This window comes from Narcine bancroftii, unplaced genomic scaffold (genome assembly GCF_036971445.1).
Source record: "Narcine bancroftii isolate sNarBan1 unplaced genomic scaffold, sNarBan1.hap1 Scaffold_109, whole genome shotgun sequence".
NCBI lineage: Eukaryota > Metazoa > Chordata > Chondrichthyes > Torpediniformes > Narcinidae > Narcine > Narcine bancroftii.
Window position 1 is genome coordinate 279,802 of NW_027211835.1, and position 144,179 is coordinate 423,980.

The 144,179-nt window shown below is 44.0% G+C and overlaps 1 protein-coding gene across 1 annotated transcript; it reads left to right on the forward strand.

Moving 5' to 3' along the window:
• Positions 1 to 16,614: 16,614 nt before the first annotated feature.
• LOC138750238 (craniofacial development protein 2-like) lies at positions 16,615 to 83,802 on the forward strand. Its single transcript, XM_069912362.1, has 3 exons — positions 16,615 to 16,675; positions 70,426 to 70,566; positions 83,234 to 83,802. The coding sequence occupies exons 1-3, from the start codon at positions 16,670 to 16,672 to the stop codon at positions 83,546 to 83,548; spliced, it is 462 nt and encodes a 153-aa protein (XP_069768463.1). The 5' UTR covers positions 16,615 to 16,669; the 3' UTR covers positions 83,549 to 83,802.
• Positions 83,803 to 144,179: the final 60,377 nt, after the last annotated feature.

Genomic DNA, 144,179 nt, shown 5'->3' on the forward strand with positions numbered 1-144,179 from the left:
TTTTTAAAATAAATATTTTTTTAACTCTTTTTGTTTTCTGATTGTATTTGAGAGGGAATTAGGAGGTTTTTTTCTCTCCTTTTTTTCTCTTTTTTTTGGGGACGTTTTCTCTTTTTTCTTTCTTTTTTAAGAGGATGATGTCACAGAAGATAAAAGTCAAAAATTGAGGATGTTGAATTAGATGAAGAGGAAGATGAGGGGAAAGGTGATAAGAATAAAAAGAAGAAAATTAAGTACAAATACATTGAGGGAGAAGAGTTTAATAAAATTAAGTTAATTTCGATGGAGAATTTTGAAGATGTTATAAATGAAGCATATGGAGAATTTTTTTAAGAGTTTGAACTTTTTTATTTTTTTATATAAGGGGAGGGGAAGGGAATAAAAAGTTTATCTGATTGTTTTTCTAAAGGATGCTTTTGTTCTCTCGATGAATTATAAAGGAAACTTGGTATTAATGGAAATTCTGTATTTATGTATTATTAATTATGATTTTTTGTATAACAGGTATGTGGTTGATATATGATTTTAATATTTGAACTTAGTTTTAAAGTGGATTTCATTTGTTAAATACATGTATTATGTTTGATTTAAATATATGTTTAAGGGTATTATTTTAGTATTGATATTTTTTTTTGTTGTTAGTAATTTTTTTGTTGTTAAGTTTTATCCTTTTTTTGTAAGTGGGGTTTTTTCTATTTTATTTACAACATTGTTAATTAATTCTTCACTCTTTTTTTGGGGGGATTGGACTAATTTTAAATTAGATGATTAATGTTGTGTTATAATTATTGGGGGGGGTTAATTTGTGTAGTTTAACGATGTAGTATTCTAATTTTTATTATCTTATCTTTTATTATTTTTTTAAATATAATTTTTATTTTATTCATGTCATAAAATTTTAAATAAAGTTAAAAAAAATGACTATGGAAAGGATATCTTTTTCTGCCTAAAAGTGGACCACCACTCGAGTCCCGACACTCCGCATCATCCCACTACTCATCCATAGACCAAAGAAGTGTTGGTGCAGACTCCCCCACAGACACACCTCCACCCTCCCAGTCGGCAACAGTGATGACCGGCACAGAGGGTACCCGGGCTCTGCACTCACCACCTCCACTGATGTCACCAAGCTGGGGAGCCCCTGGACCTTGAATGGCACCCACTGAGTAGGCGGCCACAGTGCCTACCCCTGGCTTCCTACCACCTGGTAGGGCTGCCATTTCCCCACATACGAGGTGCCCTACATCCACTCTCTCGATGACCTAGGGGAGCACCCAGCCTTTGGCAACCACTGCAACAAGAGGGCCTTTACTGCAGCTGAACTGTTCTGGATGATCGCCTTCCGCAAATATGGCACCGCATGGCTCTCCAACGAAATGACCTGGTTGGCCACCCTCCTGGAGATGTTGGCCAATGAGACAGCAGTGTCCCTGCACCAAACAAAGGACACCCTGACCTGAAGAGTTGTGGAGCTGAAGGAGAGACGTATAGTGGCAATGCCAAATCGGATGGTCCTGGACTACTTGCTGGCAGCTGTGCTGTCATTGGCCAGGAGGGCCGCAGCTACATTCCCAAGGAATCCTCTAACATCACCCAGCTGACTGACCACATTCGGGACTCAGTGGCCAAAATTCAAAAATCCAAGGACCAGATCCACCAGCATCACCACCTCATGGGGACCCTGGGGGCCATTTGGCTCCACGAGGGGCATTTGGGTGACTATCGTTCATTGGGGGATTGCACTTATTTTTGTTATCATAGCTATAGTTATTCCATGATGTGATTGTCAATTTATAGGCACCTTTGCATTGCCCCGTTTGACCTTCTTATTACCTGTCGCACTTTATTGGCAAGCAGCATGTCTTCCGAAGGGGTGGATTGTCATGGAGAGGTAGTGTCCACCACCTGGTGGCGCTGCTGTACTCCTGTTCGGTGGACATACTACCTGTCAATCCAGGTCAAAGACTCACTCCAAGCCATCAAGGTGACCCTTGCGATTGGCCCACCTAAATCACCAGGAGCTGCAGTCCAGGCAGCCCGGCTAGACTCAGCCCTGACCTTCACCCAATTGCCCCACCTAAACCACCAGGAGCTGCAGTCCAGGCAGCCTGGCCAGACTCAGCCCTGACCTTCACCCAATTGGCCCAGGTGAATCACCTCGACTGACCCCTGCCGAGCCCCTGAACTTGGCTTCGAGCATTGGCCACAGCAGTCAATGGGGCCCAGCCTTTCCCGAGTGATCGGCCCTCCCAGCACAGTCCCCCAGAACTATAAAGAACCATGTCCCCCTTTGTTCTGCCTCTTTCAACTCATTGTGGCTAGGAAGTAGCACCTTCCACACTGGGTTGGGGTGAGTCTCGAGGTCAGCGAGGAAGAGCCGTGTCCATATCGGTCAAGGGGTGGGAGCTCACAGTATCACCTTGATCCTGAATGTTGAATGTGTAAGTTCATGTAATTTCCCCCAAGCTCTGTCGGTTTCTCCCTCCTAATTAGAAGTGTATATTTACTCCCTGCGTACTCTGTGTATAGAGGTTTGCCTAACATATCGACCCTGTTGTCATGTTTCCATCCCCGATATAAAAGTGTGCTTTGTACCTCCGCTTTGGTCTGATTCTTAACGTTTGGGACCCACATGAACCCGACAACAATGAAGGAGGGGAAGCAAAGTATTTTATCAGTAAATGGAGAGTCAAATTACTAGAAAAAAAGACAGATAGATCCGATCAGAATGTGGCAAGAAATTAATGTAGGTTTATGGAAAAAAGGTAGGGATCTCAAGAAAAACACCAGTGAGTAAAAATGTGTTATTGCCTATGAACAGAGGGAATAGAATATTAAATTTGTGGGAAGAAGATTTTATAGACATCAAATATAATATGGGGAAAAGGATTTATATTAATCGAAACAAAGGTGGAAAGAAGATTGAAATATACAAATTCAAGAAGAAATAGGGTCAAGATTGTTTCAAGAGTTTTATAAATATGATTTATGTCAATTATAAAAGTACAATTGTCTACATCAATTCTGCTTTACTCCATATAAATTAAATGGACTTATCTCCAATTATTCCGAGAAATGTTTTCAATGTAATCAGGTGATCGGGATTTTTTTTTCCATTCAGTTTGGATCTGTGTAAAAGTGGAAGAATTTTGGAAGGATTTCAGTATATTATTAGGACAAATTATGAAGATAAAAAATCAAAAAGACACAAGAATATTTGTGCTTGGTCAACTTTATGAAGCAGATACAAAACTGAAGTTGGATAAATATCAAACAAACTTTCTGAGTCTAGCAATAGCAGCAGTGAAGAAATGTGCAGCACTAACATGGAGAGCAGAGAGATTTGTAACGAGGGATGGGACATTGAAATGCAAAACTGTGCCACCATGTAACCACATAACCATTTACAGAGCAGAAACAGGCCATGTCAGCCTTTTGACTTCGCAACGATTCACTAGAACAACTCCACTAGCTCAATCCTCCCATTCTCCGCCAATATCCCACCAACCCCTTCACCTCCATGTACACATCCAACCTTCTCTTAAATGACAGAAGGGACCCTGCTGCAACTATCTCATTCGGAAGAACATTCCATTCTGCCACCAGTCTCTGAGTGAAGAAGCATCCTCTAATATTTCTCCTAAAGTTTTGCCCTCTTACCCTTAACTCATGGCCTCTTGTTCCAACCTTCCCTATCCTCAGGGGAATGAGTCTGTTTATGTCTAGTCTATCTATTCCTTTCATAATTTTAAATACCTCCATCAAGTCCCCTCTCAGTCGTCGACATTCCAATGAATAAAGTCCCAGTCTCCTTAATCTCTCCCTGTAATCCAGATGCTGTAAACCAGGCAACATCCTTGTAAATCTTCTCTGCACACTCTCCACCTTATCTATATCCTTCCTATAGTTCGGAGACTAGAACTGAGCACAATACTCCAAACCTGACCTCACCAATGCCTTTAACAGCTGCAGCATCACCTCCCAGCTCCTGCACTCTTTCTTTGGCTTGGCTTCGCGGATGAAGATTTATGGAGGGGTAATGTCCACATCAGCTGCAGGCTCGTTTGCGGCTGACAAGTCTGATGCGGGACAGGCTGACATGGTTGCAGCGGTTGCAAGGGAAAATTGGTTGGTTGTGGTTGGGTGTTGGGTTTTTCCTCCTTTGTCTTTTGTCAGTGAGGTGGGCTCTGCGGACTTCTTCAAAGGAGGTTGCTGCCCGCCGAACTGTGAGGCACCAAGATGCATGATTTGAGGCGATATCAGCATACTGGCGGTGGTCAATGTGGCAGGCACCAAGAGATTTCTTTAGGCAGTCCTTGTACCTCTTCTTTGGTGCACCTCTGTCTCGGTGGCCAGTGGAGAGCTCGCCATATAACACGATCTTGGGGAGGCGATGGTCCTCCTTTCTGGAGAAGTGACCTACCCAGCACAGTTGGATCTTCAACAGCGTGGATTCGATGCTGTCGGCCTCTGCCATCTCGAGTTCTTTGATGTTGGAGATGAAGTTGCTCCAATGAATGTTGAGGATGCAGCAGAGACAACGCTGGTGGAAGCGTTCTAGGAGCCATAAGTGATGTCGGTAGAGGACCCATGATTCAGAGCCGAACAGGAGTGTGGGTATGACAACAGCTCTGTATACGCTAATCTTTGTGAGGTTTTTCAGTTGGTTGTTTTTCCAGACACTTTTGTGTAGTCTTCCAAAGGCGCTATTTGCCTTGGCGAGTCAGTTTTCTATCTCGTTGTCTATCCTTGCATCCGATGAAATGGTGTAGCCGAGATAGGTAAACTAGTTGACCGTTTTGAGTTTTGTGTAGCCGATGGAAATGTGGGGGGGGCTGGTAGTCATGGTGGGGAGTTGGCTGATGGAGGACCTCAGTTTTCTTCAGGCTGACTTCCAGGCCAAACATTTTGGCAGTTTCCGCAAAACAGGACGTCATGCGCTGGAGAGCTGGCTCTGAATGGGCAACTAAAGCGGCATCGTCTGCAAAGAGTGGTTCACGGATAAGTTGCTCTTGTGTCTTGGTGTGAGCTTACAGTACTCCAAACCTGGCCTTACCAATGCCTTTAACAGCTGAAGCATCACCTCCCAGCTCCTACACCCTACACTATGATTTATGAAGGCCAGCAGACCATATGTCTTCTTAACTACCATGTCTACCTGGGAATCCACCTTCAGTGAACTCTGTACCATAACTCCAAGATCCCTGTTCCTCTGCATTCCTCGACCCCCTCCCCTTAACTGCATAGGTCCTATTTTGGTTATTTTTTCCAGAATGCAGCACCTCTAACTTGTCAACATTAAATTCCATCTTCCATCTTTCAGTTCACTTTTCAAAACAAACCAAATCCTGTAATCCAAGAAAACCTTCCTCACCATCCACAACTCCCCCTATTTTTGTATCGTCTGCATATTTGCTTTCCCAGTTCGCCATCCCCTCATCCAAATCATGAATATAAATGATAAACAACAGGGGACGCAGCACCAATCCCTGAGGCACACTGCTCGTCACAGGCTTCCATCCTAATAGAGAGTTGTCCACCATGACTCTCTGCTGTCTTTCTCCCAGCCACCTCTGAATCCATCTCACTATCTATTAATCCATAGTGATGAACCTTCCTAACTAACCTTACATGCAGTACTTTATCAAAAGCTTTACTAAAATTTAAATAGATCTTGTCAACCGCCCTACCTTCATCCACATTTCTTATCACCTCTTCAAAAAACTCAACAAGATTCATCAAACATGATTTTCCCTTCACTAACACATGCTGGGTGCTCCCAATCAATCCCTGCCTATCCAGATATTTGTACATACTATCTCGAAGAATACCCTCCATAACCATCCCCACCACCGAACTCAAACTTACTGGCCGATAATTACTTGGCCTACACCTACTGCCTTTTTTGAACAACAGAACTACATTTGCAACCCTCCAATCCCGCGGCACCACACCCTCCTCCAGTGAAATTTGAAAAATCGCTGTCAGTGCCCCTGCTATTTGTTCCCTGACCTCGCTTAAAGTCCGGCGAAAAATCCCATCAGGACCATGAGACTTATCCACCTTAATTGACCCCAGAAGCTCCAAATCTCTCGCTTTACTAATCCCTATCCTTTCCATAACTAAACCATTTACCTCTCTGATCTTGTATAGCCCAATGTCCGTTTCCCTCGTGAATACAGATGAGAAAAATTTGTTCAATATTTCTCCATCTCATACGGTTCCTGACATAGTTCACTGGTCCCATCATCCAGTCGACCTTTTCTATGTTTAACCCTCCTTTTACTGTTCACATATGTGAACAAACCCTGAGGATTCACCTTCGCCTTATTAGCTATAGACACATCCCTTTTTACCTATCTGCTTAATCCCTTGTTTTTTATATTTGGTGTAGATCTACCTCTTGTCCCGTACCAACTTCTTAATTTCACCAGAAAACTATGGCTCCCTCAAACCTTTAGTCTTCCCCTTTGGCCTGATTGGAACATAAAGATCCTGTACTCTCAAAATCTCACCACTAAATGTCCCCCAAATTTTTTCTACATCCTTTCCAGGAAAAAGTTCAACCCACACAACTCTCTGCAAATCCCTTCTCATTTCTCCAAATCTGGCCTTCCCCTACTCGAAGACCATCAACCTCGGACCCGACCTATCCCTTTCCATCATTAAGCTAAAGCTAATGGACCCATGATCACTGGATCCGCAGTTCTCCCTAACGCACACCTCTGTCACCTGCCTCATTGCATTCGTAAACAACAGATCGAACACTGCTCCCCCTCTAATTGGCGTCTCAACATATTGCTGCAGAAAGCAATCCTGAACACAATGCTTAGCCATCCTGCCCTTTTACTGACTGCGTTTCCCAATTGATGTTTGGAAAATTGAAATTCCCAACCAACACCACCCTATTTCACTTGCATATCTCACCTATTTGCACATTAACTCTCCTAGCTCCCTTTCTCCATTTGGAGGCTTATAATATACCCCCATAATAGTAACCTCACCCTTCTTATTTTTCAGCTCTACCCACACTGCCTCTCTTGACGAGCCCTCCAGTCTACCTTGCCTCAGCATTGCTGTAATATCCTCCCTGACATTTAATGCCACACCTCCCCCTCTTAATCCACCAACTCTGTCACATCTCAAGCAGTGAAATCCTGGAACATTCAACTGCCAGTCACAACCTTCTTTCAACCACGTCTCGCTAATGGCCACAACATCATAATGCCGCATGTCAATCCACACCTTTAGCTCATCCAGCTTCCTTACTACGCTCCTCACATTAAAATAAATACAACTCAGGGATCTCCTACATCCTACCTTCTGAATATCCTCCTTTCTACTATTCTCACAATTTTCACTGCAACATCTGTTTACGACTTCCTGCTTTTCTTCCCTCAAATTATTTAAACTTGTCCCTTTCCTTATCCTACTAACCCTCACCCTATAACTCTTGCCCTTTTTCTTTTTTCCCTACAGAGGTTGACACCACACCTCTGCCCACCATGGTCTGACTATCCCCCTCCTCAGTATTCAAGGTGGAGTACTGATTTCTGAAGATTACAGACTCGGGTGCTTGCACATGAATTTGCCCCCTTCCTTTCCTCCTCCTAACGGTAACCCACTTCCCCTCATCCCGTGAGCCCCTGGGCGACCACCTGCCTGTAGCTCTTGTCTACGATAGCCTCATTTTCCCTAACCAGAGTAAGGTCATCGAGCTACAGCTCATGTTCCTTGACCTGGTCCTTCAGGCCACACTCCTTGTCCGTGATGGCCTCACTCTCCTTAACCAGAGGGAGGTCTGGTTGTCTGTCTCTGGATTCTCTGCTCAGAGGATCACCCCGCATTATCCATCAAGTCCTGGTATCTCTGTGTCAGCAGGAATTCCGTGCTGACCACTACCTGATGGCTTTGTGGTCAAAATGTTTGTCTATGAAAACTTTTCCACAAAGGTGATGTGGCAAAGTCTAGCTGACTGGAACATTGCACCAATCTTTCAGAACATCTGAGACAGGTAGATCCTTGGTTCATAGCGGCACTCGATGCCCTTGTACTTAGTTTCTATGCTCAGTCTGATGCAACCTCACACGATGAAGGCCACATTGGTTACGCCCTTAACCCCATTGTCATGGAATATATATTTGGGAGAATCTGGTAAAATTAGAGTAGGTTAAAGACATACACACATTTTAAAACATATTTTATTTGAAATACTGAAGAATTCATATTCAGTTACATCACAGAAACTATGGAGAATGCTATGCACATTTCACAAGTAGCTGCAAATTGAAATGAGGTCATGAAATAACTAGACCATTGTTTTGGTTTGGAGACAGGCTGGCTGGTTGAATATCTACAAAGTGCTGAAAGAAAGGTCACCCCTGGGTTTTGTTTAGCTAAGACAACAGCTTGACCAAGAAGGATAACTTCTGTTGTTTTCTGAAAAAGGTGGGGGGGGGGTGGTTTTCAAGTGAGAGAGTCACATGCAATCTCAGTTGGAGTGAGAGAGAGAGAGAAAGGGGTGAAACAAGCTCTCTCAGCCAGAGTGGGCATGGCATTGAAAGCAGTTGAACAGTGCAAGCCAGGAGAATATTGTAGGAAACAGAAATCTCAAGAGTGGCGGATGGCTGGAAGTGCTATCTGTCTGATGTTTCTCTCGGAATAAGTGCAACAGGAAGGAACACTGTGGTAGCCTGAAAGAAAGAGGTTATCATTTGGAAAACCCTGATGGGCCAAGTTTTATCAGCGAGACATTGTGGTGACTAATGGTGGTAGCTCAGTTGTGGAAATCCTGGAACAACAAATCTCTCTCTGCAAACCCTACGGAACTTTCTTGAGTGGCAAAGCCTGATGAACTTTATACATGTTCAATTGTGTGCACAGTATTAGAATTGCCTACAACAAATGAACTTGGAAGAATGAGAAGTGAGATTGAACTGTAAACCAAATAACTTTTCTTAAATTTACACACACATCATACACGTGCACTTAGACTTAGAAGGCGATTAAGGTTAGTTAGGTAAATAGAGATAAGTTAAAGTTTGATTCTGTTTTCATATTAAAAGATAAATAAAACAACTTATTTTTAAATAACGACTTGTCTTGGTGAATGTCCATTGCTGCTGGGTTTTGGGGTCCTTTGGGCTCATAACACCATAGTCTGGTGACGTACATGGATCTCCTTCCCACTCCATCCATTTTGGATCCCCACATGAAGAGGGAAACTGCTCTGGTAATCGCCAGGGCAGAGGTATGTGGGATGGGCCACGCCTGCATCACATGCGGCAGTACCGAGAGCACCTTGCACCTGATAACCAGGTTCTTCCCCATTTCTGAGAGGGAATGTCATTCCCACACACCCAATTTCTGGTGGACCTTTACAATCGGCTCTGACCAATTCTTGTTGCATGCCTTGGCCCCTCCAAGCCAGTTCCCCGACACCTTCAGGTAGTCAGATCTGACTGTGAAGAGGACAGCGGACTAATTTACCAAAGTGCATTGCCTCGCGTTTGTTCCAGTTTACCCTGGAAAATAGCATTGTATACTTCTGGGCCCAGCCACTTCCAGACTTGTGTACAACTCAGCCGTTCTCCCAGAACTGTGGGTCTCTGTGCTAGTCCCTGTCTCCTGGAGTTGGGAGTCTCTGCAATGTTCCCCATCTCACAGAGCTGGGGGTCTCTACATTGCTCCCTGTCTCCTGATATTGGTGCTTTGTTCTCCACCAGTCCCACAATACAACGCTGACCCCTGGACGGAATGTTGAATTACAGAGGGATCAGTGAAAATATGGGTAGTTTTGCCAGGGTGGGGTCCATACAGGAGCCTGATAACAGCAGGGAACCTGTGGAAGGGGGATGGAGGGCATTCGATGGTGCACCAGCAGGACACTGCTGAGGGTGCGGATTCCCTCGGGCTCTCGAGGGTAGAAGGCGCTGGTTATTCCAATATTTTAGGTGAGGCAGTGTCCAAATTAGAGCTGGCGCGGGTCAGCAAGGGTCGACATAACAGGTGCCTGGAACTGTCATGAGGATTCTAAGGGCTGGTAGAGGTAGGTAAGGAGGGGGTAGTTGTGTACCGACGAGGGATTGCTGAGTGAGAGGCCACATGCATGGGACTTCGAGACAAGGAGCCTCTGATTGTACAGGGATGGGGCCTGTAAATAGACCCGCAGACATCCAGCACACAGCATCTTTGACCCACTACCATCAGGAAGGAGATATGGAGGAACAAAATCAGGCTGCCAGACAGGGAAATAACTTCTTCCAACAGGCCGTGAAATTGACAATGCAATGCGAGTTGAATGGGTCCGTGGAATGAAAAGGATGAGAGGGATATGGACTGTTTGCAAGCAGCTTGGCCATCAGAAAAGAAGGGCCAAAAGGATGGTTTCGGAGTTGTCTATCTTGTCCACACTTTTGAGTTGAATCCTTAAATAATTCATGACAGGCTGGACTATCATTTTAGATGGAAATTTTAGATTGACACATGCAGCCCGGGAACAGGCCCTTTCAGCCTCTGAGCCACAACCACTCAATTACACCAATGACCTACAAACCCCGGTATGTTTTAAATGGTGGAAGGACCAGGAGCAACTTGTGGAAATGCACGCAGACACAGGAAGAATGTACAACTCCCCAGAGACAGTGTCAAATTTGAACCCGGCTCGCTGGCCCCTTATCAGCGTTTTTCTAACCGCGGCACTAACCTCGCCACTCTCAATTATTCCCAGGGTTCTTCCTCCTACTTTCCATGAGCTGTGATTGCTTCCAATTCCAGTGCCCATGTTTCCCTGAGACTCTGACCCCTGCCCAGTGACTCTGTCCCTAATGCCTCTCCCTGGACAGATGATCACCAGTCTCTCCTGGCTCTCACCCAAATTTTCTTGCCCAATTCCACCACCTACAACCCCCTCGTCATGGCCCACCCACTCGCCCACAGGGCCAAGGGTAGCAAGGTGGGGGAAGGTCCAGCCTGTAGTCACAAAGCTTGTCGAAGGACAAGTGAGAGCAGGAGTCCTGGGGCAAGAGGTGAAGGGCAGTGTGTACTGTAGCAGCCAGCTACACAGGGTCACAGCCTCCAGGGTGGGGGGAGAGAGAGAACTGGCTCAGATGGGACAGATGTCCCGGTGCCAAGGGTCAGGGAATTCCCGGCTCGCTGGCCCCTTATCAGCGTTTTTCTAACCGCGGCACTAACCTCGCCACTCTCAATTATTCCCAGGGTTCTTCCTCCTACTTTCCATGAGCTGTGATTGCTTCCAATTCCAGTGCCCATGTTTCCCTGAGACTCTGACCCCTGCCCAGTGACTCTGTCCCTAATGCCTCTCCCTGGACAGATGATCACCAGTCTCTCCTGGCTCTCACCCAAATTTTCTTGCCCAATTCCACCACCTACAACCCCCTCGTCATGGCCCACCCACTCGCCCACAGGGCCAAGGGTAGCAAGGTGGGGGAAGGTCCAGCCTGTAGTCACAAAGCTTGTCGAAGGACAAGTGAGAGCAGGAGTCCTGGGGCAAGAGGTGAAGGGCAGTGTGTACTGTAGCAGCCAGCTACACAGGGTCACAGCCTCCAGGGTGGGGGGAGAGAGAGAACTGGCTCAGATGGGACAGATGTCCCGGTGCCAAGGGTCAGGGAATTCCCGGCTCGCTGGCCCCTTATCAGCGTTTTTCTAACCGCGGCACTAACCTCGCCACTCTCAATTATTCCCAGGGTTCTTCCTCCTACTTTCCATGAGTGTCTGGGACACTGCCACCGGCAAGGAGACTGGACCACTGCCCTCCCCACATCACCACCAAATGGGGGTCTCAGGAGCAGCTCAGGTTCCAAGGCCTGTCAGTGGGGGAAGGGGGAGGTTTGGGAATTGGGGAGGGGTAGTTCTGAATGGTGATCGAGAGGATCGGTCCAGTGGGAGGACAGTCATGACAGACATGAGGGCTGGGGCTTCAGGACAGATCCCGTGGGGAGGCAGGAGCTTTGGGGACCAGCCGGTGGGGGACAATGGCTTTGGAAATGGACCTGGTGGGGGTCAGGGGCTTTGGGGAGAGACCAGTGGGTTTGTCGGAGGACCTGTCGGGCAAAAGAATTAGTGACAGACCAAGTTGGGAATGGCATTGGGGATGGACTCAGCAGGAGATGGGCTGTTGATGGACCCGGCGGGGATGCGTTTGGGAATGGATCCGGTGGGGGATGTTATTGGGATGGATCAGGTAGGGGACGGTATTGGGGTTGGACCCAGTGGGGGACAAGATTGGGGATGGACCCAGCGGGGGGTGGGATTGGGGATGGACTCGGAGGGAGACGGGATTTTGGATGGACCCGGCGTGCACAGAATTGGGGATGGACCCGGCGGGGGACGGTATTGGGGACAGATTCAGCGGGGGACGGTTTTGGGGTTGGACCCAGCAGGGGACGGGATTGTGGATGGACCCGGCAGGGGATGATATTGAGGATGGACCTGGCGATGTCAGTTTTGGAGATAGACATGCTGGGGGATGGACCCGGCAGGGGACTGCCCATTGACTCCGTCTTCAATGCCTCACACCGGCCGGATTATCACCGTTCTCTTTCCCAGGTCTCACCCAAACTTTCTTACCCCAATTCCACCACCTACAAACCCTTGTCATGTCCCACCCACTCACCCACAGGGCCAAGGTTAACTAGGAGGGGGAAGCTCCTGGCTGTGGGCACACAGCTCGTTGAAGGACAAGTGGGAGCAGAAGTCCTGGGGAAGAGGTGAAGGGCAGTGTGTACTGTAGCAGCTAGCTGAACTGGGCCACATTCTCCAGGATGGTGGGGGGAGAGAGAGAGAGAGAGAGAGAGGACTGGCTCAGATGGGATAGATATCTGTGTGCCAAGGGTCAGGGGATTCCCCAGCTTTGTGAAGGTATGGGACACTGTCAACGGGAAGGAGATGGAGCACTGCCCTCCCCACATCTCCACTGTCTAGGGGTCCTAGGAGCAGCTCAGATACCAAGGCCTGTGGGTGGGGGAAGGGGAAGGTTAAAGAACTTTGGTGGGGTAGTTGTGATGGGTAATCGATTGGAGAGAGTCCCAGTGAGGGAACTGGTCTGGTGGGAGGACAGACCTGATGTTGGGCCTTTGGATACAGGTGAATTGGCGTGGGGGACGGGGACAGGGACTTTTGGCTGGGCATGTTGTGGGACAGGGGCTTGTTGAAAGCCCTGGTGGGAGACAGGAGCTCTGGAGACGGTCCAAGCAATGGGTGGAGCATTGGGGATGGGCCCAGTGGGGAATAGGGGCTTTGTTGACAGGCCTGACAGTATTTTGGGGATGATCTCAGCAGGGGGAGGGGTTTGGGGACAGGCCTGGTGGGAGATGAGGGCTTTGGGGAAGGGCCAGGTGGGTGACAGGGGACAGTATTAGGGAAGGACCCAGAGGACAAACCACCCCTGGAGCTCTGGTTCACCTCGGGTCACTCACCTTGGCCCACGGACGTGCTTTCAGAGATCTGCGGGAAGCTGAATTCGTTGCAGTTTGGGTTCATCTCCCGGATCTGCTCCCTGGATGAGGTCCGCCACACCTGTTGGGACAGAAATCACCTTCACTACTGGCTCGGGGTGGGGGGAGCAGGAGGGTGACAAAGGGAGGGAATGCAGTGTATGTGTACCAGGTCATGGACATGGGACGAGCCCTAGAACTGGGGTAGTGGTGAAGGCTGAAACGTTAGGGGCATTTAAGAGGCTCTGAGTCACGTGGATGAAAGAAAAATAGAGGGTTATGAGGGAGGAAGGGGTTAGTTATTTTTATTTTGGTATGAATACATCGGTCGGCACAACATCGCGGGCTGAAGTGCTTGTACTGTGCTCTCATGTTCTATGTTAAACGTGTCCTGTCAGTCTTTCAGCAAGCGGATATGTCGGGGAAGGACCGCTGCCGACTGGCATATTCCAGGCTGCAGGGGTAGATGCTGAGGGATGCACGGAGGCTTGGCATAGCCAACACGAAGGCACTATGGGGATGGATCATAATCCTTCCATAACCGTGCACTGAGAGGCTGAGACCAAGGGGAACTCCTCCAACAGCAGAGGGGGGCAGTAACCACACGGTATCAAAGTGGTGGCAATGAAGGTAAACAGAGACGTATGCAGCAATGTGCAGTGAAGGGAATATCTGGATACAACAGGAGGAGGAGAAAAGACTTGGAATGGTCTTACTCTTTGGAAATAATTTGTAAATAAAGTCTATTTTGCGGGGTTGGGGGGAGGGGAAGAGAAAAGCCCTACTCAGTCAACTTTGCTTCATGAGATACATTCTCCGATCCAGAAAATCTATTCTGCACCCGCTCCAGAGTACAACATCAAATTTATTACCCTTGGATAGCACAAGTACGACCTGATAAAACAGAGTTCTTGGGATAAACATACGCAAACACACAACCAAGCCCTCACACAACAGACAAATGATACATGAGCAGCACGTCCAGAAAAAATTACTCGATATTGTTGAATAAATAGCAGAGTCGAGGAGTATTTGTATGAGCAGCTCATCAATCGTTCCACGTTCTCCCTGCCTGGAGGAAGAGGCTGTTCCTGGGCCTAGTGGTACTGGCTCTGAAATTCCTGGATCTCTTTCCCGACGGGAATAGCTGGATGATGCTGTTGGCCGTGTGAATGGGTGCTCGATGATTTTGTCAATGATCATAGTGGATCACATTGATATTTGGGGTGGTGAGGGGGTGGGGCAGTGTTGCTCTAGCCCACTTTACGTCCTGTGGATTGACCTCTGATCATTTTTTAAAAATATTATTTATAAATAAAATCCACAAAGGATTCACAAAATTAATAATAACACAAATAATATATAAATACACTTGTCATAGTTAAAAGAAAGAATAAAAAAATCCCCCCCCCCATTAAACCACCCCATCTCCCCTCCATCCCCTTTCTAAAAGAAAAAGAAGAAAAATGAGGACAAGGGACCCCCAACAGGAGAACCAATTACTTTAACGTTCCTTTTCAAAAACTGAGGCCTTAAGGAGAAAGGGAATGTTAGAGCCACCTTTGTAAATATGGGGTCCATATTCTTCCACAATATATGGTTGAGGCGGCCTGCTCACCAGGACGAAAGCCAGTACACAAGATGGATGACGAATGCGGTGACTACACAGATCCTGTGGCAACCAATCATCTTCGTCCCAGGTGACATCCCGCACAGTGGGAAGCAATGAGCAATGACGAGAACACCCACCAATCCGAGGCTGGCTTTGCCATCTCGAAAGACCTGTCATCAGTAGCGGGAGAGTATATAAGCAGAGCTGCCAGTTCAACGAACCAGTCTTCGACTTCGACCACGGGTGTGTATCATTCATTCCACACATCATGGTGAGTGTGCTGGATATCGGTGCGAAGGAAGAGACTTTCACCATTGACCACCTCAAACCAGCACATCTGGACATTAGCAAATTCACCCCCCACGACCCAGATATAGGCGACCGAAAGCAGCGAACAGCGCTGGTTCTAGGGAGGTGGGGCATCATGCTAACTGGGATGCCACCCTGTACACAAGATGGCCGACGAATGTGGCAACTGTTCAGAGTCCACGGGGACCAACAACTTTCATACCAGGGGACAACGCACACGGCAGGAATCAACAAAGAAGGGAACACCGAACAATTGGAGGCCGGCATGGATGTGACATCACTCCAGTCGACAGCAGCAGGGAGAGAATAGAAGCAGAGCTGCGAGTGTAATAAAGGAGTCTTTGACTTTGAATGTTTGGGCGTGTGTCCGCCTTTCCACCCATCACAGTAGCGCGCACGCTCAAATTTCACATCGAATGGTCTTGCTCATCTTACATCGGGAGTCACGTGTACAGTTTCCTTACCTGAAGCATGAGAAGTGCACAAAGATCGTCAGATTTGTTTCTGGGGTGTTTTAAGCAGGTGATAGAAGGAAAGTTTGAATGTGGATCTCTTGGTCGTTGGTAAAAAGGGAGATGACCTTACAACATTATGAGAGGACACAGCAGCACGGATCGAGAGAGGATAATGCAAAGGAGCCGAACACCAAGTGTCACAATTTCCCAATAACCGATCAGCTGCTTAGACTTTAAGAAATGTCTTCAATGAAAATGTAATATCCTTGGAATTCTCTCCGCTTTTGAAGGTGCATTTGAAATTGGGATCCATGGACTTGTGATGAGTTTATTGCCGTACCCACTCGTAGAGGGATCATATGCATTGAACTTAGATGTAGATACTTTAAAAAAAGTAGCACACATTAAATTGGAAACGGTAATAAATATGAAGGAAAGATTGAGAATAAAGTCTCCCTTGCAGTTGGGGTACAATGTATTTCTTGAAATCAGAGGAATCCTCGAGCCAGGACAAAGTGATCCTGTGTTTCCCAAGGATTTGATTGTTGTTGGATTAGTAAAAAGTGGAAGGGCCGAAGGGTCTTCTGATCCTTCGACTGCTTGATTTGTCTTCTGATGCTCATTGGGTTCACCTGTGTATTCGCTCGCTCGCTCGCTGATTGGTTGCTTCAGTTACGCGAGGCAACGGGTTGATTCGGTGAGGCCGCTATTTGATTGGACGCTGAAGTCGGGTTGGATTGATGGGCGGTTTCGCGGGCTGATTGGCTCTTGCTGTGAGGAGGCGGGACATTTGCGGCAGCGTCGTCTGCTCGGGGTCCGTCGTGTCGCTTCTGGCGCGAATGGGAGTAAGTTGGCGGAGGCGCCGGAACCTTCCACAGCCGCGCGGTCCAGGGAAAGCGGGCGACCCGCACCCCACCGGCCCCACCCGGGAGCGGCCGGTACCGGCGGGGTGTTTGGGTGGAGCCGAGGTGTCGGTGCGAGGCTTGATGCCGCCGACAGTGCGAGGCTGGAGGCCGCGGGGTTACTTGCAGCGGGAAGGGGCGGGGCTAGGTGATTGGCATGTCTGGTTTGCGCATGCGTGGTGAGTTCGCGCATATGTTGCAGATACGCATGTGCCGATTGAGGGCGACGAAGCGAACCCTTTGCGCAAGCGGCAACTGAACACTGGCGCATGCGCACAGAAATTAAGATGGCTGCGCCCAGCTAATGGACCCTGAGTCACAAAGTCAATCCTATGACTGTTCTCGTTTGTCAAATCATTTGATTTTAAAAATAGGCTCTAAGACTTCAGGGCTCCTCGCACGGGGGCAAAACCCCGACTTGCGATCATTGTGGGGTCTGATTGAACCTTAGGTCTACACTATGGTCGCAGGTCCGGGAGGACCTGTCGGGGTCATTGGGTCGCTGAGGAAGGGATGGAAAACCAATCCATTTTTTGCTTCCCAATGCTCATAGAATGTGTCTGATTCCATCCGTTTTTCCTGTTGTTGTATCACATTCTTCATAAAGTTAGATGTTATTTTTTAAAGTTGTGTCACCTGAACAATAATGCTCCAATCCTTCTGATCCTGACGTACCATGTGTTTTAATGTTTCTCAGTTACTTGATCGAATGCCTTAAAAAAATAGGGACTTTGGTGTTAAAAATACAGAGTAAAGATTTCACCAATCCTTTTGAATTTATGATCTCTGGGATTTCTCGTCAAGTTTTCTATTTAGGTTGGTGTATCCATTCGTAGCATCCGCTGCGGCAGCGCTACCAAATAAAGAGACATCCAACCAAGGTGAGTGTAAAACAAAGACTGGCTTTTCTGGTTTAAATTCCCCACGTGTGCTCACTGGCCCACCCACTTCTGGTGACGTACCCCTGACTTCCAGCTAGCTGGCCGCTACGCGGAAGTGAAGGGCATCTCAGCCTGCACATGGTGCAAGGCCCAGGCTCCTTCTCAGTGGTAAAGGGGACTCTGTGCCATCTTGGACTGTCCAAGTGTTGCAGTGATTTGGCCTTTTTTGCTTGCCCAGTTGCCTGGTGCGCTACAATATCAGTGTTGATAAGGGGGAAATTCTTTCAAAGTTTTATTCACTTTTATTACAGAATTCTTCCTAGTATATCTGTGTAACATTGAAAGTTATGGGTTTTCATGAACAGGGATCATGATTTTACTCATAATTTGGTGAGCCAATGGATAGGACAGTTTTTGCTCATGCCCCATGGGAAGCAAAATAAAAATGAAGTGACAAAATTAGAAAGGTTTGTTGACCCTTCCTTTTAAGCAGGATGTCAGGATAACCTTCATGTTGCTTGCTGAATTAAAATGTGATTTGTCAGTTCTTAATGGCAGCTGCCATATTGGCATTGCAAGGAGAGATGGGAAATGGGTCAGGTCCTTGCTGGTCCCAGTAATGCAACGTAGAAAGATGTCACGGGGCTGAATGTGGTTTAGGGAGGGAGAGGGTATTAATTTTTAGGAAAAGTATGTGGCCAGCCACCTATCAATATTTTTTTTATCAAATAGAAATTCCTGCTGGTAGAAGCCATTTCCTACTTTGAACAGGCCCAATGTCATTATCCAAGCAGATATTGTTAAGAGCCCAAAGGATCCCAAAACTGTTAGGTCTGCTTTGTTCATGAATGAGTGAGACAAACACCAGGCTGAGTCGAAATCAGGGTTCTTTGTTCTTTATTACCGGATTGCAACACTTGCGACTAACAAAGTTAGTCGGAGAATGCATTCTGCCGTTATCAGCAAAATGGTGATTTTTTATACCCTTGGATACATGCTTAGAACATCATCATATCATTACTTGTCCAATGACTAAAACTGTTGCTATCCTTTCCCTGCTAGCTTCCTGCCTCTCAATCCATCAATGTCTCTCTTATCTTATAAGTACAAGGATGCATTCTGTTACTCCTTAGTACTGGGTGACTCCTTCTCCGGTCCCATCTCATGATGTTTTACCTAACAGGAGTACAAGGACACCTCCCCTTCTTGTTACTGCCCTGTACAGGGTAACTCCCTACACATTCCCATCTCATGATGTTTTACCTTACAATCCCTCCTTTGTCCTCTTTAGAGGACAATCTCGCCCTGACTATGCTACCACCGCGTTACATTAGTTCGCCTATTATTGCCAAGCTCTATACGGGTTCTGTTCACAGGGCAGTTCGGCTGGTGGGCGAGGGCTCCCCCAACCCTCCTTTGCGTACACCCCCCATCCGTCACCCCGATCCCATTGCCCGTTTACAAGTTTCATCCCATTTGCCCCCAAGCAAAAAACTAGCTAACCCCCCGTACATTAGTAAATTCCCAAGTTAACATATGGTCTACAATCTAATTCATAATACTTGTTCTACAATCTGATTAATGATGTTTGTGTTACAATCAATGTTATAATATTTAGGTTACAAGCAAGGTTAAAATTATATGTGTAACAATCTAATTCACAATCCCTCCTTTCCATCACATTCCCCTTCAGACTCAAGATCGATCTCAGCAACTTTCTCCGCCTCCTGTAATGTGAGATAGTCTTGCTCCACAGCCTGCACAGCTTGATATTTCCGAGGCAGTTCATCACGGTCAGCAAAGGCTCTCTCTATGGTCCTCGTGACCAGCGTTCGAATGCATGGAATACAACAACAGCCACAAGTGATAAAAATTGATACAGAAATGAACAAACCCAGCAAAAGTTGTCCTAACAATGTGCTCCATCTCCCAAACACTCCCTGTAACCAGGATAAAACAGGATTGGAGACTCCAGACTGGGCTTTTAATTCTTTCGCCAATGCCCTAAGTTTCGTTAACCCCTTAGTGAGTGATCCATCTGGCCCTGTGTTATTAGAGATAGAAGTGCAGCATAGATCTCCAAACATAGCACACACTCCACCTTTCTCTGCCAGGACCATATCAATCGCTATCCTATTCTGAAGTGTCATAAGGGAAGTTTCTGACAGTTGTTGATGTATTGCCTCAACAACGTCCCTGGTCAAATTTGCAAGGCGCTGGACATTATAGTGAATAAGGTTGATCCTATTAACATTCTTATTTACAGTGATGGGAAATATTGCACTAAAAACAGGAAAGCTTTCAAACCCAGCTGCAATCTCATCGGCTAATTTAAATTCGTCCGGAATATTCCGGGCTTGGCCAATGGCATCAATCCATACCCCATCAGGGTTCCTTCCTCCCGGCCCCAAGAGTCCAACACTCCTCCTTTTTCTCCACAGCCAACTCTCTGTGTGGCGCAATTCTAGGGAATCCTCGTCTCCCTCCTGCCTTTTGACAATCAGCACTGGCGCATTAAGGGTTACTAGAGCACACCGACCATCCTAGTTAGCGGGGAGCCAGTTGTACAGCACTCTTCCTCCACAAAACTCATCTGTGTAGTCATTCAATCTGCTACAAGTCTCCTTAGTTTCAGATTCATTTTTTTTGTTATGGGACCTCAAAATCATCCCCTGTATATGTTCATGATAACCAGTAACCTGTTTGGCTGCCCTGTCAGGCACCCATGTGGCGTTTTCCCTGCTAATAGTAGGTCGTCTACATACTGAATCAGTGTAACATCTTCCGGGAGCTTTAATTTCATTAGGATTTCGATAAGGGCCTGATTGAACAGTCCTGGACTGTCCTTATAACCCTGAGGTAATCTAGTGTATGTGTACCGATGTGCTTGGTAAGTGAAAGTTAACCAGTCTTGGCATTCCTCAGCTAAATTCAAGCAGAAGAATGCGTTTGCCAGATCAATGACAGTATAGTATTCGTGCTCCGGACTCAGAGCCCTAAGTGCTACATATGGGTCTGGGACTGGTCTCCCGATGGTCTTGGTAGCCAAGTTAATCTCCCGGAGGTCGTGTACCATCCTCCAGTCTTTTCTACCCTGTTTGGGAACAGGCATGATGGGCGTGTTCCACATACTGTCAGGTGCCGCCCTTAAAACCCCTGACTCCATTAACCCTTCTATCGTTCCTTTAATACCCTCCTCCTGACTGGGCGACAAGCGGTATTGTTTTCTCCATATTGGTTTCTGCCCGGGGTTGGCCAATTCTAGAAATACCTCTCCTTTTATTACTCCCACATCATAGGGCCCCGTTGTCCATATATGTGGACTCAGATTAGAAAGATATTTGTCTGAGTCTCTGTGATCAATATTTTCTCCTTCTATGGCTCGGTCTCTTTCTACTTTCTCATTCACTACCTGGTCCCATGCTTCAATATTCAGTCTGACAAATTTTCCTCCCTCCGGGGTGGAATATCCCGGGATTTCTGTCTACCTGTATTCACACCCTATCGCTTCCTTTACCATCGGACCCAGCTGTCGAGCGTGATGATCTTTGTCAATACCCAAGGTCACATGAGGCACACTTTCTACTCCTAAGCAGAACCACTCCATTTGTTCTTCTGTCATGACAACCATAGCAGCTATTCCCTCCTTACCTACAAAGATAAATGGACAATGTATCGTTTCTGTCTTCCCTTCTTTTAGAGAGTCCCACCTCTCCTCATATTCCTGGTCCGGGTGGATGGTGTAGTTTAATGTAACATGCATAGGATCTAGTGGATAATGGTAATCCCCATACCGAGGAATACTGGCCCTCCACTCAAAAAACTGTTTAATCAGCCCTGGGCCTGGTTCATCATACAGTAGCCGACTCCAGAAAATACTAACCTCCACAGAGTCTTCTGAAGCGTTAGATGGGGTCATTACTATAAACTGTCCTCCCCTTCTTATTGTATCCCCTGGGTATGTTAACCGAAGGCCCTTCTCAGAACATTGTATGGTTATTCCTAGTTTGGTAAGAATGTCCCTTGCTAATATATTAATAGGGCAACTTGGCACAACCAGGACAGGCGTTTTAACCCTTTGTCGTCCAAATGTCATGTCGATGTTATCTGTATAGGGCTGTGTTTCCCTTATCCCGGAGAATCCTATTGTAGATAATGTTTTGCCCGAAAATGTGCTCCCTGGGGGTTTTTTAATCACTGTCGTAACTGCTGCCCCTGTGTCAACCATAAATTCAATTTTTTCTCCATTTACCGTCCCCCAAATTTTTGGTGGCTCCCAGGGAGGCGTGATTTTTGATTCTCCAGGGCACCTTCAATAATCAACTTCAGCACCTTCCTCAATATAGTCATTACACTGAGGTGCCTGGACTTGTTGATCACTCTGCCACCCCCCGATTCTCTGGGGCCCATCAATGTGTCCACCCCTACCCCTTGCTTGTCCTCTTAAGTTTCCTCCTCTTCCCCGATAGCCTCTCATAGAGGGTAATCTTTTTCCCCTTGCTCTCCCAGCCTCCGGACAGTTCCGCTGGTAGTGTCCAGGATTTTGGCAGTACCAGCATACTGCATGTTCCCCTCTATACATTGTACCTAGCTGTCTTTCCCAACCATTTCTTACTTGGGGTCCCGGATTTATCACTGGCCCCATGACCTGTGGGACTATCTGTTGGGCCGCTAATTTAACCCCTATATGTTCTATGGCTCTCACCAATTTATCGGTTGTCTTGTCCACCTCCTTCTGGGACGCACTTTCTGACTTAGCATGCTCTGATTGACGATGTCGTTTGATTGCATGTGTCAGGTGTCTTTTCCACAAATCCTCTGACATTGTCTCTAATCCCACAATGTCCCTTAATTTTGCTTGAACCGTAGCAGGTAGTCCGTTTATTATCCCATTACGAAAGTGAGCCCTTCCTAAGGGGCTGTGGTCGGGTCTTTCTCCAGTCCCTGTTTCCCATAAGTCCCATGCTCGAGTGAAATACTCGTGTGCAGTCTCTCCTTCCTTTAGTTGAAGGGTTACCAAGGCATCCAAACTATAGGGTGTAGGAAATGTTTCTCTAAGTGCTTCCCAAAATTTATTCCGAAGTGGGTTAAATTCTATTTCATCCCCCAATTTACTGCTTCTTACAATTTTCTCTATTTGCTTCAGGGCCCCTTCTGCCTTTAATTTTATCATGATAGTTCTGACATCTGCGAGTGCTAATTGTTCTTGGCAGGTTTCTCGCTCAAAACAAGAAATCCATGGACTAGCCCCATTACTCAACGGAGGTAGTTTTTTCATTAAACTCTCTAAGTCCATTCATGACCAGGGTACATATTTTTGAGTTCCCCGTCCCGTGATCAGTAATGGGCATTGATATCTCAATTTTGGGGATTTCTGCTCCTTCTTTACTCTTGGCATGCATTTATTTATCCCACCTTGTTCTGACTCTTCTTCGTCACTGTCACTGTCCCTATCAGCTTCCAATGTCTCAGGGTCAAAGGTATATTGGTCACGTTCATCTCTAAGATAATCTTTTCGGCCATAGTTTAGTTGTTTCACATCTTTCTCTTTTGTTCTAACTATGTCCAGGTAGGCATGTCTATTTTTCTCCCTCCCGAGTCTTTTCCTTTTACTTTCCTCCCATGGTGGATCGTATCTCGTTTCCTCATCTGTACTACACTTTTCGTCCTTTACTCCTATTACCATTCCTTCAGCTTTAATTTCTCCTGACAGTGTTGTAGTTATCTTTTCCACTTCCTTAAATACACCTACCATTAATTCTTTTTGATCCTCACTGATCTGCCCCAGCACATTAATATCTCTGTTTAAGTTTTTAATGTTATCCTGAACCTTTTTCATGTTCCATTTCTGTATCTCTAACTCCTTTTCTATTTTCTTGGACTCCAGAGGGGTCTCTACATCTATTACTCCCCCTTCTATTTTTATTAAAGGGGCCTGTACCTCGTCTGATGTGTCCCTATTCCCGAGGTTCTTGTCACACCCCAGTGTCTCAATATCTGGATATAAGGGACGTGACTCCAGTGTCCCATCTGGGGTGCCAGAGAGAGAGAGAGAGAGAGAGAGAGAGAGAGAGAGCATAGCGAGAGAAAGAGATAGAGAGGCAGATACACAGAGCACAAGAGATAGAGAGAAAATGTCTTCAGATTAACACTTTCGTTTCAAAGGTTTTAAAAGGTTCTCATCCTGTGATCACTGGTCTGGATCAGATTGGGTCTCCCACCACTGGGAACTATCACTCCTTCCTTCCCTCCCACCTCGAGTGAGCTACACGTCAGCCCACAATGTCTGCCCTGATCCTGCAATGGTGGGGGTGCGGGAAAGAGGGAGGGAGAGAGGATAAAACAGGATCCCATTTGATGCGGAGCTGGAATTGTGGGCACAAAATTAAAACCAAATTGTATTTCTCTGCCCTGCCCAACCTGGGGATTTCAGGGCAGCACCGCCACAGATTGGGATTGGGAGGGGGAGTGGGTGAGAGAGGAGGGGGGGGAGAAGAGAGAGAGGGGGAGAGAAGAGAGAGGGGGGAGGGTGAAAGGAGGGAGGGAGAGAGCAAACCCGGACACTTCGTGGCTGGAAACTGGAAACAGGCACTTTTCCTTTCCCTTCTGTGTTTTGTTTCTTCCAGCTTATCTAAGACACTACGTTTTAAAAATTTTTTTTTTCTCTCACCTGTCAGGAACATCTCAGTGCCCCCGGGTAACCAACCCCTCTTCCTCCAGCGGTCTACACATTTTCGGAGCATTTTTTGTTTTTCCAATGCCGCATTACTGGTATTTCGCTCCTCTAATTCCTGATTAATTTCCTTAATAACTTGGTCAAAAGTCTTAGCAGGCAACTGTACAGCCATAGCTGCAGGACCGCTTTCTAATGCCTGTTTTAATTTAGGTTCTTGTCCGTTTAGGGGATCTATGTCAACGAAAATTGCTTTTAAAAATGTCTCCTTGCAAGCTGGATGACTAATATCTTTTAAAGGAACAGTCTCTAAGTCTTGTCCTCCAATTGACTTCAGACTGTCCTGTATACTCTGATTGCTCGTTTTCCACTCTCTGTTTTCCCAAAGGGGTCTGAAAGTTAAATTACAACTAGAAAACCAAATATTTGGGCTATACTTTTGTCCTGTTTCCCTGTACCAATCTATGAATTTACGTAACTTTATCTCCTTGGTGATGTTGGGAATACCCTCATTTAACTTATCAAAAGTATTTCGAATAAACTGGGTGTCTCTTAGGAGTTTGTCAACTTTTTCATTAATATCTCCTACCTGATCCGGACACAGCTGTCGCAGCCTTCTGTCGTCGTTCTTGTTCACCAGGCAGGCGTCCCTGAGTACTTTTTTTGTTGTCTCAAGGTCTCTAGTGTCTGCTGTGGTATTCCACCACGGCGAATTGGGGAAATAAATTCTTAACTTCTCAAGTGTACAGACATTATCATACCTACCGGACATTTATAAGTCAGTCTCTCAGATACAATTGAGGCCAATAAGCCTGAACCTTTGTTTTCTTTCAAAGCCCAACCTTCACGTGGGAGATTTCTCCTCTTAATAACCAGTTTAGGGCAGAAAACTCAGGTCCTCAATTGTTTATAGACCACCTTCTCACTCTATTGGACTTTGCAACGACACAATAAAGACTTTTAAACTCTAGTAGTTTCTTGCGAAGCACTTAATAAATGTCATTCAAACACCTTAAGGACTTTTATCTTGTCTGTAATCACTTACGTGTTACAATCCTGGCATGCGACCTTCAATTGTGGTCGTCTAATTTGTCCGATCTCCAATTCTTACTGACAATCATAAAGATTTTAAAAAAAAGAGAATTTTGTTAAAACAGGCTTCTCTGGACCTTTTTATCAGCCGGCTGAGATGATTGTCAGAAAAAACAGAAACCGTCGTCCAGTGTTCACTCACCCATCACGTCGGGGTCACCAAATTGTTAGGTCTGCTTTGTTCATGAATGAGTGAGACAAACACCAGACTGAGTCGAAATCAGGGTTCTTTGTTCTTTATTACCGGATTGTAACACTTGCGACTAACAAAGTTAGTCGGAGAATGCATTCTGCCGTTATCAGCAAAATGGTGATTTTTTATACCCTTGGATACATGCTTAGAACATCATCATATCATTACTTGTCCAATGACTAAAACTGTTGCTATCCTTTCCCTGCTAGCTTCCTGCCTCTCAATCCATCAATGTCTCTCTTATCTTGTAAGTACAAGGATGCATTCTGTTACTCCTTAGTACTGGGTGACTCCTTCTCCGGTCCCATCTCATGATGTTTTACCTAACAGGAGTACAAGGACACCTCCCCTTCTTGTTACTGCCCTGTACAGGGTAACTCCCTACACATTCCCATCTCATGATGTTTTACCTTACAGAAGTCAAACATACTGGCCGATAATTACTTGGCCTACACCTACTGCCTTTTTTGACCAACAGAACTATATTTGCAACCCTCCAATCCCACGGCACCACACCCTCCTCCAGTGATCTTTGAAAAATCGCTGTCAGTGCCCCCGCTATTTGTTCCCTGACCTCCCTTAAAGTCCTGGGAAAAATCCCATCAGGACCAGGAGACTTATCCACTTGAATTGACCCAAGAAGCTCCAAACCTCTCACTTTACTAATCCTTATCCTTTCCATAACTAACCCCTTTGCCTCTCTTATCTTGTATAGCCCAATGTCTGTTTCCCTCGTGAATACAGATGAGAAAAAAATGTTCAATATTTCTCCCATCTCATACGGTTCCTGACATAGTTCACTGGTCCCATCATCCAGTCGACCTATTCTATGTTTAACCCTCCTTTTACTGTTCCCATACCTGAACAAACCCTGAGGATTCACCTTCGCCTTATTATCTATGGACACCTCATCCCTTCTTTTTGTCTTTCTAATTTCCCTCTTCAAGTTCTTAAGAGTATGTCAAAATGATCACTGGATCCGAAGTTCTCCCTAACGCTCACCTCTGTCACCTGCCCCACTGCATTCCCAAACAACAGATCGAACACTGCTCCCACTCTAGTTGACGTCTCAACATATTGCTGCAAAAAGCAATCCTGAACACAATGCATAAATACTAAGCCATCCTGCCCTTTTACTGACTGCGTTTCCCAATCGATGTTTGGAAAATTGAAATCCCCAACCAACACCAACCTATTTCACCTGCATATCCCACCTATTTCCTTGCACATTTGCTCTCCTCGTTCCCTTTCCCCATTTGGAGGCCTATAATATACCCCATAATAGTAACCTCACCCTTCTTATTTTTCAGCTCTACCCACACTGACTCTCTTGACGAGCCCTCCAGTCTATCTTGCCTCAGCATTGCTGTAATATCCTCCCTGACATTTAATGCCACACCTCCCCCTCTTAATCCACCAACTCTGTCACATCTAAAGCAGCGAAATCCTGGAACATTCAACTGCCAGTCACAACCTTCTTTCAACCATGTCTCGCTAATGGCCACACATCATAATGCCACATGTCAATCCACACCTTTAGCTCATCCAGCTTTCTTACTACGCTCCTTGCGTTAAAATAAATACAACTCAGGGATCTCCTACATCCTACCTTCTGCATATCCTCCTCTCTTCCATTCTCACAATTTTCACTGCAACATCAGTTTACTACTTCCTGCTTTTCCTCCCTCAAATTATTTAAACTTGTCTCTTTCCTTATCCTACTAACCCTCACCCTACTGTCCTGGCTGACCTGAAACTCTGTCCCCAACCATATCAGTTTAAATCCCTCCTGACAGCCCTAGCAAATGCCCCCACCAGGAGAGTGGTCCCTCTGGGATTAAAATTTCACCGATCATTATGGTATAGGTCCCAGCTTTCCCAAAAAAGGTCCCAGTAGTCCAAGAACTTTCTCTCGAAATAAGTGGAACAGGAAGGAAAACTGTGCTAGCCTAAAAGGAAGAGGTTATTATCTGGAGAACCCTGATGGGCCAAGTTTTATCAGCGAAACATTGAGGTGACTAATGGTTGTAGCTCAGTTGTGGAAATTCCGGAACAACAAATCTCTCTCTGAAAAACCAACGGAACTTTCCTGAGTGGCAAAGCCTGATGAACTTTATACATGTTCAATTCTGTGCACAGTGTCAGAATTGCCTACAACCAGTGAATTTAGAAGAATGAGAAGTGAGATTGAACTGTGAACCAAATAACTTTTCTTAAATTTACAAACACATCATACACGTGCGCTTAGACTTAGAAGGGGATTAAGGTTAGTTAATAGAGATAAGTTAAAGTTTGATTTTCTTTTCATGTTTAAAGATAATTAAAAACAACTTATCTTTATATAACTACTTGTCCTGGTGAATGTCTATTGCTGCTGGGTTTTGGGATCCTTTGGGCTCATAACACCATAGTCTGGCAACGTACATGGACCTCCTTCCCACTCCATTCATTTTGGACCCCCACATGAAGAGGGAAACTTCTCTGGTAACTGCCAGGGCAGAGGTGTGTGGGATGGGCCACACCTGCATCTCATGCAGCAGTACCGAGAGCACCTTGCACCTGATGACCTTGTTCTTTCCCATTACGGAGAGGGAGTGTCATTCCCACAGACCCAATTTCTGGTGGACATTTACAATTGTCTCTGACCAATTCTTGTAGCATGCCTCAGCCCCTCCAAGCCAGTTTCCCGACACCTTCAGGTAGTCAGATCTGACTGTGAAGAGGACAGCGGATTGATTTACCAAAGTGCATTGCCTCGCTTTTGTTCCAGTTTACCCTGGAACATAGCATTGTATTCTTCCAGGCCCAGCCACTTCCAGACGTGTAAAACTCAGCCGTTCTCCCAAAGCTGGGGGTTTCTGTGCTGGTCCCTGTCTCCTGGAGTTGGAATTCTCTACACTGCTCCCTGTCTCCTGATATTGGTGCTTTGTTCTCCACCAGTCCCACAGCACAACACTGATCCCTGGATGGAATGTAGAGGTACAGAGGGATCAGTGAAAATATGGGTAATTTTGCCAGGGTCGGGTCCATCCAGGAGCCTGATAACAGCAGTGAACCTGTGGAAGGGAGTGATAGAGGACATTCGATGGTGCACCAGCAGGACACTGCTTAAGGTGCGGATTCCCTCGGGCTCTCGAGGGGAGAAGGCGCTGGTTATTCCAATATTTTAGGTGAGGCAGGGTCCAAATTAGAGCTGGCGCAGGTCATCAACGGTCGATATAACAGGTGCCTGGAACTGTCATGAAGATACTAAGGGCTGGTTGAGGTTGGTAAGGAGGGGGTAGTTGTGTTCCAATGAGGGATTGATGAGTGAGGGGCCACATGGATGGGACTTTGAGACAAGGAGCCACTGATTGTCCAGGGATAGGGCCTATAAATAGACCTGCAGATATCCAGCAGACAGCATCTTTGACCCACTACCATCAGGAAGGAGATATGGAGGAACAAAATCAAGCTGCGAGGCAGGGAAATAACTTCTTCCCACAGGCCCACAGATTGACAATGTAATGTGAGTTGAATGCGTCCGTGGAATGAAAAGGTTGAGAGGGATATGGACTGTTTGCAAGCAGCTTGGCCAGCAGAAAAGAAGGGCCGAAAGGACTGCTTCAGAGTTGTCTATCTAGACCAGTCATTTGAGTTGAATCTTTAAAAAATTCATGATAGGCTGGACTATCATTTTAGATGGAGATTTTACATTGACACATGCAGCCCGGGAACAGGCCCTTTTCAGCCTATGAGCCACAACCACTCAATTACACCAATGATCTACAAACCCCGGTACATTTTAAATGGTGGAAGGACCAAGAGCAACTGATGGAAAACCACGCAGACACGGGAAGAATGAACAACTTCCCACAGACTGTGTCAAATTTGAACCCGGCTCGCTGGCCCCTTAACAGCGTTGTTCTAACCGCGACGCTAATCTCGCCACTCTCAATGATTCCCAGGGTTCTTCCTCTGACTTTCCATGAACTGTGATTGCTTCCAATTCCAGTGTCCTTGTTTCCCTGAGGCTCTGACACCTGCCCAGTGACTCTGTCCCCAATGCCTCTCCCTGGCCGGATGATCATCGCTCTCTTTCTCGGCTCTCACCCAAACTTTCTTACCCCATTTCCACCACCTACAACCCCCCTGTCATGTCCCACCCACTCACCCACAGGGCCAAGGGTAATGAGGTGGGGGCAGGTCCAGGCTGTACTCACACAGCTTGTCGAAGGACAAGTGAGAGCAGGAGTCCTGGAGCAAGAGGTGAAGGGCAGAGTTTACTGTAGCAACCAGCTGAACTGGGCTACATTCTCCAGGGTGGGGGAAGAGAGAGGACTGGCTCAGATGGGACAGATATCCCTGTGCCAAGGGTCGGGAGATTTTCCAGCTTGGTGAAGGTATGGGACGCTGCCACTGGCAAGGAGACTGGACCACTGCCCTCCCCACATCTCCACCATCTGGGGGTTCCTGGAGCAGCAGGTTCCAAGGCCTGTCGGTGGGGGAAGGGGGAGGTTCAGTAACTGGGGTGGGGCAGTTCCAATGCATGATCGATTGGAGATGAGCCTAGTGAGAGGATCGGTCCAGTGGGAGGACAGACATGATGGGGAATGGGCCTTTGAGGCAGGCCCATTGGAGGGCTGGGGCTTCAAGATGGGTCTAGTGGGGAGGCAGGGGCTTTGGGCACCAGCCAGTGGGAGACAATGGCTTTGGGAATGGACTTGGTGGGGGTCAGGGGCTTTGGGGTGGGACCTGTGGGGAATTGCGTTTGTGGGAGGACCTATCGGGCAAAATAATTAGTGACAGGCCGAGTTGGGAACTGTATTGGGGACAGAATCGGTAGGAGTTGGGAGGACCCAGTGGGGATGCGATTGGGATTGGATCCAGTGGGGGATGGTATTGGGGTGTGATCTGGCGGGGGACGGTATTGGGGTTGGATGCAGTGGGGGAATGGATTGGGGATGGACGCAGCGGGGGATGGGATTGGGACAGATTCGTCTGGAGACGGGATTTTGGATGAAATCGGCAGGGACAGGATTGGGGACGGACCCGGCGGGGGGTGGGATTGGGGACGGACTCGTCGGGAGACAGGATTTTGGATGGAGCCGGTGGGAACAGGATTGGCGATGGACCCGGCGGGGTATGGTATTTGGGTTGGACCCAGTGGGGACGTGATTGGAGATGGACCCGGCGAGGGATAATATTGAGGATGGACCTGGCAGAGGAAAGTTTTGGAGATGGACCCAGTGGGGGATGGACCCAGCAGGGGACTGCCCACTGACTCTATCTTCAATGCCTCACACCATCTTTGCCGGATGATCACAGCCGGATGATCACCGCTCTCTTTCCCAGGACTCACCCGAACTTTCCTACCCCAATTCAACCACCTACTACCTCGTCGTCATGTCCCACCCACTCACCCACAGGGTCATGAGGAGGGGGAAGCTCCTGGCTGTGGTCACATAGCTCATTGAAGGACAAGTGGGAGCAGGATTCCTGGGGCAAGAGGTGAAGGGCAGTGTCTACTGTAGCAGCCAGCTGAACTGGGCCACATTCTCCAGGGTGGGGGGAGAGAGAGGACTGGCTCAGATGGGACAGATATCCCTGTGCAAAGGGTCAAGGGATTCCCCAGCTTGGTGAAGGTATGGGATGCTGCCACCAGGAAGGAGATGGACCTCTCTGCCCTCCCCACATCTCCATTGTCTGGGGGTCCAAGGAACAGCTCAGATTCCAAGGCCTGTGGGTGGCAGAAGGGGGAGAACTGGGGTGGGGTAGTTGTGATGGGTGATCGATTGGAGAGGGTCCCAGTGAGGGAGGACAGACCTGATGGGGGATGGGCCTTTGGGTACAGGCAAATAAGGGAGTGGGGTGGGGATGGGGACTTTGGGCTGGGCATGTTGGGGGACAGGGGCTGGGTGAAGGCCCTGGTGGGAGTCAGGAGCTCTGGGAACAGTCCAAGCAATGGGTGGAGCATTGGGGACGGGCCCATTGGGGGTCAGAGGCTTTGGAGATGGGACCGGTGGGGGATAGGTGCTTTGTTGACAGGCCCGGTGGTGAACAGGGTTTTAGGGATGATCTCAGCAGGGGGGAGGGGTATGGGGACGGGCCTGGTGGGAGATGGGGGCTTTGGGGATGGGTCTGGTGGGTGACAGGGGACAGTATTGGGGATGGACCCAGAGGACGGAGACAACCCCTGGAGCTCCGGTTCACCATAGGGTCACTCACCTTGGCCCACGGTCATGCATTGATCTGCGGGAATGTGAATTCAGAGCAGTTTCGGTTCATCTCCCGGATCTGCTCCCTGGTTGAGGTCCCCAACACCTGTTGGGACAGAAACCACCTTCACCACTGCCTCAGGGTGGGGCAGCAGGAGGGTGACAAGGGGAGGGGATGCAGTGTATGTGTACCAGGTCAGGGACATGGGACGAGCCCTAGAACTGGGGTGGTGGTGAAGGCTGAAACGTTAGGGGCCTTTAAGAGGCTCTGAGTCACATGGATGAAAGAAAAATGGAGGGTTATGAGGGAGGAAGGGGTTAGTTATTTTTATTTTGGTAGGAATACATCGGTCGGCACAATATCGAGGGCCGAAGTGCTTGTACTGTGCTCTCGTGTTGTACGTTAAACCTGTCGGTCTTTCAGCAAGTGGAGATGTCAGGGCGGCAACACTGCCGACTGGCACATTCCATGCTGCAGGAGTACATGCTGAGGGATGGATGGAGGCTTGGCACAGCCAAAACGAAGGCACTATGGGGATGGATCATAACCCTCTCATTACCGGGCATTGAGAGGCTGAGACCAAAGGGAACTCCTCCAACAGCAGAGGGGGGCAGTAACTACAGGGTATCAAAGTGGTGGCAATGAAGGTAACCAGAGACGTATGCAGCAATGTGCAGTGAAGGGAATATCTGGATACAACAGGAGGAGGAGAAAAGACTTGGAACAGTCTTCCTCTTTGGAAATAATTTGTAAATAAAGTCAATTTTGCGGGGTTGGGGGGAGGGGAAGAGAAAAGCCCTACTCAGTCAACTTTGCTTCATGAGATACATTCTCCGATCCAGGAAATCTCTTCTGCACCCGCTCCAAAGTACAAGGACAAATTTATTACCATTGGATAGCACAAGTACGACCTGATAAAACAGCGTTCTTGGGGTAAACATATGTAAACACACAACCAAGCCCTCACACAACAGACAAATGATACATGTGGAGCACGTCCAGAAAAATAACTCCATATTGTTGAATAAATAGCAGAGTCGAGGAGTATTTGTATGAGCAGCTCATCAATCATTCCACGTTCTCTGTGCCTGGAGGAAGAGGCTGTTCCTGGGCCTGGTGGTACTGGCTCTGAAATTCCTGGATCTCTTTCCCGACGGGAATAGCTGGATGATGCTGTTGGCCGGGTGAAGGGGTCCTCGATGATTTAGTCAATGATCTTAGTGGATCACATTGATATATGGGGTGGTGGGGGGCAGGATGGTGTCCCCAGTGTTGCTCTTGGCCTCTTTAGGTCCCGTGGATTGATCTCTGATCATTTTAAAAATATATTAATTATAAATTAAATGCACAAAAATTAACACAATTAATAATAATACAAATGAAATACAAATATACGTGGCATTTATAAAAGAAAGAATAAAGAAATCCCCCCATAAACCACCTCATCCCCCCTCTATCTGGACATGAGCAAACTGGCCTCCACTCAGCCCCCACGACACAGATATAGGTGACCGAAAGCAGCGAACAGCACTCCAATCACTGGTTCTGGGGAGGTGGGGATCATGCTAACTCAGAATCTACCCTATGCACAAGATGGCTGACAAACGTGGTGACCATGCAGAGTCCATGGGGACCAACAACTTTCATCCCAGGGGACAACCCGTAAGGAAGGAATCAACAAGGACAGGAATACTGAACAATCGGAGGCCGGCACGGATATGACATCACTCCTGTCGACAGCAGCAGGGAGAGAATAGAAGTAGAGCTGTCAGTGCAATGAAGCATCTTTGACTTTGATTTCTTGGGCGTGTGTCCTTCTTTCCACCCTTCACAGCAGCGTGCACGCTCCAATTTCACATCGGGAGTCATGTGTCCATTTTCCTGATATGAAGAATGAGAAGTGCACACATATTGTCAAATTTGTTTCTGGGATGTTTTAACCGGGTGATAGAAGGAAAGTTTGAATATGGATCTCTTTGTCATTGGAAAAAAGGGAGATGACCTTACAACATTATGAGAGGACACAGCAGCAGGGATCGAGAGAGGATAATGCAAAGGAGCCGAACACCAAGTGTCACAATTTCCCAATAACCGATCGGCTGCTTAGACTTTAAGAAATGTCTTCAATGAAAATTAAATATCCTTGGAATTCTCTCCCGTATTGAAGGTTAATTTGAAATTAGGATCCATGGACTTATGATGAATTTATTGCTGTACACATTTCTAGTGGGATCATATGCATTTAACTTAGATGCAGATACTTTGAAAAAAGTAACAGACATTAAATTGGAAGCAGTAATAAATTTGAAGGAAAGATTGAGAATAAATAGTCTCCCTTGCAGTTGGGGTACAATGTATTTCTTGAGATCAGAGGAATCCTGGAGCCAGGACAAAGTGATCCTATGAAATCTAAGGATTTGATTGAGTTGTTGGGGTAGCTGGAAATGGAAGGGCTGAGGGTTCTCCTGTTCCTTCGACTGCCTGTCTTCTGTCTTGCGATGCTGATTGGGTGCGACTTTGTGTTCGCACGCTTGCTGATTGGTTGCTTCAGTTGTACGAGCCAATGGGCTGATTCGGTGAGGCCGCTATTGGATTGGACGCTGAAGTCGGGTTGGATTGATAGGCGGATTCGCGGGCTGATTGGCTCGTGCTGTGAGGAGGCGGGACGTTGGCGGGGGCCTCGCCTGCTCGGAGTCCGTCGCGTCGCCGCAAGCTCAAAATGGAAGAAGTTAGTGGCAGCGCTGTGACCTTCCTCAGCCGCGCGGTCCGCGGGGTAACTCGCAGCTGGAGGGGGCGGGGGCAGGAGATTGGCAAGTCTGGTTGGCGCATGCGTGGTGAGTTCGCGCATATGTTGCAGATACGCATGTGCCGATTGTGGGCTACGAAGTGAAACATTTGCGCAAGTGCCAACTGACGACAGGCGCATGCGCACAGAAATTAAGATGGCTACCCCCAGCCAATGGACCCTTGGTCTTTTGTGCATTGTGTCTGTGTTCTCGTTTATCAAATCATTTGATTTTAAAAATAGGCTCTAAGACTTCAGGGCTCCTCGCACGAGGGCAAAACTCCGACTTGCGTCCATTATGGGATTTGACTCCATTACGGTCGCAAGTTGGGGAGGACCTGTCGGGGTCATTGGGTCGCTTAGGAAGGGAGGGAAAACCAATCCATTTTTCTTTGCTTCCCAATGCTCATAGAATGTGTCTGATTCCATCCGTTGTTCCTGTTGTAGCATCACATTCTTCATAAAGTTAGATGTTATTTTTTTAAAGTTGTGTCACTTGAACAATAATGCTCCAACCCTTCTGATCCTGACGTACCATGTGTCTAAAATGTAATGTTTCTCAGTTACTTGTCCAAATGCCTTGGGAAAAAAAGAGGGACTTTGGTGTTAACAATAGAGAGTAAAGATTTCACCAATCCTTTTGAATTTATGATCTCTGGGATTTCCGGTCATGTTTTCTATTTAGGTTGGTGTTTCTTGCAGACCTGTTTGGTTGCAGCAAGTAAGAAGTTATCGATTTGTAGCATCCACTGCAGCAGTGCTACCAAATAAAGAGACGTCCCCACAAGGTGAGTGTAAACAAAGACTGGCTTTACTGGTTTAAATTCCCCACGTGTGCTCATGGCCCACCCACTTCTGGTGACGTGCCCCTGACTTCCAGCAGTGACGTCATTGCATTGTGGCATCACTCTCCAGCTGGCTGGTCGCTACGCGGAAGTGAAGGGCATCTCAGCCCGCACATGGTGCTAGGCCCAGGCTCCTTCTCAGTGGTAAAGGGGTCTCTGTGCCATCTTGGACTGTCCAAGTGTTGCAGTCATTTAGCCTTTTTTGCTTGCCTGGTCACCTGGTGCACTACAATCTCAGCGTTGATAAGGGGGAAATTCTTTCAATGCTTTATTCACTTTTATTACAGAATTCTTCCTTGATTATCTGTGTAACATTGAAAATTATGGGTTTTCATGAACAGGGATCATGATTTTACTCATAATTTGGTGAGCAAATGGATGGGACATTTTTGCTAATGTCCCATGGGAAGCAAAATAAAAATGAAGTGACAAAATTAGGAAGGTTTGTTGACCCTTCCTTTTAAGCAGGATGTCAGGATAACCTTCATGTTACTTGCTGAATTAAAATGTGATTTGACAGTTCTTAATGGCAGCTGCCATATTGGCATTGCAAGGAGAGATGGGAAATGGATCAGGTCCTTGGTGGTCCCAGTAATGCAACGTAGAAAGATGTCGCAGGGCTGAATGTGGTTTAGGGAGGGAGAGGGTATTAATTTTTAGGAAACGTATGTGGCCAGACACCTATCAATATTTTTTTTGTCAAATAGAAACTCCTGCTGGTAGAAGCCATTTCCTACTTTGAACAGGCCCAATGTCATTATCCAAACAGATATTGTTAAGAGCCCAAAAGATCCCAAAACCCAGCAGCAAGAGACATTCACCAAGACAAGTGGTTTTTAAAACAGAAGTTATTTTTAATCAAATTTAATCATGAAAATAGAATTAAACTTTCACTTAACTCTATACTTAACAAACCCAGATTAACCCCCTTTCAATTCTAAGTGCACATGTTTGTAATGTGTTTAAATTTAAGAAAAGTTATTTGGTTCACAGATCAATCTTACTATTCCTTCTTCCAAGTTCTCTGGATGCAGGCAATTCTGCTGTGCACAGAATGGAATGTGTATAAATTTCACCAGGATTTGGTGCTCGAAAGGTAAATGTTTACCGCTCAGGATAGTTCTTGTAGGGTTTTTAGAGAGAGATTTGTTGTTCCAGGATTTCCACATCTGAGGTACCACCATTAGTCACCTCAATGTCTCACTGATGAACCTTGCCCCGTTAGGGTTTTCCAGATGGTAGTTATTTCTGCAAGCTACTACAGAGTTCCATTCCTCTTATTCCAAACAACAGGAGTTCTTTCTTCTGCTCAAGCTGTTGTTAGATAAACAAAACCCAGGTGTGACTTTCCTCTAAGCACCCTGCAGAAAAGTACTTGTAGCCATCCTGGCTCCATTTCCAAACAATGGTCATTCATTTTATGACATCTCTTTGATTAACATCAACTTGTGAATGTGAATAACATTCTCCAGAGATCTTCAATATTTCTTCAGTCTTTCAAATAAGATGTTTTATAATGTATGTGTGTGTATGTATGTACCCTACTCTAAATCTTACCAAAATCCCAAATATTACCAAATTCTCCAAATATATTTATCCATTACAATATCACGTAAGGAGCATTTAAGAGACTCTTAGACTGGCATACATGGGTGAAAGAAAAACAGGGTTGTAGCGGATGCACAGCGCGGTATTACAAACCACGATCATCAGTTCACAGACTTACCTGACACGTCGCGGGCTAACAGTGCTGGGTACCAAAGTACAGTGATTGGATCAGATGAAGTCCCTGCCTAAAGGCATGGGGCACTCATGGCTCGTAGCTTTAACCAGCTGGTCCTGTGGACCAGAAGGTGTTCACTAATATTCTCATTGACAGGCAGGGAATAAAAGGTCTGTGTATGTCTGCAATAAACCAGTCTTGAGATGACTACCTTTGTATGTGTTTGCCTTTATTGAGTAGCATCTACTGCAGTAGCTGCTACAGGGTATTTTTTTTTTGTTAGAAATATCTAGAACAGCACAACATCGTGGGCCAAAGGGCTTGTACCGTGCTGTAATATTCTGTTATTTCTGTTATTGCTTGATTTTGAATATCTGTTGTAAGCTCTGTGAGACTTCAATAATGTAGCAAATGTGCTCAGCAACATTGCAGTCGGGAGTTTGAATCTCCTGGTTGACTTGAGCTTTTCTCTTTTTTACACAATGCTTTATAGTTCTGGTCAGTAAGAAAAGAAATATTGTGCATGTTGAATATGTCATTATGTCTGAAAGTAACACTGGAAAAGAGTCAGTAACACCAAGGTAAATAGCACCCTGAAGTGGCTGGTGCAGTTTCCTGATGGGCAGAAGTTATCCCTCAGTGGCGACAGTGATGTGAAAATGTGGGTAAATTATTTTGTATATGATTTATACATGGAAAAATTAGTTGTTGTTTCTTCCAATTTCAGGTCGGTGTGGTTGCAAAGTGGGTAAGGGTAGAAAATACTTGGGAATCAACAACTGGGGCTTGCATTTGATGGTGTGAAAGTTAAAATGGAAACTCACAATAGGCTCATCTGATTAAGCAAGCCACTGGCTCTCATACTTCCACCAGAAGTGAATCTAGAATTGAATTTTGAGTCATTTATGGTAGGTAACTTCAAAGTCTGTTGATTGTAAGTCTAAATTAAGAGCCCTTTTGCCCCTGGCTGTGCTGAAAGATTGTTTTGTTCATTAACTAAATCTTTCTGAGAGGGAGAATAGAGTGAAGCTGCTTTCCTACTCGTTGGTGATGAATCTTGCAGTAAGATCTTTCAAATAATTACATATTCCTAATTCCTCCCAGTCCTCGGGCATTTTCCCCTGCAATCTACATCAGTTACCACCATCCAGGAATTCTCATGCAGGGTAAAGTTTCAAATTCACTTCCTCCAACCATGTCCGTGCCCTTTGTGGCAGGAAACCCAATCAAGAGTAAATGACAGATTGACTGAGGACCTCCACTTGGATCACAATGGCCATCTTGGCTCATGGTCACAAGCTGTTTTAAGTTCCATTCCATTCCCACACTGATCTTTGTATTTCACCTCACCCAGACAATGGAGGAGGCAGAAGACAGAGGAACCATCTCTTATTGAATTTGTGAATTGATGGTATGAATATGGAATTTTCCAAGTTCATGTAACCTACGCACACCCCCCCATATTTTTCTCTCTGTCCTGTTGATCCACCCAGTTCCCCTCATATTTTCCCTTCCAAACCAGATGACTTATAAATGTGGGCAGAGAAATGGCAGATGGAGTTTAATCTGGACAAGTGTCTTGCACTTGGAGAGGACTTGTAGTAGTATTGCAATGAGGGATCTTGGGGTGCAAGCGCGAGCTCCTTGAAAGTGGCAACAAAAGTGTAGGGTGTTAAAGAAAGTATTCTTCATTGAGCAGGGCATTAAGTATAAATGTGGTTATACCACATTTTGAGTGTTTTCTGCAATTCTAGTTGCTGCATGACAAAAAGAGTTCATCAGGGGGTTGCTTGGGGTAGAGCATTGGCTCTGAGGAGAGGGTGGACAAATTTGGATAGTTTTCTCTGGAACATTGGAAGCTGAGTGATGACCTGGTTGAAATTTATCCAATTATTGTGGTCCTGGAGAAGGTAGATTTCTTCTTCCCCCGCCGCCGTGGGAGATGTAAAAATACTACGATGCCTATATTGAACATGAGAGGGGAAAAGGAGAGAAGTGAGGCAGGTTTTTGCACAGTGCGGTGGGGGTCTGGTTCACGCTGCCAGGATAGTGGTGAAATCACCACGATTTAAGAGGCATTTGGTTGGGCACATGAACAAGATGGAATGGGTGATGTGTATGGACCATGTGCTGATAGATGGGATTAATTTAAATGAGCATCATGGTCACCACAGACATTGTTCACCAAATGGCCTATTCCTGGGCTGCTCTGTTGGGTGATGATTCATCTCTTTTCAAGGATTGTTGCCGATGGGCAGTAAAATTTTCACAGAGGTCTATCTCCAATGAATGTATTTAGAACATTTCCATGAGTTAATTCCCTGTAGAAACAGCAGTTTATTATAGAAACATGGAAGATAGGAGCAGGAGTAGGTCATTCGACCCTTCGAGCCTGCTCCGCCATTCAACGAGATTATGGCTGATCTTAAAGTTCAGTACCTCGTCCCCGCCTTCTCTCCGTAACCTTTAATACCCTTATACTGAAGAAATAAATCTAATTCCCTCTTAAATATATTTAATGAACCTGCCTCTACTGCCCTCTGTGGCAATGAATTCCACAGATTCACCACCCTCTGGGTAAAGAAATTCCTCCTCATCTTGGTCCTAAATGGTTTGCCTATTATCCTCAAACCATGGCCCCGGGTTCTGGATTTTCCCATCCTTGGAAACATCCCATCTGCATCCATTCTGTCCAGTCCTGCCAGAATTTTATATGTCTCTATGAGATCCCCTCTCAATCTTCCAAAATTTGAAGGACATCATTACTGAATCCATTTTAATCAGCCTTCACCTTGTACAATGTTCAGTTGAGACAAGAAAAACAAAATGCAACTTTTAACCTCGAGGAAAGATTAGTAATCCTCTGTACCATAGAATTATTTCTGAAAAAATATTTGGAAAATTTTGTGAATTCAGCTTCCAAAGAGGAACCACAACAAGATTTTTAAAAATTAAACACAGAACATTTATTAGAAGATGTTTATCACTTTCAACATGTTCAGGTTCAGTAATGATCGATTCTAGAATGGCATGTGGCCGTAATAAAAGGAATGCAGGATAGATATATTCCAAGGAAATATAAATTAATGATTTGGATTGTGGTTTAAATGGTTTTGTGGCCAAATTTATGGAGGTCACCAAGATAGGGGACAGAGTAGGAAGTGTAGAAACCGTAAAGTTGCATAAGGATATAGACAGATTAGGAAACTGGGCAAAATTATGGCAGATGAGATTTAACATCGAGAAATGTACAGTTGTACATTTTGGCAGTGGAAATAAACAGGAAGCATACTATTTGGATGGGATGAAAATTCAGACCTTGGATGTGCAAAGGGACCTGGGTGTCCTTGTGCAAGGAAACCTAAAAGTTAATGACCAGGTGAAATTGGTAATGAAGAAAGCGAATGCTATGTTGGCATTCATTTCAAGAGGAATGGTGTACAAGAGTAAAGAGGTGTTGATGAGGCTCTATGGGGCACTGGTGAGACCTCATTTCGAGTACTGGGTGCAGTTTTGGGCCCCCTATGTGAGAAAGGATGTGATGTTTTTGGTGAGGGTGCAGAGGAGAATGACGAGGATGATTCCCAGAATGCAAAATATAATGTACAAGGAGTGTTTGACAGCTCTAGGGTTGTATTCATTGGGGTATCGTAAATTAAAGAAGAAAGCTCATGGAGACATTTTGTATTTTGAAAGGTTTAGATAGGGTGGATGCGGGTAAGATGTTTCCCTCGGTGGGTGAATCGAGGACAAGAAAATTAGAGGTTATCCATATAAAACAGGGATTGGGAAGAACTTCTTTCACCAGTGTCATGGAGCTGTGGAACTTACTGCCTCATACAGCAGTGGATGCCAGATCACTGGGAGTATTTAAACAAGAAATAGACAAGTAACTCGTTAGTGATGGCATGAAGGGATATGGGGAAAAGGCTGGAAATTTGAAGGAGTGTAGAGTAGCTCAGTGTGTATTTACAGAATAGACTCAATGGACCTGGTGGCCTGGTTCTGTTCTTTTGTCTTGGGATCTTGTTCTCATTTGAGAGAGATTATCGAAGGCAACTGAGAAAAATGGAAACATTCGAGGCAATTGTTGGAGTAGGTTATTTGTTTGCCATCTCTATGTAAAATTCCAAAATTATCTGTCACTTTGGATCGGTGCCGATCCCTCCAATCCCTGAGGAACATAGTCTTTCTAATATGTCATGTGTTCTTTCAGCTACAAATGATTCTCTTTTTCAAACATGGCCACAGGTTACTCGTGCTTCATTTCTGTCTTGCAATTTTTTGGGTGGTTTTTCAGTTGTAAATGTGGCAAATTCCATTTTGGGAGTGGATTTCTTGTCACATTTTTCCGTGATGTATTTGAAAAAACGTTGTGTGGACTGCAGCTCTTGAATGGAAGTGAGCTGCATTTGTTGTCCTTCCAATGCCATCTGCTGCCTGACAAGCCTTCAATCTGATTCCTGCCTTTCCAAGCCTTGCTCAAGTGTTTTCCTCGCCTCGTGACCCCATCGTAACGGTGTACAGACATGCAATAAGCCACCATATAAAGGCAGGGTCTGAGACACAGGCTCGTAATACCCCAGATTATCTTAAAATCTCAAGATTGGATTGGCAAGAGTTGGGCGTAGTCCACAGATCTGACAGCAGCTGGGATTCACAGTTGCATATGGTTCTGAAAAAAACTAGGGATTGGCGGCATTGCAGAGATGATGGTACCGTGAACAATTCCACCGTGCCTGACTGATACAATATTCCAAGTTTACAAGACTTCTCAGCAAACCTCCACGGCAAATATGCATTTGCTAAAATAGATCTAGAACGTGCTTACTATTAGATTCCATTTGAGTCTCCGGATGTTTCAAAGAGAGCAGTGATGCTCCCATTCGGCATGTTTGAGTTTCTGAGAATACCATTCGGTCCATGGAATGCAGCTCAGACATTCCAGTGGTTCATGGACCACGAACTCACTGGCCTTGGGTTTGTTTGGTGCTTGTGTTCATCAATTAGATTCTGGTTGTAAGTGTGGATGAAGCGGAGCACAAGAGCCACCTTATCTCATTGTTTCCAAGGCTTGAGGAATGCGGCATCGTGATCAATCCCAGGAAATTGTTTCTGGTGCTTCTGATCTTGTATTTTTGAGGCCTAGAGTTATGCAACATGGTATTTTGCCTGATGAATGGGAAGTACGTGAATTTTGAGAATTTCCTCCCCCCGTTATGGTTGGCCAGTTGTGATGGTTTTTAAGTTGGAGGAATTTTTATTGCTGTTCCCTGGTGAATGCCACAGCATCTCTATTACCTCTTGCTGAATGACTCAAAGGATCTGATGCCTGTTTCAAAAAGACCTTAACTTTGAAAGACGATGCCGTGTATGCTTTCCATGATGTGAACACTGTTCTTACAAAGGCCACTAAGCTTGTACATCAAATGCCCAAGGCCTTGCTCTCTTACCACAGATGCATCTGTCAGTGCTGTGGGACCAGTGTTCGAACAACGAGTCTGTGGGCAATTGGAAACTTTGACATTTTTTTTCCAGCCAAGTGGTCACCAGCTCAGGAAAATATAGTACATTTGGGCAAGAACTCTTAGCTATCTATCTCGCAGTGAAACATTTCAGTTTTTAAAAAAATATATTTATAGTTTTGTATACAGTTCAATATAATAATAGAATCCTATCCAAATGATACTTTCAATTATGAAAATGGAATAAAAAAATAAATGTTGTACTGTACATAAAAGTGAGAAGAGAAAAAAGTATAAAAGAAAAATAATACAGATCTAGGTGCAAAGCTCCTGTGATAACTATTCCCTCCCAAAAGGAAAGGCAGGATATTAATAAAATAGTAGAATTAAACCAACATTATAAGGTTCAACCATTAAGATTATAGAAAAGTGGTGGTGGGGTGGAGAAGTGAAAACATTAGATATCCAAACCCATATCTAAATATGGTTTCCATATTTTGAAGTAGGTATCATACCCAGTTCTAATATTATAAGTCACCTTTGCTAAGGGAATACAATTTTGCATTTCCCCACAATCAATTTTAAGATGGGATTGAGCTCTAAAACATGAATTTGAAAAATTAGGAATAAATTAATTGATATGGCATTAAATATAATTGATGAATAAGTTATAATTAACTAATCTATCAAAAACATGAATTACTGTCCCAACAAATGTCAGACCAGAAAAAAGGGTTAATTTCAGTTCCCAAATCCAATTCCCATCTTTCTTTTGATTTATTCAAGTCTGGGTTTGGAGATTCCTCTTGAAGTAGAAGATAAAATTTGGAAAGGTTTATTTGTAATTCCCTCATGAATCCCAATTTCCAATCCAATATTTCAGCTTTTTTACTGGAAGGTCATCCTTTGACCATTTGTACAGACCACCAGTCTCTTATGCATACTGTATCTCTACTTGCGAAGGGAGATTCGGCACTTGGACTTCATCCTTCAATTTTCATCGGACACACATGACATCTGAGAGAAAGCGAATGCTGTGGTTGGTGCCCAATCCAGGTGCGACATTACATACAACTACTGGCATCAATTTCAATGCCATGGCTCATGCACGGTGCACTGATCCCGATTTCATCCGGTGTAACCAGATCAACTCTGGTTTCCATCTTCAAGATGTGACCCTGGATGAATCGGCTGAAATGTTGGTCTGATTTTTTTTTCCCCAACAGGAAGCATTAGGCTGTATGTATGGGCGGCTATGAGGCAGGAGATTTTCTCTTCACAATCTTTCTCTTCCTGGTAGAAGAACATCAATCAAACAGGTTAAGGAACATCTTACCTGGCTTCGTGTTAAACAGAATGTTGGATTATAGGCAAGGACTTGCTTGCTGGGTCAACGCCCTAAAGTCTCCAGGCACATGAAATTAAAGCTGGGGGATTTTGTTGCTTTGGTTTCCTATTTCCAGCATGTGCACCTTGTGGCTTGGAAGGTCCACTTCTGCCATCTCGGCAATGTACTTATCTGCTCACGTGTGAGGACAGAACTACCAGGTGGAAGGATGAAATTCCTATCATCGGCATCTCTGCAGAGACAATTGTTTGGACTTTTCTGGATAATTGGATTCCATCTTTTTGTGTTCTGGGCACTATTACAACAGATCGAAGGTCTCAGTTCGAGTCAGCATTGGTCTGAGCTCTCACTGATCCTCTGGGCACTACCTGAATTATGACGAAGCATTTCAGGGCCAACAATTGAAAGCACCATTGACAGCAGGTGGTAAATCATCGACATGGATCAAACGTTTAACCATGGTTCTCCTTTGCGTGACTACAGCTCTTAGGGCAGATCATGGATGTTTAGTGGTAGAGCTAGTCTATGGCTGTATGCTGACCTTGCCAGGGAGTTTGTGAATCTGAGTCCAGACACAGTGCTCATGAACAGGTCAGTTAACTTGACCGTCTTCAAGAAAATGAGATTACTCTGATGTTCTCCTATGTGGCAGCATCATCTGCAGTGGATGTGCCAAATGATTCACTACAGTGTTCTCGTGTGTTTCTTTGACATGATGTTGTTTGTAAACCACTTTAGCCCATTTACGATGGTTCTTTCCAGGTCTTATGGCACCATCCATAGTGTTTTTTGATTGACAGGAATGGAAAAGGTAACACTGTTTCCATCAACAGGTTGAAGCCAGTGTATTTCGAATATCCACGTTCTGCATCAGGGCCAGAGCGAAAGGACCAGTCATGCACCTGCATCCCTTGTCTTCCAGAATCATATGAGATCAGGCTGAACTGTCAACCCTCCAGACCGTTACACTGGGGACAGTTCCATTCAGTCGCCTCCTTGCATGGATCGGAGGCTGGAGGTGGGAGTGGGGGGAGGGTGCTGTCACGGTGATGCATCTGCCTGCTTTGGGAATGGTGCCAGTTGCCGCTGATGATGTAATTTGATCATCGCACTAGAGGAATAGCCCACGTGCGCAGGTGCATTAAGCGTCAGTATATGGGTGATGGATCTCGGATGCAGGAGTGGGGGAGAGGGAGAGCGTCAGGATCACCATGTGGCACTGAGCTAAGGAGAAGGTCAAAGGGGTTTGGCTGGGTGATGTTTGGGGAGTTGAAGAATGCAATGTTGTGTCTGAGGAGGATAAAGAAGGTCGACTGCATTGTCTTCTGGAGGAAACGAGTGAGGGTATTCTTTAATTGTTTGTAAACGATGGTATATCAGTGCCGTTACAAATCTAACCCTTCCCTACCTCACACTCATTACCCTCTATTATTTTTCCATCCATGTATCTTAGAGTGTTTTGAATGTCCTTATTGTACCAGCCCCCACCTCCACCCCAGCAATGCATCCCAGACACTCACTGCTCTGTATTTTTTTTAAACTTGTTTAGACGATCAAATCAAAAGATGAATGAAGTTCTATTGATTCATCTCATGATCTCATCATCATTTCTTTGCAGATTATGGGCAAATTGAGAGAAAAATGTTTGTCTTAAATAGACACTATGAAGGAGAGGGGGAAGGATGGATCCCTTATTATATCTGCCGTGCAAATACTGCGAGCTGCATTGTTCCACCTCATAACAACACATGTAACACCTCATCATCAGATTTTTAGGAATTCAGGGGAATATTAATGATCTAAAATGCCCAAACTGAATAAATAAGTCGAGATGAATGCCTCGTATTCCCAAATCGGAATGCACTTTGGAAGGCACCATTGGGTTTTCGTGACTTGCTCATGAACCAGAATTTCTCTCACATGGGTTCTTGCTCCTGAGACCATTCTCTTGCTTCCATTTCAATGAAGTGGCTACTTTCCCTTCCTGGCTCCCATGCAAGCTCCCTGTGGCTTCTTTTGTACTGACTGTCATTATGTTGTTGCAAAGTACTGTCCATCCATCTTTTCTCAAAATCTGGACTAATCCGTACCAATTCATGAAATATTGATGCTCTCCATTTATTGACTTTCTTGATTTGAGTTTCTTCCTGTCCAACATGGTTCGACAGTGGATGGCGCAATCGCAACTCTGTTGCGCTGCCAGTGATAGGGATGGGGTTCAAATCTTGCTCTCTCTGTAAGGAGTTTTTATGTTCTCCCTGTGTGTGTGTGTAGGTTTTCTCTGGGGTGGGGGAGGGGGCTCCAGATTTTTCCCACTGTTCAAAAAGTATGGGGGGGCTTGAAGGTCAATCGGGAGGCACAGGCTTGTGGGCCTAAAGGGTCTGTTACTGTGCTGTAACTAATCTTAAAGTATCGCATTGACTCTGATATGTCACTAATGTAAATCTTGGTAGTAATGGTGTGTATGATTCAGCTGTGTCTTGATCTCTGCGGCTATTGGCCTCGTCTCTCATATGGAACCCTATAACTTGGGTGTTTTGGAATTACCTCGTTGAGAGGAGTATATCTGAATGAATAGCTTCGCTAATTACTCACCATGTTCATGTTTAAAGTCCATCTATCCTTGTCTGCCAAGTCTGGACTGGAAAATTGCAAATGTTACTCCACTCCTTAAGAGGGAATAGAGGCAAAAGACTGTAAATTTTAGACCATGTCTTCACATAAAAAAAATAATTATCACGTAAATTTAACAAATAATTCTGAAAATGAGGCCATTGTAGATGCTAATACAAATTGCCATGTCAATTTTTGCAACAATACTCTAGCCAAAGTACCTTTCTATAAAAATATTCTGATGCCTGCATAACTCTTTAAAGAATATCTTTGGAAGCGAACATGGAATTGATTGAAAAAGATATTGAATACAAGGAAAAATATTCACTTCAACACAATTCACATCTACCATTCATGTCAAAGGTAGATCTTTCCATTTAATTGAATCAGCTTTAATTTTATCAATAGAGAAACATAGTTCAAATTTATCACAAATGTTGATAATCCACATCAACCATTACCCCTAAATATTTAATTTTCTTAGTCCATCTAAGCTGTGTAATCTGTTTACAAGCAGGATAATCTTCCTCGTAATTGGTAACATGTTCCTCTTATCCTGATTAACCTTATAACCAGACATTTCTCCATATTGTACCAAACAGGTTTGCAGATGTCATAATGATTCTGAGGATTTGTTAAATATATTGGTACAAAGGAACCTTATATTCTCTTCATTTATTTTAATCCCACTAATTTTATCATTTTGTCTTATAGCTTGGGCTAGCGGTTCTATCACCAATGGTGACAAAGGACAACCTTGCCCAGTGAAGCGTGTTAAATTAAACGTATCTGAAATTTGTCCATTTGTCACCATCCTCACCAAGGGATTTTTATACAAGTCTTTAACCCAACCAGGCAAAAAAGGTCCAAACTTAAATCTTTCAAGTATTTAAATAAAAAGTACCTTTCAACTCGATCAAAGGCTTTTTCTGCATCTAATGCCACTATCATTGATTGATTCAAACAATGTCTTGACACAGGAATCAACGTCAACAGTCTAACAATATTTTCAGAAGAAAATCTATTCTTAATGAAACCTGCTTAATCAACATGTATTAAACGTGATAAATACTTTGCAAGTCTATTAGCTACTATTTTATAATCTACATTTAATAAAGATACTACTCGATATGAGGCAACTTTCAATGGGGCACTTCCTTTTTTGCAATAACTAAGTCTAGCTCTAGAAAAGAATTCTGGAAATGCGTTTGCTCTTCTGTAGCTTGTTTAAGAACATCCATGAAAACAGGAGACAAGACTTCATAAAATTCTTTATAAAACCCTCCCGTAAACCCATCTTCTCCAGGTGATATTCAATATCGCTTCTTCAATTTCTAAATCACTGAAAGGAACTTCCAATTCTGTCCTATCTTTATCGTCCAAAACTGATAACTCCAAACTACCTAAAAAAGACTCAACACGTTCCTCATGCTGACTTACATCAAAAGGATATAAATTTTGGTAAAATGAGTGAAATTCATCATTCATTTCCTGAGGTTTAAAAGTGACTCCTGTATTATTTCTTATCACATTTATTGTCCTTGATGCCTGTTCAGTCTTTATTTGCCGAGCAAAAACCTTATACACTCTTTCTCCTTACTCATAGTAATGCTATTTGGATCATTGTATTAATTTTTCATATTTATATGTTTGCATTATATTATAACAGTTTCAACTGAATCAAAAAAGTCTTTTTATCCACAGTCGAATTTCGTTGGAATTCCTTCTCTCAAATTGTTATTTCCTTCTCCAAATTTTGCCTCTCTGCCAAATGCTGTGTCTTAATTCTTGCAGAATAATTGATTATCAGACATCTTAAATAAGCTTTTAAAGCATCTCACAAAACAAATTTACTTTGTACTGAATATGTATTAATTTGCAAATAAGACTGAATATGGTCTTTGATATAACTTAGAAACTTTGGTTGCTTCAACAACATCCTATGAAATTTTCACCGATAAGGGTCTCTACATTATGCAAACCAGAACATGTGCAGGTGCACAACCCTTTATCCAGAACCCTCGAGGTGGGGCAGGGGTCACTGTGTTCCGAATTTCAGATTTTTCTGGATTTCGCGAAGACAGATTTAAGCCCACCAAATTTGTGCTGCTGTATCCACCCCCACTCCCTTCTAGTTGCGCTGCCTTTTTCCCCCACCCCTCGTCCGCCTGATTCGCGCTGCATCTCTCTCCCCACTTGCTGGTGTTTGGATCTTTCCGGATTTTAGATGTCCGGATAAATGATTGTGTACTTCTACTTAACAATGAAGAATGATCAGACAAAATCCTACTCTTATACTCTATATGTATAAATCAACCCTGTAATTGTACTGACATTAAGCAAAACTCAATTCTCGAAAAAGAATCATGTCTGGGTGAATAAAAAGAAAAGTATTTTTCTGTCAGTATTAATTTCCTCCAGATTTCCACCAAATTCAAATCTTTCATTGAGTCTAACATCCATTTAGCTATTTTGGTTCTTTGTACAGTTTTTTGAAATTTATCCAACTCTCAATTAAAATCCCCACCAACCAAAATATTTTCATTAGCTTGACCCAGATTCAAAAAAGTTACAGAAATAACATCTTCATCATCTTCATTGGGTGGATAAACATTCATCAAAGTCCATGCTTCAGCAAAAATTTGACAATTCACCAACAGCTCTCTACCCAATGTGGCAGAGAATGATTCCAACTGAAACGTTATCTTCATATGAACCAAAGTTGCAACTCACCTCTAGCTTTTGAATTAAATGAAGATGCAAAAACATGTCCTACCCAATCTCTTTTCAATTTCTTTCTCAGACAAACGAGTTTCTTGCAAAAAAGCAACATCAACCTTCATTTTCTTTATATATACCAATATTCCCTTCCTTTTAAGTGGATTATTAAGTCCTTTAACATTAAAGGTCAAAAAATTTAAAAGAGCCATAACTTGATTTCCTCTTGAGATTGACACTTCACACAGCAATTACATATTTAAATAAACCCAACCCCCCCTTTCAAACAATAAGAAAACCCTGAAAAAGTGTAAAAACCTACAAGAACCGGACCCCCCTCTGTGGACCAGGTGTAGTTCATACCACAAGTGGCAGATGACTTTAGAAGTAGTAGAGTCAACCACCACCCCCCAACCGAAATTTAAAACCCATCAGTCATCCTAGTGATAACAACCACATTGAGCTTGAGCTTCATCTTCAACATCACTCACCAATTCTGATTCCAACTTCTTTACCCCATTCCCTTCCCAATCTTATCCCAGGACATTTTCCCCATCGATTCCTTCAAATCTGGGAAGGAATTCGCAAACGGGAATGCACCATAAGGACTCTCAAAACATTGAGACTGATCTGGCCCGTAAATCACCTTAAATACCTTTGGATTCCGAAAAGTAAACTTATATCCTTTCTTCCACAGCACTGCTTTGACCAGATTAAACTCTTTCTGTCACTTAATAATCTCCTGACTTAAATCAGCATAAAATAAAACCCTATTGCCTTGAACCATCATTGGGCTTTGATCAAGGCGAGCTTTCTGAACTGCAAGCCACAATATCATTTCTCTATCCTGATATCACAAACATCTTCAAAGAACCGCTCTTAGCATTTGACCCGGAAATGGTTTTCTCCTTAATGGCCTATGAGGCCTATCAAAAAAACACGACTCCAAACATCTCTGGAATCCATTTCCAAAAATAATTTTACAGGATCTTCTGGCAGACCAACTATCTTAATATTATTACGACAACTTTGATTTTCCAACAAATATCTCTTCTGGACATACCAGCGTGTAAACAAATCCTCAATTTGATCCATTATCTCCACATAATGGTCCACACGGTCCTTACAGAGAAATAAAAATGTTACCTATCCTCTTAAATTGATCTTGTCCAGTGTCCACTGCTGTTGAACTCTTATTAATATCAACTTGAATAGATGTAATTTCTTCACACATACCAGCCATTTTTCTCTTCATACCAGCAAATTGATCATTTAAAGTTTCAAAACCTTAGGTCATAGAAGACATCATCTTTTCATTTGGTTGGATCAGTTCTGTAGACATGAGGTTGACTTCCATCCCTGTTGCAGGGGCCTTGAAGTCTGGGGAAGGCCTCTGTGGTGAAATGACAGTTTTCATTGGAGAAGGAGATGTTCTTAAATCCTTAGGCGTCCCTTCAGTGAGTCCAACTGCAGCAAGTAGTCATTCTTGCTCTTCTTCTTCTTGAACTTCTAAGTTGTCCTCCTCCACCTCTTCTCTGCCACCTCATACCTGGCAGCCCAACTGCGGATCTGATCCAGAATTTCCTGAATGCGATAACTTCTACCCATGCTGAGAAGCTCAGTAGAACACAGGGGAGCATCTCCAGATGCATACAGGCAGTTCCCTTCCCGCTAACTCATGCTGGCATTTGGGCACCAACACCCCGCTCTCCTTAGTCAAGCCGGCTCATGTCGGATTCCATACTCGCGCTCCTCCTGGCCTGCCACCAGGCCAAAGATCTCAGCGCCATCTTGCGTCTGAGGATGCGGACGTTTCTTCCAGCTTCTCCTGAGTTCCACGTTGAGGATTCGGATCTATCTCTAACTGCTCCTGAGGTTCCTTCTGGAAGGTCGGCCTTGCTTCTTCTGTACTTTTCACAGGTTGAAAACCGAGGTTTTTTCTAAGTTGCTGGTAATGAAATGGTATTGTGTGAACTGACCAGTACAGGCATGGGTTGGCCCACCCTCCTGATGACATCCTCTCCGAGACTCCTCCCTGGACTCCTCCCCTGTAACCCAGGCCATAAAGTTCGAGGCACCTCTTCCTTCCCTTCACTTTCTTGCTTGGACCCAGGCCTGCAGTCTTGTGTGTAATAAAGGCTATCGTTCCCCTTATTCTTTGTCTCTGTGATTATTGGGCCAACTGGTCGTGCCCAACCCTGCTTTTTTCCTTTCTTCATTTCCAGAATCCTACTGTAGTAAATTACTGTTTAAAACATTGATAAAGTCAAAAAAGTCACTACAGTTCGAGTATTGAACAGTTCAGTCAGGGAGAGGTGTCTTCTCACATCTTTTTCCGACGCCATCTTGCCATGACAACCCCCCCCCCCCCTCAGCTGACTCCTTGAACACCATCCAATCCATAGAATCTAGGCAGTCCTGCAGCTGTCTTCCCTGACGTGACCACCTTCTGGTTGTCCTGATCTAGTAAGTGTTGTGAGCAATTTTAGGCCCCATTTCTAAGAGAGGATGTGATGCCCAGAGGTGGTTTACAAGAATGATCCTGGGGATGAGAGGAATAATGTTTGAGGAGCATTTGATGGTTCTGGGCCTCTACTTGCCCGAGTTTAGAAGGATGAGGCAGGACCTCATTGAAATCTGATGAATAGTGAAAGAGCTGGATTGAGAGGATTTTGCCAGTAGTGGGAGAGTTTAGGACCAGTGGGCACAACCTCAGAATAAAAGGATGTCTGCTTAAAAAGAAGATGGAGAAACCTTTTCATCTGAAGCAGTGATTTTCAAACTCCTCCTCCACACCCCCACCCCGGATCATATTCCACTTAATCTCTGTGCCAGAAGTTCTCTGTTAGTAAGGGATTACTTAAGGTGGAATGTTATTGGAAAGAAAATGTTTGAAAACCTCTGTTTTAATTGTACCTCATTGACTGTTTCTATGCGTGGTTTCATATCTCCAGAGGAAATGGGCCAATGACAATTTTTCTCAAGCAAAATATTTCCTTCACAATTGCGTCCACTGCAGTCTTTCTCAGCCTTTTTTCCCATTCATATGCCACTTTAAGCAATCTCTTACTCATTTTTCGACACTCCAAGGAATAAAGTCCCAACCTGTTCAACCTTTCCCTGTAGCTCAACTCCTGAAGACCTGGCAGCGTCCTGGTAAATCTTCTCTGCACTCTTTCAATCTTACTAATACCCTTCCTGTAGCTAGGTGACCAGAACTGCACACAATACTCCAAATTTGGCCTGACCAACATCTTATCCAACCTCACCATAACTTCCCAACTCCTATTTTCCATATGTTAATTAATGAAGGCCAAGATGACAAAAGCTGTCTTTAGAACCCTGTCGTCCTGTGACACCACTTTCATGGTATTATGTAACTGTGTTTTATCTCTTGCTGCCAATTTGTATAACTTCTCTGTTCAATTTCATAAGGTTGGCTTCTGGAGTATTTTATTGTGCCCCTTGATCTAGAGAGTCTGGCAGAGCAAAGCAATTTTGTTTTCTTTTGTCGGCTCAAATTTTGTCACATTGATCCAAAAACAAGTATTTTCACCATTCCTTCATTTCAGATTATCTGCAGCTGTCGTATTGAACCTCATCATGACGGCATCATGTTTGTCTTGTTTATCTTTTACCTCTCCATCCAGACACAACGAGTCGACTCCACTCATCCAGCATCACTGCCATTTCTGCTGCTCGGTTTTTCATCCCATGTATTCAGTTTGTTATTTCCCTTCTTCTTTTTCTCAGCAAAGAGAATCAGGTTTGTTTGATCATCTTTCTGAATCCCAGTGAAAGGTTATCGACCTGAAGGTTTTAACTCTGATTATTTTTCCAGTAGATGACCTGCTGAGTATTTCCAGCATTAAGTTTTTATTTTACTGCCTTGGTGTATTACTGAGTGCTTTGAATGGGAGAAGAAATATGGGTTGGGTTAAGTGGAGATGTTTCGATCATGGAGTGCGTTTAGAAAAATAAACATAAAAGGGGAGGGCTCATGGAAATAGTTAATTCATCTTTTAAAATTGTTTTTTGAGCTATGATTGTTTTCCGATGTACGTGCAGTGTTCAGAATTAAAAATTTATTGTGATGAACATGTCAGAAAATTTGTCATTTTGTGGCAACAATACAGGTGCAAATATTGTTCTAAATTACATTTTAAAAAAAGAAATCCATTTGTGAAAAATGAAGAGTAAGTGAGGGAGTGACTGTGGTTCCTTGAACATTCAAAAATCTGATTGCAGAGGGGGAGAAGCTATGTTTGTATCATTGAGTGTTCGTCTTCATGCTCCTGGACCTGTTTCCCTGGTGATAGCAGGGTGAAGAAGGCCTGGTCTGGGTGGTAAGGGGGAGGATAGAGGTTGTTTTCTTGAGACTCCACCTCTTGGAGAAGCCCTTAATACATGGGCTAAGGATGAAAGGGGAAAAGTTTAGTGGAAACATGAGGGGGAGCTTCTCCACACAAGGTGGTGGGAGAGTGGAACAAGCTGCCAGCTGCATGAGGAAATGTGAGCTCAATGTTTGTATTGAAGAACTTGGACAAGTTGAGGGATACGAGGGTGCTGACAGGCTCTGGACTGGATGCTGGTCAGTGTGATAAGGCAGGATAAGAGTTCTTCAGTTGGCGCGTTAAACCATAAGACAGACAGCTGTGTTCTCACCCATTTAATGGACTGTGCGTGGTGCAGCGGGCCGAGGAATGGCACGTTGATCTGTGGAGTCTCCTGCCGGAAAGCACGGGATACTCACGGGGCTTAATTTAAACCTGCTGGCAGCAAACTCTTAATGATGTCCCACCTTGTCCCGTGGAGCCAGGCACATATAACCATATGACAGTTTACTGCATGGAAACAGGCCATGTCGGCCCTTCGATTCCGTGCCGGTTCACATGAACCTCCCCACTAGTTTCCCCCTCCCACACTCCACCCATATCCTTCCAACCCCCTCATATCCATGTACACATCCCACATTCTCTTCAATGACAGAAAGGACCCTGCCGCAACTATCTCTTCTGCCACCACCACAGAAGCCTCTTATAACATTTCTCCTAAAGTTTTGCCCCCTTACCCTTAACTCATGCCTTCTTGTTCCAACCTCCCCCACCCTCAGGGGAAAGAGTCTACTCATGTCGAGTCTATCTATTCCCTTTATAATTTTAAATACTTCGATCATAACTCCCTTCAACCATCGACGTTCCAATGAATAAAGTCGCAGTCTCCTTAATCTTTCTTTGTACTCTAGATGTTGTAAGTCAGGCAACATTTTTGTAAATCTTCTCTGCACCCTCTCCACCTTATCTATATCATTCCTATAATTTGGAAACCAGAGCTGAACACAATTCTCCAAACCTGGCCTCACCAATGCCTTAAACGCTAGTCTATGGTATGATTTATGAAGGCCAGCATGCCATACCCCTTCTTAACTACCCTGTCTTCATGGGAATCCACCTTCAGTGAACTCTGTACCATAATTCCAAGATCCCTCTGTTCCTCTTCATTTCTCGACCCCCTCCCCTTAACTGCATAGGTCCTATTAAGATTATTTTTTCTGGAATGCAGCACCTCACACTTGTCAACATTAAATTCCATCTGCCATCTTTTCCAAACAAACCAAATCCTGTAATCCAAGAAAACCTTCCTCACCATCCACCACTCCCCCTATTTTCATATAGTCTGCATATTTGCTTACCCAGTTAACCACACCCTCATCCAAATCATGAATATAAACAACAGGGAACCCAGCACCAATCCCTGAGGCACACCACTCGTCATAAGCTTCCATCCTGGCAGACAGTTGTCCACCATGACTCTCTGCTGTCTATGTCCCAGCCACCTCTGAACCCATCTCACTATCTATTAATCCCTAGTGACTGAACCTTGCTAGCTAACATTACATGTGGAACCTTATCAAAAGCCTGACTAAAATTCAAATAGATCTCGTCAACTGCCCTACCTTCATCCACTTTTCTTGTCACCTCTTCAAAAAATTCAACAAGATTCGTTAAAATGATTTTCCCTTCACAAACCCATGCTGGGTGCAACTGATCAATCCCTGTCTATCCAGATATTTGTACATACTATCTCTAAGAATACCCTCCATATCTTTCGCCACCACCAAAGTCAAACTTACTGGCCAATAATTACTTGGCCTGCACCTTGTGCTTTTTTTAAACAGCGGAACTACATTTGCAACCCTTCAATCCTGCGACACCACACCCTTCTCCAGTGATCTTTGAAAAATCACTGTCTGAGCCCCCGCTATTTTCTCCCTGACCTCCCTTAACGTCCTGGGAAAAATCCAATCAGGACCAGGAGACTTATCCTCCTCTATTGACCCTGGAAGCTCCAAAACCCTCTCTTTACTAATCCCTATTCTTTCCATAACTAAGCTATTCACCTCATTTATCTCACATAGTCCAGTGACACTTTCCCTTGTGAATACAGAAGAGCAAAATATTGTTCAATATCTCCCCCATCTCATGCAGCTCCTCACATACACATCGTCCACCGTTCCCATTTTCCAGTGGACCTACCCTATCTTTAACCCTCCTTTTACTGTTGACATATATGTAAAAACCCCAAGGATTCATGTTCACCTTATTAGCTATTGACACCTCATACCTTCTTTTTGCCTTTCTAATTTCCCTCTTGACGTTCTTTCTGCAATCTAAGTAAGGATCATACATCTCCTCAATCTTTTGTTTCTTATATTTAGCATGGGCCTCCCTTTTATCCTGAACCGTTCCTAATTTTTCTTGAAAACCACGGCTCCCTTGAACTTTTAGTCTTGCCTTTCGGCCGATCTGGAACATAAAGATCCTGTACTCTCAAAATCTCACCTTTTAAATACCCTCCAATTTTCCTCTTCATCATTTCCAGCTAAAAGATCAGCCCACACAACTCTCTACAAATCCCTTCTCATTTCCTCAAATCTGGCATTCCCCCACTCGAAGACCTTCAACTTCACACCCAACCTATCCGCTTCCATAATTAAGCTCAATCTAATGAACCCATGATCACTGGATCTGAAGTTCTCCCTAACGCTCACTCCACCACATGCTCATTCCCTAACCACAGATCGAACATTGCCCCCCCCTCTAGTGGGCATCTCCACATACTGCTGCAAAAAGCAGTCCTGAACACATTGTTTGAACTCTAAGCCATGCTGAACTCTCACTGACTGTGTTTCCCAATTGATGTTAGGACTTCACTTGCCTCCTTTCTGGACCAATCAACCTCGGGTATTGCTTAATCAGGCTGAAACCTAGATTTTCCTTGTGGCATAATGGCAGAGGACATGAAATTCTGGCATATAGTAGGTGCATTGGATGCTGCTACAGCATCTCAAGTAAGAGAATTTGTTGCCAATACCCTGGCAGAAAACCAGTACACCAGGTTCTGCCAATTTTTCCTGGATATGCTGGAATTGACAAGACATGAGTGCGGCTTGCGGCTTTTAAATATGGAGGGTCTGGGTGACAGGAATCCATCCGATTTAATGAATGAGATGCTCACATTAACAGATGGTCATTCTCATTGTTTACTTTTTGAGACTCTATTCCTGACCAAACTCCCAGGTCATGTTGCAATACCAATCATTCACATGGATTTCCACCATCCCCATGACATAGCACAGGAGGCTGACAGGCTCCATCATACTCCAATGCAAGAGTCTGCTCACGTCCAGACTGTTTTCGCAGCAGATCCATCTCCCGTGTCCCATGAGCCTCCTATATCTGAAGTTCAGTCAAAGAAGGATGAACACGGTGATGGGCGGTGAGAATGGTGTTTTTACCATGGCCATTGGGGTAAAAATGCCCATAAATGTGTCCCACCATTTACCTATTTCAGCAAAAAGGCAGGAAACAAAAAAGCCGGCTACCATTAATGGCCTCGGCAGCTGGGACAAGTATGGGCCTATTGTATCTACAAGATGACGCTGGTAAGCACAAGTTTCTTGTAGACACAAGTGCTGAGGTCGGTTTGCTCCTGCCAACCTATTTTGAAATAAAAACCACAATAAATAACATCACCCGGCTCTTCAAACAGCAAATGGGAAGACAATTCCCTGCTTTGGCACATGATGGGTCATGATTGGGATAGGAGATGTGACATTCCATTGGAATTGTGTATTGGCTTCCATTGCCCAGCCCATTATGGGTGCAGATTTTTTAAGGTCCCATGACTTGCCAGTAGACGTGGAGGAAATTGGTTCATGCTACCAGTTTTCAAATATACCCACTGGTATGTAGCAAATGGAGAGTTGCCCTTCTAGGGGTGCAAACCCTGCACAAAGATGCCTATGCTGCTCTTCTCAATGAATTTATCTGTATTTTCTCACTTAATTTCAATACCTCCTAAACAGCCCAGGATGTGTCCCATTACATAGACACTTCAGGCCAGCTGAATTACACCAGGGCTCTTCGTCTTCCACCTGATAAACTGCTCAGGCAAGGGCAGAGTTTAGTGCAATGGAGGAATTAGGTATCATTCAGCACTCCAACAGACCTTGGGCATCACAGTTACACATGGCACCCAAGAAAACAGGTGGATGAAGACTCTATGGCGATTACCGTAGGCCAGGGGTGTCAAAATCAAATTCGCAGAGGGCCAAAATTAAAAACTTTTACTAAGTCGTGGGCCAAACTAAATATTTATTGAAAATTTTCAACAACATCTGCATGTTTTCTCTTCTTTCAACATATGTAATGTTAAACTTTTTCTCATTAAAATAAATGTTTAATAATATTTTTGGTTAAACTCTTTCCAGACGAAGCATTAACAAATGAGAAATAAAATATAAAATAAAGTTTGCTGTAAAACCAGACTTCTTTTCATCTCCTCCACCTTCTGGAGCTTTTGCTTCTCGTTCAGATCCTTAAACATGTCCTGGTGTTTCGTTTCATAGTGTCGCCGTATGTTATATTCTTTAACTACAGACACGTTGGCTCCACACACAAGACAAACAGGTTTGTCTTTTAAAATGATGAACATATAGTCTGCCTCCCACCTGTCTTAAAAGGTCCTGTTTTCTGTCTTTCTTTTGGCCATTTTTCGTAAGAGGTTTATTACATGTGAGTTAGGCGACAGATCGCAGATCCTAATGCAAGTAAACAGAGGAGATGGGGGCGATTAACGGGCTGACGGGTCGGCGCCAACGCATTTGCAAAGCATTCTGGGACTTGTAGTATTAGCTGTGCTTGCGCTATATTGGCGCGGCGACCAGCGGGCCAGCTCTAATACATATTTGATATGATCTTGCGAGCCAAATATAATTATATCAAGGGCCAAATTTGGCCCACGGGTCTGAGTTTGATATGTGTGCCGTGGGCTCATTAACTACATCCGACAGATACCCTCTCTCTCATATTCAAGATTTCGCTGCCCAACCGCACAATTTCTGTGCTTTCTCCAAGGTTGATCTTGTCATGAGACACCATCAGATCCCAGTCCATAAGGATGACATTCCTAAAATGGTTATTATTACCCCTTCTGGGCTTTTTGAATTTCTTAGGATGCCACTTGAGTTGAAGAATGCTGTTCAAACCTGCCAGCGGGTTATAGGCACTTTGGACAGAGATTTAGAGTTCCCTTACATCTACTTGGATAACATCTGGTAAAAACAATCTCATCACGAATATTCTGTCCAGACCGACTGTATAACATATTCAGTGTGACATTGATATTCCTGAATTAGCCAGTGGAGCCTGATGTTCAGGCATACAGTACGGCCATTACTAACTTGGACATACAGCAGTTGGCACCACAACTGGGTGGCCAACCTTACTTTGTGACATGTCTTTGGGCTACACTCAATCAGTGATTCTGCCATCTTGGGGGCAACACCTTTTTGACCAGATACACAGCTTGTCTCATCCGTCCATCAGAACATCTGTCAAACTCATGTCAAATAAATATGTATGGCATGGTCTGCAAAAAGGCGTCGCACAATGGGTCTGCACATGTACCTCCTGCAAGACTGCTAAAATTTTGTGGCACACTAAGGCACCTCTTCAACCTTTCCCAGTGGTACGCAGGTGGTTGGAACACGTGCATGTGGACCTGCTCGAACAATTGCCAGTATCTCAAAACATGAGATACATTCTAACAGTCGCAGAATGTTTCACGCGCTTGCCAGAGGCCATCTCGTTTCCATCCAGTGACACTGAGACAAGGGCCAGAACATTCATCATCAATTGGATGGCTAGATTTGTTTTCCGGCCCACATTACTTCAGACCGTGGAACACAATTCAGCCACAATCCAACGGCCTTGTGGAATATTTCCACTGGCAACTGAAGGCACTCCTCAATTAGGTCAATGAGTTGCCATGGGTTCTATTGGGAGTGCGCATGGCTCCAAAGGAAGATATGTCTGCATTGTCTGCAGAGATGGTTTATGGTACGGTCCTTACATTTTCTTGGGACATTCATTTCACAACCAACTCTGATCTGAATGTCCTTCAGCAACTTCAACATGGTGTTGCAATCAGCAAACCTTTTCCTACCCACTAGCATGGATCCCCTAAACAGAATGTGCCCCCACCACTCCTGGATGTTAATTTTGTTTTTATGCACAGACAGGTCCCAGGAGTCCCGTTACAATGACCGTATGAGGGCCCTTGCCGCGTGGTGAAGAAGGATGGGGTTGTTTATACTTTGGACATTGGGGGACATTCACAGCTGTTTAGTGTGGATAGACTCAAGCCTGCCCATGTGGATCCAGCTTCACCCATTCAGTACCCCCAGCCCAGATGGTGAGGGGGTCCAGCTAAGGTGCATGCAGCTGCTGCTTTAGTTTCTGGTGACGGTTCTGGGTGGGGGGTGGGGGGTGGTTGGTGTAGCAGCTGTCTAATGGGCCGAGTGGGCATGGTTCTTTGCCGGGTGTGCAAAATCATAAGACAGAGAGCTGGGTACTCATCCATTTAATTGACCACCCTCACGTGGTGCTGCTTGCCGAGGAATGGCACGCTGATCTGTGGATTCTCCTGCCGGAAGGAATAACATAACATAACATAACATAACAATTACAGCACGGAATCAGGCCATTAGGCCCTTCTAGTCTGCACCGAACCAAACACCCCTTTCTAGTCCCACCTCCCTGCACAATGCCCATAACCCTCCATCTTCTTCTCATCCATATACCTGTCCAACCTTTTCTTAAATAATACAATTGACTCCGCCGCCACTATTTCTCCCGGAAGATCATTCCACACAGCTACCACTCTCTGAGTAAAGAAGTTCCCCCTCATGTTACCTCTAAACCTCTGCCCCTTAATTCTTAACTCATGTCCTCTTGTTTTAAACTTTCCTCCTCTTAACGGAAATAGTCTATCCACATCCTTCTGTCTATCCCTTTCATAATCTTAAATACTTCTATCAAATCCCCTCTCAACCTTCTACGCTCCAAAGAATAAAGACCCAATCTGTCCAATCTCTCCCCATACTCCAGATGCTTAAACCCAGGCAACATTCTGGTAAACCTTCTCTGCATTCTCTCCACTCTGTTTATATCCTTCCTATAATTAGGCGACCAGAACTGCACACAGAACTCCAAATTAGGCCGCACCAACGTCTTATACAATCTCAACATCACCTCCCAACTCCTATATTCCATGCAATGATTGATAAAGGCCAGCATACTAAAAGCCTTCTTCACCACCCTATTCACGTGAGTTTCTACTTTCAGGGAACGATGTACCGTCACTCCTAAATCTTTCTGCTCTTCTGTATTCCTCAATGCTCTCCCATTTACCACATATGTCCTATTCTGATTCTTCTTACCAAAATGAAGCACCTCACACTTATCAGCATTAAATTCCATCTGCCATTTTTCAGCCCACTTTTCTAAGCAGCCCAAATCCCTCTGCAATCCTTGAAAACCTTCTTCATTATCCACTATTCCACCTATCTTAGTATCGTCTGCATATTTACTAATCCAATTCACCACCCCATCATCTAGATCATTAATGTATATAACGAACAACAATGGGCCCAATACAGATCCTTGAGGCACACCACTGGTCACCGGCCTCCAACCTGACAGACAATTATCCACTACCACTCTCTGGCCTCTCCCTTTCAGCCAATGTTCAATCCATTTGACTATCTCAAAATTTATACCTAAAGACTGCACCTTCCTAACTAACCTTCCATGTGGTACCTTATCGAAGGCCTTACTGAAGTCCATATAGACAACATCCACTGTGCTACCCTCATCCACATTCCTAGTCACCTCTTCAAAAAATTCAATCAGATTGGTCAAACATGACCTTCCTCCCACAAATCCATGTTGAGTGCTCCTGATCAGACCCTGTCTATCCAGATGTTTATAAGTACTATCTCTAAGAATTTTCTCCATTAATTTACCTACCATAGACGTCAAACTTACAGGCCGATAGTTGCCAGGCTTCCTCCTTGAACCCTTTTTAAATAACGGAACCACATGCGCAATGCGCCAATCCTCCGGCACTATCCCCATATCTAATGACATTTGAAAAATTACGGCCAGAGCCTCTGCTATTTCCTCCTTCACTTCTCTCAATGTCCTGGGGAAGATCCCGTCTGGTCCCGGAGACTTATCCACCTTTATATTCTTCAAAAGCCTTAAAACTACACCTTTTGTAATCTCTATATTCCCCATATTTACCCAATTTGCTTTTTTTTATCCCACATCTCCCAATATCCTTCTCCTTAGTGAATACTGAAGAAAAGAAACTGTTCAATATCTCCCCCATTTCTCTAGGTTCCACACACAGTTTTCCACTCTGATTTTCTAAGGGGCCAATTTTGTCTCTAGCTTTCCTCTTACCATTAACATATTTGTAGAACTCTTTTGGATTAGTTTTCACCCTGCTTGCCATAGTTTTCTCGTACCTTCTTTTAGCTTTCCTAATTCCTCTCTTAAGATTCCTCTTACATTCAATGTATCTTTCAAACATCTCCTTAACTCCATGCTTCTTATATCTAATGTACGCCTCCCTTTTTCTTCAAACCAAGTTTCCAATATTCCTTGAAAACCACGGCTCTCTCAAACCTTTTGCCCCTCCTTTTAACCTAACAGGAACATAAAGCTTTTGCACTCTCAAAATCTGATCTTTAAAAGACTTCCATCTCTCTACTACATCCTGCCCATAAAACAAATTGTCCCAATGCACACCCTGCAAGTCCTTTCGCATCTCCTCAAATCTAGATTTTCCCCAATCAAAAACCTCAATCCTTGGCCCTGATTTCTCTCTTTCCATAATGACATTGAAGCTGATGGCATTATGATCACTGGACCCGAAGTGCTCGCCAACACTAACCTCCGTCACTTGACCCATCCCATTTGCCAACAGTAGATCTAACACTGCTCCTTATCTGGTCGGCACCTCTACATATTGTTGTAAAAAACTATCTTGCACACATTTCACAAACTCTAACCCATCCATTCCTTTCACAGAATGTGTTTCCCAATCTATATGTGGAAAATTAAAATCTCCCATAATTACAACCCTGTGCTTATCACAAATATCTACTATCTCCCTACAGATTTGCTCCTCCAGGTCTCGGTCCCCTCCGGGTGGTCTATAATACACCCCTACAAGTGTAACCTCTCCTTTCCTACTCCTCAGTTCCATCCAAATAGCCTCCGTGGATGTGCCCTCTAATCTATCCTTCCTAGGCACCGCTGTAATATTTTCCCTGACAAGCAATGCAACCCCACCTCCTCTTGCCCCTCCGACTCTATCACACCTAAAACAACGAAACCCAGGGATATTCAGTTGCAAATCACATCTTACCATTAACATACTCACAGGGCTTAATTTAAACCTGTGGTCCCGTGGATTGGCAGGAAACTCAGAATGATGTCCCACCTTCTCCCATGGAGCCCGGGACATGCAGAAAATGAAAGAAGCCTGTAAAGTCTGAATTAAGCAGTCTTGTGTTGACGAACCTGGTGTGTGTGTGTGTGTGCGTGTGTGTGTGTGTGTTTGTGTTGCTTTAGTAGCTCTATCGAAGTAGCTGCTACATATTTAAATATTTGGGGTGATTATCGTACTTATAGGATACTTTTCATCCATCTCACAGCCTGTGGGAAGAAGCTATTCCCCAGCCTGGCAGTCCTGATTTTGATGATGGACGTGGTTAAAGATGCTGTGCACTGGATGGAAATGGTCTGTTTACAATTCCTTGAGTCCTATTTGAAAAACAATCCCAGTAAATGTCATCTACAGAAGAAAGGGAGACCCCAGTGATACTCACAACTCTTTGCATCATTCCTGTCTGATGCTTTACAGCTACTGGACCATCCAATGATGCAGCCAGACAGGAAACTCAATTGCGCCTGTGTAAAATCTCAAGATGAGAGCCGTTGTCCTTGACCACCTCAGCCTCCTTGGGAAGTGTAGGCACTTCCTGACCAATAAGGAGGTGTAATTGTTTTGTGTATTAATATGTGTCTTCCATCAGCCAGCTCCCCACCATGACTACCAGCCCCCCCACCCACATCATCATCGGGCACACAAAACTCAAAACAGTCAACCAGTTTACCTATCTCGGCTGCACCATTTCATCAGATGCAAGGATCGACAATGAGATAGACAACAGACTCGCCAAGACAAATAGTGCCTTTGGAAGACTACACAAAAGAGTCTGGAGAAACAACCAACTGAAAAACCTTAAAAAGGTTACCGTATACAGAGCCATTGTCATACCCACACTCCTGTTCGGCTCCAAATCATGGGTCCTCTACCGGCATCAAATATGGCTCCTAGAACGCTTCCACCAGCGTTGTCTCCACTCCATCCTCAACATTCATTGGAGCAACTTCATCACCAACATCGAAGTACTCGAGATGGCAGAGGCCGACAGCATCGAATCCACGCTGCTGAAGATTCAACTGCGCTGGGTAGGTCACGTCTCCAGAATGGAGGACCATCGCCTTCCCAAGATCGTGTTATATGGCGAGCTGGCCACTGGCCACCGAGACAGAGGTGCACCAAAGAAGAGGTACAAGGACTGCCTAAAGAAATCTCTTGGTGCCTGCCACAATGACCACCGCCAGTGGGCTGATATCACCTCAAACCACGCATCTTGGCACCTCACAGTTTGGCAGGCAGCAACCTCCTTTGAAGAAGACCACAGAGCTCACCTCACTGACAAAAGAGAAAGGAGGAAAAACACAACACCCAACCCCAACCAACCAATTTTCCCTTGCAACCGCTGCAACCGTGTCTGCTTGTCCCGCATCGGACTTTTCAGCCACAAACGAGCCTGCAGCTGACGTGGACATTACCCCTCCATTAATCTTCGTCCGTGAAGCCAAACCAAAGAAGAAGAAAAGTATGGATGGGAATTTTATGTGATTGTATTGTCTATTCTTGCTCTTTAACAATCTTTAGTGGATAGAAGTAGTCATTGTACTTTAGGATGTACAATCATGTACAGATTGTCCTTCAATAGCCATTTGGCCCAGATGTCTATTCAGTCCAAGAATACTTTCAATCACAGGCACCATTCATTTTGCAACAACTGCCACTTAATTTTGCCAGTTGTTCAATGACAAACTATATGGGGAAAACACCACTGTCAACTCTTCTACCTTAAAGGAGTAAATATATTCAAATGGGCAGTAGATCAAGAGATGGAAACAGTGAAATCAGACAGAGGTGAGTGGCTGCTTAAATTAGAAACATTCGTGTTCATCCTATAGAATTTAAGGCTGCCCAGGAGGAATATAATGTGTTTTCTTTAAGATTGTTTGCCCTCACCCTGGTGAGGGATGGGGCTAACAGACATGTTGCGGGAAGGGTTCGAGAATTGATATGGTAGGTCACAGGAAGCACAAGTTTAGATCCATAGAGCACATGTATTTAGCAAAATGGCCACCCAGTCTGTATTTGGTCTTGCTGATATTGAGGTCAACTGAGTCTACCAAATGTAGGAGATTATGTACCAGGTTAAAGGATGGTGCTGAAGTTGGAAGTATTCAAGGATAATGTGTCAGATGTGGCAGCTGATGGGTGGTAAGTGAGAAACCTAAGGGATTCTGTCCTTTTTCTGCCAGAGAGGAGGTGGGGAAAGAGCAGAAAGAGAATTAGAGATACGGGTGCAGACCTTATCAAAGACAGGATGGGGGGATCTGCATTTATTGAAGAAAGAAGATATTTTGGGTGTCCTGGAGTAGAAGACCTCATTTTGGAACTGTTACAGGCTCAGAGGACACCAAAACCTAGCAGCAATAAAAATCACCAAGACAAATGGATACTTAAACAAATGTTATTTTTAATTTCCTTGAAACAAAAAACAGGATCAAACTTTAACTTATCACTATTAACAGCTTTCCATTACCACCTTCTAATTCTAAGCGCAGGTGTATTTAATGTGCATAAAGTTCTTTGACACAACTCAAAGTTCACCGGTGTCTATCAATTCTTATACTGTGCACAGAATTCAACATTTATGAATTTTCACCAAGCTCTGGTACTTAAAAGTAAATGTTTACCCTCCAGGAAGGCGCTTGTTGGTTTCAGAGAGGAATTTCTTGCTCATTAGACACACAAAAACTGATTCCCTCTGATCAGCCACTTTGGGGTCTTGCCAAAGAAATTTGACCCATCAGGGTTTTCCAAACGATAACCTCTTCTGCAGGTCACCATTGAGTTCCTTTTGTTTCCTTTATTTCAGGTGAAATACCATTTCTAGCCAGCCATTTCCTCTTGTATGGACAACAAAGTTTTTCAACAGGCTGAACTGAGAACTCACAACCCGCCTTCAAAATGGGGTTTCAACAAGATGCCAGCTTGACATTTCTCTCTCTCTCCCTCTCTCTCTCTCTCTCTCTCTCTCTCTCTCTCTCTCTCTCTCTCTCTCTCTCTCTCTCTCTCTCTCTTTTAGAAAAAGCCTATTTGATCTCTCTGCTTGCAAAACCACATGATCTTCTTCGAACAGCAAACAGGTACAAGCCAGATGACTGCACTGGGCCCAAACTTTTGAATCCAATCATCTCTTGCTTTAAAAACAATAATCCATTTACACCTGCTTTTGAAATTATTCAGCAAAACAGTCTCCTTGTTTTGTCTTTGCAAAGGCTCTCGGCGCCTGCATGACTCACTCTCAACAAAGCTCTTGCATTTTAAATAAAAGCTGTTTTGTGAAGTGTTTATGTTTGTTTGTAACCAACACAACTCCTATAATCCATCTCTTTCAAAAACATATCTATATACAATGTAAAATATATAATCTGTCACAGGACAGATGCAGCAGAGGAGTTGTGATAAAATCAATGGTGTCCTTGCAAAAGAAAAAAGTGGGAAGAGATATAATCCACTTGGCTCTGGTGAGTGGAGTTTGTAATAATTTGAAACTTGAACCTCTCTCTCTATTCCAGGAGACAATTTACTGTTATTTAATTAAAAAGTGTCATATCACACAAAATTGATTTTTTCCTGCTGTAAGACAGATAGATTCGCCATTGGCAGAAATTGCCTGAAATGCCTCTGGCAGACAGAGAAAGACTGAGTGCTCCCCCACCAACGCCACCCCGAACCCTGGGCCAAGTCACTGAGCATCTGTGGATTCTCTTTCAATGCTCACAGACCAATCCATGTCATTGGCAATGCGAGGTCCAGGTTTGAACCTCTGACATGATGAGGAACCATTTAGCACCCACTCGTATCCCAGATCTGATACCTAACACCCTTTTAGCCAGTTTTGAACCAGTCTCTAGCAATCCATGGGCTGGTGTGAGTTCCTTGACTGCTTTGTCCAGAAGCCCACAGCCTGCGTGGGTTCCTCTCCTCAAGTCACCAACAGCCTGCCACCTATGTGGGTCTTTCAGCTGCAGAACCCCTCACTGGTCTGCTTCCTTGGTCACTGACCCATGGATTGAATCCTCTGCTTCTGAGATGTTGGTGGGGTGTGGTCTTTCTGTTTTCTGGTGCCCTGCACTAGTCCTCCACTTCCACAGAGTTTGCGGTGTCGAGGAAATCTAACAAATCTAAATAAAAAAAATTCACCTGAGAGGAGAATCTCCCATGTCTAGAGGGATGGAAAGGGCATTATTACAAATTGAAGCCTAATATTTGAATAGTCAGGTGCCAAATTTGCAAAAGCATAGAGTATATATTTCTCAAGCTATATGTATTTTTTTTTCCAAAGGAATACAACTTTGAATATTTCCATGTCATATTGGCATGCCTAAAAAGTTAACATCTGATTTCCAAGAAAGTGCAAAACATTTCCTCATCATCGCTAACATAATTTGACAAATTTCAATTGATACATTAGTAGTTTTAATTTGGGGCTTGTTCCTTCAGCATTTCCTAATACAAATAAGGTTGGATTTTGCGGAAAAACATCTCCTGTAACTTGTTCCAAAAATTTTGTAATTTTCCCCAAAAAGATCTTGCATTAGGACAAAGATAAGTTGAATACAAGAAAGTTGCGACATCTTCACCACACCTAAAAGATTGATCTGATAATTCTGATTTTATTCTATTCAATTTCACTGGTGTAAGAAGTAACTGTAGAAGAAAAACTAGTTGTGAATTCCTTCCTCACTGCTGCAGAGTGGATCTCTGGTCAATAGTTTCAGACTGCTGAGTTGAAGTGAATTAATACAACTCCCCTGGATCAAGTGATCTCTATTGGAAATCAGCTTCTTGAGGAGCTTTTCAAATCCAACAGCCTGAGTCACCTGACTCCAGGTGCAGCTTTCAGAAAAAATCCTTGCTGACATCTGCTACATGACTGATGTAAAAACAATAATACTGAACTAATTTATATCTTTCATTGAGATCCTTAGATGGATCTCCCCATATTTGACAATCAATTACAATATTCAGATCCATTTCCCACGTTTGTCTAGACTTATGATCTCCTCATTTAAAAGTTCCTACTTGTAATCAAGAGGACAAAATCGAAGTAAACTTTTTAACAATTCCTCTTTATAAGGAATTTTTATTTCAGTACAAACATGGTTGGTCCTAACTGATCCTTCAAATATGCTCTGAGTTGGAAATAGCAAAAAAGATTGCGATGAGTTATACGATATTTATTTCTCAGTTGCTCAAATGACATTAATTGACTCCTTTTATCACAATCTTCAACATTTATAATCCCCTTACGAAACCCGCTATCCAGAAATTGATGATCCTTTGAAAAAGAGACGAGGATTTTGAATCAAAGCCATTCTGGGTGATGTACATCCACTTACACCAATCTCATCATTTATTTTATTCCATATGATAATCAAATGTTTCAACAATTGTGTATCTTTATCATCAACCATTAATTTCGTTTCCCACTTGTATATAAATTCTTCTGCTTTTCTCTCTCCTATTTTATTTGATTCTATTTTAACCCTTTCAAAAAAAGAAGCAAGAAATCTCATTTGAGCTGTTCCATAATATATTTTTTTAATTTGGAAGCTGCAGTCCTCTCAATGCAGAATTTGCATTGGGTTACTTAACATGGAATTCAATCAGAAATGGGTTCACGTGACATAAACTCATGATGCAGACTGTTTTCTGAGAATGGAATACAAGAGGAGGGTTGTCTAGGTCTTCTGCAGGATATAGATCACAAGATATAGGAGCATAAGTTGGCCCGTCGAGTCTGTTCCACCATTCTTCCACTCAGCCCCATTGCCCAGCTCTCTCCCCTTAATCCTTGATTCCTTGACTAATCAAATACTTGTCAATCTCTGCCTGAAATACACCCAGTGATCATAGTTCCACAGATTCACGACCCACTGACAAATAAATTTTTCCACATCTGTTTTAAATTGACACCCTTTTATCCTGAAATTATGTCCCTTGTTCTAGAATCTCCTACCATGGGAAATATCTTTGCCATATGTACTATGTCCAGGCCTTCCAGCATTTGAAATGCCGCTGAGGTCTCTCTTATCCTTCTGTACTCCAACTAGTACAGTCGAAGAGTCGACAATTGTTCCTCATACACTAACCCTTTCATTCCTGATATCATTCCAGTAAATCATCTCTGACCTTCTCCAACACCAGCACATCTTTTCTCAAATACGGCACCCAAAACTCTAAACCTGATTGAATGTAAAGGGAATTATCCAACGACACATACACAACAGTGAAATGATATTATGTCTTGTTGATATTTACAAAAAATTAATGAACAGTCAATTAATAATTTTCAAAAGATGCCGGGACCCATTAATGGACTATTATCATAACCTAAAGAATTCGGGTTGTTCTGAAGCTTGATGCTGTGTTACAAGACCAGAGGATCCCAAAACCCAGCAGCAGTAGATATTCACCAAGAAAAATGGGGACTTAAACAAAAGCTGATTTTAAATATCTTTAAACATGAAAATGGAATTACACTTTAACTTATCACTATTTTACTAACTTACTTTACCTAACTTACCTCCCCCCCTCTAATTCTAAGTGCACATGTGTGTAATGTGTGTGTGAGTTCAGGAAAGTTCTTTGGTTCATTGTTCAATCTCACTTCTCATTCCTCCAAGTTCACTGGTTGCACGCCATTCTTCTACTCTGCACAGAAACCAGGTTTGGTGCTCAAAAGGTAAATAATTACTGTTCTGGAAGGTTCTTGTTGGTTTTCAGAGAGAGGCGTGTTGTTCAAGGAAGTATTAGGGTGTTTTTGACTCAACGTACCAGCATCTGAAGTCCGTTATCTCTTCAGAAAAGCTCTGATCGCTTTAGCATGGAGCAGAGCTGGACCAGGACTTTGCAGGTATTTAGGGGAGAGTGTGGGCAGGGTTTGTTCTGGACCAACAATCTCACCAAATGACTCTGTTTGAAATCAAGATTCAAACCATTTTGAGGAATACAACAGGAATTGTTCAACAAGAGCCTGGTGTTCCCTGAGGAGTTTTCTTTCAATAACAGAAATAATTTTTTTTTAACAGCCCGTTAATATTCCTGATACAGATCTTTGTATTTAACTTTCAGGTTGCTATCTGTTGTTCACTTGGAGGCCTTTAATGGGGTGACGGGGTAGAATCTTTGCTTTAACCAAGCAGTTCTCTTGCAATTTTCCAGCTGTAGGATGCGGTGCAGTTGCTTGCAAGTTTAGCAAGTGGGATTATGATGTGAAACTGCAAGTCACAGCGTCATTTTTGTGTTTGAAAATGCAAATGTGAAAATTTTAACTTTGGTCTCCTTGGTTTCCTTAAGTTTACAGAGGAGACGTTGGGTCAAGCTGAGAAGACAGAGTTGGATGCCCATTTGGCGAATCGGCTGGGCAAAGCAGAAAGCTCAAAACGAGGGTCTGAAAAAATAATGAAGGAGACTGAAGTGGCGTTGAACCAAACCCAGGTAAAGAATTTAATTTTGTGCTGTGTACTTAAGAGACCAAACGATTTGGGGTTTTAGTGGTGACCTATTTAAATGAACAAAATCTGATTAGAATTGAAGTTCATGGAATGTTTAGAAATTGCCACAAAAAAATGGAGCATATAAATTAGATGTTGTAATTAAGATAAATGAACAATACAATGAGCCTGATGTCACAGCATCTGCCTCCCTCTACCGTACATCACTGTTAAACTTTCTCCCCAATATGAACCTGATGTCAAAGTATCTGATACAGTTAATTGAACATCACTATTAAACCTTCTCACGAATATGAATCCTGTCTCATAGTTTCTGATTCAGTCTATAGTCCATCAACGTTAAACTTTCTCCCCCCTGTGAACCTGGTGTAATACTATATGCCTCAGTCTACCGTCCATCACCGCTAAACATTCTCCCCACTGTAAACCTGGTGTCACAGTATCTACCTCAGTCTCCCATACATCACCCTTAAATCTCCTCCCTACTGTGAACCCACTGTCAATGTATCTGCAATAGTGTAATGGGCATCATTTTTTAAAAATTCTTCCCATTGTAAACATAACATAACATAACAATTACAGCACGGAAACAGGCCATTAGGCCCTTCTAGTCCGCACCGAACCAAACACCCCTTTCTAGTCCCACCTCCCTGCACAATGCCCATAACCCTCCATCTTCTTCTCATCCATATACCTGTCCAACCTTTTCTTAAATAATACAATTGACTCCGCCGCCACTATTTCTCCCAGAAGATGATTCCACACAGCTATCACTCTCTGAGTAAAGAAGTTCCCCCTCATGTTACCTCTAAACCTCTGCCCCTTAATTCTTAACTCATGTCCTCTTGTTTTAATCTTTCCTCCTCTTAACGGAAATAGTCTATCCACATCCATTCTGTCTATCCCTTTCATAATCTTAAATACTTCTATCAAATCCCCTCTCAACCTTCTACGCTCCAAAGAATAAAGACCCAATCTGTCCAATCTCTCCCCATACTCCAGATGCTTAAACCCAGGCAACATTCTGGTAAACCTTCTCTGCACTCTCTCCACTCTGTTTATATCCTTCCTGTAATTAGGCGACCAGAACTGCACACAGAACTCCATATTAAATTAGGCCGCACCAACGTCTTATACAATCTCAACATCACCTCCCAACTCCTATATTCCATGCAATGATTGATAAAGGCCAGCATACTAAAAGCCTTCTTCACCACCCTATTCACGTGAGTTTCTACCTTCAGGGAACGATGTACCGTTACTCCTAAATCTTTCTGCTCTTCTGTATTCCTCAATGCTCTCCCATTTACCACGTATGTCCTATTCTGATTCTTCTTACCAAAATGAAGCACCTCACACTTATCAGCATTAAATTCCATCTGCCATTTTTCAGCCCACTTTTCTAAGCAGCCCAAATCCCTCTGCAATCCTTGAAAACCCGGAGTCCAGTATCTGCCTCAATCTACCGTACATCACTGTGTAACATTCTCCCCAATGTGAACTTGGTGTCACAGTATCTATCATAGTTTATCGTATATTACTGTTAAACTTTCTCACTGTTGTGAAGGCATAATCTTAATATCTGTCTCAGTTTCCCATACATCATTGTTAAACCTTCTCCCCCTGTCAACCTGGTGTCACTTTATCTACCACAGTTCATTTCACATCATCGTTAAACCTTCTTCCTACCGTGGTGAACATGGTGTCACAGTATCTGTCACAGCTTATTGTAAATCACTGTTAAACCTTCTCTCTAATGTGAACTCGGTGTCCCAGTATCTGACAAAATCTAACGTACATTACTGTTAAACATTCTCCCCACTGTGACATTATCTGCCTCAGTCAACTGTACATCACTGTTAAACCTTCTCCTCACTGTGAACCTGGTGTCACAGTATCTGACACAGTTCATCACTGTTTTCTCCCCACTGTGGTCTACCGTCACATCAAAAATAAAATTCTTCCCTCAATGAACCCAGTGTCACTGAATCTGCTGCAGTTTTCCTTACACAACTATTAAACCTTCTCCACTCTATGAACCTGGTGTCACAGTATCTACCTCAGTCAATCATACATCACTTTTAAACCTTCTCCCCACTGTGAACCCAGTGTAACAGTATCTTCCTCAGTCTGCTGTACATCACCGTTAAACCTTCTCACTACTGTGAGCCCGGGTCAGAGTACTTGCCTCAGTCAACCATACATCACCGTTAAACATTCTCACTTCTGTGAACCTGGTGTCTCAGTATCTGCCACAGTTTATCTTACATCACTCTTAAACCTTATCTCCACTGGAAACCTTTTGTCAGAGTTTCTGCCACCGTTTATCGTACATCACTGTTAAACCTTTTCATAGCTCTGAACCAGTGTCACAATTTCTCTCTAAGTTCACCGGACATCAGCAATAAACTTTCTCCCCACTGTGAACCCAATGTCTCAGTATCTGTTTCAGTCTCCCGTGTATCAACATTAAACCTTCTCCCCACTGTGAACCTGTGTGGCAGTTTGTGCCAGAGTTCGTTGTACATCACCGTTAAACCTTCTCCCCACTGTGAACCTGTTGTCACAGTATCTGCCTCTGTTTATCTTACATCACTGATAAACCTTCTACCGAACACGGTGTCACAATATCTACCTCAGTCCACTGTATATCACTGCTAAATCCTCTCCCCACTGTTTACCCGGTTTCACAGTATCTGCCTCATTCTACTGTACATCACTGTTAAACCTTCTCACCACTGTGTGTCCAGTTTCACAAATCTGTTTCAGTCTCCCGAAAATTACCATTAAAATTTCTCCCCACTGTGAACTCTGTGTCACTGTATCTGCAACAATGTATCTATCGTGTGTCACCATTAAACCTCCTCCCCACTGTTAACCCGGAGTCACAGTATCTGCCTCAGTCTACTCTACATTACCGTTAATCTATCTCTCAACTGTGAATCCAGTGTCACAGTATTTGCCACATTATACCATACATCACCGTTAAACCTTTTCCCCACTGTTGACCTGATACCACAGCATCTGCTGTAGTTTATTGTACATCACTGTTAAACCTTTTTAATACTGCTGTGAACCCAGTCTCACTGTATCTTCCTCTTTCTTCTGTATATCACCGTTAAACCTTCTCCCCACTGTGAACCCGGTGTAACAGTATCTGCCTCAGTCTGCTGTACATCACTGTTAAACCTTCTCACTACTGTACGCCTGGGGTCTGAGTACCTGCCTCAGTCAACCATCCATCACAGTTAAACATTCTCACCTCTTTGAACCTGGTGTCTCGGTATCTGCCACAGTTAAATCACTGTTAAACCTTATCTCCACTGGAAACCTGTTTTCAGAGGTTCTGCCAAAGTTTATCATACATCACTGATAAACCTCCCCACTGAGATCCCGGTGTAACTGTATCTTGCTCAGTCTGCCGTACATCACCATTAAACCTTCTCCCAACTGTGAATCTGGTAGCACAGTATCTACCACAGTTTATCGTACATCACTATTAAACCTTCTCACTTCTGTGAACTCATTTTCATGGTTTCTGCCAACATTTACCGAACATCACTGTTAAACCTTCTCACTACTGTGAACCCTGTGTCATAGTATCAGTATCAATCTACCGAAAATCACCGTTAAACCTTCTCCCTAATGTGAACCCACTGTCACAGGATCTGCCTAAGTCTACCGTACATTAATGCAAACCTTCTCCCTACTGTGAACCCGGTGTCGCTGTATCTGCCCCAGTTTAACATACATCACTTTTAAACCTTCTCCCCATTGTGAACCCAGTGTTTCAGTATCAGTCTCAGTCTCCCATGTATCACCATTAAACCTTCTCCGCACTGTGAAACTGATGTCACAGTATATGCCAGAGTTTTTTGGACGTCACTATTAAACCCTCTCCCCACTGTGAACCCAATGTAACTGTATCTGCCTCAGTCTCCCGTATATCACTTTTAAACTTAGTCCCCACTGTGATCCTGGTGTCACAGTGTATGCTAAAGTTTTATGCCCATCACTGTTTAACCTTCTCACTGCTCTGAACCCAGTGTCACAGTTTCTGTCCCAGTCTACCGTACATCACCATTAAACATCTCCACACTGTGAATGTAGTGTCAATGTATGTGCAACAGTGTGACGTGAATCACCGTTAAACTTCCTCCCCACTGTGAACCTGTTGTCACCGTATCTGCCACAGTTTATTGTACATCACTGTTAATCCTTCTCCCGACTGTGAACCCAGTGCCACAGTATCTGTCTCAATCCACCACACATCTGAGTTAAACCTTCTATTCACTGTGAACCTAGTGTTATAGTCTCTGCCACAGTTTATTGTACATCACTGTTATACCTTCTCAATAGTCTGAACTCGGTGTCACAGTATCTTCCAAGTTCTACCAAACTTACCATAAACATTCTCCCCAATGTGAACCTGGTGTCAATGTACATGACACAATTTATCGTACATTACTGTTAAACATTATCCCCACTGTAAACTTGGTGTCACAGTATCTGTCTCAGTCTACCATACATCACCATATTACCTTCTCCCCACTATGAACCTGGGTCACAGTATCTTCCTCTGTCTTTAGTACATCACCATTAAACATTTCCCAACTGTGAAACTTGTGTCACTTTATCTGCCACAGTTTTTTTTACATCACCATTAAATCTTCTTCCAACGGTGAACATAGTGTCTCAGTATATGCCAGAGCTTATCGTAAATCTCTGTTCAACCTTCTCACTCCTGTGAACTCGGTCTCACAGTTTCTGCCAAAGTCTACCGTACAGCACCCTTAAATATTCTCCCCACTGTGAACCTCAATATACTGTACATCACTGGTAAACCTTATCCTCACTGTTAACCTGGTATCAAAGTATCTGGCACAGTTTATCGTACATTGCTGTTAGATTTTCTCACTGCTGTGCACCCAGTGTAACAGTGTCTGTCTCAGTCAACCATACATGATCATTAAAGCTTCTCCCCCTGTGAACCTAGTGTCACAGTATCTGACTCCGTCTTCCGTACAACACTGTTAAACCTTATCCCAACTGTACACTTGGTGTTATGGTATCTTCCTCAATTTACCATACATCACCTTTAAACCTCCTCCCCACTGTGAACACAGTGTCACAGTATCTGCCTCAGTCTACTGTACATGACCATTAAACTTTCTCCTCACTGTGAACCTGGTGTCACATTATCTGACACAGTTTATCGTACATTACTTTTAAACCTTCTCACTGCTGTTAACCCAATGTCACAGTGTTTGTGAAAATTTATCGTACATCTCCGTGAAACATTCTCCCCACTGTGAAGCTGGGGTCAGGTTACCTGCCTCAGTCTGCCAGGTACAGCACCAATTGCTCTCAGCCAAAGGTGCTGTAGTTGAGTTTGGGTGACCAGAGGTTACTGCTCAAGAAGGCCAGGGGCTGCCATTGCCCTTCAATGAATTGCTCCAGTGCGCCCCTTACTGCTGTGCTGGATGCATCTACTGTGAGAGTGGTGGGTGTCTCTGGCCTGGCGTGTACCACAAGGATTGTGTTGGCCAGTGTGTCCTTGGCCCTCTGAAACACCTCCAAATCCTCATTGTCCCAGGTAATGTCTTTACCTTTCTCCGCATGATGTGGGCCACTACCAGTATGGATTGGTTATAAAAACTAATTGTACCGGTGAATTCCTGCAGCCCCTTCATTATGGGGGGTTTGGGGAAGCACTGAACAGCCTCTACCATTTCAAGCAGGGGTTTAGTTCCATGCCTGTTGATTTGATACCCCAGGAAGTCGAACGTTTCCAACCTGAACTGGCACTAAGTAAGGTTTATAGTGTCCAAATTGCTGCAGTCGAGTGCACAGACGCCTTAGATCACACATGTCAAACTCAGGCCCGCGGGCCAAATTTGGCCCGTGATATAATTATATTTGGCCCGCAAGATCATATCAAATATGTATTAGAGCTGGCCCGCTGGCCGCCGTGCCAGTATAGCGCATGCACAGCTAATACTACAAATCCCAGAATGCTTTGCAAATGCATTGGCACTGACCCGTCAGCCCGCTAATCGTCCCCACCTCCTCTCTTTACTTTCATTAGGATCTGCGACCTGTCGCCAAACTCACGTGTAATAAACCCCTTACGAAAAATGGCCAAACGAAAGACAGAAAACAGGACCTTTCAAGACAGGTGGAAGGCAAACTCTGACCCCACAGTTTGATGAATTTGTATTTTTTTCCTATATCTGACATGATCATCTCTAATCTATTCATTTTTTCTTCTGTACTTTTAATTCTTCTTTTTATTTCATTAAATTCTTGTAATTGCCATTCTTTTACTGATTCCATATATTCTTTAAAAAAATATATCCATTGTCTTGCCCTTCCCTTCTTCTTCCATTTCTCTGTGTTCTTCTACTTCTTCTTCCTCTGGGTTGCTCATCTGTTGTTTCCTCGATTTATTTTTACTCTTCTTTCTTGTTCTCGTTGTTTTCTATGTTCTCTTCTTGATGTTGTGCTGTGGCTGTCATTCTCAGCTGTGGAGATCGACTCCTCAGCTGATCCCCCCTCCCGTCAGTGTTTTTTTTTTGTCTTGCGCATCGCGCATGTGCGAGGAGTCGCGCCAGCGCAGTTGTGCACTTTTGCTTGGCTCCGCGAGCCATTTTTGTAGTCCCGAGCTCGGGACTTTGACTGACCTGAGGTAGCGGGCTTCTCTCTCCACAGCGGGCTTCCTCGGACAGGTAAGGCCTTCACCTTCTTCTTCTGATGTCTTTTCTTCTTCTCTTCTTCCCGTTGCTTTCGACTTTTCTTTCTTCGCTGCCATTTTCTTCCCACCTTTACTTTCACTTTATTTTAATTTTTGTGTTTGTGCCTTTGTGTTTTCTGTGTTTTATTTAAACTTTTCCAGAAAGGGCTGGAGTTCCCCGACTGGCCACTACTCCATCACGTGACTCCTCCATGTGACACAGTTTATCGAACATTACTGTTGAACATTCTCCCTAATGTGAACCTGGCGTCACAGTATCTGCTACAGTTTATTGTACATCATGTTAAACATTCTCCCTACTGTGAACCTCGTGTCACAGTATCTTACACAGTTTGTCGTACATTACTGTTAAACATTCTCCCCTCTGTGAACCTGGTGTCACAGTATCTGACACAGTTTATCGTACATTACTGTTAAACATTCTCCCCACTGTGAACCTGGTGTCACAGTGTCTGACACAGTTTATCGTACATTACTGTTAAACCTTCACCCCACTGTGAACCTGGTGTCACAGTATCTGACACAGTTTATTGTACATCATGTTAAACATTCTCCCTACTGTGAACCTGGTGTCACAGTATCTGACACAATTTATCGTACATTACTATTAAACATTCTCCCCAATGTGAACCTGGTGTCACAGTATCTGACACAGTTTATTGTACATCATGTTAAACATTCTCCCTACTGTGAACCTGGTGTCACAGTATCTGACACATTTTATCGTACATTACTGTTAAACATTCTCCCCAATGTGAACCTGGTGTCACAGTATCTGACACAGTTAATTGTGCATTAGGTTAAACCTTCTTCCCGCTGTGAACCTGGTGTTACAGTACCTACTTAAGTCTACTGTTTATCAACGTTAAAACTTCTACCCACTGTGAATCGAGTGTCACAGTATCTGACACAATTTATTGTACATTAATGTGAAACATTTTCACTCCCGTGAACCCATTGTCTCAGTATCTATCTCAGTCCACCGTACATCACCGATAAACATTCTCCCCACTGTGAAGCTGGTGTCAGAGTATCTGCGTACGTCTATCGTACATCACCATGAAACCTTCTCCGCGCTGTGTACCTAGAGCCATGGTATCTACCTCAATTCACCGTATATCATCGTTAAATCTTCTTCCCACTGTGAACACAGTGTCACAGTATTTGCCTCAGTCTACTGTACATCACCGTTAAACTTTATCCCCAATGTAAACCATTTGTTAAAGTTTCTGCGAGCATTTATCATACATTACAGTTAAACCTTCTCTCCATTGTGAACACTGTATCATAGTTTCTGCCTCAGTCTACCATACATCACTTTTAAAACTTATCCCCACTGTGCACCTGGTGACACAGTATCTATCTCAATTTACCATACATCAGCGTTGAACCTTATCCCCCAATGTGAACAATTTGTCAAAGTTTATGCCAGCGTTTATTGTACATCACAGTTAATCCTTCTCCCCACTGTGAACACTGTGTCATAGTATCTGACACAGTTTATTGGACATGAGTACTAAACATTCTCACTACTGTGAAACATGTATCACTGTATCTGCAACAATGAATCGTGTATCACTGTTTACCCTCCTTCCCACTGTGAACCTGGTGTCAAATTATCTGTCTCAGTCTATCGTACATCACCGTTGATCTATATCTCAACTGTGAATCCATTGTCACAGTATTTGCCACATTATATCATACATCACTGTTAAACCTTCTCCCTAATGTGAACCCACTGTCACAGAATCTACCTAATTCTACCGTACATTAATGTTAAACCATCTACCTACTGTGAAACCGGTATCACTGTATCTGCAACATTGAATTGTGTATCACCGTTAAACCTCTTTCCCACTGTGAACCTGGTGTCACAGTATCTGCCCCAGTTTATCTTACATCACTGATAAACCTTCTTCCGACTGTGAACCCGGTGTCACAATATCTACCTCAGTTTACCATATATCACCAATAATTCCTCTCCCCACTGTTTACCCAGTTTCACAGTATCTATCTCAGTCAACCATACATCAGCGTTAAACCTTCTCCCCACTGTGAACCCGGTGAAATAGTATCTGCCTCAGTCTCCCGAAAATCACCATTAAAATTTCTCCCCACTGTTAAATCTGTGTCTCTGTATCTGCACCAATGTATCATGTGTCACCTTTACACCTCCTCCACACTGTGAACCCGGTGTCACAGTACCTGCCACAGTTCATTGAACCTCACTATTAAACCATCTCACTAATGTGCACCCGGTTTCACAGTATCCATCACAGTCCACCGTACATCTCCGTTAAACCTTCTCACTACTGTGAACTTGTTGTCACAATATCTGCCATGTCTATCGTACATTAAGTTAAACGTTCTCCCCAATGTGAACCATTTGTCACTGCTTCTGCCATAGTTTATTGTACATCACAGTTAAACCTTTTCACTGCTGTAAACCCATTGTCTCAGTATCTATCTCATTATCATTAAACCTTCTCCCGACAGTTTATCTTACATTAGTGTTAAACCTTCTCCCTGCCGTTAACCCAGTGTCACAATGTTTTTGCACAGTTTTTTCGTACATCTCCGTGAAACATTCTCCCCACTGTGAAGTTGTGGTCAGAATACCTGCCTCAGTCTGCCAGATACAACACCGATTGCACTCAGCCAAAGGTGCTGTAGTTGAGTTCAGGTGGCCAGAGGTGTCTGCTCAAGAAGGCCAGGGGCTGCCATTGCCCTTCAATGAATTGCTCCATTGCGCCCCCTACTGCTGTGCTGGAAGCATCTACTGTGAGAGTGGTGGGTGCATCTGGCCTGGCGTGTACCAGAAGGATGGTGTTGGCCAGTGCGTCCTTGGCCCTCTGGAACACCTCCAAATCCTCATTGTCCCAGGTAATGTCTTTACCTTTCTCCGCATGATGTGGGCCACTACTGGTATGAATTGGTTATAAAAATTAATTGTACTGGTGAATTTATGGTGTGTTTGGGTAAGCACTGAACAGCCTCTACCTTTTCAAGCAGGGGCTTAGTTCTGTGCCTGTTGATTTGATGCCCCAGGAAGTCAAACGTTTCCAGCCTGAACTGGCAATAAGTAAGGTTTATAGTAAGTCCAAATTCCTGCAGCCGGGTGCACAGTCGCCTTAGGTGGTCTCTGTTTAGCTTCATTGCCACCATCTTGATATCTTGTGGTTACTGCCACCCTCTGCTGTTGGAGAATATATTCCTTGGTCTCAGCCCTTCAATGTGACTAAGAGCCCCTTAAATGCCCCAAATGTTTTGGCCTTCACTCCTGGCAAGGCATTCCTGGCATCCACAACTTTGGGTAAAAGAAAATACCCCTGATATCTCCCCTAAATCTTCCTCTCTTTGCTTTAGACAGATGTCTTCTAGTGTTTGCTACTCCCATCTGGGTTTCAGGCAAACTGAAGGGCATCTTTCACTGAGTTTCTGGTTTTCCAGCAGTTCTGGATGTCTGTCTCTGGATGCTCTGCTCCGTGGACCACCCCGCAGTATCCCATCAAGTCCTGGAGTCTCTGTGTCAGCAATTCTCTGCTGACCACTGCCTGACAGACTTGTGGTCAAAAGTGTTTGTCTATGAAACCGTTCCCAGGAAGGTGAAGGGGCAAAGTCCTGTTGACTGGGTCATTGAGCAGCACCAGGGCCAGACCACTCTTTCGCAACATCTGAGCCAGGTAGAACCTCAGCACATAGCGGCATTTGGTGCCCTTGCACTTTGGTTCAATGGACAGCCACACACAATGATGGCCATGCTGGTTACACCCTTGTCCCCATTGATTGAACATACATGGTCCTTCTCCAGACTCTATCCATTTTGGACCCCCACATGAATAGGAAATCTGTTTTGGGAATTGCCAGGGTGGAGGTGTGGGGATGGGCCACACCTGCCCCACGTGCAGCAGGACCGAGAGTTCCTTGCACCTTGCAACTGATGATCCGATTGACAGAGTTGGGCATCTCTGTGGTTCTCCCTGTCTCCTGGAGCTGGGGGTCTCTGTACTGCTCCCCATCTCCTTGAGTTGGTGCTTTGTTCTCCACCAGCCCCACAAGACAACCAAGACCCTTGGATGGAGAGCAGAGGTGCAGAGAGATCAGTGAGAACATGGGTAGTTTCAACAGGGTGGGGTCCATCCAGGTGCCTGATAACAGGAGGAAACCAAGGGGGAAGGAGGATGCAGGACATTCATTAGCAGGACATTGCGAGAGAGTGGGGACCATTAGCGAAAGTGACAGTAAATGGACATGTATCAAAACAATTTAACTTAAGCAGGTCAACACGACAGGGATGCCCACTATCACCTTTATTGTTTGCGTTAGCTATAGAACCACTAGCAGAATTGATAAGAACAGAAAATAATATAAAAGGGATAAAAATAAAAGACAAGGAATATAAAATCAGTTTATTTGCGGATGATGTTATAGTATACTTAACAGAACCAGAACTATCAATAAAAGAATTATATAAGAAATTGAAGGAATATGGAGAAGTGTCAGGTTACAAGATCAACGTAAATAAAAGTGAAGCAATGCCTATGAATGATGCGGATTTCTCAAAATTTAAGAAAGAATCACCATTTAGATGGCAAATGCAAGCAATAAAATACCTAGGTGTACAAATAAACAAAAATCTCGGCCAACTATATAAACTCAGTTATTATCCACTAATGAAAAAATTACAGGATGATTTAGAGCATTGGAAAGATTTACCATTAACACTAATAGGAAGGATAAACTGTATTAAAATGAACATTTTTCCAAGGATATTATACCTATTTCAGGCATTGCCAATACAACTGACAGAGAAATTCTTCAAGGAGTTAAAGAAAATAATAAGGAAATTTTTATGGAAAGGGGGAAACCGAGGATAGCACTAGATAAATTAACAGAATGGTATAAACAAGGTCGAGTGAGGCAGGCGGAGGCCCTGGTCCGGACAGGGAGTGGGAGGCGGCGGCCCCAGTCCGGGCACAGGGAGAGCAGCAGTGGCCCCGGACACGGTCCGGGCGAAGGGTATACGGCGGCGGCCCCGATCCGGGCAGGAGCAAGGGGGAGACGGCGGCCCCGGCCTCGGTCGAGTGGGGCAGGCGAAGGCCCCGATCCGGGCAGAGAGTGGGAGGCGGCGGCCCCAATCCAGGCACAGGGTGAACTGCAGCGGCCTCGGCCCCGGTCCGGGCAGTATGGACCAACCTAGGAGGGGAGGCAGGCCCCTCCAGCCCGGGTAAGAAACCTGCATAGGAGAAGGCCACTCCGATATAAAACCTACAACCCAAGGACCTCGCTGCCACGTCCCAGCTTGCTTGGCCACGGCACACGAACCATGGGTGTAAAGGGTGGGGCCAGTACTGCGCGCACTGCACTCCACCTAAAAGCTCCTTTGCGCAGGCCCGAGGACAGGTCCACGTCCTCCCTCTCCACGTCCTCCCCCTCCACGTCCGCCCCCTCCACGTCCTCCTCCTCCACGTCCTCCCCCTCCACGTCCTCCCCCTCCACGTCCTCCCCCTCAAAAGATGCTCACAAACTCAAGCTAGCATGCTGGAACATTAGAACCATGCTAGACAAGGCTGACAGCCACCGACCTGAACGTCGGTCTGCTCTCATTGCACATGAACTCCTCAGACTTGACATCGACATAGCCGCTCTCAGTGAAGTCCGCCTGGCAGATGTAGGCAGCCTCCAAGAACGCGGCGCGGGCTACACACTCTACTGGTCTGGCAAGCCTTCGGATGAACGACGCCTATCTGGTGTAGGCTTCATGTTCAAGAGCTTCATTGCCTCCAAACTCGAAAACCTTCCGACAGGCCTCTCGGACCGAATCATGTCCATGCGACTCCCACTTCAAAACAAGCGTCACATCACCCTCATCAGTGTCTATGCTCCAACCCTCCAGGCGGAACCAGCAGAAAAGAACAAGTTCTACACCGACCTGCGCAACCTCATCCAACGTACCCCTACAGCCGACAAGGTTGTCATCCTGGGCGACTTCAACGCTCGTGTCGGCAAAGACTCAGAAACCTGGCCAGGAATCCTGGGCAAGCATGGCGTCGGCAAGTGCAACGACAATGGGCACCTCCTGTTGGAGCTCTGCGCAGAACAGCGACTTGTCATTACAAACACCCTTTTTCAGCAGAGGGACAGCCTTAAGACCACCTGGATGCATCCCCGATCCAAACACTGGCACCTCCTGGACTACATCCTGGTGTGAGAAAGAGACAAACAAGATGTGCTCCACACCAGGGTCATGCCTAACGCGGAATGCCACACTGACCACCGGCTGGTTCGCTGCAAGCTCAACCTTCACTTCAAGCCAAAGCCCAGGAACAATAAAGCCCCCAGAAAGAGGTTCAATGTTGGAAAACTGCAGTCAGATGAAGCGAGAGGAAACTTCCAGGCAAACCTCAAAGCAAAGCTCGACGTTGCAACCGCCTCACGGACCCGTCCCCTGAAACCCTCTGGGATCAGTTGAAAACTACCATACTGCAATCCACTGAAGAGGTACTGGGCTTCTCCTCCAGGAAAAACAAGGACTGGTTTGACGAAAACAGCCAGGAAATCCAGGAGCTGCTGGCAAAGAAGCGAGCTGCCCACCAGGCTCACCTTACAAAGCCGTCCTGTCCAGAGAAGAAACAAGCCTTCCGTCGCGCATGCAGCCATCTTCAGCGCAAACTCCGGGAGATCCAAAATGAGTGGTGGACTAGCCTCGCCAAACGAACCCAGCTCAGCGCGGACATTGGCGACTTCAGGGGTTTCTACGAGGCTCTAAAGGCTGTGTACGGCCCCTCACCCCAAGTCCAAAGCCCGCTGCGCAGCTCAGACGGCAAATTCCTCCTCAGCGACAAGATCTCCATCCTCAACCGATGGTCAGAACACTTCCAATCTCTTTTCAGTGCCAACCGCTCAGTCCAAGATTCCGCCCTGCTCCAGCTCCCTCAACAGCCCCTAAGGCTAGAGCTGGATGAGGTTCCCACCCTGGATGAGACATATAAGGCAATCGAACAACTGAAAAGTGGCAAAGCAGCAGGTATGGATGGAATCCCCCCAGAAGTCTGGAAGGCTGGCGGCAAAACTCTGCATGCCAAACTGCATGAGTTTTTCAAGCTTTGTTGGGACCAAGGTAAACTGCTTCAGGATCTTCGTGATGCCACCATCATCACCCTGTACAAAAACAAAGGCGAGAAATCAGACTGCTCAAACTACAGGGGAATCACGTTGCTCTCCATTGCAGGCAAAATCTTCGCTAGGATTCTACTAAATAGAATAATACCTAGTGTCGCCGAGAATATTCTCCCAGAATCACAGTGCGGCTTTCGCGCAAACAGAGGAACCACTGACATGGTCTTTGCCCTCAGACAGCTCCAAGAAAAGTGCAGAGAACATAACAAAGGACTCTACATCACCTTTGTTGACCTCACCAAAGCCTTCGACACCGTGAGCAGGAAAGGGCTTTGGCAAATACTAGAGCGCATCGGATGTCCCCCAAAGTTCCTCAACATGATTATCCAACTGCACGAAAACCAACAAGGTCGGGTCAGATACAGCAATGAGCTCTCTGAACCCTTCTCCATTAACAATGGTGTGAAGCAAGGCTGTGTTCTCGCACCAACCCTCTTTTCAATCTTCTTCAGCATGATGCTGAACCAAGCCATGAAAGACCCCAACAATGAAGACGCTGTTTACATCCGGTACCGCACGGATGGCAGTCTCTTCAATCTGAGGCGCCTGCAAGCTCACACCAAGACACAAGAGAAACTTGTCCGTGAACTACTCTTTGCAGATGATGCCGCTTTAGTTGCCCATTCAGAGCCAGCTCTTCAGCGCTTGACGTCCTGCTTTGCGGAAACTGCCAAAATGTTTGGCCTGGAAGTCAGCCTGAAGAAAACTGAGGTCCTCCATCAGCCAGCTCCCCACCATGACTACCAGCCCCCCCACATCTCCATCGGGCACACAAAACTCAAAACGGTCAACCAGTTTACCTATCTCGGCTGCACCATTTCATCAGATGCAAGGATCGACAATGAGATAGACAACAGACTCGCCAAGGCAAATAGCGCCTTTGGAAGACTACACAAAAGAGTCTGGAAAAACAACCAACTGAAAAACCTCACAAAGATAAGCGTATACAGAGCCGTTGTCATACCCACACTCCTGTTCGGCTCCGAATTATGGGTCCTCTACCGGCACCACCTACGGCTCCTAGAACGCTTCCACCAGCGTTGTCTCCGCTCCATCCTCAACATCCATTGGAGCGCTTACACCCCTAACGTCGAAGTACTCGAGATGGCAGAGGTCGACAGCATCAAGTCCACGCTGCTGACGATCCAGCTGCGCTGGATGGGTCACGTCTCCAGAATGGAGGACCATCGCCTTCCCAAGATCGTGTTATATGGCGAGCTCTCCACTGGCCACCGTGACAGAGGTGCACCAAAGAAAAGGTACAAGGACTGCCTAAAGAAATCTCTTGGTGCCTGCCACATTGACCACCGCCAGTGGGCTGATAACGCCTCAAACAGTGCATCTTGGCGCCTCACAGTTTGGCGGGCAGCAACCTCCTTTGAAGAAGACTGCAGAGCCCACCTCACTGACAAAAGGCAAAGGAGGAAAAACCCAACACCCAACCCCAACCAACAAATTTTCCCTTGCAACCGCTGCAATCGTGTCTGCCTGTCCCGCATCGGACTTGTCAGCCACAAACGAGCCTGCAGCTGACGTGGACTTTTTACCCCCTCCATAAATCTTCGTCCGCGAAGCCAAGCCAAAGAAGATAAACAAGGAGGCCTACAACTGCCAAACTTTAAAAATTATTATAGAGCCGCACAATTAAGATACCTATCAGATTTTTATCAAACAAGGGAAAAGCCAGATTGGACTAGATTAGAATTAGATAAAATAGGGGAAAAGACACCTAAACACATATTATATAAATGGGATGAAAAATTGGTACAACATAGAAGTTCTCCAGTATTACATCATCTAATCAATATTTGGAAGAAGATTCATGTAGAAAGAAATAAAACAAATTATCAATTACCAAAACTAATATTGATGCAAAACAAGTTACTCCCTTTTACAATAGATAACCTTTCCTTTAGAGAATGGGAGAAAAAAGGGATTAAAAGAATAGAAAATTGTTTTTCAGAAAATAGATTATTATCCTTTGAACAAATGAAAGATAAATACAATATAACTCAGGATACAGCACTGGCATATTACCAATTGAGATCCTACTTGAAGGATAAATTAGGAAGCAGTTTGAGTTTGCCAGAGGGAAGTAACTTTGAATATGTGATTACAGATACAATGATAATCAAAAGATTTATAACAAATATGTATATTAAACTGCAAGAAAAGGAGAATGAGGAAACTAATGGTAAAACTAAACAAAAATGGTACCAGGATTTAAATATAAAGATAAAAAAGGAAACATGGGAGAAGTAATGCTCTGGAACGATGAGAAATACAATAAATACGAGGTTACGTATGATACAATATAATTGGATACACAGGCTATACATTACACCTCAAAAGTTAAATAAATGGGACCCAACAGTATCTGATAGATGTTTTCGATGTAAAAAAGAAATGGGAACAACAATTCATGCAATCTGGACATGTGAAAAAGTAGAAAAATTTTGGGAAGATCTCAATCAGATATTAAATAAAATAACAGAAAACAATATACCAAAGAATCCAGAGATCTTTCTCCTAAGTAACATAAAAAACAAAGAATTTGGAATTGATTTGGAGGATGCACAAAAAAGATTTGTTAAGATAGCTCTAGCCGTAGCAAAAAAAATGTATTATGTCAACCTGGAAATTGGAAGATAATTTGAAAATACAACAATGGTATATAGAAATGAATAAATGTATTCCATTAGAAAAAATAACATATAGTTTAAGAAATAATATTGAAATATTCGAACAAATATGGGAGCCTTATATTAAACACAATTGCGAAAACCTACCGGGGACAATTACTACCTAAGTTAACGGAAGGAAAAGGAAATGAAAAGAATGGACTCAGTGGAATTTCTGGTGTATTTTTATTGAATGACAACATTGTCTGACTTCTTTAATGTATCCTAGATTTTATACCTTAAATGGACGGGAGGGGGTAGGTGGGGAGGGTGGGAGAGGAGGAGGGAGGGGGGGGGGTGAGAAAATGACATTGTATATGTGTGAAAAGGAAAAAATGTGTATCATGGTTAATGTGATTTATGGTGTGAAAAATAAAAAAATATAAATAAAAAAAAACGAATGTTTCTAATTTAAGCAGCCACTCACCTCTGTCTGATTTCACTGTTTCCATCTCTTGATCTACTGCCCATTTGAATATAATTACTCCTTTAAGGCAGAATAGTTGACAGTGGTGTTTTCCCCATATAGCTTACATAAATACATAGAAGATAGGAGCAGGAGTAGGTCATTTGGCCCTTCGAGCCTGCTCTGCCATTCAGTGAGATCATGGCTGATCTTAAAGTTTAGTACCCCATCCCCGCCTTCTCTCTGTAACCCCTAATTCCCTTATACTGAAGAAATATATCTAATTCCCTCTTAAATATATTCAATGAACCTGCCTCTACTGCCCTCTGTGGCAATGAATTCCACAGATTCACCACCCTCATGGTAAATAAATTCCTCCTCATCTCAGTCATAAATGGTTTGCCTATTATCCTCGAACCATGGCCCCAGGTTCTGGACTCCCCCACCATTTGAAACAGCCCTTCTGCATCCATTCTGTCCAGTCCTGCCAGAATTTTATATGTCTCTATGAGATCCCCTCTCAATCTTCTAAACTACAGCGAGTACAATCCCAATTTGCGCAATCTTTCCTCATAAGTTATTCCTGCCATTCCAGGTATCAGCCTCGTGAATTGCCTCTGCACTCCCTCCATTGCAAGAACATCCTTCCTTAGATAAGGTGACCAAAACTGCACACAATACTCCAGGTGGGGTCTCACCAAGGCTCTGTACAGCTGCAGTAAGGTATCCTTATTCCTATACTCAAACCCTCTTGATATGAAGGCCAACATACCATTTGCCTTTTTAACCACCTGCTGTACCTGCATGCTCACCTTCAGTGACTGGTGCTCAAGAACCCCTAGGTCTCTCTGCACTTCCCCATCTCCCAATCTATTGCCATTCAAATAGTAATCTGCCCTCCGGTTTGTATTACCAAAGTGGATAACCTCACATTTATCCACATTGTAGTGCATTTGCCATGTATCTGCCCAGTCCCCCAATTTATCCAAATCACACTGGAGCTTCCTGACCCCCTCTTCTATCCACACAACCCCTCCTAGCTTAGTGACATCTGCAAATTTGGAGATATTACATCTAATCCCCTCATCTAGATCATTAATGTAAATTGTGAACAGCTGGGGTCCCAATACAGATCCCTGTGGCACCCCACTGGTCACCGCCTGCCACTCAGAAAATGAGCCATTTATCCCAACACTCTGTCTTCTATCTGCCAGCCAGTTCTCAATCCACATCAATACCTTGCCCCTAATCCCATGAGGCTTGATTTTGCATGCCAGACATTTATGTGGGACCTTATCGAAGGCCTTTGGAAGTCCAGGTACACCACATCCATTGGCTCTCCCCCATCTATATTACCTGTCACCATCTCAAAGAATTCCAATAGATTTGTCAAGCACGATTTTCCTTTTGTAAATCCATGTTGACTCTGTCCGATCCCTTCTCTGCTAGTCATAGGCTCCGCTATTACATCCTTAATAATGGATTCCATCATTTTGCCCACTACTGATGTAAGCCTCACCGGCCTATAATTCCCTGCTTTTTCTCTACCCCCCTTTTTAAATAGTGGGATAACATTAGCTACCCTCCAATCCATGGGCACTGATCCTGAGTCCATTGAGTTCTGGAAAATAATTCAGAATGTCCACTTCCTTAAGTACACTAGGATGTAGATTATCAGGCCCTTGGGATTTATCGGCCTTCAATCCCTTCAATTTCCCCAAGACCATGTCCTTAGAGATACTGATTTCTTTCACCTCCTCCCTTACATTAGTCTCTATGTTTCCCAACATCCTTGGGAGGTTATTTGTATCCTCTCTTGTGAAAACAGAACTAAAGTAAGAATTTAATTGGTCTGCCATTTCCTTATTCCCCATTATATATTCCCCTGATTCTGACCGCAAGGGACTGTGAGAGATGAGAAAAACTGAAATTGCAATATGAACATGAAGAAATGAAGAAAATAAAATTGATACATAAGTAAATGAATGAAGCCAGTGCAAACAACATGAGACATGGATATTAGAAGGCAGGAAGCTGACACTGTCTGAGTAAGATAAGAATCTCCTCCACCAGCAAGTTCACTGAATGAAGGAGAGAAGGACAGACAATTGAGAATAGAAGTAGAGTTAGTCTGAACGAGATAAGGGTGGCCAAGCCCCAGATAGAATTAGCAAGGCTTGCATAAATAATTAGAAGACCTTAGACAGTATTAGCAAGTTATACAAATATAATTAGTAAGCCATACAACAGATTTATCAAGTATGCATATTTAACTAGTAAATCCTAGACAAGATTAACGAACCCTGCAGATGAAGGGACTGTAGCCCTGAGAGTGGGGAAGGTGTGAATGGGGACAAGGGCTAGGATGTGAATAAGGACAATGAGAATAATGGCATACGAAGACACCGACAGGATACCCCCTGGTCCTCCAAGTCTACTGAAACTGCATGTAGGCAGGAAGGATTGCCTCTGCCAAACCCATCCAGGGGGCAGAAGAATGTAAGGGGGAGGGTATTCTGATACTGAAATTTACTGTATAAAAGTTGGGTGAGCCCCAGTGTATGTGTGTATTCCCAGGGTAAGGGGAAGCACCCAACTTTGCATTGTTGCTGTAATAAATGTTCTTTGTTCTCAATATTTGTCTCAAGCAATTTCTTTAAAGGTACTTCTATTTCTAAAAGGACCTACTCTGGATTTCACCAATCTTTTCCTCTTGACATATCTATAAAAGCTTTTGCAGTTGGTTTTTATGTTTGGCACAAGCTTACTCTTGTAATTTATTTTTACCCTCTTGATTAATCCCTTTGTCCTCCTTTGCTGCATCTTGAACTGTTCCCAGTCTTCGGATTTGGTACTTTTTTGGCCAATTGATATGCTCTCTCTTTGGACCTAATGCTGTCTCTAATTTCCCTTGTTATACACGGTTGAGTCACCTTTTTTGGTTTATTTTTATGCCAAACTGGTATAAACGATTTCTGCAATTCTTCCATTAGATCTGTGAATGCTTTCCATTGTCTATCCACGGTCAACCCCCCCCCCCCCCACCATAAACACCACCCAATCAATCTTACTCAACTCCCATCACATACCATCATAATTCCCTTTATTTAAATTCAGGACCTTAGTCTCGGTTTTAATTTCTTCACTCTCCATGTCGAGTATGAATTCGATCATATTGTGATCGCTCCTACCCAAAGGACCTCGTACAACAAGATTGCTGATTAGCCCCTTTTCATTGCATAATACCCAGTCTAAAATGGCCTGCTCCTGAGCTGGTTCCTCGACATATTGGTCTAGATAACCGTCCCGTAAACATTCAAGGAACTCCTCCTCCTCAGTATTTTTACAAATTTGGCTAGTCCAATCAATATGTAAATTAAAGTCTCCGACAGCTGTTCCCTTATCTAATTTCTTTTTAAGCCTTCCCTCACCTCTACATTACTATTTGGAGGCCTATATACCACCCCCACTAACGTTTTCCGCCCCTTGCTATTCCTCAGTTCTACTCATATAGATTCGGTACCTTCCGAGTTAATATCCTTTCTGTCAATCGTGTCGGTCCCTTCTCTCACCATCAATGCTACCCCACCCCCTTTTCTTTCTTGCCGATCCCTCCTAAATATCGTATACCCCGGGATGTTAAGTTTCCAGGCTTGCCCACCTTGCAGTCATGTTTCTGTAATCCCAATCAAATCGTATTTGTTTGTCTCAATGTCCACAGCCAATTCATCTACCTTGTTCCGAATGCTTCTTGCATTAAGATATAAAGCATTCAAATGAGCTTTTTTTACCTTCCCTGCTCTTTCTGATTTTTTTACTTTCCCTGCCCAACCTAACTTTTCCTATTTTATCTTTCCTGTCCTTTGCCCTATCATACAGGTTCCCATCCCCCTGCCAAATTAGTTTAAACCACATCCGACGGCTGTACCAAACCTAGCTGCCAATATATTGACGCCTTTTGGGTCTAGGTGTAACCCATCCTTCTTGTAAAGGTCATGACTTCCCCAAAAGAGATCCCAATGATTCAAGAAGCCAAAACCCTGTCTTTTACACCAGCCCCTGAGCCACACATTCATTTGTCTTAACCTTCCATTTTTGTCCTCAGTTGCACTTGGCACAGGTAGCAATCCAGAGATCACCACCCTGGCGGTCCTTTTTCTTAGCTTCTGTCCCAGCTCTCTGTAATCCTTTTTTAGTACCTCCTCCCTCTTTTTATCTATGTCATTGGTACCCAATAAGGCATGTACCAAGACATCAGGCTGCTCACAGTCTCCTTTCAGAATACTCTGGACCCGATTTGAGATATTCCCGTACCCTTGCACCAGGGAGGCAGCACGCCATGCGGGTATACCTATCTGGCTCACAGAATCTCTTGTCTGTACCTCTGACAATGACCACTGCATTCCTCCTCACCTTTTATCACCTTGATCCTGAATGTTGAATGTGTATGTTCATGTAATTTCCCCGTCTCTGTCGGTTTCTCCCTCCTAATTAGAAGTGTAGAGGCTTGCCTAACATATCAACCCTGTTCTGTTTCCATCCCCGAAATAAATGTGTGCTTTGTACCTCCGCTTTGGTCTGGTTCTTAATCTGTGGGACCCACACGAATGTGACAACAATGGAGGAGGGGAAGCAAAGTATGTCAAAATGTGTTATTGCCTATGAACAGAGGCAATAGAATATTAAATTTATGTTATGACAGAGTATAAGATATTTTGAAGACGCTACATGGAAGAAATTCTTCAAACAATTAAACACAAATACGGAGAGGCAAGTGGGACCTTCTGTTTTCTCCCGCTTAGATCATTCTTAAGAGAAAGATAGGGACCAACATTGACTCCACCTAAAATTAATGAAATGGAACAAAGAGTTGGATGGGAAATACACCCAAAGTTATCAATGAAATGTACGATGCTCTCCAGAGAGAAAATCCAAAACCAGGATAGCAGAGGTCAGGAGAAAGATGGCAGTCGGGCTTGGATGTGACGATTTCAGAAAGAAGCTGTTCAGAGTGGTGTGAAGATTGAAATATACAAATTCAAGAAGAAATAGGGTCAGGATTGTGTCAAGAGTGTTACAAATATGATTAATGCCAGATATAAAAATAAAAATCTCCACATCAATTCTGCTATACTACATATAAATTAAATGGACTTATCTCCAATTATTCCGAGAAATGTTTTCAATGTAATCAGGTGATTGAGACTTTTCTTTCCATTCGGTTTGGCCCCGTGTAAAAGTAGAAGGATTTCAGTCTATTATTAGGACAAATTATGAAGATTAAAATACAAAGGATGAGAATATTTGTGCTTGGTCAGAGATATGAAGCAGATACAAAACTGATGTTGAATAAATATCAAAAACATTTTCTGAGTCCAGCCATAACAGCAGTGAAGAAATGTGCAGCATGAACGTGGAGAGCAGAGAGTTGTGTAATGAGAGACGGGACATTGAAATGAAAACTGTGTCACCATGTAACCATATAACCATTTACAGAGCAGAAACAGGCCATGTTGGCCTTTTGAGACTGCACCGGTTCACTAGAACAACTCCACTAGCTCAATCCTCCCGATTTCCGCCAATATCCCTCCAACCCCCTCACTTCCATTTACACATCCAACCTTCTCTTAAATGACAGAAGGGACCCTGCCGCAACTATCTCATTCGGAAGATCATTCCATTCTGCCTCCACTCTCTGAGTGAAGAAGCATCCTCTAAAATTTCTCCAGAAGTTTTGCCTCCTTACCATTAACTCATGGCCTCTTGTTCCAACCTTCCCTTCCCTCACGGGAAGGTGTCTGTCTATGTCTCGTCTATCTATTCCTTTCATAATTTTAAATAGCTATATTGTCCCCTCTCATTCGTCTACGTCCCAATGAATAAAGTCCCAGTCTCCTTAATCTCTCCCTGTAATCCAGATTCTGTAAGCCAGGCAACATTCTTATAAATCTCTGCACCTTCTCCACCTTATCTATATTCTTCCTATAATTTGGAGACCAGAACGGAACACAATTCTCCAAACATGGCCTCACCAATGCCTTAAACAGCTGCACTCTAGCCTATGCTATGATTTATGAAGGCCAGCATGTCATATGCCTTCTTAACCACCCTGTCTACCTGGGAACCCACCTTCAGTGAACTCTGTTCCATAACTCCAAGATCCCTCTGTTCCTCTTCATTCCTCTACCCCCTCCCCTTAACTGCATATGTTCTATTTGTATTTTTTTTTCCAGAATGCAGCACCTCACACTTGTCAACATTAAATTCCATCTGCCATCTTTTCCAAACAAACCAAATCCTTTATTCAAAGAAAATCTACCTCACTGTCCACCACTCCCCCTATTTTCGTATCGTCTGCATATTTGCTTACCCAGTTAACCACACCCTCCTCTAAATCATTAATATTAATGATAAACAACAAGGGACCCAGCATCGATCCCTGAGGCACTCCACTTGTCACAGGCTTCCAACATGACATATAGTTGTCCACCATGACTCTCTGCTGTCTATCTCCCAGCCACTTCTGAACCCATCCCACTATCTATTAATCCCTAATGACTGAACCTTCCTAAATAACCTTACATGCAGAACCTTATCAAAAGCCTTACTAAAATTCAAATAGATCTCATCAACCACCCAACCTTCATCCAATATTCTTGTCAACTCTTCAAAAAAATTCAACAAGATTCATCAAACATGACTTTCCTTTCACAAACCCATGCTGGGTGCCCCTAATCTATCCCTGCCTATCCAGATATTTGTACATACTATCTCGAAGTATACCATCCATAATCTTCCCCACTCGGAAGTCAAACTTACTGGCCGATAATTACTTGGACTCCACCTACTGCCTTTTTTGAACAACAGAACTATATTTGCAACCCTCCAATCCCGCGGCACCACACCCTCCTCCAGTGATCTTTGAAAAATCGCTGTCAGTGCCCCCGCTATTTGTTCCCTGACCTCCCTTAAAGTCCTGGGAAAAATCCCATCAGGACCAGGAGACTTATCCACTTGAATTGACCCAAGAAGCTCCAAACCTCTCACTTTACTAATCCTTATCCTTTCCATAATTAACCCCTTTGCCTCTCTTATCTTGTATTGCCCAATGTCCATTTCCCTCATGAATACAGATGAGAAGAATTTGTTCAATATTTCTCCATCTCATACGGTTCCTGAAATAGTTCACTGGTCCCATCATCCAGTCGACCAATTCTATGTTTAACCCTCCGTTTACTGTTCACATATCAGTAAAATCCCTGAGGATTCACCTTCGCCTTATTAGCTATGGACACCTCATCCCTTCTTTTTCCCTCTCTAATTTCCCTTTTAAGGTTCTTAAGAGTATGTCAAAATGATCACTGGATCCGAAGTTCTCCCTAACGCTCACTTCTGTCACCTGCCCCATTGCATTCCCAAACAACAGATCGAACACTGCTCCCACTCTAATTGGCGTCTCAACCTATTGCTGCAAAAAGCAATCCTGAACAAAATGCATAAATACTAAGCCATCCTGCCCTTTTACTGACTGCATTTCCCAATCAATATTTGGAAAATTGAAATCCCCAACCAACACCACCCTATTTCACTTGCATATCTCACCTATTTGCACATTTGCTCTCCTAGTTCCCTTTCCCCATTTGGAGGCCTTTAATAATCCCCATAATAATAATCTCACCCTTCTTATTTTTCAGCTCTACCCACACTGCCTCTCTTGACGAGCCCTCCAGTCTATCTTGCCTCAGCACTGCTGTAATATACTCCCTGACATGTAATGCCACACCTCCCCCTCTTAATCCACCAACTCTGTCACATCTAAAGCAGCGAAATCCTGGAACATTCAACTGCCAGTCACAACCTTCTTTCAACCATGTCTCGCTAATGGCCACACATCATAATGCCACATGTCAATCCACATTAATTCTCGCATTAAAATAAATACAACTCAGGGATCTCCAACATCCTACCTTCTGCATATCTTCCTATCTACCATTCTCACAATTTTCACTGCAGTATCTGTTTACTACTTCCTGCTTTTCCTCCCTCAAATTATCTAAACTTGTCTCTTTCCTTATCCTACTAACCCTCACCCTACTGTCCTGGCTAACCTGAAACCCTGTCCCTAACCATACTAGTTTAAACCCCTCGTGACAGCCCTAGCAAATGCCCCCGCCAGGAGACTGGTCCCTCTGGGATTAAGATGTCACCCATCATTATGGTATAGGTCCCAGCTTCCCCAAAAAAGGTCCCAGTTGTCCAAGAATTGAAACCCAGTCTCTGACTCCACCCCTTAAGCCACATGTTTAACCTCCACCTAATCCTAGGTGCTCTCTGGAAGTGCTAGCAGCCTGATGTTACTCTCGGAATAAATGAAACAGGAAGGACCACAGTGCTAGCCTGAAAGAAAGAAGTTATCATCTGGAGAACCCTGATGGGCCAAGTTTTATCAGCGACACATTGAGCTGACTAATGGTGGTAGCTCAGTTGTGGAAATCCTGGAACAACAAAACTCTCTCTGCAAACCCTACGGAACTTTCTTGAGTGGAAAAGCCTGATGAACTTTATACATGTTCAATTCCATGCACAGTATCAGAATTGCCTACAACCAATGAACTTGGAAGAATGAGAAGTAAGATTGAACTGTGAACCAAATAACTTTTCTTAAATTTACACACACATCATACACGTGCACTTAGACTTAGAAGGGGATTAAGGTTAGTTAAGTTAATAGAGATAAGTTAAAGTTTGATTCTGTTTTCATGTTTAAAGATAATTAAAAACAACTTATCTTTAAATAACTACTTGTCTTGGTGAATGTCTATTGCTGCTGGGTTTTAGGGACCTTTGGGCTCATAACACCATAGTCTGGCGATGTACATGGACCTCCTTCCCACTCCATCCATTTTGGATCCCCACATGAAGAGGGAAACTGCTCTGGTAATAGGCAGGGCAGAGGTGTGTTGGATGGGCCACGCCTGCATCACACGCAGCAGTACCGAGAGCACCTTGCATCTGATGACCAGGTTCTTCCCCATTACTGAGAGGGAATGTTATTCCCACAGACCCAGTTTCTGGTGGACTTTTACAATCGGCTCTGACCATTTTTTTGTTGCATGCCTTGGCCCCTCCAAGCCAGATCCCCGACACCTTCAGGTAGTCAGATCTGACTGTGAAGAGGACAGCGGACTAATTTACCAAAGTGCATTGCCTCGTGTTTGTTCCAGTTTACCCTGGAAAATAGCATTGTATACTTCTGGGCCCAGCCACTTCCAGACTTGTGTACAACTCAGCCGTTCTCCCAGAACTGGGGGTCTCTGTGCTAGTCCCTGTCTCCTGGAGTTGGGAGTCTCTGCAATGTTCCCCATCTTGCAGATCTTGGGGTCTCTACACTGCTCCCTGTCTCCTGATAATGTTGTTTTATTCTCCACAAGTCCCACAGCACAACCCTGACCCCTGGACAGAATGTAGAGGTACAGAGGGATCAGTGAAAATATGGGTAGTTTTGCCATGGTGGGGTCCATCCAGGAGCATGATAACAGCAGGGAACCCATGGAAGGGGATGGAGGGCATTCAATGGTGCACCAGCAGGATACTGCTGAGGTGCAGATTCCCTCGGGCTCTCGAGGGTAGAAGGCACAGGTTATTCCAATGGTTTAGGTGAGGCCAGGGTCCAAATTAGAGCTGGCGCAGTTCAAGGGTCAACTTAACAGGTGCCTGCAACTGTCATGAGGATACTAAGGGCTGGTAGAGGTAGGTAAGGAAGGGGTAGTTGTGTTCCGACGAGGGAATGATGAGTGAGGGGCCACATGGATGGGACTTCGAGACAAGGGGCCTCTGATTGTCCAGGGATGGGGCCTGTAAATAGACCCGCAGACATCCAGCACACAGCATCTTTGACCCACTGCCATCAGGAAGGAGATATGGAGGAACAAAATCAGGCTGCCAGACAGGGAAATAACTTCTTCCAACAGGCCGTGAGATTGACAATGCAATGCGAGTTGAATGGGTCCGTGGAATGAAAAGGATGAGAGGGATATGGACTGTTTGCAAGCAGCTTGGCCATCAGAAAAGAAGGGCCAAAAGGATGGTTTCGGAGTTGTCTATCTTGTCCACACTTTTGAGTTGAATACTTAAATAATTCATGACAGGCTGGACTATCATTTTTGATGAAGATTTAAGATTGACACATGCAGCCCGGGAACAGGCCCTTTCAGCCTCTGAGCCACAACCACTCAATTACACCAATGACTTACAAACCCCGGTACGTTTTAAATGGTGGAAGGACCAGGAGCAACTGGTGGAAATGCACGCAGACACAGGAAGAATGTACAACTCCCCAGAGACAGTGTCAAATTTTAACCCGGCTCGCTGGCCCCTTATCAGCGTTTTTCTAACCGCGGCACTAACCTCGCCACTCTCAAATATTCCCAGGGTTCTTCCTCCTACTTTCCATGAGCTGCGATTGCTTCCAATTCCAGTGCCCTTGTTTCCCTGAGACTCTGACCCCTGCCCAGTGACTCTGTCCCTAATGCCTCTCCCTGGCCAGATGATCACCATTCTCTCCTGGCTAGCACCCAAATTTTCTTACCCAATTCCACCACCTACAACCCCCTCGTCATGGCCCACCCACTCGCCCACAGGGCCAAGGGTAGCAAGGTGGGGGAAGGTCCAGCCTGTAGTCACAAAGCTTGTCGAAGGACAAGTGAGAGCAGGAGTCCTGGGGCAAGAGGTGAAGGGCAGTGTGTACTGTAGCAGCCAGCTACACAGGGTCACAGCCTCCAGGGTGGGGGGAGAGAGAGAACTGGCTCAGATGGGACAGATGTCCCGGTGCCATGGATCAGGGAATTCCCCAGCTCGGTGAAGGTCTGGGACACTGCCACCGGCAAGGAGACTGGACCACTGCCCTCCCCACATCTCCACCATCTGGGGGTCCCAGGAGCAGCTCAGGTTCCAAGGCCTGTCAGTGGGGGAAGGGGGAGATTCGGGAATTGGGGTGGGGTAGTTCTGAATGGTGATCGAGAGGATCGGTCCAGTGGGAGGACAGACATGACAGACATGAGGGCTGGGGCTTCAGGACAGATCCCGTGGGGAGGCAGGAGCTTTGGGGACCAGCCGGTGGGGGACAATGGCTTTGGAAATGGACCTGGTGGGGGTCAGGGGCTTTGGGGAGAGACCAGTGGGTTTGTGGGAGGACCTGTCGGGCAAAAGAATTAGTGACAGACCAAGTTGGGAATGGCATTGGGGATTGGCTCAGCAGGAGATGGGATGTTGATGGACCCGGCGGGGATGCGTTTGGGAATGGATCCGTTGGGGGATGTTATTGGGATGGATCAGGTGGGGGACGGTATTGGGGTTGGACCCAGTGGGGGACAAGATTGGGGATGGACCCAGCGGGGGGTGGGATTGGGGATGGACTCGGAGGGAGACGGGATTTTGGATGGACCCGGCGTGCACAGAATTGGGGATGGACCCGGCGTGCACAGAATTGGGGATGGACCCGGCGGGGGACGGTATTGGGGACAGATTCAGCGGGGGACAGTTTTGGGGTTGGACCCAGCAGGGGACGGGATTGTGGATGGACCCGGCAGGGAATGATATTGAGGATGGACCTGGCGGGGTCAGTTTTGGAGATAGACATGCTGGGGGATGGACCCGGCAGGGGACTGCCCATTGACTCCGTCTTCAATGCCTCACACCGGCTGGATGATCATCGCTCTCTTTCCCAGGTCTCACCCAAACTTTCTTACCCCAATTCCACCACCTACAAACCCTTGTCATGTCCCACCCACTCACCCACAGGGACAAGGGTAACTAGGAGGGGGAAGCTCCTGGCTGTGGGCACACAGCTCGTTGACGGACAAGTGGGAGCAGGAGTCCTGGGGAAGAGGTGAAGGGCAGTGTGTACTGTAGCAGCAAGCTGAACTGGGCCACATTCTCCAGGATGGTGGGGGGAGAGAGAGAGAGAGAGAGAGAGGACTGGCTCAGATGGGATAGATATCTGTGTGCCAAGGGTCAGGGGATTCCCCAGCTTTGTGAAGGTATGGGACACTGCCAACGGGAATGAGATGGACCACTGCCCTCCCCACATCTCCACTGTCTGGGGGTCCTAGGAGCAGCTCAGATACCAAGGCCTGTGGGTGGGGGAAGGGGAAGGTTAAAGAATTTTGGTGGGGTAGTTGTGATGGGGAATCGATTGGAGAGGGTCCCAGTGATGGAACTGGTCTGGTGGGAGGACAGACCTGATGTTGGGCCTTTGGATACAGGCGAATTGGCATGGGGGACGGTGACAGGGACTTTTGGCTGGTCATGTTGTGGGACAGGGGCTTGTTGAAAGCCCTGGTGGGAGACAGGAGCTCTGGAGACGGTCCAAGCAATGGGTGGAGCTTTGGGGATGGGCCCAGTGGGGAATAGGGGCTTTGTTGACAGGCCTGACAGTATTTTGGGGATGATCTCAGCAGGGGGAGGGGTTTGGGGACAGGCCTGGTGGGAGATGAGGGCTTTGGGGAAGGGCCAGGTGGGTGACAGGGGACAGTATTAGGGAAGGACCCAGAGGACAAAACCACCCCTGGAGCTCTGGTTCACCTCGGGTCACTCACCTTGGCCCACGGACGTGCTTTGATCTGCGGGAAGCTGAATTCGTTGCAGTTTGGGTTCATCTCCCGGATCTGCTCCCTGGATTAGGTCTGCAACACCTGTTGGGACAGAAACCACCTTCACTACTGGCTCGGGGTGGGGGGAGCAGGAGGGTGACAAGGGGAGGGAATGCAGTGTATGTGTACCAGGTCATGGACATGGGATGAGCCCTAGAACTGAGGTGGTGGTGAAGGCTGAAACCTTAGGGGTATTTAAGAGGCTCTGAGTCACGTGGATGAAAGAAAAATGGAGGGTTATGAGGGAGGAAGGGGTTAGTTATTTTTATTTTGGTATGAATACATCGGTCGGCACAACATCGCGGGCTGAAGTGCTTGTACTGTGCTCTCATGTTCTATGTTAAACGTGTCCTGTCAGTCTTTCTGCAAGCGGATATGTCGGGGAGGGACCGCTGCCGACTGGCACATTCCAGGCTGCAGGGGTACATGCTGAGGGATGCACGGAGGCTTGGCGTAGCCAACACGAAGGCACTATGGGGATGGATCATAATCCTTCCATAACCGTGCACTGAGAGGCTGAGACCAAGGGGAACTCCTCCAACAGCAGAGGGGGGCAGGAACCACACGGTATCAAAGTGGTGGCAATGAAGGTAAACAGAGATGTATACAGCAATGTGTAGTGAAGGGAATATCTGGATACAACAGGAGGAGGAGAAAAGACTTGGAATGGTCTTCCTCTTTGGAAATAATTTGTAAATAAAGTCAATTTTGCGGGGTTGGGGGGAGGGGAAGAGAAAAGCCCTACTCAGTCAACTTTGCTTCATGAGATACATTCTCCGATCCAGAAAATCTATTCTGCACCCACTCCAGAGTACAAGATCAAATTTATTACCCTTGGATAGCACAGGTACGACCTGATAAAACAGCGTTCTTGGGATAAACATACGCAAACACACAACCAAGCCCTCACACAACAGACAAATGATACATGTGCAGCACGTCCAGAAAATTACTTGATATTGTTGAATAAATAGCAGAGTCGAGGAGTATTTGTATGAGCAGCTCATCAATCGTTCCACGTTCTCCCTGCTTGGAGGAAGAGGCTGTTCCTGGGCCTGGAGGTACTGGCTCTGAAATTCCTGGATCTCTTTCCCGACGGGAATAGCTGGATGATGCTGTTGGCCAGGTGAAGGGGCCCTCGATGATTTTGTCAATGATCATAGTGGATCACATTGATATTTGGGGAGGTGAGGAGCAGGAGGGTGTCCCCAGTGTTGCTCTAGGCCACTTTACGTCCTGTGGATTGACCTCTGATTATTTTTTAAAAATATTATTTATAAATAAAATCCACAAAGAATTCACACAATTAATAATAACACAAATAAAATATAAATACACTTGTCATAGTTAAAAGAAAGAATAAAGAAATCCACCCCCCCCCCCATTAAACCACCCCATCTCCCCTCCATCTCCTTGCTAAAAGAAAAAGAAGAAAAATGAGGACAAGGGACCCCCAACAGGAGAACCAATTACTTTAACGTTCCTTTTCAAAAACTGAGGCCTTAAGGAGAAAGGGAATGTTAGAGCCACCCTTTGTAAATATGGGGTCCATATTCTTCCACAATATATGGTTGAGGCGGCCTGCTCACCAGGACGAAAGCCAGTACACAAGATGGATGACCAATGCGGTGACTACACAGATCCTGCGGGAACCAATCATCTTCGTCCCAGGTGACATCCCGCACAGTGGGAAGCAATGAGCAATGGCGAGAACACCCACCAATCCGAGGCTGGCTTTGCCGTCTCGAAAGACCTGTCATCAGTAGCAGGAGAGTATATAAGCAGAGCTGCCAGTTCAACGAACCAGTCTTCGACTTTGACTTCACGGGTGTGTATCATTCATTCCACACATTATGGTGAGTGTGCTGGATATCGGTGCGAAGGAAGAGATTTTCACCATTGACCACCTCAAACCAGCACATCTGGACATTAGCAAATTCAGCCCCCACGACCCAGATATAGGCGACCGAAAGCAGCGAACAGCGCTGGTTCTAGGGAGGTGGGGCATCATGCTAACTGGGATGCCACCCTGTACACAAGATGGCCGACGAATGTGGCAACTGTTCAGAGTCCACGGGGACCAACAACTTTCATACCAGGGGACAACGCGCACGGCAGGAATCAACAAAGAAGGGAACACCGAACAATTGGAGGCCGGCATGGATGTGACATCACTCCAGTCAACAGCAGCAGGGAGAGAATAGAAGCAGAGCTGCGAGTCTTTGACTTTGATTTTTTGGGCGTGTGTCCGCCTTTCCACCCATCACAGTAGCGCGCACGCTCCAATTTCACATCGAATGGTCTTGCTCATCTTACATCGGGAGTCACGTGTACAGTTTCCTTACCTGAAGCATGAGAAGTGCACAAAGATCGTAAGATTTGTTTCTGGCGTGTTTTAAGCAGGCGATAGAAGGAAAGTTTGAATGTGGATCTCTTGGTCGTTGGTAAAAAGGAAGATGACCTTACAACATTGTGAGAGGACACAGCAGCACGGATCGAGAGAGGATAATGCAAAGGAGCCGAACACCAAGTGTCACAATTTCCCAATAACCGATCAGCTGCTTAGACTTTAAGAAATGTCTTCAATGAAAATGTAATATCCTTGGAATTCTTTCCGCTTTTGAAGGTGCATTTGAAATTGGGATCCATGTTCAGAAATAAAACTTCTCACACATGAGTCTCTTTAAAACTGATGACACGACAAGCTTTATTTACAAGTCTGCAGAGTTGGACTCAACTGGCTTCTTACCAGTTAAGCCCCGATACATACAGTGCATTGATTTTTATACCCTTGTTGTTTGCCCTTCCCCTTCTTATTAATACTGTTTTAATTGGTTAGTATTGCAAAAGCATTCTAAGTACAACTGCATTTTTAATTATCACGTTGGTTACGTACGCTGCGAACTCTACATACACTAAATTCTGTTTCTCACCCTTCTTATCAATCTTTTGTCTCCTGCATGTCTCTCACTATGACCATGGAAAGATAGGTTTAAAAAAAAACATATCCAGCTGATCTTTTTGTCCTTGGCTGCTAGTAAGCTCCCTGTCCGTTCTGGCTTCCCTTTTTATGATTAATCATCAGATTTTAACTTAAGCCATTTTAACCTAAATTCTCTATCTCTAACAAGTGCCATCGAGAGAGTCACAGAAATACATGCCCCTGTGAAAAAAGAATATGAGTGGAGCAGTTTAGATGTAGCAGGTTTGAGGATGGTGCTGAAGTTGAAAGTGTTCAAGGATAACATGTCAGATGTGGCAGCTGATGGGTGGTAAGTGAGAAACCTGAGGGATCCTGTCCTTGTTCTGTTGGAGAGGAGGTGGGGTAAGTGCAGAAGGGATTTGGAAATTATGGGTGCAAACTTTATCAAAGACAATATGGGTGAAGTTTGCATTTTTTGATGAAATAAGACATTTTGGGTGTCCTGGAGTAGAAGACCTCATCTTGGGAATGTTACAGGTACAGAGGACCCCAAAACCTTGCAGCAATAGGAAATCACCAAGACAAATGGATACTTAAACAGATGTTGTTTTTAATTGTCTATAAACATAAAAAACAGGATCAAACTTTAACTTATCACTATTAACTTCATAGCCTTACATTGCCCCCTTCTAATTTTAAGTTCCAGTGTATTTAATGTGTATAAAGTTCTTTGACACTCCTCCAAGTTCACCGGTATCTATCAATTCTCATACTGTGCACAGAATGCAACATTTATGAATTTTCACCAAGCTCTTGTGCTTAAAAGTCTCCAGGAAGGCTCATGTTGGCTTCAGAGAGGGATTTCTTGCTCATTGGACACACAAAAACTGATTCCCTCTGATCAGCCACTTTGGTGACTTGCCAAAGAAACTTTCACCATCAGGGTTTTCCAAATGATAACCTCTTCTGCAGGACACCATTGACTTCCTTTTGTTTCCCTTATTTCAGGTGAAACATCATTTCTAGCCAGCCATTTCCTCTTGTATGGACAACAAAGTTTCACAACCTGTCTTCAAAATGTGGTTTCAACAAGATGCCAGCTTGCCATCTCTCCTCTCTCTCTCTCTCTCTCTCTCTCTCTCTCTCTCTCTCTCTCTCTCTCTCTCAGAAAAAGCCTATTTGGTCTCTCCTCTCTGCTTGCAAAACCACATGACCTTATTAGAAGAGCAAACTGGTACCACCCAGATTACTTCATCAGACCCAAACTTCTGAGTCCATTCATCTGTTGCTTTAAAAACAATAATCCATTTACACCTGCTTTTGAAATTATTTAGCAAAACAGTCTCCTTGTTCTGTATTTGCAAAGGTTCTTGGCGCCTGCATGACTCACTCTCAACAAAGCTCTTGCATTTTAAATAATAGCTGTTTTGTGAAGTGTTTGTGTTTGTTTGTGACCTACACGACTCCGATAATCTATCTCTTTCAAAATTATATCAATATACAATGGAAAATATATAAACTGTCACAGGACAGATGAAGCAGAGGAGTTGTGATAAAATCAATAGTGTCCTTGCAAACAAAAAGTGGGAAGAGGTATAATCTAGTTAGCTCTGGTGAGTGTAGTTTGTAATAGTTTGAAACTTGAACCTCTATCTCTATTTCAGGAGACAATTTACTGTCATGTAATTAAAATGTGTAACATCACACAAAATTGCTTTTTTCCTGCTGTAAGACAGAGAGATTCATAATTGAAATAAATTTCCTGAAATGCCTCTTGCGGTCAGAGAAAGACTGAGTGATCCCCCACCCCTCCCACCCCGAACCCTGGGCCAAGTCACTGAGGGTCTGTGGATTCTCTTTCAGTGCTCACAGACCAATCGAAGTCATTGGCAACGCGAGCTCTAGTTTTTGAACTCTGACGTGATAAGGAACCATTCAGCACCCACTCATATCCCAAGTCTGATACCTGACACCCTTTTAGCCAGTTTTGAACCAGTCTTTAGAAGTCCACGACCTGGTGTTAGTTCCTTGACTGCTTTGTACAGAGGCCCACAGCCTGTGTGGGTTCCTCTCCTCAAGTCACCAACAGCCTGCCACCTATGTGGGTCCTTCAGTTGCAGAACCCCTCACTGGTCTGCTTCCTTGGTCACTGACCTGTGGATTGAATTCTCTGCTCCTCAGATGTTGGTGGGGTGTGGTCTTTCTGTTTTCTGGTGCGCCGCACTAGTCCTCCGATTTCCCAGTGTTCGCGGTGGCGAAGAAATCTAACAAATCTAAATAACAAATTTTCAATGTAGAGGAGAATCTCACATGTCTAGAGGGATGGAAAGGGCATAATTACAAATTGAAGCCTAATATTTGAATATTCAGGTGACAAATTTGCAAACGCATAGAGTATATATTTCTCAACCTATATGTAATTTTTTCCAAAGGAATACACCTTTGAATTTTTGTATGTCATCTTGGCATCCCTAAAAATATATCTGATTTCCAAGTAAGTTCAATACATTTCCTCATCACAGCTAATGTTAATTTAACCAATTTCAATTGATATAGTTTTAATTTGGGCCTTGTTCCTTCAATATTTCCTAATACAAATAAGGTTGGATTTTGCGGAAAAAACATTTCCTGTAACTTGTTCCAAAAGATTTGTAATTCTCCACAAAAAGATCTCACATGAGGACAAAGCTAAGTTGAATGCAAGAAAGTTGTGACATCTTCACCACACCTAAAACATTAATCTGATAATTCTGATTTTATTCTATTCAATTTCACTGGTGTAAGAAGTAACTGTAGAAGAAAAACTAGTTGTGAATTCCTTCCTCATTTCTGCAGTGTGGATCTCTGGTCAATAATTCCAGACTGCTGAGTTGAAGTGAATTTATACAACTCCCCTAGATCACGTGATCTCTATTGGAAATCAGCTTCCAGTTGAGCTTTTCAAATCCAACTGCCTGAGTCACCTGACTCCAGGTGCAGCTTTCAGATAAAATCCTTGCTGACATCTGCTACATGACTGATGTAAAAACAATTATACTGAACTAATTTATATCTTACATTGAGATCCTTATATGAATCTGCCCATATTTGCCAATCAATTACAATATTCAGAACCATTTCCCACATTTGTCCAGACATATGAACTCTTCATTTAAAAGTTCCTACTTGTAATCAAGAGGACATCATCGAAGTACATTTTTCAACAATTCCTCTTTATAAGTAATTTCTATTTCAGTACAATATGGTTGGTCCAAACTTATCCTTCAAATATGCTCTTAGTTGGAAATAGCAAAAAAGATTGCTATGAGTTATACGATATTTATTTATCAGTTGCTCAAATGACATTAATATACCCCTTTCATGACAATCTTCAACGTTTATAATCCTCTTACGAAACCCGCTATCCAGAAATTGATGATCCTTTGAAAAAGATAGCGAGAATTTTGAATCAAAGCCATTCTGGGTGATGTACATCCACTTACACCAATGTCATCATTTATTTTATTCCAGAAATTAATCAAATGTTTCAACAATGGTGCATCTTTATCACCAACCATTAATTTAGATTCCCACGATATAAATTATTCTGTTTTTCCTTCTCCTATTTTTTTTTATTCTATTTTAACCCTTTCAAAAAAAAGAAGCAAGAAATCTCATTTGAGCTGCTTGATAACAATTTTTAAAATTTGGAAGCTGCAGCCCTCTCAATGCAGAATTTGCATTGGGTCACTTTACATGGAATTCAATCGGAAATGGGTTCACATGACATAAAACCGTGATGCAGACTGTTTTCTAAGAATGGAACACAAGAGGAGGGTTGTCTAGGTCTCCAGCAGGATATAGATCACAAGATATAGGAGCAGAAGTTGGCCCGTGGAGACTGTTCTACCATTCTTCCACTCAACCCCACTCCCCAGCTTTCTCCCCATAACCCTTGATTCCTTGACGAATCAAATACCTGTCAATCTCTGCCTTAAATACACCCAATGACCTCAATTCCACAGTTCAACGACCCACTGACAAAATCAACTTTTTCTCATTTGTTTTAAATTGACACCCTTTTATCCTGAAATTATGCTCTCCTGTCCTAGAATCCCCTACCATGGGAAACATCTTTGCCATATGTACTCTGCCTAGGGCATCCAGCATTTAAAATGCCTCTGAGGTCCCCCTTATCCTTCTGTACTCCAACTAGTACAGTCGAAGAGTCGACAATTGTTCCTCATACACTAACACTTTCATTCCTGATATCATTCCAGTAAATCATCTCTGACCTTCTCCAACACCAGCACATCTTTTCTCATTATACGGCATCCAAAACTCTAAATCTGATTGAATGGAAAAGCAATTCTCCAACGACACAAACACAACAGTGAAATGATATTATGTCTTGTTGATATTTACAAAAATTATTGAAGAGTCAATTAATAATTTTCAAAAGATGCCAGGACCCATTAATTGACTATTATCATAACCTAAAGAATGAGGGTTGTTCTGAAGCTTGGTGCTTTGTTACGAGACCAGAGGATCCCAAAACACAGCAGCAATAGATAATCACCAAGACAAATGGTGACTTAAACAAAAGCTGATTTTAATTATCTTTCAACATGAACACGATTTACACTTTAACTTATCACTATTTTACTACTTTAACTTACTTTACCAAACTTACCCCCCTTCTAATTCTAAGTGCACGTGTGTGGAATGTGTGTGTAAGTTCAGAAAAGTTCTTTGGTTCACAGTCCAATCTCATTTCTCATTCCTCCAAGTTCACTGGATGCAGGCCATTCTTATACTCTGCACAGAATTGAACATATATAAAGTTCACCAGGTTTGGTGCTAGAAAGGTAAATAATTACTGTTCAGGAATGTTCGTGTTGATTTTCAGAGAGAGATGTTTTGTTCAGGGAATCATTCGTGTTTTTTTGACTGAATGTACCAGTATCTTAAGTCTGTTATCTCTTCAGAAAAGCTCTGATAGCTTTAGCATGGAGCAGAGCTGAACCAGGACTTTGCAGGTGTTTAAGGGAGTGTGTGGGCAGGGTTTGTTCTGGACCAACAATCTCACCAAATGACTCTGCTTGAAATTAAGATTCAAACCATTTTGAGGAATACAACAGGAAATGTTCAACAAGAGCCTGGTGTTCCCAGAGGAGTTTTCTTTCAATAGTGGAAATTATGGAAGGAGTCAAGTGATGGAGTAGTGGCTGGTCAGAGAACTCCAGCCCTCTCCGGAAAAGTTTAAAAAAAATACACAAAACACAAAGGTACAAGAATAAAAATTAAAACAAAGTAAAAGTAAAGGTTGGAAGAAAATGGCAGCGAAGAAATAAAAGTCGAAAGCAACGGGAAGAAGAGAAGAAGAAAGAACATCAGAAGAAGAAGGTGAAGCCCTTGCCTGTCTGAGGAGGCCCGCCGCGGAGAGAGAAGCCTGCTCCCTAAGGTCAGTGGAAGTCCCGAGCTCGGGACTACAAAAATGGCTCGCGGAGCCAAGTAAAATTGCGCAACAGTGCATGAAAAAAAAACAGTGACGGGAGGGGGGAACAGCAGAGGAGTCGATCTCCACAGTTGAGGATGACAGCTGCAACACAGCAACAGGAAGAAAACACAGAAAACAACGAGAACAAGAAAGAAGAGAGTAAAAAGAAAATAAGGAAACAACAGATGACCAACCCAGAGGAAGAAGAAGAAGAAGATCATAGAGAAATGGAAGAAGAAGAGAAAGGCAAGACAATGGATATATATTTTTTAAAGAATATATGGAATCAGTAAAAGAATGGCAATTACAAGAATTTAGTGAAATAAAAAGAAGAATTAAAAGTGCAGAAGAAAAAATGAATAGAATAGAGATGGTCATGTCAGATATAGGAAAAAGAGTGGACAAGGTGGAAGAACGAGAAACAACCGTGGAAATGGAAGTAGAGGACTTAACAAAGAAATTAGAAGAATCTCATAAAAAAGTTAAAGAGACACAAGAGCTGTTAGCTCAGAAGATAGATATAATGGAAAATTATAATAGAAGAAATAATATAAAGATAGTGGGCCTTAAGGAAGATGAAGGCAAGAATATGAGCGAATTTATAAAATATTGGATCCCCAGGGTCCTAGGAAGACCAGAATTACAGGAAGAAATGGAAATAGAAAGGGCACATAGAACACTAGCCCCTAAACCACAGCCACAGCAAAAACCAAGATCCATTTTAGTAAAATTCTTAAGATATACAACAAGAGAAAATATATTGGAGAAAGCAATGAAGAAAATAAGAGAAGACAAAAAGCCACTGGAATACAAAGGTCAAATTTTTTTTTTCAATCCAGACATAAGTTTTGAACTCCTGAAGAAGAGAAAGGTGTTTAATACAGCAAAAGCGGAAAGGGAAGATAAACAAAGTATGAAATGGCTACGTTGAACTACATGACTTTAAATATTAATGGAATATATTACCAAATCAAAAGGAAGAAACTGCTAAATTTACTGAAAAAAGAAAAAAATTGATATAGCATTTGTGCAAGAAACACATTTAACTGAAATGGAGCACAAGAAATTAAAGGGAGATTGGGTAGGACATGTAACAGCAGCGTCATATAATTCAAAAGCTAGAGGAGTAGCTATATTAATCAGCAAAAAATGTACCAATTAAAATAGAAGAGGAAATAATAGATCCAGCAGGGAGATATGTAATGATAAAATGTCAGATATATTCGGAGTTTTGGAATTTACTCAATGTATATTCAGCTAACGAAGAAGATCAAAAATTTATGCAAGAGATTTTTTTGAAGATAGCAGACACGCAAGGGAAAATACTAATAGGAGGGGATTTCAACCTTAATTTGGATTCAAACATGGATAAAACTGGGAAAAAAATTAACAGAAAGAACAAAATAACCAAATTTATAATTAAATCTATGCAAAAATGCAACTTTTGGATATATGGAGGAACAACACCCAAAGGAAAAGGAATATTCATATTATTCGGGTAGACATAAAACATACTCAAGAATAGACCTATTCCTGTTATCAATTCACATGCAAGACAGAGTAAGAAAAACAGAATATAAAGCTAGAATATTATCGGACCATTCACCCCTGATATTGACAATAGAGTTAGAGGACATCCCTCCAAGAATGTATAGATGGAGATTGAACTCCATGCTACTTAAAAGGCAGTATTTTAGAGAATTCATTGAAAGACAAAATAAAATGTACTTTGAAATAAATACGGAATCAGTGAAAGATAAGTTTATACTATGGGACACAAAGAAATCGTTCATCAGAGGGCAAATAATAAGTTATGTAACCAAGATGAAGAAGGACTACAATCGGGAAACAGAGCAGTTTGAAAGGGAAATAGTAAATATAGAAAAAGAATTAGCAATGAAGGAAGACACAACTAAAAGAAAAGAATTGGCAGATAAAAAAATAAAATATGAAACACTACAAACATATAAGGTGGAGAAGAACATAATGAAGACAAAACAGAAATATTATGAACTAGGGGAAAAAACTCACAAAATTCTAGCATGGCAGCTTAAGACAGAACAAACTAAGAGAATGGTATTGGCATCAAGGAAAAAAGACAAACAAATCACATATAATCCAACGGAGATTAATGAAAACTTCAGAGAATTCTACGAACAATTATACCAAACTGAAAATGAAGGGAAAGAAGACAAAATAGATGAATTTTTAACTAAAATTGAACTACCAAAATTACAAATAGAGGAAAAAAATAAATTAACAGAACCATATGAAATAGTAGAAATACAAGAAATAATAAAAAAACTACCAAATAATAAAACACCAGGAGAGGATGGATTCCCAATAGAATTCTATAAAACATTTAAATATTTATTAATTCCTCCCCTCCTGGAAGTAATGAACCAGATTGATAAAACACAAAGCTTACCAGATTCATGCAAAACAGCAATAATTACAGTAATACCAAAGACAGGGAAAGATCCTCTCGCACCAGCGTCATATAGACCAATATCTTTACTTAACACAGATTATAAGATAATAGCTAAACTATTAGCAAACAGATTAGCCGACTATGTACCAAAAATAGTAAATCTAGACCAAACTGGATTTATTAAAAAAAGACGAACAACAGACAATATTTGTAAATTTATTAACTTAATTCATGCAGTAGAAGGGAATAAAGCTCCAACAGTAGCAGTTGCTTTAGACGCAGAGAAGGCCTTTGACAGAGTAGAATGGAATTATTTATTCAAAGTATTACAAAAATTCAGTTTACCAGAGAAGAATATTAATTGGATTAAAGCATTATATAAGGGGCCATTGGCGAACGTGACAGTAAATGGATATATATTAAAGCAATTTAACTTAAGCAGATCAACAAGGCAGGGATGCCCACTATCGCCCTTATTGTTCGCATTAACCATAGAACCACTAGCAGAATTGATAAGAACAGAAAATAAAATAAAAGGGATAAAAATAAAAGACAAGGAATATAAAATCAGTTTATTTGCAGATGATGTTATAGTATACTTAACAGAACCAGAAATATCAATAAAAGAATTACATAAGAAATTGAAGGAATATGGAGAAGTGTCGGGGTAAAAGATTAACGCAAATAAAAGTGAAGCAATGCCAATAAATAATGCGGATTTCTCAAAATTTATGAAGGAATCGCCATTCAGATGGCAAATGCAAGCAATAAGATACCTAGGTATACAAATAAATAAAAACCTCGGCCATCTATATAAACTCAATTATTATCCACTAATGAAAAAAATTACAGGACGACTTAGAGCATTGGAAAGACTTACCACTAATACTAATAGGAAGGATAAACTGTATTAAAATGAACATTTTCCCAAGGATACAATACCTATTTCAGGCATTGCCAATACACTTGACGGAGAAATTCTTCAAGGAGTTAAAGAAAATAATAAGGAAATTTTTATGGAAAGGGGGGAAACCGAGGATAACACGAGATAAATTAACAGAATGGTATGAACAAGGTGGCTTACAACTGCCAAACTTTAAAACTTATTATAAAGCCGCACAATTAAGATACCTATCAGATTTTTATCAAACAAGGGAAAAGCCAGATTGGACTAGATTAGAACTAGATAAAATAGGGGAGTAGATACCTGAACATATATTATATAAATGGGATGAAAAATTGGTACTACGTAGGAATTCTCCAGTATTACATCATCTGCTCAATATTTGGAAGAAGATTCATGTAGAAAGGAATAAAACAAATTACCAATTACCAAAACTATTACTGACGCAAAATCAGTTAATCCCTTTTACAATAGATAGCCTTTCCTTTAGAGAATGGGAGAAAAAAGGTATCAAAAGAATATAAAATTGTTTTTCAGGAAATAAATTACTATCCTTTGAACAAATGAAGGATAAATATAATATAACTTAAGATACAGTGTTGGCATACTACCAACTGAAATCCTACTTGAAGGACAAATTGGGAAGCAGTCTGAGGTTACCAGAGGGTAGTAATTTTGAATATGTGATTACAGATACAATGACAATCAAAAGATTTATAACAAATATGTATGTTAAACTGCAAGAAAAGGAGAATGAGGAAACAAATGGTAAAACTAAACAAAAATGGGAACAAGACTTAAACATAAAGATAAAGAAGGAAACATGGGAGAAGTTATGCTCTGGAACTATGAGAAATACAATAAACACGAGGTTATGTATGATACAATATAAATGGATACACAGGCTATATATTACATCTCAAAAGTTAAATAAATGGGACCCAACAGTATCTGACAGATGTTTTTGTTGTAAAAAAGAAATGGGAGCAACAATTCATGCAATCTGAACGTGTGAGAAAGTGAAAAAATTTTTGGGAAGATCTAAACCAGATATTAAATAAAATTACAGAAAGCAATATACCAAAAAACCCAGAGATCTTCCTCCTAAGTAACATAAAAAACAAAGAATTTGGACTTGATTTGGATGGTGCACAAAATAGATTTGTTAAGATAGCTCTAGCCGTAGCAAAAAAATGTATTATGTCAACCTGGAAATTGGAAGATAATTTGAAAATACAACAATGTTATATAGAAATGAATAAATGTATTCCATTAGAAAAAATAACATATAATTTAAGAAATAATATTGCAATATTTGAACAAATATGGGAGCCATACAAGAAACACAATTGAGAAAACCTACCGGGGACATCTACCACCTAAAATGACAGAAGGAGAAGGAAATGAAAAGAATTGACTCAGTGGAATTTCTTGTTTATTTTTATTGAGTGACAACATTGTTTGACTGGTTTAATGTATCTTAGATTCTGTACTTTAAATGAATGGGAGGGGAGATAGGGAGGGTGGGAAGGGAAGAGGGAGGGGCGAGAAAACGATACGGTATATATTTGAAAAAGAAAATGTATGTCTCTTGATCAATGTGGTTTATGGTGTGAAAAATAAAAAATTTAAAAAAAATAGTGGAAATTATTATTTTTTAAAGTCCATTAATCTTCCTGATACAGATCTTTGTATTCAACCTTCAGGTTGCTATCTGTTGTTAACTTGGAGGCCTTTAATGGGGTGACGGGGTGGAATCTTTGCTTTAACCAAGCAGTTCGCTTGCAATTTTCCAGCTGTAGGATGCGGTGCAGTTGCTTGCAAGTTTAGCAAGTGGGATTATGATGTGAAACTGCAACTCACAGCGTCATTTTTGTTTTTGAAAATGCAAATGTGAAAATTTTAACTTTGGTCTCCTTGGTTTGCTTAAGTTTACAGAGGAGACATTGGGTCAAGCTGAGAAGACAGAGTTGGATGCCCATTTGGCGAATCAGCTGGGCAAAGCAGAAAGTACAAAACGAGGGGCTGAAAAAATAATGAAGCAGACTGAAGTGCCGTTGAACCAAACCCAGGTAAAGAATTTAATTTTGTGCTGTGTACTTAAGAGACCAAACGATTTGGGCTTTTAGTGGTGACCTATTTAAATGAACAAAATCTGATTAGAATTGAAGTTTATGGAATGTTTGGAAGTTGCCACAAAAAATGGAGCATATAAATTAGATGTTGGAATTAATATAATTGAACAATACAATGAGCCTGGTGTCACAGTATCTGCCTCCCTCTACTGTACATCACTGTTAAACCTTCTCCCCAAAATGAACCTGATGTCAAAGTATCTGACACAGTTAATAGTACATCATTGTTAAACCTTCTCATAAAATGTGAATCCTGTTTCATAGTCTCTGCCTCAGTCTATAGTACATCAATGTTCAACTTTCTCCCCCCTGTGAACCTGGTGTAACAGTACCTGCCACAGTTTATTGTACATCACTGTTAAACCTTCTCACAAATGTGAATTCGGTGTCACAGTATCTTCCACAGTTTAGCATACACCACTGATAAACTTCCTCCCCATTGTGAATCCAATGTCACAGTATCCACCTCAGTCTTCCGTACATCACCGTTAAATATTCTCCCCACTGTGACCCTGGTGTCACAATATGTGACACAGTTTATCATACATTACTGATAAACCATCTCAGTGCTGTGCACCCAGTGTCACAGTATCTGTCTCAGTCTACCATACTTCACCGTTAACCTTATCCCACTGTAAACCTGGTGTCACAGTCTCTTCCACAGTTTATTGTACATTACTGATAAACCTTCTCCCCATTGTGAACACGGTGTCACAGTATTTGCCTCAATCATCCATATATCACCATTAAACATCTCCCCACTGTGAACATGTTGTCACTTTATCTGCCACAGTTTATTTTACCTCACATTTAATCCTTATTCCCATTGTGAACCCAGTGCCACAGTATCTATCTCAATCTACCATCCATCACCGTTAACCTTCTCCCCACTGTGAACCCGGTATCTGCCGCAGTTTATTGTACATCACTGTTATACCTTCTCCATACTCTGAAATCGGTGTCACAGTATCTGCCTTAATCTACCGTACATCACTGTTTAACATTCTTCTCATTGTGAACTTGGTGTCACAGTATCTATCATAGTTTATCGTACATTACTGTTAAAACCTCTCACTGTTGTGAAGGCATAATCTTAGTATCTGTCTCAGTCTCACATACATAATTGTTAAACCTTCTCCCCCTGTCAAGCTGGTGTCACTTTATCTACCACAGTTCATTTCACATCATCGTTAAACCTTCTTCCTACCATGGTGAACATGGTGTCACAGTACCTGACAAAGTCTAACGTACATTACTGTTAAACATTCTCACTGCTGTGAACTCAGTGTCACAGTATATGTCTCAGTGTACCATATATCATCGTTAAACCTTCTCCCCCTGTGAACCTGGTGTCACAATATTTGTCTCAGTCTTCTGTACATCACCTGCCAGCTGATGTGTTGAATGCCGGCTTGATTTTGAGAGTTAATAAAACTTTGGACAGGTACCTGGATGAGAGGGCTATGTTCTAGGTGCAGGTCAGTGGAACTGGATAAAATAATAGGTCGGCACAGACTAAAAGGGCCGAAAGGCCTGTTCTTCTGCTGGAGGTTTCTATGGAAGAGATTGTGCAGTCACTGATATCAGAGACTCATATAGTTGTAATCCACAGAGACCGACCCTTCAGACCATCTCGATCCTGATACCCAAGTTGTCCTCTTCAACTGGTCCCATTCACCTGCATTTAGCCCATATCCCTGTGAATCTGTACCTGGATAAATGTCCTTAAAACATTACAATAGTCCCCGGCTTTACCACTTCCTCTGGCAGCTTGTTCCACTCGCCCCGCCTCCTTCTGGGTGAAAATGATGCCCCTCAGGTCCTTTTCAAATCTTTCCCCTCTCAACTTAAATCTATGTCCTCTGATTTTACATGTTGGGGAAAAAGGTGAATTACCTTAAGATTTCAAGATCTCTGAGGTCCCCCTCAACCTCCTACACTCGAAGGAGAACAGTCCCAGTCTATCCAACCTCTCCTTTAATTCAAAACCCCCAGTCTCAGGAACATTCAGATTTCAGAATTATTGACCGAGTCCATACATGACAATACAATCCTCAGATCATTTTTATTGTGGGTCAGGCAGAATTACCACTTATTGGTCGTGCAAACACAACTGGACTCAATGTTCTCATGTAAAGAACTAAAGGTTGAAAAGAAAGTTTTGGCATCTTGGCCTTCATAAATCAAAGTATTGATCGAGGAGTTGGGAAGTTATGATGAGGTTGCATAATATGTTGGTGAAGCCAAATTTGGAGTACTGTGTGCAGTTCTGGGTCGTCTAACTACAGGAAGGATATCAGTAAGATTGAAAGAGGGCAGAGAAGATTTACTAGGACGCTGCCAGGTCTTCAGGAGTTGAGTTACAGGGAAAGATTAAACAGGTTAGGATCTTATTCCTTGGAGCATCAAAGAATGAGAAGGGATTTGATCGAGGTTTACAAAATTCTGGGGAATAGACAGTAAATGAGAGTCGGCTCTTTCCACAGATTATGAGAGGACATGGCTTTAGGGTGAAAGGAGAAAGGATTTGGGGGAACATTAGGGGGATCTCAGAAAGTGGTGGGAGTGTGGAACGAACTGCCAACTGACATGGTGAATGCCTGCTCACTCTTGAATAAATTGAATAGATTCACAGATGGGAGAGGTCTGGAGGGTTATGGACTGGGTGCAGGTCAATGGGAGTAGCAGAATAATATTTTGGAACAGACTAGTAAACAAATAATAAATGTAAACAAACTGCAATACAGAGTGAATAAAATAAAAACTCAATAAAGTGCACAATTGAGAGACCTTAAATGCATCCCTGATTGAGTTTGTGGTTGAAGAGTCTGATGGTGGAGGGGGAGCGGCTGTTCCCTAACCTGGTGGTGCAGGGCTTGTGGCACCAATACCTCTTTCCTGATGGTAGCAGAGAGAACAGAGTGTGTGCTGGGTAGTGTGGATCCTTGATGATTGCTGCTGCTCTGTGACTTAGGACAGATTAAAGCAAATCTCGTGCCATATTACAAGAAAGGAATCTTGAATCTGAAATGGGGCAGGAGAACTGTTTAATGAGCAGGGGGATTGAGTGAGAGCAGCCACAAGTGTAAATGAAAGGACAGAGTGAAGAGTGACGTGGGCAGAGTTTGTGTTGTGACCCCATGTTGGGGTGTGAAGGGTTTGTACTTTCCCCCCATGACCTGTGTGGCTTTTTGCCGGGTTCTCCGGTTTCCTCCCACCCTCCGAAACATACAACGTTGGCAGGTTAATTGGGTGTGATTGGAGTAATTGAGTGGTTCGTGGGACACCACACTGTAACATTCATATTAATACATTACATTTATCTATGCTTGGCACATGGCTTTTCTCTTTTCTAAGCCTCTCTCAAGTCACCCCTCAGCCTCTGTCATTCCAGGGTGATCAGTTCCCGTCGACGCTGCCTCTCTGATGACACAGCCCCAGTCCAGTCTAGAAATGATTTCTATTGACTGAAATGCAGCAGGAACTTCACAGCCTCAAGGGTCACAAAATCTCTCTGAAAATCCAAACAGAACTCCAGAAGCTGGTAACTGCAGGCATTAAATCTTTTGGTCAAACCCTATCAAGGATATTCCCCAACTTCTACCCATCTCACTCCCATTTCCTTGCTGAAAATGACGCACTTCCCTGCTGACATCCACAGACACAAGACATGGCAAGGGACCAAGTCCATAACAGGCCACAAGTCAACCTTGCAAGTTACAAATAATGATGCCTCCCTTCCAGACAGAATGAACATCTATGCAGGGTTGGATGAGAAGAACAGGATTGTCATTGAAGAAAGCTCTGTGTCCCCCTGATGAACAGGCCCCTTTCATAGCTGCAGGTGAAGTCAAATCAAATTTACTGTCATCTGATTGTACAAGTGCAACCCAACAAAATAGTGTAGTCTGGTCCTCAGTGTAAAACACACAGACACAGAGCTGGACACTACACACATACCAACAAAACTGTGGTGGACCACTGCATTACATTCACTGTACTGGTTGACCCACCCCTGATATTGTAACTCTTCCCCCTTCAGGATTCTTAATAAAGACAGTATCGCCCAATCTACTCCCTCAGTTCTGCCTTGTAATTGGGACAACAGCATGCAAGATATGCCTGTAATTTTATAGTGATTAAAGCCTATTAATCTTGACTTTGGTTTGTCGTGTCTAATTGATAGCGCTACAATTTAATCACTCTGTCTGCATGCCCTGGACAAGGCTATTTCAACAGAGAAGCTGGACACTGACCTCAATTATCCAGAGGCCTCCATAAAATTTGGTCAGTGGCTGCCTGACCACCTTTCTGAGGTGACATGACATTTGGAAAAAGGTCGATAGGAGAGACCTGCTGTTTGCACAGGTCGGCCACCGCATCTTCCAGATGATTAGAGACTGAGATTTACTCAGCTGCTATAGGACTCCTGAAAATGCAGTCCTTAGCCTCAAAGAATGTAATCAACACCAGATCCCTCCTGGGCAGCCGCCGTCATGCACCTGATGAGTCCGTTGATGAATACAATCGAGCCTTGCGGGAGCTAAGGAGAGCTTGTGGCTCACCGATGTTATGGCAACTGTCTACCAGGAGGACTGATCAGCGACGCCTGTGTGGCCGGCCTCGAGTCTGATAGTATCAGACAAAGGCTTTTGGTGAATGTCCTGCAGGACATGGTCAATCTTGCCAAGACACTAACATGGCCCAACTGAATGCAGAAGCTTATTCCACTGACAGGGCAGCAGACACATGGGGAGTTCAGGCAACACCACCTTGGGACATAGAAACATAGAAGACAGGAGCAGGAGTAGGTCATTCGACCCTTCGAGCCTGCTCCGCCATTCAACGAGATCATGGCTTAAAGATCTTAAAGTTCAGTACCCCGTCCCCGCCTTCTCTCCGTAACCTTTAATATCCTTATACTGAAGAAATATATCTAATTCCCTCTGAAATATATTTAATGAACCTGCCTCTCCTGCCCTCTGTGGCAATGAATTCCACAGATTCACCACCCTCTGGGTAAAGAAATTCCTCCTCATCTCGGTCCTAAATGGTTTGCCTATTATCCTCAAACCATGGCCCCGGGTTCTGGATTTTCCCATCATTGGAAACATCCCATCTGCATCCATTCTGTCCAGTCCTGCCAGAATTTTATATGTCTCTATGAGATCCCCTCTCAATCTTCTCAACTCCAGCGAGTACAATCCCAATTTGCGCAATCTTTCCTCATAAGCCATTCCTGCCATTCCAGGTATCAGCCTGGTGAATCGCCTCTGCCCTCCCTCCATTGCAAGAACATCCTTCCTTAGATAAGCTGACCAAAACTGCACACAATACTCCAGGTGTGGTCTCACCAAGGCTCTGTACAGCTGCAGTAAGGTATCCTTTTTCCTATTCTCAAACCCTCTTGATATGAAGGCCAACATACCATTTGCCTTTTTAACCACCTGCTATACCTGCATGCTCGCCTTCAGAGACTGGTGTACAAGTACCCCTAGGTCTCTCTGCACTTCCCCATCTCTTAAACTATTGCCATTCAAATAGTAATCTGCCCTCCGGTTTGTATTACCAAAGTGGATAACCTCACATTTATCCACATTGTAGTGCATTTGCCATGTATCTGCCCAGTCCCTCAATTTATCCAAATCACACTGGAGCTTCCTGACCCCCTCTTCTGGGAGAAAGGGACCCCACGCAAGGGATAGACATTTTGGAAGTTGCCGACACACACATAGAATAGCAACTGAGACAGAGAACAAACTTACACTGGCATCCATCATTCTAGATCAGAGTAGCATACACCAATAAGAGGTAAACGGCTGCATTTGCAAACTGCTTGTTCAACACAGGGAGCCCTGAATGTTGTGCCGACCCATATATTCTTTTTTTTCAAAAAAACCTAAACTCTCCCTATCCAATAACCCTCTATTTTTCTTCCATCCCTGTTCCTGTCTCAGAGCCTCTTAAAGCCCCTAATGTTTGACCCTCCACCACTATCCCTGGCAAAGCATTCCAGGCACCCACAACTCTCTGTGTAAAAATAACCTACCCCTGATGTCTCCCATAAACTTCCTTCTCTTCACTTTGTACACATGTCCTCTGGTCCTTGCTATTCCTGCCTTTGGAAACAGGTGCTGGCTCTCCACCTTATCTATGCCTCTCATAATCTTGTGGTCTGCTATTAAGTCTCCACTCATCTTTCTATGCCAAATCTTTCCTCCTCTCACCTTATTTAGAAGTCCTCTGGTATTCTCGCCCCAGGATAAATGTGCTGGCTGTCCACCCTATCTGTGCCTCTCATCATCTCATGGACCTCTATGAAGTCACCTCTCATCCTCCTTTGGTGTCCAGAGAAAAGCCCTACCACTGCTCAACTTGCCTTATAAGACTTATTTTCCAATTCAGGCCACATCCTGGTGAATCTCCTCTGCACCCTCCCCATAGCTTCCACCTCATTCCTAGAATGAGGTGACCAGGTGAAATATCCTCAGGAAAGGATATCCACTGCCCTTCAATATGAATTCACAACACTCAGCGAAGAAAATTAGTTTATTTATCATCCGATTGCACAAGTAAAACCTGATGAAACAGTGTCCTCTGGTTCTTGATGCAAAAACATGCAAACACACATCAGACACAAGACACATACAGAACAACGACACATCGACACAGAACCTACGTACCAAAATGCTGGAAAACAATTCTGTGAGACGTCTCTTTTTCTACATTCGATGTAAACCTGTTACACCTCAACGCATGTCTGAAATACATTTATTAAAAATAAATATTCTTCACAAATCATCGAATCATGGGAAGTTGATTCAGCAATTCATCCGTTGTTCAGCAGCTCTTCTCACTGCCTGTGGGAACAAGCAGCTCCTCAGCCGGTGGGATCTGGCTGAAATCCTTCTGTATCTCTTCCCCGACAGGAGTAGCTTCATCACTTATCACTTAGTAATCATCTATATCCTGCAAATCTCGAAAATAAATCTTCCTAAATTAGTCCAAAGTGACTGATTTCACCCCACCACCCCTCACATTAACAATAGGTCAGGAGACACAAATGGAGCATATATCTCTACTCTATTAATTAGACTTTGTTTTGGAACAATGCAGAATCTGGATCCGAATTTATTGTCATGAACATTTCACGGAATGTATTGTTCCGCAGCAGTATCACAGGTGGAAATATTGCTATAAATTACATTTTCAAAAGAAGAGAATATGAGGTCATGTCTAAGGTTCGTCGAACATTCGGAAATCTGATCACAAGGTAAAGGGACAGAAGCAGGTCACTAGGCCCATCCAGTCTGTTCCATGACTCTACACTCAGCTGAACTATGCTCACACCTTGTTCCAATTTCCAGCCTTTTCCCCAGGTCTCTTGATACCCTTACTAATGAGATACTTATCCATTTCCTATTTAAATTGTCCTTGTGATCTGGCCTCCACTGCCTTGTGCAGCTGTGGCTTCCATAGATCCACGACCCTCTGACTAAAGAAGTTCTTCCTCCTCTCTCATTGAATAATTTCTAATTTTAAATTATGACCCTTGTCCTCGATTCACCTATCAAGGGAAATATCTAATTCGCATTCACTCTGTCATAATCTTTCAATATTCAAAATATTTCGATGATATTCTCCTACACTCCAATGAATACAACTCATGCCAAATGTTCCCCATACGCCAGTCCCTGCATTCCAGGAATCATCCTAGACAATCTTTGCACCCTCTCCATCATCACATCCTTTCTGAGATAGTCTCAATAACACCTCTCTGTCTTCTGGTATTTGCTCCTCTCACCCCAGGAAAATCTACTCTACCAATGCCCTCATAATCTTGTAGACCTCTATTGTCAACACTTATCCTTCTTCACTCCAAAGGGAAAAGCCCTAGCTCCGTTAAACTTGCCTCATTTTTCAGTTCAGGCAACCTCCTTATAAATCTTCTCTGCACCTTAATAGCCTGAATCTTCCTGAGATTGCCTGATCTTGGAAGTGAAGCAGGCTCAGGACTTGGAGGGGAGACCGCCTAGAGACACCCGGTGCTGTAGATTTCTGAGGGGCGCTGGAGAAAGTGGCGACACTCTGTCCACCTTCCGGTAGAAAAAAGTTAAAGAATTTCATGTATGTTACATTCTCAATGTCGTGTTACATGATGATAGTGGAACATTTCCATTTACCCTCTCCAAAACTTCCAGTAATGAGGAAACCAGAACTGAACACAATATTCTAATTGTGGTCTAACAAGAGTTTTCTCGAGCTGTAATGTGACCTCTCAACTCTTGTGCTCAATCCCCAACTAATGAAGGCCAGAATACCATAAGCCTGAACGACCCTATCAACCTGCAAAGGCAACCTCGAGGGATCGGGAATTGATGGAACCACTCAGAAGTGGATGAAGTTGCATCCTGTAAAAATGTGTATCAGGAGTCGGCAAGGCAGCCAGCAGGAACCAGAGGCTTTGAAATGATGCAGGCTCACAATACTGTCGCCTTCTTCATAGATGTTATCAGTTTATTGCCTTGTTACACAGAATAAAACACTTTGAATATGCCAGCCACTGAGGTGACAACTGACAAACCTCTTCAACAGTCAACTCTCCCTCATGCAGCATCTCTGTTTTGAGTAGAAGGCTGTTCTCACAAAAATAGCCATCACAGTCGGCACTTTGTTGCCCTTAGAATGCCTGGCACTGCTCCCAGCATGCACGGTGCTGCTCCCAGCATGCTCCAACCATGGCCGACCCCACGCCTGACAGCACTGGCAGAGCGAGGGTCACAAGGCCATGCCTCAAGGTTGCAGGTGGTCGTAGTTCACAAACCTTCTGCCTGACACCCCCTCCCCCCACCCCAAGCTTCAAGAACAGTGTTCATGAAACAGCTATCGGGCTCTTGTGGGCAGAGGGGAAGACACTGTCCTTGTGCTGTTGGGTGTTCATCAGGCTTCTGTACCTCCATCCCAATGGTAGGAGTGAGAAGATGGCATGGCCCAGGTGGTGGGGGTCCTTGAGGATAGTGGCTGGTTTCTTGAGACACCGCCTCTTGTAGATGTCCTCGATGGACAGGGGACTAATGCCCATGATGGCGCTGGCTTAGTTCACAACTCTATGTCGCCTTTTCCTGAACAGTGAATGGTTTCACATGTCTCTCCAACGAAGTGTCCCGGGTGACCACCCTCCTGGAGACATTGGCTAACTAGATGGCAGTGTCCCTGCACCATACACAGGACACCCTGACCTGGACAGCTGTGGAGTTGAAGAAGAGACGTATGGTGGAAATGCCAAATCGGATGGCCCTGGACTACCTGCTGGCAGCTGTGCAGTCAATGCCAGGAGTGCTGCACCTACATTCCCAAGGAATCCTCTAACATCACCCACCTGGCTGACCACATTAGGGACTCAATGGCCAAAATTCAAAAATCATGGGACCAGATCCACCAGCATCATCACCTCATGGGGACCCTGGGGGCCATTTGGCTCCATGAGCGACATTTGGGTGACTATCATTCACTGGGGGATTGCATTTATTTTTGTTATCATTGCTATACTTATTCCATGATGTGATTGTCAATTTATATGCACCTTTGCATTGCCCAGTTAGACCTTCTTATTACCTGTCGCACTTTATTGGCAATGAATGTGTCTTCCGAAGGGGTGGATTGTCATGGAGAGGCAGTGTCCACCACCTGGTGGTGCTGCTGCGCTCCTGTTCGGTGGACACACTACCTGCCAATCAAGGTAAAAGACTCACTCCAAGCCATCAAGGTGACCCTTGTGATTGGCCCACCTAAATCCCCAGGAGCTGCGATCCATGCAGCCCGCCCAGACTCAGCCCTGACCTTCACCCAATTGGCCCAGGTGAATCACCTCGACTGACCCCTGCTGAACCCCTGCACTTAGCTTTGAGCATTGGCCACAACAGTCAACAGGGCCCAGCCTGCCCCAAGAGATTGGCTCTTCCAGCACTGCCCCAGAACTATAAAGGACCATGTTCCCCTTTGTTCTGCCTCTTTCGACTCCTCATGACTAGTAAGTAGCATCTTCCACACTGGGTTGGGGTGAGTCGCGAGGTAAGGCAGCAAGAGCCATGTCCATGCTGGTCAAAGGGTGGGGACTCATAGTATAACTTTGATCCTGAATTTTGAATGTGTAGGTTCATGTAATTTCCACCAGTCTCTGTCGGTTTCACCCTCCTCATTAGAAGTGTATATTTATTCCCTGCGTACTCTGTGTGTAGACGTTTGCCTAACATATCGACCCTGTTGTCCTGTTTCCATCCCCGAAATAAATGTGTGCTTTGTACCTCCGCTTTGGTCTGGTTCTTAATCTGTGGGACCCACACGAATCTGACAACAATGGAGGAGGGGAAGCAAAGTATGTCAAAATGTATTATTGCCTATGAACAGAGGCAATAGAATATTAAATTTATGTTATGACAGAGTATAAGATATTTTGAAGATGCTACATGGAAGAAATTCTTCAAACAATTAAACACAAATACGGAGAGGCCAGTGGGACCTTCTGTTTTCTCCCGCTTAGATCATTCTTAAGAGAAAGATAGGGACCAACATTGATTCCACCTAACATTAGTGAAATGGAACAAAGAGTTCGTTGGGAAATACACCCAAATTTATCAATGAAATGTACAATGCTCTCCAGAGAGAAAATCCAAAACCAGGATAGCAGAGGTCAGGAGAAAGATGGGAGTCGGGCTTGGATGTGACGATTTCAGAAAAAAAGCTGTTCAGAGTGGTGTGTAGATTGAAATATACAAATTCAAGAAGAAATAGGGTCAAGGTTGTGTTAAGAGTATTACAAATATGATTAATGCCAGATATAAAATACAATTCCCCACATCAATTCTGCTATACTCCATATAAATTAAATGGACTTATCTCCAATTATTCCGAGAAATGTTTTCAATGTAATCAGGTGATTGGGACTTTTTTTTCCATTCGGTTTGGACCTGTGTAAAAGTGGAACAATTTCAGTTTATTATTAGTACAAATTATGAAGATAAAAATACAAAAGGATGTGAGAATATTTGTGCTTGGTTATATATATGAAGCAGATACAAAACTGAAGTTGCATAAATATCAAACAAACTTTCTGAATCCAGCCATAGCAGCAGTGAAGAAATGTGCAGCACGAACGAGGATAGCAGAGAGTTTTGTAACGAGAGATGGGACATTGAAATGAAAAACTGTGTCACCATGTAACCATATAACCATTTACAGAGCGGAAACAGGCCATGTTTGCCTCCACTAGCTCAATCCTCCTGATCTCCACCAATATCCCTCCAACCCTCTCACCTCCATGTACACATCCAACCTTCTCTTAAATGACAGAAGGGACCCTGCCGCAACTATCTCATTTGGAAGATCATTCCGTTCGGCCTCCACTCTCTGAGTGAAGAAGCATCCTCTAAAATTTCTCCAGAAGTTTTGCCTTCTTACCATTAACTCATGGCCTCTTGTTCCAACCTTCCCTTCCGTCACGGGAAAGTGTCTGTCTATGTCTCGTCTATCTATTCCTTTCATAATTTTATTCCCAATGAATAAACTCTCAGACTCCTTAATCTCTCCCTGTAATCCAGATGCTGTAAGACAGGCAACATTCTTGAAAATCTTCTCTGCACCTTCTCCACCTTATCTATATCTTTCCTATAATTGGAGACTAGAACTGAACACAATTCTCCAAACCTGGTCTCACCAATGCCTTAAACAGCTACACTCTAGTCTATGCTATGATTTATGAAGCCCAGTATGCCATATGCCTTCTTAAATACATGGGAATCCACCTTCAGTGAACTCTGTACCATAACTCCAATAATCCTCTGTTCCTCTTCATTCCTCGACCCCCTCCCCTCGACCCCCTCCCCTCAACTGCATATGTTCTATTTATATTATTTTTTCCGGAATGCAGCACCTCACACTTGTCAACATTAAATTCCATCTGCCATCTTTTCCAAACAAAGCAAATCCTGTAATCTAAGAAAATCTACCTCACTATCCACCACACCCACTATTTTTGTATCATCTGCATATTTGTTTACCCAGTTCACCACATCATTAATATTAAGGGACCCAGCATCGATCCCTGAGGCACTCCACTTGTCACAGGCTTCCAACATGACATACAGTTGTCCACCATGACTCTCTGCTGTCTATCTCCCAGCCACCTCTGAACCCATCTCAATATCTATTAATCCCTAGTGACTGAACCTTCCTAAATAACCTGACATGCAGAACCTTATCAAAAGCCTTACTAAAATTCAAATAGATCTCTTTTCTTGTCAACTCTTCAAAAAAATCAACAAGTTTCGTCAAACATGACTTTCCCTTCACTAACCCATGCTGGGTGCCCCCGATCAATCCCTGCCTATCCAGATATTTGTACATAGTATCTTGAAGTATACCATCCATAAACTTCTCCACTCGGAAGTCAAACTTACTGGCCGATGATTACTTGGCCTACACCTACTGCCTTTTTTGACCAACAGAACTATATTTGCAACCCTCCAATCCCACGGCACCACACCCTCCTCCAGTGATCTTTCAAAAATCGCTGTCAGTGCCCCCGCTATTTGTTCCCTGACCTCCCTTAAAGTCCTGGGAAAAATCCCATCAGGACCAGGAGACTTATCCACTTGAATTGACCCAAGAAGCTCCAAACCTCTCACTTTACTAATCCTTATCCTTTCCATAACTAACCCCTTTGCCTCTCTTATCTTGTATAGCCCAATGTCTGTTTCCCTCGTGAATACAGACGAGAAAAAAATGTTCAATATTTCTCCCATCTCATACGGTTCCTGACATAGTTCACTGGTCCCATCATCCAGTCGACCTATTCTATGTTTAACTGTTCCCATATCTGAACAAACCCTGTGGATTCACCTTCGCCTTATTATCTGTGGACACCTCATCCCTTCTTTTTGTCTTTCTAATTTCCCTCTTCAAGTTCTTAAGAGTATGTCAAAATGATCACTGGATCCGAAGTTCTCCCTAACGCTCACCTCTGTCACCTGCCCCACTGCATTCCCAAACAACAGATCGAACACTGCTCCCACTCTAGTTGACGTCTCAACATATTGCTGCAAAAAGCAATCCTGAACACAATGAATAAATACTAAGCCATCCTGCACTTTTACTGACTGCGTTTCCCAATCGATGTTTGGAAAATTGAAATCCCCAACCAACACCAACCTATTTCACCTGCATATCCCACCTATTTCCTTGCACATTTGCTCTCCTCGTTCCCTTTCCCCATTTGGAGGCCTATAATATACCCCATAATAGTAACCTCACCCTTCTTATTTTTCAGCTCTACCCACACTGACTCTCTTGACGAGCCCTCCAGTCTATCTTGCCTCAGCATTGCTGTAATATCCTCCCTGACATTTAATGCCACACCTCCCCCTCTTAATCCACCAACTCTGTCACATCTAAAGCAGCGAAATCCTGGAACATTCAACTGCCACTCACAACCTTCTTTCAACCATGTCTCGCTAATGGCCACACATCATAATGCCACATGTCAATCCACACCTTTAGCTCATCCAGCTTTCTTACTACGCTCCTCGCGTTAAAATAAATACAACTCAGGGATCTCCTACATCCTACCTTCTGCATATCCTCCTCTCTTCCATTCTCACAATTTTCACTGCAACATCTGTTTACTACTTCCTGCTTTTCCTCCCTCAAATTATTTAAACTTGTCTCTTTCCTTATCCTACTAACCCTCACCCTACTGTCCTGGCTGACCTGAAACTCTGTCCCCAACCATACCAGTTTAAACCCCTCCTGACAGCCCTAGCAAATGCCCCCACCAGGAGACTGGTCCCTCTGGGATTAAGATTTCACCCATCATTATGGTATAGGTCCCAGCTTTCCCAAAAAAGGTCCCAGTAGTCCAAGAACTTTTTCTCGAAATAAGTGGAACAGGAAGGAAAACTGTGCTAGCCTAAAAGGAAGAGGTTATTATCTGGAGAACCCTGATGGGCCAAGTTTTATCAGCGAAACATTGAGGTGACTAATGGTTGTAGCTCAGTTGTGGAAATTCTGGAACAACAAATCTCTCTCTGAAAAACCAACGGAACTTTCCTGAGTGGCAAAGCCTGATGAACTTTATACATGTTCAATTCTGTGCACAGTATCAGAATTGCCTACAACCAGTGAATTTAGAAGAATGAGAAGTGAGATTGAACTGTGAACCAAATAACTTTTCTTAAATTTACAAACACATCATACACGTGCGCTTAGACTTAGAAGGGGATTAAGGTTAGTTAATAGAGATAAGTTAAAGTTTGATTTTCTTTTCATGTTTAAAGATAATTAAAAACAACTTATCTTTATATAACTACTTGTCTTGGTGAATGTCTATTGCTGCTGGGTTTTGGGGTCCTTTGGGCTCATAACACCATAGTCTGGCAACGTACATGGACCTCCTTCCCACTCCATTCATTTTGGACCCCCACATGAAGAGGGAAACTTCTCTGGTAACTGCCAGGGCAGAGGTGTGTGGGATGGGCCACACCTGCATCTCATGCAGCAGTATCGAGAGCACCTTGCACCTGATGACCTTGTTCTTCCCCATTACTGAGAGGGAGTGTCATTCCCACAGACCCAATTTCTGGTGGACATTTACAATTATCTCTGACCAATTCTTGTAGCATGCCTCAGCCCCTCCAAGCCAGTTTCCCGACACCTTCAGGTAGTCAGATCTGACTGTGAAGAGGACAGCGGATTGATTTACCAAAGTGCATTGCCTCGCTTTTGTTCCAGTTTACCCTGGAACATAGCATTGTATTCTTCCAGGCCCAGCCACTTCCAGACGTGTAAAACTCAGCCGTTCTCTCAAAGCTGGGGGTTTCTGTGCTGGTCCCTGTCTCCTGGAGTTGGAATTCTCTACACTGCTCCCTGTCTCCTGATATTGGTGCTTTGTTCTCCACCAGTCCCACAGCACAACATTGATCCCTGGATGGAATGTAGAGGTACAGAGGGATCAGTGAAAATATGGGTAATTTTGCCAGGGTCGGGTCCATCCAGGAGCCTGATAACAGCAGTGAACCTGTGGAAGGGAGTGATAGAGGACATTTGATGGTGCACCAGCAGGATACTGCTTAAGGTGCGGATTCCCTCGGGCTCTCAAGGGGAGAAGGCGCTGGTTATTCCAATGATTTAGGTGAGGCAGGGTCCAAATTAGAGCTGGCGCAGGTCATCAACGGTCGATATAACAGGTGCCTGGAACTGTCATGAAGATACTAAGGGCTGGTTGAGGTTGGTAAGGAGGGGGTAGTTGTGTTCCAATGAGGGATTGCTGAGGGAGAGGCCACATGGATGGGACTTTGAGACAAGGAGCCACTGATTGTCCAGGGATAGGGCCTATAAATAGACCTGCAGATATCCAGCAGACAGCATCTTTGACCCACTACCATCAGGAAGGAGATATGGAGGAACAAAATCAAGCTGCGAGGCAGGGAAATAACTTCCTCCCACAGGCCCACAGATTGACAATGTAATGTGAGTTGAATGCATCCGTGGAATGAAAAGGTTGAGAGGGATATGGACTGTTTGCAAGCAGCTTGGCCAGCAGAAAAGAAGGGCCGAAAGGACTGCTTCAGAGTTGTCTATCTAGACCAGTCATTTGAGTTGAATCTTTAAAAAATTCATGATAGGCTGGACTATCATTTTAGATGGAGATTTTACATTGACACATGCAGCCCGGGAACAGGCCTTTTCAGCCTATGAGCCACAACCACTCAATTACACCAATGATCTACAACCCCCGGTACATTTTAAATGGTGGAAGGACCAAGAGCAACTGATGGAAAACCACGCAGACACCGGAAGAATGAACAACTTCCCACAGACTGTGTCAAATTTGAACCCGGCTCGCTGGCCCCTTAACAGCGTTGTTCTAACCGCAACGCTAATCTCGCCACTCTCAATGATTCCCAGGGTTCTTCCTCTGACTTTCCATGAGCTGTGATTGCTTCCAATTCCAGTGTCCTTGTTTCCCTGAGGCTCTGACACCTGCCCAGTGACTCTGTCCCCAATGCCTCTCCCTGGCCGGATGATCATCGCTCTCTTTCTCGGCTCTCACCCAAACTTTCTTACCCCATTTCCACCACCTACAACCCCCCTGTCATGTCCCACCCACTCACCCACAGGACCAAGGGTAATGAGGTGGGGGCAGGTCCAGGCTGTACTCACACAGCTTGTCGAAGGACAAGTGAGAGCAGGAGTCCTGGAGCAAGAGGTGAAGGGCAGAGTTTACTGTAGCAACCAGCTGAACTGGGCTACATTCTCCAGGGTGGGGGGAGAGAGAGGACTGGCTCAGATGGGACAGATATCCCTGTGCCAAGGGTCGGGAGATTTTCCAGCTTGGTGAAGGTATGGGACGCTGCCACTGGCAAGGAGACTGGACCACTGCCCTCCCCACATCTCCACCATCTGGTGGTCCCTGGAGCAGCAGGTTCCAAGGCCTGTCGGTGGGGGAAGGGGGAGGTTCAGTAACTGGGGTGGGGCAGTTCCAATGCATGATCGATTGGAGATGAGCCTAGTGAGAGGATCGGTCCAGTGGGAGGACAGACATGATGGGGAATGGGCCTTTGAGGCAGGCCCATTGGAGGGCTGGGGCTTCAAGTTGGGTCTAGTGGGGAGGCAGGGGCTTTGGGCACCAGCCAGTGGGAGACAATGGCTTTGGGAATGGACCTGGTGGGGGTCAGGGGCTTTGGAGTGGGACCTGTGGGGAATTGCATTTGTGGGAGGACCTATCGGGCAAAATAATTAGTGACAGGCCGAGTTGGGAACTGTATTAGGGACAGAATCGGTAGGAGTTGGGAGGACCCGGTGGGGATGCAATTGGGAATGGATCCAGTGGGGGATGGTATTGGGGTGTGATCTGGCGGGGGACGGTATTGGGGTTGGATGCAGTGGGGGAATGGATTGGGGATGGACGCAGCAGGGGATGGGATTGGGACAGATTCGTCTGGAGACGGGATTTTGGATGAAATCGGCAGGGACAGGATTGGGGACGGACCCGGCGGGGGGTGGGATTGGGGACGGACTCATCGGGAGACAGGATTTTGGATGGAACCGGTGGGGACAGGATTGGCGATGGACCTGGCGGGGTATGGTATTTGGGTTGGACCCAGTGGGGACGTGATTGGAGATGGACCCGGCGAGGGATAATATTGAGGATGGACCTGGCAGAGGAAAGTTTTGGAGATGGACCCAGTGGGGGATGGACCCAGCAGGGGACTGCCCACTGACTCTGTCTTCAATGCCTCACACCATCTTTGCCGGATGATCACAGCCGGATGATCACCGCTCTCTTTCCCAGGACTCACCCGAACTTTCCTACCCCAATTCCACCACCTACTACCCCGTCGTCATGTCCCACCCACTCACCCACAGGGTAATGAGGAGGGGGAAGCTCCTGGCTGTGGTCACATAGCTCATTGAAGGACAAGTGGGAGCAGGATTCCTGGGGCAAGAGGTGAAGGGCAGTGTGTACTGTAGCAGCCAGCTGAACTGGGCCACATTCTCCAGGGTGGGGGGAGAGAGAGGACTGGCTCAGATGGGACAGATATCGCTGTGCAAAGGGTCAAGGGATTCCCCAGCTTGGTGAAGGTATGGGACGCTGCCACCAGGAAGGTGATGGACCACTCTGCCCTCCCCACATCTCCATTGTCTGGGTGTCCCAGGAACAGCTCAGATTCCAAGGCCTGTGGGTGGCAGAAGGGGGAGGTTCAAGAACTGGGGTGGGGTAGTTGTGATGGGTGATCGATTGGAGTGGGTCCCAGTGAGGGAGGACAGACCTGATGGGGGATGGGCCTTTGGGTACAGGCAAATAAGGGAGGGGGGTGGGGATGGGGACTTTGGGCTGGGCATGTTGGGGGACAGGGGCTGGGTGAAGGCCCTGGTGGGAGTCAGGAGCTCTGGGAACAGTCCAAGCAATGGGTGGAGCATTGGGGACGGGCCCATTGGGGATCAGAGGCTTTGGAGATGGGACCGGTGGGGGATAGGTGCTTTTTTGACAGGCCCGGTGGTGAACAGGGTTTTAGGGATGATCTCAGCATGGGGAGGGGTTTGGGGACGGGCCTGGTGGGAGATGGGGGCTTTGGGGATGGGTCTGGTGGGTGACAGGGGACAGTATTGGGGAAGGACCCAGAGGACGGAGACAACCCCTGGAGCTCCGGTTCACCATAGGGTCACTCACCTTGGCCCACGGTCATGCATTGATCTGCGGGAATGTGAATTCAGAGCAGTTTCAGTTCATCTCCTGGATCTGCTCCCTGGTTGAGGTCCCCAACACCTGTTGGGACAGAAACCACCTTCACCACTGCCTCAGGGTGGGGCAGCAGGAGGGTGACAAGGGGAGGGGATGCAGTGTATGTGTACCAGGTCAGGGACATGGGACGAGCCCTAGAAATGGGGTGGTGGTGAAGGCTGAAACGTTAGGGGCCTTTAAGAGGCTCTGAGTCACGTGGATGAAAGAAAAATGGAGGGTTATGAGGGAGGAAGGGGTTAGTTATTTTTATTTTGGTAGGAATACATCGGTCGGCACAATATCGAGGGCCGAAGTGCTTGTACTGTGCTCTCGTGTTGTACGTTAAACCTGTCGGTCTTTCAGCAAGTGGAGATGTCAGGGCGGCAACGCTGTCGACTGGCACATTCCAGGCTGCAGGAGTCATGCTGAGGGATGGACAGTGGGTTGGCGCAGCCAACACGAAGGCAACATGGGGATGGATCATAATCCTCCCATTATCGGGCACTGAGAGGCTGAGACCAAGGGGAACTCGTCCAACAGCAGAGGAGGGCAGTAATCACACGGTATCAAAGTGGTGGCAATGAAGGTAAACAGAGACGTATACAGCAATGTGCAGTGAAGGGAATATCTGAATACAACGGTCTTTGTCTTTGGAAATAATTTGAGAATAATGTCAATTGTGTGGGGTGGGGGGGGGGGGGTGGGGAAGAAAAAAGCCCTACTCAATCAACTTTGCTTCATGAGATACATTCTCCGATCCAGGAAATCTCTTCTGCACCTGCTCCAAAGTACAAGGACAAATTTATTACCCTTGGATAGCACAAGTACGACCTGATAAGTGGGGTAAACATACGTAAACACACAACCAAGCCCTAACACCAACAGACAAATGATACATGTGCTGCACGTCCAGAAAAATAACTCCATATTGTTGAATAAATAGCAGAGTTGAGGAGTATTTGTATGAGCAGCTCATCAATCATTCCACGTTCTCCGTGCCTGGAGGAAGAGGCTGTTCCTTGGCCTGGTGGTACCGGCTCTAAAGTTCCTGGATCTCTTTCCCAACAGGAATAGCTGGATGATGCTGTTGGCCGGGTGAAGGGGTCCTCGATGATTTTGTCAATGATCGTAGTGGATCACATTGATATTTGGGGAGGTGGGGGGCAGGAGAGTGTCCCCAGTGTTGCTCTAGGCCTCTTTAGGTCCCGTGGATTGATCTCTGATCATTTAAAAAATATATTAATTATAAATTAAATGCACAAAATATTAACACAATTAATAATAATATAAATGAAATACAAATATGCGTGGCATTTATAAAAGAAAGAATAAAGAAATCCCCCCATAAACCACCTCATCCCCCCTCCATCTGGACATGAGCAAACTGGCCTCCACTCAGCCCCCACGACACAGATATAGGCTACCGAAAGCAGCGAACAGCACTCCAATCACTGGTTCTGGGGAGGTGGGGATCATGCTAACTGGGAATCTACCCTGTGCACAAGATGGCTGACGAACGTGGTGACCACGCAGAGTCCATGGGGACCAACAACTTTCATCCCAGGGGACAACCCGTAAGGAAGGAATCAACAAGGACAGGAATACTGACCAATCGGAGGCTGGCATGGATGTGACATCACTCCTGTCGACAGCAGCAGGGAGAGAATAGAAGTAGAGCTGTCAGTGCAATGAAGCATCTTTGACTTTGATTTCTTGGGCGTGTGTCCTTCTTTCCACCCTTCACAGCAGCGTGCACGCTCCAATTTCACATCGGGAGTCACGTGTCCAGTTTCCTGATATGAAGAATGAGAAGTGCACACATATTGTCAAATTTGTTTCTGCGATGTTTTAACCGGGTGATAGAAGGAAAGTTTGAATATGCATCTCTTTGTCATTGGAAAAAAGGGAGATGACCTTACAACATTATGAGAGGACACAGCAGCACGGATCGAGAGAGGATCATGCAAAGGAGCCGAACACCAAGTGTCACAATTTCCCAATAACCGATCGGCTGCTTAGACTTTAAGAAATGTCTTCAATGAAAATGAAATATCCTTGGAATTCTCTCCCGTATTGAAGGTTAATTTGAAATTGGGATCCATGGACTTATGATGAATTTATTGCTGTACACATTTCTAGTGGGATCATATGCATTTAACTTAGATGCAGATACTTTGAAAAAAGTAACAGACATTAAATTGGAAGCAGTAATAAATTTGAAGGAGAGATTGAGAATAAATAGTCTCCCTTGCAGTTGGGGTACAATGTATTTCTTGAGATCAGAGGAATCCTGGAGCCAAGACAAAGTGATCCTATGAAATCTAAGGATTTGATTGAGTTGTTGGGGTAGTTGGAAATGGAAGGGCTGAGGGTTCTCCTGCTCCTTCCACTGCCTGTCTTCTGTCTTGCAATGCTGATTGGGTGCGCCTTTGTGTTCGCACGATCGCTGATTGGTTGCTTCAGCTGTACGATCCAATGGGCTGATTCGGTGAGGCCGCTATCGGATTGGACGCTGAAGTCGTGTTGGATTGATCGGTGGATTCGCGGGCTGATTGGCTCGTGCTATGAGGAGGCGGGACGTTGGCGGGGGCCTCGCCTGCTCGGAGTCCGTCGCGTCGCCGCGAGCTCAAAATGGAAGAAGTTAGTGGCGGCGCCGTGACCTTCCTCAGCCGCGCGGTCCGCGGGGTAACTCGCAGCTGGAGGGGGCGGGGGCAGGAGATTGGCAAGTCTGGTTGGCGCATGCGTGGTGAGTTCGCGCATATGTTGCAGATACGCATGTGCAGCTTGTGGGCTACGAAGTGAAACATTTGCGCAAGTGCCAACTGACGACAGGCGCATGCGCACAGAAATTAAGATGGCTGCTTCCAGCTAATGGACCCTCGTTTGTCAAATCATTTGATTTTAAAAATAGGCTCTAAGACTTCAGGGCTCCTCGCACGGGGTCAAAACCCCGACTTGCGACCATTGTGGAATCTGATTGATCATTTGGACTCCACTGCGGTCGCAGGTCGGGGAGGACCTGTCGGGGTCATTGGGTCGCTGAGGAAGGGATGGAAAACCAATCCATTTTTCTTTGCTTCCCAATGCTCATAGAATGTGTCTGATTCCATCTGTTTTTCCTGTTGTAGCATCACATTCTTCATAAAGTTAGATGTTATTTTTTAAAATTGTGTCACCTGAACAATAATGCTCCAATCCTTCTGATCCTGACGTACCATGTGTCTAAAATGTAATGTTTCTCAGTTACTTGTCCGAATGCCTTAAAAATATAGGGACTTTGGTGTTAACAATTTCTTTCTTCTTTTCTTTGGCTTGGCTTCGCGGACGAAGATTTATGGAGGGGGTAAAAAGTCCACGTCAGCTGCAGGCTCGTTTGTGGCTGACCAGTCCGATGCGGGACAGGCAGACACGATTGCAGCGGTTGCAAGGGAAAATTGGTTGGTTGGGGTTGGGTGTTGGGTTTTTCCTCCTTTGCCTTTTGTCAGTGAGGTGGGCTCTGCGGTCTTCTTCAAAGGAGGCTGCTGCCCGCCAAACTGTGAGGCGCCAAGATGCACGGTTTGAGGCGTTATCAGCCCACTGGCGGTGGTCAATGTGGCAGGCACCAAGAGATACAGAGTCAAGATTTCACCAATCCTTTTGAATTTATGATTGTGAGAGATGGGAAAATTGATCTAAAATTATGAACATGGAAGAAACTAAAGTTCATCAGTAAAATGGCTGTAACCAGTTCAAACAGGATAAGCTTGGGTCTTAGGATGCAGGAAAGCAGAGTCAGCACGATTAACATAAGAATCTTCTAGTCTTTGTGACAAGACCATAGGACTAAGATAAGGAATGGTAAGGTACAATAGAATGTAGGAAGTTGAGGTAGTCTGGATCAGATAAGGGTCTCCTAGCCCTGGACAGAAGTACCAAGTCATACATTTCTAATTAGCTAACCATACACAGATTTATACATATGAAATTAGCCAACCCTAGATAGAATGAGTCAACTCTGCATATCAAGAGACTGTAGCCCCGAGAATCAGGAAGGTGTGAATAAGGACAATGACATGAAGGGACACCGACAGGATACCCCCCCTGGTTCTCCAAGTATACTGAAATTGCACGTAGGCAGGCAGGATTGCCTAATGCCAAACCTCTCCAGCAGGAGGCAGAAGAATGTAAGGGGGAGGGTATTCCTACACTGAAATCAACTGTATAAAAGTTGGGTGAGCCCCAGTGTCTGTGTGTATTCCCAGGGTAAGGGGAAGCACCCAACTTTGCATTGTTGTAGTAATAAATGTTCTTTGTTCTCAATTTTTGTCTCGAGCAATTTCTTTAAAGGTACTTTAATTCCTAACATGATCTCTGGGATTTCTGGTCATGTTTTCTATTTAGGTTGGTGTATCTTGCAGACCTGTTTGGTTGCAGCAAGTAAGAAGTTATCGATTGGTAGCGTCCACTGCGGCAGTGCTACCAAATAAAGAGACGTCCACACAAGGTGAGTGTAAAACAAAGACTGGCTTTACTGGTTTAAATTCCCCACGTGTGCTCACCCACTTCTGGTGACGTGCCCCTGACTTCCAGCAGTGATGTCATTGCATTGTGGCATCACTCTCCAGCTGGCTGGCCGCTACGCGGAAGTGAAGGGCATCTCAGCCTGCACATGGTGCTAGGCCCAGGCTCCTTCTCAGTGCCATCTTGGACTGTCCAAGTGTTGCAGTGATTTGGCCTTTTCTGCTTGCCCAGTGCGCTACAATCTCAGCGTTGATAAGGGGAAAATTCTTTCAATGTATCATTCACCTTTATTACAGAATTCTTCCTAGATTATCTGTGTAACATTGAAGGTTATGGGTTTTCATGAACAGGGATCATGATTTTACTCATCATTTGATGAGCCAATGGATAGGACAGTTTTTGCTAATGTCCCATGGGAATCAAAATAAAAATGAAGTGACAAAATTAGGAAGGTTCGTTGACCCTTCCTTTTAAGCAGGATGTCAGGATAACCTTCATGTTGCTTGCTGAATTAAAATGTGATTTGTCAGTTCTTAATGGCAGCTGCCATATTGGCATTGCAAGGAGAGATGGGAAATGGGTCAGGTCCTTGGTGGTCCCAGTAATGCAACGTAGAAAGATGTCACAGGGTTGAATGTGGTTTAGGGAGGGAGAGTGTATTAATTTTTAGGAAAAGTATGTGGCCAGCCACCTATCAATATTTTTTTGTCAAATAGAAACTCCTGCTAGTAGAAGCCATTTCCTACTTTGAACAGGCCCAATGTCATTATCCAAGCAGATATTGTTAAGAGCCCAAAAGATCCCAAAACCCAGCAGCAAGAGACCTTCACCAAGACAAGTGGTTTTTAAAACAGAAGTTATTTTTAATCAAATTTAATCATGAAAATAGAATTAAACTTTCACTTAACTCTATACTTAACAAACCCAAATTAACCCCCTTTCAATTCTAAGTGCACATGTTTGTAATGTGTTTAAATTTAAAAGAAAGTTATTTGGTTCACAGTTCAATCTTACTATTCCTTCTTCCAAGTTCTCTGGATGCAGGCAATTCTGCTGTGCACAGAATGGAATGTGTATAAATTTCACCAGGATTTGGTGCTCGAAAGGTAAATGTTTACCGCTCAGGATAGTTCTTGTAGGGTTTTTAGAGAGAGATTTGTTGTTCCAGGATTTCCACATCTGAGGTACCACCATTAGTCACCTCAATGTCTCACTGATGAACCTTGCCCCGTTAGGGTTTTCCAGATGGTAACTTATTTCTGCAAGCTACTACAGAGTTCCATTCCTCTTATTCCAAACAACAGGAGTTCTTTCTTCTGCTCAAGCTGTTGTTAGATAAACAAAACCCAGGTGTGACTTTCCTCTAAGCACCCTGCAGAAAAGTACTTGTAGCCATCCTGGCTCCATTTCCAAACAATGGTCATTCATTTTATGACATCAGTTTGACTAATACCAACTTGTGAATGTGAATAACTTTCTCCAGAGATCTTCAATATTTCTTCAGTCTTTCAAATAATATGTTTTAAAATGTATGTCTGTGTATGTATGTACCCTACTCTAAATCTTACCAAAGTCCCAAATATTACCAAATTCTCCAAATATATTTATCCATTACAATATCACGTAAGGAGCATTTAAGAGACTCTTAGACTGGCACACATGGGTGAAAGAAAAACAGGGTTGTAGCGGATGCACAGCGCGGTATTACAAACCACCACCATCAGTTCACAGACTTACCTGACACGTCGCGGGCTAACAGTGCTGGGTACCAAAGTACAGTGAGTGGATCAGCTGAAGCCCCTGCCTAAAGGCATCGGGCACTAATGGCTCATAGCTTTAACCTGCTGGTCCTGTGGACCAGAAGGTGTTCACTAATATTCTCAATGACAGGCAAGGAATAAAAGGTCTGTGTATGTCTGCAATAAACCAGTCTTGAGTTGACTACCTTTGTATGTGTTTGCCTATATTTAGTACCATCTACCGCAGTAGCTGCTACAGGGTATTCCTTTTTGTTAGAAATATCTAGATCAACACAACATCATGGGCCAAAAGGCTTGTACCGTGCTGTAATATTCTGTTATTTCTGTTATTGCTTGATTTTGAATATCTGTTGTAAGCTCTGTGAGACTTCAATAATGTAGCAAATGTGAACCTCAACATTGCAGTCAGGAGTTTGTATCTCCTGGTTGACTTGAGCTTTTCTCATTTTTACTCAATGCTTTATAGTTCTGGTCAGTAAGAAAATAAATATTGTGCATGTTGAATATGTCATTATGATTGAAAGTAACACTGGAAAAGAGTCAGTTACACCAAGGTAAATAGCACGCTGTAGTGGCTGATGCAGTTTCCTGATGGGCAGAAGTTCTCTCAGTGGCTACAGTGATGTGAAAATGTGGGTAAATTATTTTGTATATGATTTATACATGTTAAAATTAGCTGTTGTTTGTTCCAATTTCAGGTAGGTGTGGTTGTAAAGTGGGTAAGGATAGAAAATACTTGGGGATCAAAAACTGGGGCTTGCATTTGATGGTGTGAAAGTTAAAATGGAAACTCAGAATAGGCTAATCTGATTAAGCAAGCCACTGGCTCTTATACTTCCACCAGAAGTGAATCTAGAATTGAATTTTGAGTCATTTATGGTAGGTAACTTCAAAGTCTGTTGATTGTAAGTCTAAATTAAGAGCCCTTTTGCCCCTGGCTGTGCTGAAAGATTGTTTTGTTCATTAACTAAATCTTTCTGAGAGGGAGAATAGAGTGAAACTGCTTTCCTACTCGTTGGTGATGAATCTTGCAGTAAGATCTTTCAAATAATTACAGATTCCTAATTCCTCCCAGTCCTCGGGCATTTTCCCCTGCTATCTACAACAGTTACCACCAAGGGATTCTCATGCAGGGTAAAGTTTCAAATTCACTTCCTCCAACCATGTCTGTGCCCTCTGTGGCAGGAAACCCAATCAAGAGTAAATGACAGATTGACTGAGCACCTCCACTTGGATCACAATGGCCATCTTGGCTCATGGTCACAAGCTGTTTTAAGTTCTATTCCATTCCCACACTGATCTTTGTATTTCACCTCACCCAGACAATGGAGGAGGCAGAAGACAGAGGAACCATCTCTTATTGAATTTGTGAATCGATGGTATGAATATGGAATTGTCCAAGTTCATGTAACCTGCGCACACCCTGCCAAGTTTTTCTCTCTGTCCTGTTGATCCACCCAGTTCCCCTCATATTTTCCCTTCCAGACCAGATGACTTATAAATGTGGGCAGAGAAATGGCGGATGGAGTTTAATCTGGACAAGTGTCTTGCACTTTGTGAGGACTTGTAGTAGTGTTGCAATGAGGGATCTTGGGGTGGAAGCGCGAGCTCCTTGAAAGTGGCAACAAAAGTGTAGGGTGTTAAAGAAAGTATTCTTCATTGAGCAGGGCATTAAGTATAAATGTGGTTATACCACATTTCGAGTGTTTTCTGCAATTCTAGTTGCTGCATGACAAAAAGAGTTCATCAGGGTGTTGCTTGGGGTAGAGCATTGGCTCTGAGGAGAGGTTGGACAAATTTGGATAGTTTTCTCTGGAACATTGGAAGCTGAGTGATGACCTGGTTGAAATTTATCCAATTATTGTGGTCCTGGAGAAGGTAGATTTCTTCTTCCCCCGCCCCCGTGGGAGATGTAAAAATACTACGATGCCTATATTGAACATAAGAGGGGAAAAGGAGAGAAGTGAGGCAGGTTTTTGCACAGTGCGGTGGGAGTCTGCCTCACGCTGCCAGGATAGTGGTGAAATCACCACGATTTAAGAGGCATTTGGTTGGGCACATGAACAAGATGGAATGGGTGATGTGTATGGACCATGTGCTGATAGATGGGATTAATTTAAATGAGCATCATGGTCACCACAGACATTGTTCACCAAATGGCCTATTCCTGGGCTGCTCTGTTGGGTGATGATTCATCTCTTTTCAAGGATTGTTGCCGATGGGCAGTCAACTTTTCACAGAGGTCTATCTCCAATGAATGTATTTAGAACATTTCCATGAGTTAATTCCCTGTAGAAACAGCAGTTTATCATTCAAGCTGTGTAGCCACAGCAATAATGCAAAGTTTGAAGGCCATCATTACTGAATCCATTTTAATCAGCCTTCACCTTGTACAAAGTTCAGTTGAGACAACAAAATCAAAATGCAAATTTTAACCTCTAGGACAGATTAGTTACCCTCTGCACCACAGAATTATTGCTGAAAAAATATATGGAAAATTTTGTGAATTCAACTTCCAAAGAGTTGATGAAGAGGAACCACAACGGGATTTAAAATAAATTTAAATCCAGAATATTTATTAGAAGATGTTTATCACAATAAACATATTCAGGTTCAGTAATGATCAATTCTGGAATGGCATGTGGCAGTAATAAAAGGAATCCAGGATACATATATTCCAAGGAAAAAGAAATTAATGATTTGGATTGTGCTTTTGTGGCCAAATTTGCAGAGGTCACCAAGATAGGGGTCAGAGTTGGAAGTGTAGAAACCGTAAAGTTGCAGAAGGATATAAACAGATTAGGAAACTGGGCAAAATGATGGCAGATGAGGTTTAACACCGAGAAATGTTCAGTTGTACATTTTGGCAGTGGAAATAAACAGGAAGCATACGATTTGGATGGGAAGAAAATTCAGACCTTGGATGTGCAAAGGGACCTGGGTGTCCTTGTGCAAGGAAACCTAAAAGTTAATGACCAGGTGAAATTGGTAATGAAGAAAGCGAATGCTATGTTGGCATTCATTTCAAGAGGAATGGTGTACAAGAGTAAAGAAGTGTTGATGAAGCTCTATGGGGCAATGGTGAGACCTCATTTCGAGCACTGGGTGCAGTTTTGGGCCCCCTATCTGAGAAAGGATGTGATGTTGTTGGAGAGGTTGCAGAGGAGAATGACGAGGATGATTGCCAGAATGCAAAATATAATGTACGAGGAGTGTTTGACAGCTCTTGGGTTGTATTCATTGGGGTATCGGAAATTAAAGAAGAAAGCTTATGGAAACATTTTGTATTTTGAAAGGTTTAGATAGGGTGGATGCGGGTAAGATGTTTCCCTTGGTGGGTGAATCGAGGACAAAAAAATTAGAAGTTATCCATCCAAAACAGAGATTGGGAAGAACTTCTTTTACCAGAGTGTCATGGAGCTGTGGAACTTACTGCCTCATACAGCAGTGGAAGGCAGATCACTGGGAGTATTTAAAACAGAAATAGACAAGTATCTCATTAGTGAGGGCATGAAGGGATATGGGGAAAAGGCTGGAAAATGGAAGGAGTGTAGAGTAGCTCAGTGTGTATTTACGGAGCAGATTCAATGGGCCTGGTGGCCTGGTTCTGTTCTTTTGTCTTGGGATCTTGTTCTCATTTGAGAGAGATTATCGAAGGCAACTGAGAAAAATGGAAACAATTCGAGGCAATTGTTGGAGTAGGTTATTTGTTTGCCATCTCTATGTAAAACTCCAAAATTATCTGTCACTTAGGATCGGTGCTGGTCCCTCCAATCCCTGAGGAACATTGTCTTTCTAATATGTCATGTGTTCCTTCAGCTACAAATGATTCTCTTTTTCAAACATGGCCACAGGTTACTCGTGCTTCATTTCTGTCTTGCAATCTTTTTGGGTGGTTTTTCAGTTGTAAATGTGGCAAATTCCATTTTGGGAGTGGATTTCTTGTCACATTTTTCCGTGATGTATTTGAAAAAACGTTGTTGTGTGGACTGCAGCTCTTGAATGCAAGTGAGCTGCATTTGTTGTCCTTCCAATGCCATCTGCTGCCTGACAAGCCTTCAACCTGATTCCTGCCCTTTCCAAGCCTTGCTTGAGTTTTCCTCGCCTCATGACCCCATCGTAACGGTGTGCAGACATGCAATAAGCCATCATATAAAGGCAGGGTCTGAGACGCAGACTCGTAATACCCCCAGATTATCTTAAAATCGCAAGCTTGGATTGGCAAGAGTTGGCCGTAGTCCACAGATCTGACAGCTGGTGGGCTTCATGGTTGCATATGGTTCTGAAAAAAAACTAGGGATTGGCGGCCTTGCAGAGATGATAGTCCCCTGAACAATTCCACCGTGCCTGACTGATACAATATTCCAAATTTACAAACCTTCTCAGCAAACCTACACGGCAAATATGCATTTGCTAAAATAGATCTAGAACGTGCTTACTATTAGATTCCATTTGAGTCTCTGGATGTCACGAAGACAGCAGTGATGCACCCGTTCGGCATGTTTGAGTTTCTGAGAATACCATTAGGTCTATGGAATGAAGCTCAGACATTCCAGCGGTTCATCGACCACAAATTCTCTGGTTTGGGTTTGTTTGGTGCTTGTGTTGATCGAGGAGATTCTGGTTGTAAGTGTGGATGAAGAGGAGCACAAGAGCCACCTTATCTCATTGTTTCCAAGGCTTGAGGAATGTGGCATCGTGATCAATCCCAGGAAATTGTTTCTGGTGCTTCTGATCTTGTATTTTTGAGGCCTAGAGTTATGCAACATGGTATTTTGCCTGATGAATGGGAAGTGCGTGAATTTTGAGAATTTCCTCCCCCCTTTAAGGTTGGCCAGTTGTGATGGGTTTTAGGTGTGAGGAATTTTTATTGCTGTTCCCTGGTGAATGCCACAGCATCTCTATACCTCTTACTGAATGACTCAAAGGATCTGATGTCTGTTTCAAAAAGACCCTAACTTTGAAAGACGATGCCGTGTATGCTTTCCATGATGTGAACACTGTTCTTACAAATTCCACTAAAGTTGTACATCAAATGCCCAAGGCCTTGCTCTCTTACCACAGATGCTTCGGTCAGTGCTGTGGGACCAGTGTTCGAACAACGAGTCTGTGGGCAATTGGAAACTTTGGCATTTTTTGTTCCAGCCAAGTGGTCACCAGCTCAGGACATTTGGCAATAACTCTTATCTATCTATCTCGCAGTGAAACATTTCAGTTTAAAAAAATGTATTTATAGTTTTATATACAGTTCAATATAATAATAGAATCATATCCAAATGATACTTACAATGATCAAAATAGAATAAAAAAATAAATGTTGTACTGTACATAAAAGTGAGAAGAGTAAAAAGTATAAAAGATAAAAAATGCAGATCTAGGTGCAAAGCTCCTGTGATAACTATTCCCTCCCAAAAGGAAAGGCAGGATATTAATAAAATAGTAGAATTAAACCAACATGATAAGGTTCAAACATTAAGATTAAAGAAAAGTGGTGGTGGGGTGGAGAAGTGAATACAT

Bases quoted from the DNA above. Each gene is read 5' to 3' on its own strand.
- LOC138750238 (XM_069912362.1), top strand. The intron at 70,567-83,233 runs GTAAAGAATTTA...CCAACCCTCCAG, and splicing joins TGGCGTTGAACCAAACCCAG to GCGGAACCAGCAGAAAAGAA.